Here is a 144,179-nt window from a genome sequence, read left to right as displayed (position 1 = left end):
CACATTAAAGTAAAACAAAGAGGGGAAGAAGAAAGGTGAGAATATGAGCATGAATATGACATTTTATTATCTTTTATCTATGTTTTATTTTGTTGTTCAATGACGAATGTTTAATCCACTGTCTTGACTGTTACAACTTTTGCTATATTTTAAGATTCTGTCTGTTGTGCCAAATAATTTGTGACGGGAGAGAATATGTAAATCATTTAATGTGTTTTTTTTTGTTATTGTTTGTATTTATTATATTTATGTTTTTATTTGTGCATGTGACATCTTATCGTTATCTGAAAGAAATATGGAGACACAGTTATGAGAGAGAGAGAGAGAGAGAGAGAGAGAGAGTGAGATGCATGATGAGATCATCAGGAATGATCTCATCGGTGTATATCCATGGAGACTTTATGTGTGTGTGCGTGTGCATGTATGCGTGTGTGTGACTGGATGACTCCTCGGGGGAGTTGGAGGAGGGGCGCAGTTGAAGGAGGGGGGTCACCCTCTCTCTTGTCTCTCCCTCTGCAGCTCTGCCCCCCCACACTGAGCTTTTGTGTTTGACTTTGATCCGGCACTGTTGCCGACATCAAAAAGTCCTCTGTCACTGGGAGCAACGCAGCAAACAGTCAAAGAAAAAGTGTGTGTGTGTTATACAGTAACAGTAGTGCTCACAGCGGGGAAGGTGGTAGTATGCTAGTTTTTCTAGCTGTGGGAATTAAAAATTTGATGTTTGTGTAAGTAAAAGATTGATGATGAAAAAAGAATATAATAGAAAAAGCACAGCAGTCAGAATTTACAGATATAATTTGATATTTTTTGCTTTTACACAATGGACTAACTTATGATGTATAAAAAATACTTTGTTGCACTTCTACTGAGAGTAAAAACAGACATGTAGAGCAACCGAGAGGAAGCAAAAAGGTAATTTTAGTGTAGTACAACTTGATGACTTTTTTCATTACATGCCCTAAACAGGACATACATTTTCCCTCAAGTTTATGTTCAAGACCTTTAGTGGCTGTAGATGTATGACTCCAGTCCGTCTGGAGCAAAGTAATAAGTGATGTTGTCTCACTGTGCGGAGGAAGGAGATCAGGCCGGCTGGATGGATCAACAAGATGTTGAGCTTGGCTTGACCTAGCACGGGAGACACTGTTGGTTTCATTGGTGCCTTTGACAACCTTTACCTTAAAGCAGCCACAATGAACTTTCATTTCAATTGTGGTGGCTCCTGTAGACAAAAGCTGTAGTGCATCCCAGAATTAAGACAGCATTTGAGCACCTCAGAAACCATAAAAATTAAATATTGGAAAATGAAGAATGGGGTTTGGATTTAGAGCAGCAGATACACAACCTAGCCACCCATCCGGCTAACTATAGCTGGGTTAAGCCTTGCAGTGGCTGCAGCAGTCCCAGGAGAAGAGAAGACAGCCGGGATAAGAACTAAGCTAACCCAGCTTGCGCCTATGGCTGCTCCTGGCTGATGTCCAGCCAGACAAATTAACTCATCTTCTCAATAAAGCTGTTTGGGTGGCCACATTCTTATTGTGTGCACCACCATACCTCCAGTTCTTGCTTTGCACAATATCTGTGCTCAGTGACTACCATATGCCTAAGGTTAGGAAAAGATTGTGCTTAGGGTTAAACAACTAAACCTCTTGGTTACTCGGGTTTACGACTGATAAAAACCAAAGATTTTTCTCTGCTTCCACAAGGGCAACTGAAGCAGGAGGGTGTTCCTTATATTTTGTCCACCCCCTTGCTCTGCAATGACTACAGACCTGTGTATCATTGTAGTAAATTTGTCCAATTTTATAGCTTTTTTTTGCAGTGTAGTGATGAAACATATGAAGAAAAAACTGTAGCAAGACAGTACTTTGGGTTTGATTACTTTATTATCGAAATATACAGCATCAGAAGGAAAGGTGTGTGTTCCAGTGCTGCTGACGGAGGGGAGGAGGGGAGACTCTTCAAACAAAATGGCTGTTTCAAGGCAGAAAACCAATAATTGCATGATTTTATTGATTCTTCACAACATAATGAGCTCTGATGAAACAAAGACTAAACATTGTGATATTTCTGCAGACACATCAACCAAGAAACCCAAGTTCACAAAGATTGCTTAGCTGTTTCAAACTACTATTATTTTTTGCTTTTTCATGCCATAATGTGACTAAGAATCTTCACAAAGTCACTCTTGTGATGACAGCAAAGCCCAGAACTACACAGAAACAGTCTCTTTTGTGTTTCGAGCCGAGGCGTTTAGACGATGGTGGCTGCAACTAAACAGCAGTCTTTGTTTACGAGCTCATTTCATTGTGACGAGAGAGACGTTCTTGCTCTTTGCATCAAAGCAGAATGGCGCCGACAGAAAATCAAGGACATTTCTCGAAACCCTCCTTTTGTCATTTGCGTGAGCGATTGAAGTTGACACACATCAACACAATAAAGATAAGACTCTTCAAACATCAGTGAATTGGGGAGAAAATGAGACGCAGCGCCAGCCGTTCATCAATGTGGAATTAGATGTACTCAAATATGTATGGGAGGGTGATCAATAGACATGATTAAAGGTGCGATTATCATTTGTACAGTGAATCCAGGTCTGGGTTAGCTTTTTTGACACTGATCTACAGAGTTCAAATAGGAACGGATGTGAAGATAAAACCTACAAAGACCACACATGGCATACAATGGCAGACTTCTTTTCAGACTTTCAAAGATTTTTCAGCCATGACAAAGAGATGCGCTACTGAACAACCGCAGAGGACGACGTACTGAATGACAGGTAGACTGCAATTATGAGTCTGGTGCAAAGCAGCATTCCCCAAATCCTGCAGGAACACTTTGTGTGGCCATGTTATTAGAAATGGACACCCATCAATAAACTGCAGTGTGGTTGGAGACACCTTGTTAGTCAATAGAGGTGATAAGGACTGTTAAATGGTCATCATCTTTATCGTTATCTTTGACGTAGCAGTTATACCATGGATAAACTAAGATTTAGACGTATTTTTAATTGTGTCAATCCAAGTCCAAGTTTGAATGTTAGCATCTTGGTTATGTGCATGCATGGGCAAGAAATCATGTTTCTCCAAGAGAGCTGTAGCTGCGCAAACAGCCTAACTACAATCACTTAGAATGATTAAGGAAAGCAGGTTTTTCAGCAATAAAGTTGGATGTCAGCAAGTCAATCAATTTAAAGAGGAATGTCTCCATTAATCCAGTGGAAATAAGAAGGTGTTCTTATTTCCACTGGATTATTGGAATGTCAATTGTCTGCATGTCCTTAATGTAATTCTGTCATGACAGAGAAATGTTTTTCACTTTTCATGCCAAAAAAGAAAAACAAAATCTCGTGCAATTCAAAGGGACCAGTGCAAAACATATGAAGAAAAATACAGACTGCATATATACAGTACATTAGGGTCAAAACTGACTAATTGCGTTGAAAGCATTTGATGGCCAAACAATTGCAGACATATTTGATTCATTGATTCTTTCCTTGCATTGCGCTTTTAGGTGGGAAAAATAGTTCAGAAAAAGCTAATATTGAGCCCGAAGAAGAAGACAAACAGCCAGAAGGCAAGGCAGGACAAGTTTATTTGTATAGCACCTTTTCAACAACAAGGCAATTTAGTGCTTTGCAGGAATAAAAGGCATTAAGAAAAAGGAACAACATAAAAAGACATATGAATACAATTTAAAATGAGTAAAATATGAAAGTGAATGGGGATGGGAAATGTGAATGGATTTAGGACAGAGTGTTCTGACAAGTTTACAAGCTTTCCTGCTGTGGAACAAAAGTTTTTTTCTAATCTTAGCAGCAAATCATTATTTAATGAATTACTTTATACCTCAATACTCTCTGACTAGAATTCCCCAGAAAACCAGATCAAAAAGGAGATAAATGTCCTCTGGATTTAAAACAAACTGTGATGTGATTTTCATTTGAAGATGCATTTTATTTTAGTGTTCATTCAGGCAGTGTGGTGGCAGACGTATCAAGGAGAGGGGGTCAGGGAGGGTCTAGCCATGAATTGCAGCAGTGCATTATTGGATGTGTACATAGATCAAGTATTATTAACTTGTAACTGCAGAGCTTTAGAGACACATAGAGGACTGTTCCTCCCTGTGTGCAACCTCCTGTCACTTCACATCCCAGCACTTGTCTCTTTACACCTTCATCGCCTCGGGCTGGAGACTTCAGACTGAGCAGACACAGCCGTGTGCATGTGTGATTAGAATAGTGAATGAGGTCAATAGCAGTGCACACCTGACCTCCCTACAGCTAAGCCTTGTTCAATATCATGCTGCCCTGTGCTGTTATATAATGCAAAATGACTGACTGCAGTTATTACACCAGTCCACCAGGGACATAGAGGACTGATACTTTTTGTTAATTTCTGCTTATTTTTCTCCCTGATTTAAGTTTGTGCTGTGAGCAATATGACCTGGCTGTCATCAGAATCATTTTAATCAGTAATAAAACACAGTGCTTACCAAAGTAATTACTGAGATCCGGGAACATGGCATGACTAAAATCAAGTCTGATGGGACAAGAAGCATGAGCACTCATACCCACAGATGGATTTTAAAACAAGAAACAGTTTAACGGATTATCTAAATCACTGTTATTCTAAAGTAAAACTGAAAGTGGCCATGCGAGCCACCTGAAATAGCAGCAATAAACAGGATAATTAACAACAGACAATTTGGATGATACATTTACCGTTCGCTTTCATTTTCCCTCCCAAATAAGTCTGGCTTTCTTGGTTTTAGTGTACAACTTGTCTCATGTTCTAGGTGCTCACTTATTTCTTCTGCATCACCACTGTCCCTGTGAGCACGAGGTTTTTATGACTGATTGTGACGTACAGCTCCGTGAAAGTAGGACCCTCAAGTTATCATAAACCAGGGATACTGTTACTTCTCTAAATGAGTGCAAAAGGACCATAGCAACAACGTTAATCATAGCAACAACAATGCAATGGTAACCACAGCAACAACAATGCTGCATCATAGTGTGCAATCGGGTATCTTTAACCGATGAAACTACTCTGTGTTAAACTGGCCATAAACAAAGCATAAAAGGAAAATGATTTAAATACACCAGTCACCATTTTTCCCCTCATGATATAATCACAATAATGCACTCTGAAGTGTCCTGATATAGAAATAGTGGACAAGGTGGAGGAGTGGATTTCACAAATCCACCCGTTCTATAACTTTCTTGTGATGGGACCATTCATCGTGAATTATGTCGGGGATTATGTACAGCGAACTGGACATTAAAAAGAAAAAGAAGCCTGCATCACCCTGTCTGGGTGTCTTTCACAATAATGAACGGATCGCTGTACATTATCCTGCTTATAACATGGCAACTCACTAAAAAATTCAATAATTTGACACAAAATATTATATTCAAAAAGATTTTATTGATTTAAAAATGATTTTTGTTGCTTTAAAGTTTTAGTCTGTTACACTCTACGGTTTGAAAGGCTGCCATCTCAACCTAAACTGTAGCCTTCTTAAGATTAGCCTACTTTCATGTTAAACTGTTAATGTTAAACTGATCATTTCCATTGATGGTGGAGTGAGACGAAGTCAAAGGGACTTGTTCTGGAATACTGATGTTGACCTTGACGTTCTCACTCATCTCTCTCTATCCGTTTCCTACTTTTCAGGACTTAACCGGATTTCTCTCTACAGATTGATATGATTGGACGTGGCCCTCCAAAGTCTATGATCTCAGCTGCATCCACAGTAACAGCCTGTTATTTAGAAATAACAGACCGTAGATCATAATAACTGACCAATCAAAATCAAGTATTCATCTAAGCGGTGTGATAAAGGCAACCTAAACATATTTGCTAGAGAAAAGATATACTGTCACTGTTGGGGAGAGGTTGGCCATCCATTTGCTGATTTGAATCATTTAATTCAATTAGCACAAAGCTTTGTAGTCTCTAACTGTGGAGTTTTTAAAGCCAAGAAAGTGCGATCAGTGTTCATAAATGCCATTATTTTTTTTATATCATGGTATAAAATTACTTTCCACCTTAAAGGACCATAAAACTTGACTTCAATTTAAAACACAAAAATTCCATTTTCACCCAACCACTTAGGCACCTGCTGTAAATGATGCCCTGCGCCATCGCTTCAGACTGTGAGACATCTTGCTGTTCTTGCTTGGGCTTGTGCTTTTTGTAACTTATCATCTCAGCACCAGTGACACCAAAACACAGTGTTGTTAATTTGTTTACATTTGTTGCAGCTGCTGACTGAAGTGAATTTAAATCTGACACAAGATCAGATCACTGGAGATATCGCATCCCTTTCATCTAAAGCTCAGTAAAGAGGCAATTCCCTCCAGCTTTCACCAGCCCAAAGCCAAATATATGTTGGACTAAAAAATCCATTAAAAAAAGTGTAAGGAAACCCTAATTTGAAGTGAAGAAGTGGGGGAGGGCAGATGGACTTCAAGGCTGTCTTAGCTTCCCCATTCACTCTCGTTGGCAGCTAACAGGCTGGAGTAATTGGGCTGTGGTTAAGACAGTGATCAAACGAAACCTTCACACCTCCATCACCCTTAATGAACGCTCAACAGGAAAATACAGAACTGGCAAGTGCTTTGTAGTCCTTGTCTGCAAGAGTATATGTGTTTGAATGTGTCTGCATGTCTGTATTTGTCTCCATAGATGTGCTTGTATTATATGTGTCTCTCTGAGTGTGTGTATTTGTGGCTGCGCATATCTGCCATGATTGCTTGTGTTATTTTTAAGGCAATTATTTTGTTTTTTCGCCGTGTCAGTCAATGCGGCATTATCCAGACTGACACAGATCGCATTCAGATAAGTCGTCTAATGGTACATATATAATAAGTCAACACTGAGACAAATGTTTTGATATCTCTGCGTGTTTGCTCAGTTTTTACCTCTGGGGTATTGAATTCAATTATCTACAAAATTAGAGTGGAAAACAAAATTCACTATGTGTGAATTTCATGGAAAAGTAATTATTTTTGTCTCTTGGGAGATGAGACAAAGAATAGATTCCTCAGCATCGTTCTGATACTGTTACTGCTGCTGTGCGTCTGGAGAGATTGGAAGTAGCTTTAGGAAATGGGGTTGAAAATGTTGTTGACAGTGGATTACCTAAGCCCCAGTTTGTGCCTGCCATGTAATTGCTGTTTTGTAACAACAGTAACAACAGAATGTAAAGAGTTTTAAGCCCTTTGAGCTCCAATTATCGTTTTTTTATGGATCAAATAAATACATGTGATGTGAAATTCTCCTAATGAGGAAGTCCCTCCTAACTCTACAGACCATTTAAGCCTCTTTCAGCGCATTGTTTTGATTTTGGAGCACATTTAGTGTATGGATCAGTCTTGACACTCCAAACCATCTTAAACCAAGTAGGCTAGTTCCTGTTTACGGCAGTAGCAGGAGGCTGTTTCTGGCAAAAAGTTAAGAAAAAACCCATCGTATGCTACTATCTGCAAGTACAAGTTTACTTTATGTGTCATTCTACAACACTGTGCCACAGCAAAATGAAAGTTGCAGTCATAACTGCTGTACAAAAAAAAATAAGAATCTTACATGCAGAGGAGTTTTAGAGTCTTACAGTATGCAGAAAGAAGCTGCTCTGTAGTCTGATGGTACAACAGTGGATACTTCTGTGTGTGTTGCCAGATATTTCTGTCAGGAGTTGGTGGAGACCAAACCGGAGCTAAAAAGAGAGGAAATATTAAACTTTCATTCATCTGGTGGACATAAAAAGGAATGCCGAAGCTGCTCAGTTGCTGCTCGATATATAAATAGGTTTTTGTATAAATGCAGACCTTTTCCAAAAGAGATTTTTGCACATCCAGCTATGTCAGATACATGTGTGTATTATGTCAGTCTTGAGAGAAGAATTTTCCTCACATTGTTCTTGCTCAATGTCAGAATTTCTTGATAGTACAAATGTTTAGGTCCTTCTGGACCTTCATCAAGGATATTTTATTTATACTTATATATTTATATAAGGAAATAATATGAGTGGTTTGTTTCTCCGATTGGTTTCAAGCTTTCAGAATAGGTTTTAAGTTCCTTTACTCCAACTGGAAGAAATCATTTTTTTCCTTACAAATGGGGTTCGAAAATTGACGTTATTGTACAATGGACTCACTAATTCAACTTTTGATTCTGTCATCAACCAACCTGCTGCATTTCTAAAACTTTGATTAACTTTTGACAAACTGCGGCTTGGGCAGCATGGTGGTACGGTGGTTAGTTTGAATCCAGGTTTGGACCTGGGGTCTTTCTTCGTGGAGTCCATGTTCCCCTCGTGCTTCCGGGGTTTTTCTCTGGGTACCCCGGCTGCCTCCCACAATCCAAAGACATGCAGGTTAGGTTAATTGGTGACTCTAAATTGCCCATAGGTGTGAGTGTGAGTGGTTGTTTGTCTCTGTGTGTCGGCCCTGTGATCGGCTGGCAAACAGTCCAGGGTGTACCCCGCCTCTCGCCTGAAGTCAGCTGGGATTGGCTCCAGCTCCCCTGCGACCCTGACGGATAAGCGGTATAGATAATGGATGGATGGAAACAACAGCTTGCATATGTGCCTTGAATATAATCATCACTTCAGAGAGGCACAAACGTAAAAGGTGCAAACAAGGGCCTTATCATCTCTTGTTTGTGTGTTCTATAGCTCTTGATTCATTTAACCTGTGTCTCTCAACAACACAGCTCCATCAGTGTTGCTCCAGAGGGACTAAAGACGGTAATAACTAGTGTGATGTTGCAGCTGTCACACTGTATCTGTGCGTGTCTGTACAAGCGTGTGCTTGCTTGTTTGTGTGTTTTCTGTATGTATTCATTTGTACGTTTGCCTGATCCCACATTTGGATGACACAGGGAAATGCTTCTGTCACACACAGTTCGGGCATAAAGACTTTCCTGCTGCACTGCACTGCCATCTGTTTCCCAACACGCTCCCAGTGTCGACATGTGTTCAAGTGTCACATACTGTCGCTCCTGCAGTCACAATGTCTCCCAACTCCCCAGTCTGTGGAATAAAGTAGCGTGAAAGATCTGACATTGAGCTCTGGATATGAGGTGGATGAGTTGCTCTGAGATATCTGTAAAAATGTAACACCTGTTCACATGATTGGCAGGATAAAAAATGTACTGTTTCAACAATATATCACTTTGTTGTTTGTAACTAGAACTCTCTTTTCTCCAAAGAAACTACAAAACTACATTTTTGATAATTTTAGTTACTTTGAATACAGGATAAAAAAACAAATGTTAACAATACAAAATTTGTCACAACTTGTAATTGCAATGTTACTTGAAAGCACAACCCATCCTCAAATACTGGTGCTTTGTCACACTCCTTTAGCATCCTATGTCAACTTAAAAGGCAGCCTTTAGCATCTGTATGAGATGCTCTGGCCCTTGACAGTCTAGCATGTGGTTATTGTTCTGAAGCAATTGCAGTTTCATTAGGTCTAGGTCACCAAAATTACTGGGCTAGGTTTAGGCAGCAAAACAATGTGGTTTCACTTTTGGTTTCACATGGCACACAAACAGCAGTGTCCTGGGGGAAAGTCCTATATCTGACCTGCCCAGTTCACCATTGTCATCTTCTTATGCATTCTTTGTCACCCTTCATGCTACTTTCATGCCTTGTGTATTTGTATCAGACGCCAAAGGGGGTGACAATGCATGGACATTTGATGGCCTGCAAATCAGCACAGTCTGGAAAGCATCACCAGGAAGAAGTTACTGATTACTCCATGCCTTCAAATGTATTAAAGCTCAAAAATTAACAAAAGTAACTTATTTGGATTTCTCTGACATATATGGTATGTTATCACGATGCTATAGCTATGTCAAGCAAGTTTCACTTGCAAGTTAATTTCTATGGTATACTAAAATAGACTAAAGTCAATGGACATCTGAAAGATCAGAAAAATTGTTTAAAAAAGCAACAATGAACTGGGACATGGTTGTTAAAGGAGTAAACCAGCAGTACTTACTGGGCTGAGAACTTAAAGGAACATTTTTGGGTGCAAACAAAATCGTGAATGCTTTTTTTGTTTTTACATTCTGCATTAAGATGATATGAGGGTAAACTTAAACACAGTTCTTCAAAAACAAATAATATCCTGTTAAATTACCCCAGCCGGCACCTTGACACCTTTTCTAATTGAGTGCATAATCCTATTTAAAGCAATTACTAATATTCTAAAAATTCACATTTTGAGTTAACAGATGAAATTGTACAAAGAACAAACAAAACAATGCACACATGTTGAATGTCTCACTTTTGCTGCACTGCCAAGAGGAACAGATTAAGTAATATACAAAAAAGCTTGTCTCTATTTTTAGCCAAGTGAGGCTCCAAAAGAAGAAGTGGTTTCTAGAATGTGGCAACAGTAGAGTTTCTCCCTTTAAAAATATCCTCATCATATTTGTACGCTCAGTTGCGGGATTATTACATGTACTGTATAGTCACAGTGTCTAAAACGAATGCAGTGAAAGACACCAGTGAGGTTTTTCATTTGAACTTTGTGGTCACTTTGGAGGACGTACCTTACTGTGCTATTGAATTTTATCATGTTATAAGTGCTGCTAATATTTAGGCTACCCTATAGATCAAAAATAGATCGATCAGTCAATCGATTTAAAAGATCAACTTTTTGGTTGTTCACACCTCCCAACAAGCCATCAACTCTGCAGTCACAAATGTTAACAAGCGATTGATACATTCTCACGGGTTTTGTCGCTTTCTAAAAAGCCATCAGCTAAACAAATAAGTTGATAGCAGTTAAAAAAATGTCATTAATAAAGAGTTCATACAGCAAGGCATCAGCAGTTGTAAAAGTTCAGAAATTATTTAAGCAATAAATTGAGTTTTGTCCAGATGCTCTGCAGCACTTTTCCAGATTGTAAGTTTTCAAACTGTTCATTGGAGGAGTTTCTTCCTCCATCAAAGAAACCTGGAAGTCCAAAAGGTGACCCTGTTAATTACTAATAGATGATGGATAGATATTCACCAATAAAATCATAGCAACATTAGTATCCACCCATAGACCATTTATAGTGATACTAAAATATTAGATGCCTTCTATTGTATTCTATTCTATTGTTAAGACTGATACAGGATACAGAGGTGAAACCAGTCCATTACACTGAGTATGTGTCAGACAGGGGTGTTAGCAATGGAAGCGCGTGTGTGTGTGTATGTATTTGTGTGTGTGTGCTGCCTGGGAGTGTCCCTCCCCACTCAGCAGTAATGAGCTGTGCAGGCAACATTTTGCTTATAGGCCCATAAACAATGCACTTATTAAGATGGAAGTCGCTGCGGGTAACCAAGGCTAATTCGGATACAGAGTGGAGTGAGTGCTTTTGGAGGATTGTGTGTGTGTGTGTGTGTGTGTGTGTGTGTGTGTGTGTGTGTGTGTGTGTGTGCAGAGGATGGGGCAGGGTCTAAGTCAATCAGGTTGTACACAGAGGGAGAAGAATGATAGACAGAAAACGCCGAAGAGAATTTGTGCCCATATTCGGTGTGACTACTGAGCACAGAGACAGAGAGAGAGAGAGAGAGAGAGAGAGAGAGACAGAGAGAGAGAGAGCAATACAAATGAAAGGAGAGATGTTTAAAGAGGGAAAGGGGCAACAGAAAGAGATGTACAGCATCAAAGAGATTGTAGAAAAGAGACACAGACAGAAAACAACAAAAAAAGAGAGACTGGTAGAGTCAGACGGTTGAACAGGGAATGAAGGACGCTGACAAACTGAAAGATTTGGACATTGAGACGGAAAAAGAAAGAGTGGAAGAGTAGACAGAGAGAGATTAAAATAGTGAGTGAGTCAGACATGGAAAGAGAGACAGGAGGAAAGACTGAGTCACAAAGATAAAGGCGAAGAGAAAAAGTGAAGCATATGGAGAAGGAGTCAAACAGAAAGCGAGAGAAAAAGACAGTGACACAAAGACAGAGAGAGAGAATAAAAACAAAAAAAGAGGAGAGGGAGAAACAAGCAAGCAGACAAAGAGAGACAGAGACTCTGTTAAAGGGAGAAAGAAAGTAAAAGTGAGGGCAAAGAAAGAAAACAGAGGGAGAGAGAGGGAGAATAAATGAAAATGACTATCTTGGGATTAAATAGTAAGAGCAACAATAGAGGAAGACAAAGAAAAAGAGCAACAGTCAGAAAAGATGACAAAAGAGTTGCAAATTGGGACGAACCACTGGGTCCAAAATCTTCTCTTGTGAAGTGAATGCTTGATGTTCCTCGGCATCAAATAATTTCAGCAAGCAAGTCAACATTATTCTTACATCCAATCTTTAAACTAGAAGTAAAATAAGTGCTTTTACGGGAAAAAGAAAAGGGGAAACAGAGACAGATAAAATAATATGTTAAAAATAAGCTGTTACAACCCACACAATAAGATGTATAAAATCAAGTAAAGCCAAAGAAAACAAATGGGTTTCAGGGTGTATTTGGCTGCTGTGAAACTTTGTAGGAAGCTGCTCAAAAATAATGACAAGGTTTTTTCAATGGTTTAACCTGTTGGACAAGTGGGGCAATTCAATTTGAATAACTTTGCATAGGACTTACTGGAGCAATAAAAAGGATCTCTATTTTGTCATAGTTAGGTTGTGGGACATTTTACAGTCTTTTATTGCAGTGAGGCAGCTTTAGACTGTGTCAGAGCTCAAACAGGTCCAGAGACACATCTGTGTGCCATGATAAGAAATAACGAGCGAAAAACAAACTAGCTGACAAGCCAAAACTAACATTAGCTGATTTTATGGCCATTAGTTTAAATTCTTCCAAATTTCAGAGTAGTCTCTATTTTTCCTGTGATGTTTGTTGTGGCACACAGCACTATACACAATACCCATCAGCCTCAGCTGATATTTCAGCACAGAAGTTAAGCACAAACAGAAGTCAAAAGCTGTGCATGCAAATTGTTTTATTTTGTACTGCCGGTTCAACCAAGAGAGGTAACACACCCTTCCGAGCATCTGAAGTGCTCCAGCTGTCAGTAACCTAAAAGTGCTTGTGCAGAAAATGAATGGGGTTTTAGATGTACAAGGCGGCAAGTGAAAATGAAAGACTGAACTGAAGTGAATGGAAGTGAGAGAAGAATGGAGATGATTGAGTCTGATATCTTGGGACAAAATGTAAGAGGGTCAAAGTGGAAGCAAGTGAAAACAATGAAGATGATAAGGGAAGGAGAGGGTGAAAATGAAAGGAAGTAAAAAATAATTGGAATAGATTATCAGACACAGAGACACAAAGTAAGGAAGAGAGAATGAGTGTCTTTATATGTGCAGCAGTGGTCGTCAGTTATTTAGTTGTGCTTATTAACTTTGTGTCCCGGATTCAGACAGCTGGCTTTGAGATATCTGAATATGCTACAGTAGGTGGAGTAACCCCATGGGGAAACCATGGAAGTGTAGCAGGTAAACAGCTCATTCAGGGGATCTGATCACTGTCTGCCATGTGTGCAGGTATGTCTCCAACAATGTGTCTGAAACTGAGATGTTAGAATCATGTGATCGGGGGAAGTGAATGATCAAATCATATCCAGAACATGATCAAAACCAGAATTAGACTGAAAGCTGAGGTGTAAACATGAACAACAAAATGAGAGGAAAAGAGAGAGATAGAGAGAAAAGGGGAAATGAGTGAGAGAGAGGATGAGGAGACGGTCGAGGGAGATGAGTGAGAGTCAAGATGAAAATGAAAGGAAATCAAAAAGAAGTGAATGGCAGTGAAAGTGAGAAATCAGAAACAAAAGGAAGAATTTGAGACAGAAAAACAGACAGCAGGAGGTGCATGTGCGTAGGCGGCGTGGACTTTAATTATAGCGCCACGGAGATCAAAGCTGGCCCAAATGGACGTGCATGTAAAAGTCCTCCGACTCGCCACAGGTCCCCATTAGCCTCTGGTTTTGTTTTTTTTCCTTTTCCTAAAGGCAGTGCTCGACTGGACTTAATAGTGTAAGTGTGTGTCTTTGCATGTGTGTGTGTGTGTGTGTGTGTGTGTGTTGGCGGAGTGTTCGAATGGCTGTCCGGCAGAGTCAAATTGGTCAAATGAAATTTCTCTTTTTAAGCACTGAAATGTCACAGGAGAGTAATTTGCATCTGCTGGGTGAGATAGTGCAGGATGCTGCCGCTGGCAACTGACTGGTGACGGCTCAACGCAATGAAAAAGGACACAAGTGTGTGTGTGAGAGAGAGAGAGAGAGAGAGAGGAGGAAGGTGATCAGGGTTCTTTTTCAGAAGAAGATCAAAAATACATTTCTTTGTTCTTCTTCAAACTGGCCGCTGACTCCTCATCTTGTGATGTTTACCCATTGCGATGGTGTAACACACTTTCTGTATGCACACACATGCATAAGAATATACAGTTCTGTATATGCGTTAAGTCAGGCAGACACACACGTACACGCACAGATAAGAGAATAGAGACACACACTTACATTACCTCTGTTTCGCTCCCATACATACAACTGATTACACACACACACACACGCACTTTTATACATGAATACAATGTGACACTATACTAGATGTATACACTCATATGTCTCAGTACATGAAAATGCACATGAACAAGGGGACACATGCACATTCTGCCATTGCACCCAAACACACAAAAATATGACAATTCATGTTTACAACTGCACATTTCATTTTATAACCACACACACCCAAACACACACACATTGACACTTCAGCAAACAACCACGTGTATGCACACTTAGGTAAACAACAGTGGACAGATAAACACAAACACTCTCCTGCGGTTTGTACATTTGCTTACTTGCATAAACATATCTTAATATGCAAATACATGCACACATGGAAATGCATAATCAGTGACCCATACACTCACACACCCACAAACCCATATACAGTGAACACATGCTCATATATGGCACGCAGGCATGCATGAGGGCATCACTGAAAATGCACACACAGCCATATACTGAATGAAGTCACGCGAACACACACATACGTGCACTCACATATATTTACCCAGAGCCCCACTCATGCACATGGTGCTGCTGCCATATGCTATCTGTCTCTCACACACATACATTCTCAAAATGAGAAGACAGACCTTCCTCTCTTCAAAACATTCACGTGTGCAGTTGCCAAGCTTGTTTCCATGGAAACCTGAGGGGCAAGGTGTTAATGAAAGACTTTCTGATATTATAACCATTGTGAAATGTTCACCTGTACCTGCATCAACTGCTGCACAATGAGTGTGAATCTGCTTTTTTTTTTTTTTATTACATCAGCTGTTTTTAATATTTCCAAGGCAAAACTGATATGTATATGTTTAGTAGAAAATGAGGATACCAGTGAATGAGGAGTGCTTCATATACTATCAATACTATACAAATCAGTAGCAAGTAATACACACTGTTACTTTAAATTAGCAGCTGGTTCTGATGAGAGTTAAGTCTGTGTTGCTTTTGCTCAACAGCAGACACTGTGGCAACAAGTGACCACTCATGCATTTGGTTTATAACGTGGATTCTGAAACACTCAGTATTTGCCAAGAAGAGAGACTTGGCCTAATGCTTTTGGCATGTCTGATGCTGCTTTAAGTGTGTATAATGTGTGTTTTTGTTGTGTGCGGTACAGACACGGCGTGTTTGCAAACTTAAAAAAGTTAGTCATGCAGTTTTTTACCCTCTTGTTGCACTGCATTTATATGAAACTGTCTTCTGGGTTAAATTAGCTGTTTGTATTGTAATGTGGTTCACTCCCCACACCATCCTTGCGACGTCTCTGGTGTGACCACTGGCTCTTTCTCTACAAGCCAGGGCTGCTGGATTTTCAAAACCAAGGAGATATTTGTCATTTGGAATATTTATCCGTCTTCGATATATCTCTTGTCTGCCTTTGCTCAGACCAAACACCTCTTAGTGCACTGACTTAATTCCCATTCCCGATGACACAAATTCTTGAAATGGACTTTTTTTTTTCTAGTGTGGGTTTGAGCTCTGGAGGAAGGTGCTCAGTGAAGCTGCGAACCCCTTCAGCCTCTTTTTTTTTCCCTTCCTTCTTTCCAGGTGAGTGGGCGTCAGGGGAGATAAGCTTGTCACCGTTTCCCTCCAGACTGAAGCGCAGGGAGCACATCTCAAACAGCGGGACGACTGGCCAACAGCGATAGCTGGCCAACATCACCATGAGACAGGGGAGACGGGGGGGGGGAGCTGAGGGGGGAGGGAAGCAGGGAGAGACGCATCAAAAACCTGGCATACTTTCACAGGAACTGAGGCACTCAGCAGACCTATCTGTGACAGAGCCTGAGTAATTGTTTTGCTTCCAAACCAGATTCACTTTGTTGTCACTGCAGAGAAAATAAAAACAGATGATTGATGGAACCAAGCAGTGAGTGATGATGAATTTGAATGAGAGGTTTCATCACAGACTGGAGGTTGAATTTGGTATTAACAGCCATTTCTACTTGCTGCAAAAGGGTTTATCATGCAAACAATCGCTATTATGCACAATAGTGTATGTTATAGTACTGTGTCACACTATTCCATACAACAACAAAAATGACAAGGTAGAGGGAGTTGTTTAACATGTTATTCCATGATTTTCAAGGGGTTTAAGAATTTGATTTCAGCATTAAATATCTTGTGTTTATGATTAGAAACTATATGAAGTTATAGCAAGAGATGCTGACAAGCTGACAGGTGGGAGAGAAATATTGATACATAACTACTAAATAAAGTGAAAACAGTACAAGTAATCAAAAGATCAGTGTGGTTTCAAATCAGTCACTGGTGGCCCAGGATATGTTGGCATGCAGAGAATTTATTGATCGAAAGAAAACAATATTTAGTAATATTTAATGTAGTTGTTTAGTTTCATTAACAACCACTTAACGTTAGTGCTCAGATGTTCAGATCCTGACAGAGTAGAATATATTTTACAGACTTTGGACAAAATGTCCACTATTACAATGCGACACAGAGATCAAAAATGGGTTTGATAAAGTCAGTCCAAATATTAGATATAAAACCTACTGCAAAGTTTGTCATACCCTAAATTGAACCTTAACCTAAATCATTTTCTTAATACAAACCAGTTCAAACTTTTCACAGGTCTTTAGTCTCAAACTGCCCTCTGAAATGAGGACAGACAAAAAGCTTTCACCGTCTGAAAATGTCCTAATACTTCAAAAAGGTCCAAACTTTCCATAATGTCTTCGCTTTTCATAAAGTTCCTTGTTCAGTTATGCCCTCATATTGTCAATACTTTCCAGAAGTGTACTCGCTTTCGCTATCCAGCTTTAAATCTCTGCTCAATAAGAAGGCAGAACAAGAGCACAGTCCTGCCCCTTGTTTTCTCCCGTACTCCCAAGCACACATGCACACTTCAAATGTCTCCCTTCCCACACGTACACACACACACACCTCTCTCTGTCATGCACACATAACACTCACACACATATTTCCCCACACACCTCCACACCATGCGCTCAGCACCGTCGGGGCTAATAAACGTTCTTGGGGTTAATTATGCATGCTGCCTATTACATGGCAGGCCAGGTCAGAGCCGACATGTGTAATTTCCTCTACGTTTATGAATGGAGGCCAACAGCCCACCAGAGGCTCATGGGAAGCAGGTGGCTGCTGGACACTGGCTCTCCAAAGGGTGACAGGGGGCTTGTTCAGACTCAGCAGCATTTTGAAAATGATCAGGTACCACGACCAGGAGTTACATCTCCTAATGACACATCTGAACTCTGAGAGAGCTGGGAACTTATGTTCAACTTTTTAGAGGGCAAAAAAGTAAACCAGAGTGTTCCAGAGTTTTAAATCATCTATATTTTCTGACTTTGACAGGGATGAATTTGCTGTTTTCTTATATTACAACCACAGCTGGTACAGTATATTCTCTGAGTGAACCATTTTGGCTGGTGACCACTTATCACTTCACCATTACTTTGTTCAGTAGAGTATGCAAAGGGTAATTTTCTGCCTTGTTATTTAAAAAGTGGTGTGTGTGATTCGCCCCCTAGCTTACTCTGACCCACAGAATCTATAAAGAGAATTAAAGTCAGATGTGTCAGTGCTGTAAATGTGAATGTTAATTGGAGTCAAAGTGTAAAACCTGCAGGACATTCTTTCTTATTGTAGCAGAGGGGAATGGCTCTATACTGTACCTTGCAGCCTGAGTTCAAAATATATCCTTTAGCAGTGATGCTGATGGTAATTTGTTAGTTGGTGTACCTGTCATTTTGTGTTTTATGGCTCGACCTGGAGTTCTACATGCAGAATTGTGTGTCTATAATGCACCACAAAACCAAAAACCCAAGTGTTAAACCATCAAAAACAGCCCATAGTTTCATTTAAGGGCCACATGGCTACAATACAACACAGATGGACTCTGATCTGTTTTTTTATTTCAAATGACAGTTGATGCTTTGACTTGTGTTTTGTGGTGTTTTTTATTTTTATATGATTGCACGCTGGGCTAGTTTGAGGTCAGAGTGGTTTTACAAAGGTGCTACTATGTCAGTGGTGTCTTTACTGCTTTTTCTGCTTCACAATAAAAATGTGTGGCTTTCAACTGCATCTTTTAACTGAAGACATGATGGTGCAGCCATCGGTCTTTGTTAGACTGTTGGAAATGTTCCTTGACTTATGATTAGCTCTAAGTGTTACGGGGGTGGAATCCAAGCAGTGACTTTTTCCATGTAAAAACAGGGTTGTGCTATTTATTATTACTATAATGTATGTGATTTATAGAGGAGTGGCACAGCGTGAGCGACACATCAGTAACCTGTGTGTTACCTGTTGACTGAACCAGGCTAATGAATGATATATGAGCTCAGCGGCAATGAGCGTATATCACAACACATGACCTCCTACCACACATATGCAAGCATACTATTAAAAACAGGATCCTCTTGAAGGTGCAAATGCAAATAAAGCAGCTGTGTTTGGCTGTTCCCCTATCATCGCTCCTTGTTTTTTGTTTTGTGGCCCCATTGGGGAAAGCCCATGAGGGTTTACATCATTCTGCCCGCAACCACCACCAACACCTTCACTCCCACCCTATTTTCATGTGTTTGTATTTTAACAGCTCTCCCGGCACTGCTTCATTATTGAAGGCTTTAACAGACACATTTTCTGATCACTTCTACAATGTGGGGACGCCGGAGAGCGTATATAAATGTCCACAAGGGAAAGACACAAAAAAAGAGACAGAGGAAGGCTTTCTGCGTTTACCATTCTGCCATTTAATGAATATTTCTCCTCCGAGATCAAGTGTCTCAAGAGTTTAGGAAAAAGTAGCAAAGAAAGCTTCATTTCTACTTAGTTTGTCACCTCCCTGATGCGCCGGGGTTGTCGAGAGGTTGGAGGGAGGGGCGACAACGAACTCCACAGTGAATTGAGAGATGCTACAGGGTGGGACGCCTCACCCACCCATCACCCATTTACACCCATCTGAAAGCAGAGATGGCAACAGTGAGGACTGAAGTGCTGTCAAGTACAAAGTAAGGCAGTGAAGGAATCCAAGAAAAAAAAAGATCTGAGAGGAGGATGTGTGTTTGTGTGTGCGTAAGCTGTGGGGTTTGACTTTGGAAGCCACTTTTTTTGGGATGTTCAACACCAGCACCAGGCTGTTTGGTCTTCCAAAGAGGTGCACACTGGTAGAATTATTGCATATTGCCTATGACGGCGATAACGACTTGCAGCATATTGGGATTATACTGTTGTGTGAAGTCTTGGCACCCAGCCTATTAAATATGCATGAATGTTTGAAATGAATTTTGGAGGATATCCCCCCTTCCTCTCCCTTTCCTGCCCCCTCCTCTTCATTGTCAAACTATATAATCATATTCCTGTCTATTAAAATTCGGATGAATAATTTAAATGTATGACAACAGCCAAGCTCTGAAAGAGAACTTTTCTGCTCAGCAGCTGGCAGACAAGGTTGCTTTTGATGAGCGATGCATGCTAAATTGACATTGTTGTGGTGGAAAAAAGGCGAAGCAAAACAATAAAAGAAAAAACAATCCGCTAAAAATTTCACCCCTGTCAAAGTTGACGCCACGACTTCAAAAGTGTGACACAGAAACATATTGGCAGATATGAAATATTTAGCAAGGTTACAGCGAGGCTGCAGCAGGTGGATGCACGCTGCCGTGTTTGCAAACACATGTCAATCCGTGCTTGTTTCGTACAGTTTAATTCGAGTCAATGACTTTATCTGCCTGACAGGTGTTCAGAAACAATTGTGCCACATGCAGAATGTAGGCGATATTTTAACAAGCAGGAAAAACAATTCACAGTTGGACGGTGGCAGTAGATGAATCTGTGTCTAACATTAAATGGATCGCATCCTCAGTGTTTGCCCTGTCTAAAAACTACACCAGAACAAAGACGAGAAAGAAAGAAAGAAAGAAAGAAACGTTCAACTAGAGTTACTCGGAGTGTCGGGGCACTCTGACAAAGGACACTTTCTCTCATCTTCACTTATCAAGGCAGAATAAACAGATTTTGGGGTAATTTTTATTGCAACCATTTTTTCAAGTTACATTGTCGTTACAGTTTAGTCATAACATAACAAAGACTTATTGTCAAAATTTCGTCGATAAAATGAACACTGGAACCAATCGGCTATCGTCTGACGCAGATATCTGTTTATGGAGATTAACTGACACGCGGTTTTGACATTTCATCAGCATACAAAATTGTCGCCATGGTGTTGGGAAACAGCTGCTTCATTACACATGCAGCAGATGTGTGAGGCAACATCATCATACATTTGGAGTCTTGTTTCTGTCCACCTGATTAATGCCGGTACCAAGTCCTGAGGAAAAAATAACCCTAATAAAAACAGCCTCGTTTGTCCTCTAAATCTTTACCAAAAAAAAAAAAAAAACCTCTTCAATATAACATATAACTTGAGTTGATAATATCAAGGTGAAATACATTTCTAAAAAAAGATAAATAATTAATAAATGATATATGATATGTTTCTGAGTTATGTGAGCAGAAGCAGAAAGGAAAGATATACATACTCCTGTGTAGGAACAGACTGAATCTCATATACGCAGATATGGAAAACGAGAAAGACTGGATGTGCACACACAAAGATGCAGAGATAGACTGTGTATGTGTGTGAGAGAAAGTCTGAGGGACCGGGAGAGCGCAAGTTTGAAAGGCAATGCAGAAATTGGAGATATAGCTGTGGGTGGAGGGCAAACTAACTTTGAACATTCATTGCAGTGAAGTTATTATCCATCCTCTCTAGAGGTCACCGCCAAGGCTGCTGGGAAGGCTCCTCAAACAGGAAAAAACTCCCACATATTGAACTCACAGAGCACGATATGAGCCTTCACTTATTCCGCAGGCCTCAGAGAAAACATCTTAGACAGACAGATAGATAGATAGATAGATAGATAGATAGATAGATAGATAGATAGATAGATAGATAGATAGATAGATAGATAGATAGATAGATAGATAGGTAGGTAGGTAGATAGATAGATAGATAGATAGATAGATAGATAGATAGATAGATAGATAGATAGATAGATAGATAGGTAGGTAGGTAGGTAGATAGATAGATAGATAGATAGATAGATAGATAGATAGATAGATAGATAGATAGATAGATAGATAGATAGATAGATAGATAGATAGGTAGATAGATAGGTAGATAGGTAGGTAGATAGGTAGGTAGATAGGTAGGTAGATAGGTAGATAGATAGATAGATAGATGTTTCTAGAAAAATTACACAGTTTCAAAAAAAAAAAAACTTTCTTTAAATTCAACATCAGTAACATAAAACACTATTAAACTATTAAACAGTCCTTGACAGAGGGCGTTAATGTCCATCTTCCTTTGCAGTTTTGCTGTCATATAGTTTGTCGGAAGCAATTGGCAGAAGTGCTTTCCTCCAATTCACAGTTATCATAAGCATAGCTAGCTTTTTTTTTTTTTTTTAATGTTTATTGATGTTTTGAATGCCATACACAGAACCTTAAACATGACTTCACAATCACCACACTTGCAGTCTCTCAAAAATCATTCCATTCTGCCAGAAGTGAAGTGACAGACTGCATAAACTCATATGAAACAAACTTCAATTCATTTCCTGTTCAATATGAAGTATAATATGCTGTTTTTATTGTATTATTTAAACCAACAACAGTGTCTGACATGTGGGAGATTATGAAACTGCAGTTTAACTCATACAGTCTTTGGAAAGTATGTTGCATACAGAGTTTAGACTTCTGAACTTTCTGACCATAAATTACGACTTGATTTTTTTTCTCTGCTTTTCTTGAAATTTCTTTGGGTATTTTTTTTTTCCGTAGATATTCTGGCATGGAAATGGGGAATCAATCCCATTCAAATCAGCTCGGTGGTGGCGCACACACCCACTGAGGGGCTATTAGCAGCCAGCAAACAGCTCAATACCAAAGCCACAACACCTGAACAAGAGAATTCTCAGCCAATAATGCTTTGAACCCAGTGGCCTCACGTGTTATCGATTTCTCCCTCTATATACACACAATTTGTGGTTCACCAGAGCTCAGATGGCTACACTGTCTGTGCGTGAGATAGAGAGAGAGAGATGTTTTGCCTTCAAAATTGTACCACCGTCTAAACAAAAACAGCAGAGCCCGAGGCTGTGTGTCAGGAGAGCCATCTGAGTCTGAGGTGCGAGGTCAAGCGTCCGTCCAGACGATCTGTCAAGATTAATGTCAAACATTTGCTGGACGCTCCGGATTTAACCAGGCAGACGTGGGTGTCTGTGGTGTGTGTGTATGTGTATGTCTGGGTGGTGTGTGTAAACTTAAGGACCAGCGTCCAACAAGTTACAGAAACCTTTATTGCAATGCGTCTTTATCTGCACTTTTTTACTTCTGATCAGCGAGCGCTGATTCAAGTTTTAGAGCTTGAGACATTTTTGGAAATTGTTTTCATTCAAAAGTTTTCATTTTCAGGGTTTGAAAGTAAAATTTTGGTTTAAGAGTTCAGCTTAGAGTTAGGTTCAGCTAAAGTATTTACTCCGCCAAAGATCTGTCTCTTAAATATCAAATAGAAATCACTTTTGAAAGCGACTCTTAAAGGTTTGTAGCATTGTCTGTAATAGTCAGCTGACCTATTCCTATAACAACTGAACAAAAGCAATACACTGAGGGAGACCGTGAAATGGTGCTGAGAGCTCAGAATAAGCTAGAAAGTGGTTCTTGAGTTAAGATGCATTTTCTTACATGAAGGAACTTTAATTCTTGAATTTGATTCACATAGGTTACGAGAAAAAGATTAAAACATCCATTGAAACCACTTTTGCAGCAAAATCCTTTTGTTTGTTGAGCTCCAAAAGCTTCAACACACTTATAGAGGCGATATTACGACACAGAGGTGTTGTAATAAGCTGTGCTGTGGAGAAACTGTGGTGGTGTGTGTGTGGAGCCTTCTGAACAGAGAAGTGGATTTTGCTGCAGGAGTTTTTTCGTTTTTTTTGTTCATGACCCTGGGTCACCACTACTGTCCTCCATGAAGGTGCAGCTACAGTACAAACTTTTTACAACTACTTAATCCTATTCCAAAGAGTTTTTTGGTTGACTCTTCCTTAAATTATAATAATAATTCTGGCTCAGGACTTACTTTAGTGGTGTTAGGCATCAGAAAAAAAGCTTGGGTTAAGGATCCTGTCAATGACAGTCCTGGATAGAAGTACAATATATAAGATACAAGAGTAATTTATTAGCACAAAGTTGCATAACGAGATTGTATTCAGTTTCCCTAATTCTGCTACTAGAATATTATTTGTATTTATATCTGTTGGCTGAGAGTGGAGGGTGAATTCAGAAGTCAAGAATGTGTGCGTCTCTATATTCACTGTATGTGTAATTATGTACATGGTAAAATGTGTTTGGCACAATCTTTATGTTTGTGTCTTAAAGTAAAAGGAGTGGAGACGATAGCATTCTAAGTGTTTCTGTGTTTGGCTGTCTGTGCTGTGCACACACTTTCTTTTGTGGCTCCAAGTGTGTACATCTTTGTGTTAGTGGGTGTGTGTGTGTGTGTGTGTGTGTATAACTCATGTATCTACACATTCAGCACCGACTGTTCCTCTGGAGTCTCCTCTCAATAAGTTGGCAACAAATGCAAAACCTGCCAGATCAAAGGGAATATCAGCCTGCTAATTCAACTTCAGATCAGAGAGAGATCTTCAAATTAAGTGAGAGGTTTTGAAGTAAATGCTGTTTTGCCACCACGTTTCATTTATTTTCAGCTCCAGCACCCTAATTGGCCCCAGAGGTGAGGAGGAAAGTGGATGGGATGGTAGAGCACACCCAGGGCCAACTATCCATCTAAAATATGTGCTAATGAAACGGTCTGGGGAGAAATTGACATTTCGGTACAAAAAGAGCAAAGCCGTGTCAGATCGGCTAGTGGCCAAGCAAGGAGCCCTGTGGGACTTGTACTCTGAAAGCAACTCAATATTTCATATGATATAGGTATTAATTAGACTCAGCATAATAGATTTTCATACCTTTTATCACAAAATATGTCCAGACACAGAATCTGACCTCTGCTGCACATGCAGAATGTCTGTAAAACTCCTTTCATCCTGTCTAAGCACCAGCAATGAGAACACATCCAGAGAGGCGCCAGGTGTCAGACTGAACATTTAAATTCCTTGTTGCTGTTTCACCGTCTCTGTGTTTTTTATTGTTGTTGTTGTTGTTCTTTTCTACAAAAGCAGCACATGCACAAATGGCTGGCATCAATTGGCTTCCTACTTTAATGCACCCTGAATATAATAATGACAATTTACGGAAGCAGCTTCTCTCCAAAACACATTTCCCAAATCAATCCAATTTCAGGGAGACAAGAAAATGTTGCTGGATATTGTGCCATATCTCAAAATTACTGCACATTCCATTCTGTAAAATATAAGACTTCATAAACATCCCCACCCAGCTCTCTTCTATTACCTGGTGCAAAAGAAGGCTTGGCGTTTTGTGGCTGATTTGAGGCAGAAAGCGCGGCTCTGCATCCCCGAGATGGGCCGAGCTTAAAGTAAACAGCCCGTGATAATTTATTTTATCAAATGCCCAACCTTTGTTTGCCCTTTGTAAGGGGAGTGATAAAGGGACGACAAGGGCGTTATGTGATAAACCCGAGCGCTGATACAGCAGGTGGCTGACCAGTGCGAGCCGAAATGCCACCATATATGATTGCTGCATTGAATGTGGTTACAGCAGAACTCATCATGTCAGACAAAGATAGAAATGTAATTGTAATTTTCATCATTGTCATTGTTAGCATGTTACAATGTTCGCAATTCAACATAATTCATCGTTTGTCTAAGCAGGCGAGTGGACAACCTCACAGATCCAACTCTCAGTCGTGCTGAATTTGAATTTCCACGTTTCGGTCAGGTCGCCAAGAAAAGGACAATTCCAGAATTGAAAATGTTTTTAAATTAGATTTGGAGGTTAACAGATCACTAGAGTAAAGGTTATGGCAAAGTGAGTTAAGGATAAGGAAATGGGATAATGGCTAACATTAGAATTAGATTAGGTAAGGGTGACAAAGAAGGGTTGCAGAATCCCTCATTTTTTATGGCTTCTGCTTGATCTACTTGGATTGCACCTCATTTGTAGGCTAAGTAGCTTTGGACAGAAGCGTCTGCCAAATGAATACATGTGAATGCAAGGTTAGTGATGTGATGAGAATTATTGTTACACATTCATCTGCTGCTATGCCAGCCTCTACTCATCTAGTTTCAGGCTTTCCACCAGATTTTAGAACCTGGTTGCAGGGATTTTCTCCCATTCAGCCACAAGAGCAGGAGACCATCTTCACGCTTTGGCCATACAGTGCGACATTAAGTGGTCCCTGAAGGAACAAGCATCCATTTTCAGCAAACTATCACTCTGCAACAAAGCTGTAAAAGACAGAAGCGAGGAACAGCGTGAGAAGCCAGGGTTTTGTTTTTCATCTGACACTGATGGACAACTTAAGCCTGGATGAACCAGCGTCTGGACAGTCCAGACCTTTATGAAATCCTGTGGATTACTCACAGGAAAGAGCACATCAACACCAACACGCCACCAGCCACTCACATCCCTGACAACACTGCGCTGCATACAGTATGTAGGGAGAGGAATTTTCCATTATACAAAGTATGTTTCCGACAGTACATTTGAGGATTTGTTGTGGGCCATATTGTAACAGCTTTGCTTATAGCTTGACAACCATGTACTATTTTACTGGAACAAAGGCTTACCACCTTATAAAGCCATGTGTAATCCTTTCATGGTGACCTTAAAGTCGCCATGAAATAAGTTATTTGCAACTTTTTTTCACACCACAGTGTAACTCTGTGTACTAAAATATGTATGTGTGTGCGAATGTGTTTATGTTCAAAAAGCAAGACAATGTCTTTTACATCAGTCCTCTCCTTTCTGGGAAAACAGCAGGGGTGTGGAAATAAACGCCACGCAAATAAAAATGTTTTTATTTCTTTGAAATCACAAAATATTATACTTTTGATTGATCGTCCTGTGCCCTGCTCCTACATCCTGCTTAAACAAGAGCACATCAAATTAACGAGGCAGGATGCACGCTTTTTTTCTTTTTTTTTACCTCCTGTAGATTGAAGATATGCAGTTTGCATATCAACAGAGCATTATGTGGCATTTTGAAAGGAAAAACGAAAAAGGAATAACAACTTACAGGCAGCAATGTTATGAAATCCCTAAAACCCACTGATTCTATCTGACTGAAGAAAATCCTTGAAATAAGTTGGATTCCGCTGAAATTATCTCACCTCATGGCCACACTTTGCTTTTCATGTAATCAAGTTTTTAAGATGAATATTTTTGCAGTGTGCCCGTTTCACCTCTCTCTCTGTGTGATCAAGGTTTTTGCTGATAATGAACCCGCAGCGGCAGGCTGGAACCAGCTACCATATTGGAGGACACTCCTGCTCTGTCAAAAAGCCTCCTGCCTCCTCACCAAGGCCTCCTATTCATGCTGCTGGAAAGTCTCCCACATGCTGTCAGTGAAACACAAGGGATGACCGTGGGTGCCTCAAAATATATTCAAAAAAAAAAAAAAAAGGGAAAGAAAAGGCAGTCTCCTGTTGTCATCAGTACAAACAGAATGATTTTTGCAGGGAAGAAGTAAGTTTTACATGGCGCTGAGAGACCATGTTATAATGAGAACTAACTACGCTGTTCCTATTCTAATCCCATGGGCTCTCATTGTGAAACTGAGTACTCTGTGGAAGTTTACGGTGACTACATCACACCTTTATAACCTCTCTATGATATTCCTTGTGCTGATTTATTTACACGGCGGTTCTCGCATGCTTGCTATTGTTATTTAAACAGCCTAGGGAGAATGGAAGGCCAGCAGGCTAAAGCTGCACCTCCTCGTCTGCAAAGGATTCACCTTTTGCATCGTTTTGAATTAAACCCACTGGTTTTTCGCCGACTGGTTTTGGGATTTTGAAGACAAAGGCTGCATTTCTTTTCCAATAAGCTTTTCAAACTCCTATATTGTTTAATTCCTATGACATAATTGGTCTTGAAACATAGACTGCAAAGGAGGTGGTCCCCAACTGAAAAGGGACACAACTTATATACAGCACATGATCTATAATAAGAACCTCTTGATTTCAGGTAATTGCTTTAACTCTACAGGAGTTTTACGCCATGCTGGGCTCAAGAGCAGGACCATCCTTACAAGCATGCATTATGTTACACGTTATGAAGAACTTTGGTCAAAGTTCTTGTTGAAAAAAGAGGCAAAGTGTGTAAAATGATGCCACAGACACCTGAAATGTTACATTTGGTTTTATGGTACAGACGTATGATCATTTAGGTTTGAATATACCATACACAAATTATCAACTGGCTGAGGCTAAACTACTTACTGTGAAGAGTGTGCAACTGCGTCAGGGTACCAGATATCCAGAGTCTCCCCTAAAAACACAAGTTAACTGTGTAGCAATTGCTTTGTGGTACTTTGAGTAACCTAGTTGTAACTATTAAAGCACAATATCAGCTGATGACAGAGGCCTAAATGTGGTTCTGGTTTATGAGCTGATTTTGATCAAGATCAGGTTTAAAAGACATTATTTCAGCTGACATTTTTCTCACAAGGTGCGAGCTTTGTAGGTAAACCAATGATTGATACTCTTCATTGATGTATGGGAGATTAAAATTATAGAAAGTCTACAGCGGCTGTGGCTCAGAGGTAGAGTGGGTCGTCCATCCTCTAAGTCAGCATGTCGAAGTGTCTTGGGGCAAGACACTGAACCCCAGCTTGCTCAGTGTGTGAATGTGTGTGAAAGAATAGTCCTCCTGAATGAATGACGTGTGAATGGGTGAATGAGGATGTACTGTAAAAGCGCTTTGAAGTAGTCATATTACAGACCATTTACAAATTCAAAACTAAAATCAAAACTCACTAATCACCGCAAATAATAGTAATAAAATTTGCCTACAAATGTCAGCCTGGTAAATCTCTCAGCAAAAGAAAAAAAGAAAGCATAGACTTTGAAGAGATAGTGTAGAAGTTTAGTATAAAAGTTTCTTAGCAATACTTAAGTGCAGTAGTAACAATTCTGCATTAATTTATGAAAACATGATGGTGCATCAGTCTAAAATGCTTGTAGGAGGACAATAACGATGCTTTAATATAACATGTGCCTCCCACTTGTCTCGTTTACCATCCAAACTATTGCTGGGATTTTGGCTAAACATGATCTTACAGCGACATCTGCTGGAAGATAGGTTGAATTACATTTAAAGCGAAATTGACGAAGAAATCCTTAAATCGTTTAGAATTAAATAACACTCGAAGTCGCAAAAAAGTTCAAGTCTGACATTAGTTAGTGTTAAAATGTGTTTTACGAACATTGCTGCCCTTCAAAACCTCCCACACACCAGTCATGGTTTGGTAACATACGTGTAACCAATCATATACGCTCTTCTTTCCGGCTCGACCAATCAAAAACAAGCATGTTACTAGGTGGATGTTCAGCTTATGGGTGTTGAAAATTGCTCAGTATGTTTGTGTAGAGTTTCAATGCAGATGGATAGGGGCAACTGCGCGAATCACGGCTGACAAATCTGCGTTCAGCGCAGGTGTTACGGCCGTTTGTATGTGCGCAAGTGTCAAATGTATTACGCACGCCGTGAGAGGACACTGACACAAGATGCTAGAGTGAAATAATGTGGACTTACTGACAACCTTTGAATCAAATTGTGGAACATACTGGGAGCGGACTTACTGACTCAAACTATGTTCCGGCAAACGAAGGCGGCACTCCAGAAACTTCGATATTTAAGGTAAGTTAGCTAACGGTATAGCAAGTTAGCGTGAGCACACCTGGCTGACAGCCAGTTAATTACACGTTGTCTTGTGTGTTGTTGCCTTTGAGGTGTCAGGACAACAGATAAGAGAATATTGAGATATCTTTGATGAAAGGATGCTTTGGCTTTGTCGAAATGTTTAGTAGCTGTTAAGGAGACGAATCAGCTGATGCAACCAAAGTTTTAATATTAACCAACGTTATTGTCCATACTGGTATATTAACCAGTCTTTTAATTGTAAAAATCAGGGTCAGTCACCTGTAGGCAGTAGCTATTATTTGGGGTATTAGAGCAAGATAAATGAAAGGGAAAGTCTTAATAGGGGTTTTATACTAGCCCACATTGGTGTTACATCATTTAATGTTAGTGTGTAGTGACATTATTGTATTTGCATCATGGCCTCACACCTAAACCCACCAATAGACCCTTTCTCACAGCAGACACTTTGACTTGTTAAGTCAGAAAAAAGCTCAAGTGGGATTAATAATAACATAAATGTTGGCTGCATTCCATTTAGTTGAGCCAGTTCTAGGGTTCAGGTGTTGTGCATGATGTGGCTCACTGGGATATTTAAAGGAATGGAGCCTTTGTTCAGGTTGTTCTCTGCACCTGCTGCTTTTCTGCTTTCCACAGATAAAAATCTCTGCAGTGAAGCGAGTCTGTTAGGTGCCTTTGCCAGCCACGTGTACCTGTTAAAGATAAATCAATGAATGAATAGATAAATAAAAACAATACATCTCCATCTGGCAGTGATCAACAATGCCAATTTCCAATTCTTCTTTTGTATTTATTCAGTAGCTAAGTACCTAAGGCTCACATCTAAGTTGTTTAACTGCAGCATCAGCATTAACTGATGTGCCAAGCCTGTTATCATTAAAAATCTATATTTGTTTTGCTGGAGAACTACTTATGATAGAACAAGCTGTCCTCTACTGTAAGAATGTGTCAATGCATGTTGACATTAGGACTCCAAGTAATGATTACATTCATTATCTATCAAAATATTGGTAATCTTATTAATCTATCTTTCAGTTGTTTAGTCAATAAAATGTCAGAAAATGGTTAAAAAAAAATTCTCAAAGCCCAAGATGACATCCTTAAATGTCTTATTTTGTCCACAACCCAAAGATATTCAATTTACTGTCATAGAGACACAAAGAAACCAGAAAGTATTCACATTTAAGGAGAGAATCGGAGGATTTTGACTTTTGTTTTTTTTTATTAACCCACACCAATTAGTTACGATTATATTAATACTTGACGGCTGATAGATGAATAGATTCATCATTGCAGCTCTAATTGAGATCGGTATTTGTTTGTGTGAAAATGGGTGTGTTGTTATTTTTTTACTATTCACTGATTTTGTTCTCCCAGTTTCAATGGACAGCAGCATACATGGAGGCTGAAGAGCACTTCAGCAAAAGAGAGAGCCCTTCAGTATCAGCCAGGGCAGAAGATCCATGGCTTTACAGTCAGAGAGGTAGGTGTAATGGCACATTTCAACTTCGGTACCTTGCTGCTGTAGCTGACTTCAGCACATTGTTTCAGTCAAGCAACTTCAGTGGATACGTTTGGAAAATATAAGATTTAAATCTGTGTCAAGGTTCGTAAACATGGCTTCACTAAAAGTATCTTAATTTATGGCAAATAAAGTAATGTTGTATGAAATCTGCAGAAATGCTTATATGGAACAACACTCCTTTAAAAGGATGAAGTGTGAATTTTGTTTTGTGTTGTGGTTGAATGTCATATTATGATTTCATTGACCTTCTTGTTCCACCACTGGTACAAGGTTTTATTTAGTGGCTGAGACAAGACCTCAAAAGTTACTACTGCTATCAAACAAATGGTCATTTCAGCTGGTAATTTTGTTTTCCCAGGTTGCAGCTGTCCCTGACCTGTTTCTCACAGCAGTGAAGTTGACCCATGATAAAACTGGAGCTCAGTACGTCCATGCAGCCAGAGATGACTCTAATAACCTCTTCAGGTTGGTTGAAATGTGTCTCAGCAGTAAAATCTAATGACTTCATGTCTGACAACAGATTAAACTTTACAGCATCACGACTTGTTTGACTTGAAAAGTGGGCACCTCTTGTCCCTGCGTTTCAGTGTCCAGTTCAGAACGACCCCAATGGACAGCACAGGGGTCCCACACATCCTGGAGCACACGGTGCTGTGTGGATCTGAGAAGTATCCCTGCAGAGACCCTTTCTTCAAGATGCTCAACAGGTCCCTGTCCACCTTCATGAATGCTTTCACAGGTACGGAGCAATAATGTGGACATAAAAGTACAGAGTGACCTTAAAGTCAGTGATCGAAAAGTTGGGAAAGGTCTTATCATATATCACATGAATATCCTTAATAGAAAATCATCAGTTGTTTCTCACAGTTGGAGTTGTAGTTTAATATATTTAAATAGAATAATCTGGGGTTTGTTGGTTTAGCAGAGGAGTTCATTAGTCTTACATTATCTTGAAGAGTCCTTCAAGATAATGTTTGACTTTCCCAGCAGTAAAGATTTTTTGTAAAGAAGTGTTTACAGGCCAGAATATATGGAATCACATATTTCTGTTCCAGCTAGTATATCTGGACTTCTGAAATGTGTTATGGCTGATGAGCCTTTTACATGGGATGCTTGTTTATTTGCTTCAGCCAGTGACTACACCATGTATCCGTTCTCAACCCAAAACGGGAAGGACTTCCAGAATCTTCTGTCGGTCTATCTGGATGCAGTTTTCTTCCCTTGTTTACGAGAGCAGGATTTCTGGTGAGTTTATTGCTGCGCAGTTATATACTGTTTGCATGAATGCTAAAACAGTTTTATTGTTAATTAAGTTGCTCCCAAACTGTAGATACATTTAAATTTCAAACTAAATTGTGATTCTGTGTTGTAATGCTCAGTTGCTCACTGTAATGCCCAACAGTAAACAGATCTGTGATAGTCAAAGTAATGAAATCAGCATCACCAAATTTGTTTTTTTTATGTCTTAACTTTCCAGGCAGGAGGGCTGGAGGCTGGAAAATGAAACCCCCACAGATCCCAACTCCCCCCTGGTGTTCAAAGGAGTGGTGTTTAATGAAATGAAGGGAGTTTTTGTAAGTCAGCACTTTCCCAGTCACTGATCTGCTGTCTACAGTGCGTATAAGCTCATATACTGTTCTTTTAGATATAGCGCCAGATATGCCAGACACACACACAGCATTTAGGTAGATTATTAAGATTTAAAAAACAGCATACACCCTCATGATGTCTCCAAAGGAGGAATTGCTTCATTGGACAGGACTTTGTGTAGGATCCCACTGCCAGTGAATAAAACTCAATATTGCCAGTTCCATTGCAACCACTGATTGTGCATAAATTATTCATTTGATACTGTGAATCCTAATGAGCACAGTCTAATTTATTTGAGTGATTGCAGTTACCAACAATATAGCTATAGATTCAGCTTGATAGCTCATATATATATCACTCAATCCAGGTTTAGTGCGCGTTCATTTTTAGCTCTGTACGTGAAAGTATTTCATTCATCATTTCATTTCAATTTTGGCACAATGTTCTGTCTGTCTGGGCTGGTGGATGCTGGAGAACATTCAAATCTGTTTGACTCTGCTAATCCAAATGTTTCTCTGTTTCCCACATTTGTGAGAGTATTTAATACAACACAAAAATCCAAGGTGTTTATCATTTATCATGGAGTTAATGATGTCTTTACCATGTCAACAGGAGCATAATAAATGAGTGTGTTTGTGTGTTTGCATGTTGTGTTCTTGCAGTCGGACAACGAACGCGTCTACGCCCAGCACCTCCAGAACAAGCTGTATCCAGACAACACCTACTCTGTGGTGTCAGGAGGAGAGCCTCTGGCCATCCCCGACCTTACCTGGGAGCAACTCAAACAATTCCACACCACACATTACCACCCCAGCAACGCTAGGTAGAGGGACACACACAAATACAGCCAAGAGGAGAAGATGAAAAAGTTTTGTTCTGATAGGAAATGAGAACACAGCTGGTGTTAAATCCTACAGCTCACTCATTCTGGTATCTGTTGTTGTGAAGGACTTCCTGCTGCAGACTTTATGCAGGCTGGTTAAAAATCAAATTGACTGACTCGAATTTGCACATATGTGTTTTGTCATATTCCCTGAAAGAAACTTAAAAATTGTGTTATACAAACGCGCAAACACGTCTGTGTGTAATGAATGTCTTCAATACATTCTTCAGGTTCTTCACATATGGAGATCTGCCTTTAGAGCAGCATCTGAAGCAGATTGAAGAGGAAGCTCTGTCCAAGTTTGAGCGCATCAACCCGAACACAGAGGTCCCCTCCCAGCCACACTGGAGCAGACCTGTAAGTTCATAACTCAGACACTATATTTACTACAGTGTTACTGTACAAGAGTAAATATTACTACACATCTCAGGCTGATAGGCTGTTTGAGATTACACAACTACTCAAACAGCACTGACTGCAGTCAAACTCAAAGGTTTCCTACAGGGTCTGATATACCAAAAGAAAAGCATCTTATCTTGAAAATCCTTGAAAACAGCTTTAGCTGAGTCATATTGCACTGCATGTCTGCTCCCTCCAATCTAATTTGTACATAAAGTATGTATGAAGCTTGTCAGCCGTCTCACTAAATATACAAAACTATTAGTCACATCTTGCATTTGATTCTTTTGGGAAAATGGTTTCTAATCATACCCATGTATTTTGGTCATTCCAGTTTGAATTATTCAAACCAAATCATATAATTATCATTGCGTGCGTAGTTCCACTGTTTTATTTTTAGAAATGGAAAATTGGAAAATTGAACAGTCAGTCCTGTTTCACTGTAAATCTCATTGTTGCCCCAGAGAGAGGACCATGTGACCTGCAGCCCTGACGCTCTGGCTCCAGATCCGGCGAGGCAGAACACGCTGTGTGTGAGCTACCTGCTGGGAGAGTAAGATCAAGTTATCTCTCTCTTATTATCTCTATCTCATTTTGAAATAGGATGGCATTTCTAGGATTCTGAAGCCACAGATACAGCGTCCCGTTTCTCCTGATCCTCTTGTTTGATCCTTGTTTGCGTTGGCTTGTAGATGTTGACAGTTTTTCAAGGGCCATCTTTCTGAATACAAAAAGATATCGTACAACACTCCTCATTTGAAAGTGAAGCTTTGAGCCTGCCCTATTATTCTGTAACGTCTTATCTGTTGTTGTGGTTTCTGTGTGCAGCATCACTGACACGTTTGAAGGATTCACTCTCGGCCTGCTGTCCTCTCTAATGATCTCTGGGCCAAACTCCCCCTTCTACAAAGCTCTCATTGAACCCAAGATAGGAACCGACTTCTCCTCTGTCGTAGGGTAAGTACATGGGCTTTAGAGCTCTGTACTAAGTTGTGATCAGAACCAGTTTAATTTTACTAGCTTATTTGGAAAGCCAACTAATTGACTAATTATGGACATTTTTATGTCAAAATACCTACTTATCCATCTGGTTTGTGGGATAAATTAATCATCTGTCTCATTTAACACAGTGCTCTTATGTGTCCCTGACATTTATGGTTTGTTGAGAGCGTGTTGAAATGTCCTGTTGTGCAGATATGATGGCAGTACCAAGGAGGCATCGTTCAGCATAGGATTGCAGGGGATGGCTGAGGAGGACACGGAGAGGGTGAAACAAATCATCAGCCAAACCATTGATGACATTATAGAGTAAGTTCCACGGTCCCATCAGGTATTCTGGATTTTTTACCAAGACTTGATATTAAATGTGCACAAAAATGCCTGGGATACAGGTACAAATCAAAATTAACAATAGTATGATTTTTTTTTTTCATAGATCTGATTCTAAACATTTAACATGTTTTGATAAAGCTATAAAAGAATTTCTGTCATTCAAGTTTGCACTGGGGGGTATTTTTGGTTTAGAAAAAGTAGAAAATGTCAACTGTTGACAAAGCACTTTATTCAAAACGGTACAGTCAAAGTTAATTACAGGAAAGAAGAAAAGAGAAAATGTTCAGTGGTTAAATTTGTCAATGATAAACTACAGTGGCCAAATATGTTACCACTCCCACCTGATTGGTCTAATATGAGAGAAATTAGTGAATTTGTAATGTAATAATGTTGTTTACGCTGCGACTTTGTTGATATAGTAATTGAACAGGACTATTTATAGTATGTGTACATGTAGGATTAAGAAATTATTGGTAAATATGACGTCAGGAAGAAGCAGAAAAGATATCCACAGTATTTAAGATCAGCCTGAATCCCTCCCCATCGTTGTTCACAGGAATGGCTTTGAGGAGGAAAGAATTGAGGCTCTCCTCCACAAGATTGAGATCCAAATGAAACATCAGTCCACAAACTTCGGTCTGTCTCTGGCCTCGGTGAGTTCAATGCTTTTCATTTGTAACCCTCATTTTGTTTCCACAGCCACAAGAACACTGCATGTATTTATAACCTCCATGTGGGAGTTGTGGAAGCATTACTGAGGATGTTAGTTTGTGTTCGTGTTCTGCATGAAATCTTGTGTTTCTATGCGTTTCCCCTATTTTTCCTGTGTATTTTCTATACAACAAATATAATCGAGAATATGTCCAGTTTATCTGCTGATTTCTTTCTGTTGGATGCGTAACTGTAATACTGGAGACCATGTCCAACACCCACGATATTAGAATTAGTAGACAACCCATCTTTGTGTAATAGAGAATAAATCGTGCTGTGAAATTCTTCTTTGGAATAAAAAGAAGCAAGAGTAAACAAGGCACTAGATTATTTCTGTGCTGTTTGGTGAATCCTTGTTTTCAGAGCTGCAGTTTTTAAATGTTGTTCTCTCACCCTGCACATGTTGTTGTGTGTTTCTAGTACATAGCATCGTCATGGAACCATGACGGTGACCCGGTGGAGCTGCTGCAGATTAGCGATTGTGTCGCCAAGTTCAGACAGGCCCTAAAGGAAAACCCTCACTTCCTCCAGGACCAAGTCAAGCACTACTTAAAGGTGAATAAAACAAAAATAGTCTTTAATTTGTGTGTCTCTAGTATAGTTGTAAGTCGATCACAGAAGGAATTGGTTGGGAGAGAGGTGGGATCTCTGAAGTTGAAAGAAAGCAGGAAAAGGATGCATACTGACATGATGTACTAAAATTACATTGTTATAAAAACACTTTCTTAATAATCTTATGACAAAGCAGTAGATATATTATCGTTTGGCAACTAAAATAATGTAATTAAATAGATTTTTTTTGTTTTTTTAATAGATTAAATCGAGTTTTACTTTGATTGCCAGTTGTATTTATCGGACGATATGCCCTGTATTCTTTACAGAAGAAAATAAAAATCAGCAGCAGTCAAAAAACATTGCAAAGCCACCCGCAACAAACTTGTCATAGCAAATAGCCACACTGTGGTCTTGTGCCACATGTTTGAATAGAACTTTGTATTACTACAAAGTCCTAATGTGATTCTCTTTGGGTCCTGTAGGGGATCTCTTTAGTTCCTCCTCTAAAGGGAGGTCAGATGTCAGATGTCAGAGGTCAGCCTCAGCAGCCCTGGTTTTTAGTCAGATTTCTCAAATTCATGACAGCTCAGCACAGATACTTGATGTCACCAGTGGCTTTATCTCTGGTCTTCTAGTTGAATTTTTGGTTTCTACATTTCTGTGTCTCCTCTAATCCCTTCATGAACTGGCCCTGCAGGACAACACACACAGACTTACTCTGTCCATGAGCCCAGATGAGGCCTACATGGAGAAACAGGCCAAGGCTGAAGAGGAGAAGCTCCAGAAAAAGATCAAGGCGCTGTCTGACAGTGACAGGAAAGAGATCTATGACAAAGGTACCAAAAATGTCACTGATTTCATTACTCGGTGTGTAGGGAACCTCTGCATGAAGGTTAGTTCACAAAGTTTTAATCAACAGCACAACTTTGTTGCTGATGAACACTGATGCAGAGAATTTTCTGTAATTAAATTCGTTCAAGATAAGACAAACAGGACTTTATTGGTTGCTTGGTAGGGCACTCTACACAAAGTGTAGAAAAGAGTGTACAAAAAGAGTTTTTTATTAGTTTACCTGCTCTGCCACACAGTGAATTTTAGATAGTGTTCTTTTTTTTCAAAGCAAAACTAATTCTTATACACAAACACACTTAAAAACAATCTTATTGGGGGAAAAAAGGAAAGGTGCTCTCAAGCCAATATACACAAAACCTCAGTTTTTCACTGAGGATTTCTAGTCCATTAAATTGAATTTCTTGATGTGATCAAACTGTTTGTGAAAAGAATTTAACATTGAATTCAGGGAGCCTCTTTGTTTACAATGTCTCTGGTATAACTAGTATTACCAGACAAGGATTTCTGACAAGAACCCTGTGACTGTATGACTGAACCAGGGTGTAATATAAGGCACTTCTGATATCACAGTGGTGTGTGTTTTCCTCTTGGAAAGGTCTGGAGCTGCTGGCTGCACAGAGTAAAACCCAGGACGCCTCCTGTTTGCCTGCGCTCAAAGTGTCTGACATTGAGCCCACGATACCCATCACTCCCGTTCAAATCAGCACTGCAGGTGCAGTACACCGTCTGCTATGTCACAGTTCATATCACATTGGTGCAGTAATTGTAGTCTTTGTCATCACCCAAATCAAGAGTGTTTGTTCTTAAAGGCTTTCCTCTCCTAATCTCCATAGGAGGCATACCAGTCCAGTACTGTGAGCAGCCCACTAACGGCTTGGTTTACTTCAGAGCCATGTGCAGTCTCAATACCCTGCCAGAGGACCTCAAGCTTTATGTCCCGCTCTTCTGCAGTGTTATTACCCAGTGAGTTAATCTGACAGTCAATGACCCGAACAAGCTCTGAAATACACAGATGAGATTTGAACATTTGATTAACAGTTTCCCTGGATAGTGTTCATATTGCACACTTGTACACTGATAATGATAGTTATTAAACAATAGTTTTTATGAAGTACAATGTTGGGATTAATGCAGCTAAAAATGGTTCTTCCTTTTTTTATTTCCTGCAATAAATTTATTCTGAACAAATGTGGGAGAAGTCGATGAAGAGAAATGAGTTTGAGGCTCAGAGGTCATTGATGTGTGGAGGATTTTACTATTATTTTGTACACGGTAATTAAAATCTGAGACAGACAGATGGACTGTTCCTCTTGCGTGTGTTTAAACTGTACATGCTTCCCAGCTTGCAAAGTACATTTTCGATGTTGGCTGTGTTTCTGTTTGTTTAATTAGGATGGGCTGTGGAGCTCTGGACTACAGACAACAGGCCCAGCAGATGGACTTGAGGACAGGGGGCATGTCTGTGTCCACCCAGGTCATCACTGACTCCACCCATTTGGACATGTATGAGCAGGTCTGTTCCAGCTCAGCTCAGCTCAGCTCAGCTCAGAACGTGAAAAGAAAACCTACTGTGTGTTTTTAGGTTAGTGTAGCAGCAAAGTTCTGATTCCCTAGTGCTCTGTCTGCAACCCAAAAACAGACAAATCAGAAAATTAGAAATGTGGAAACTTGGAAAGCAGTCCAGTTTAGCTCCTTGATTTCAGCCCAAGGCATCCTGGGATCAGCTCCAGCCCTCTGCCTCTACTTAAAGTAATAAAAGCGCCTTAGCTGTGTCTTGTCTCGACTGAAGATGATTTACTCCTGCGGGCTACAGTGCGGCCTCTCAAAACACCAAACTGAGCATTCGTTCATTCATGATGTGTGAAGTTCAGAAGTGTCCCTCACTGGCTCCGTGCTCTCTGTTTCAGGGTGTCCTCCTGTTCTCCTCGTGCCTGGAGAGGAACCTCCCGTACATGTTTCAACTGTGGAGCGACATATTCAACAGGCATGTCCTCTAACACTTTGTAGCTACACACACCTATTTATACAAGCTCGCGCAATTTTCATAAACAGGAAAACAGTTCCATGAATGACAGAACAAGATCGACATCACACACTGTGTCCTTGTCAACAGTCTGCTGTGATTGTTGATGTGGCACACAGCGAGTTGGGTTGGGAGAAATTGCGGCATTAAAATGTGCAAATATTGTCTTCCAGCACCCACTTTGATGAGGTGGAGCGCCTGAGAGTGCTGGTGATGATGGCGGCACAGGAGTTGGCCAATGGGATCTCCGACTCTGGTCACATGTACGCTATGGCCCGTGCATGCCGCTACCTGACCCCAGCAGGAGACCTCAGTGAGACTTTTGGTGGGATGGAACAGGTACCGTGCAGCATATGCATGAGTAGAGATGATCTTTCTTCGTAATGTTTACAATATTCAAAGTGAGATGATCTAGATTTAATGTTCATCAGCATCAAGGAGGTGGTCCGACTCTTATTTCTGTCTACAAGACAAGAAACAATGTATTATTCTGTTACAATTAAGTGACAAAAAATTAAAAACATAATTACTTGTGAAGAGAAAAAATTTAACAGAAAAGTGTAACCTCTTTAAATCAACTAAACATTGGTCTCACATACATTTACATTATTGTGAAATATGTTGTCAGAAAACAGCTCACATTAATATTTTGAAACTGATTTAAACCATACTGTCCTGCTGTAGTTAAGTGGAGTGTGTGTACTATAAGAGACCATTTCATTTCTTCATGCTCTGTGTTCTTATTTTGCCAAAGAGTTTGTTTTTTCGATCTCCTTCTCGTTTTCCCTGTTGTTTCCCAGTGCCAGTAGTTTGTGAGACAGACGTTTTGTGTTTCCTTTATTTCGACATTAGGTAAAGTTTATGAAGAGGATAGCTGAGATGTCAGACCTCAGCCAAGTCATACGAGCACTAGCCAGGATCAAAAAACACCTTCTCAACCCTGACAACATGAGGTGGGTTCATATTACACCTGCTGATTTTATGTCCAATTCTGTGAGCACTGAGTATTTGTCTTTGTTCAAGTCTTTTTTGTGCCAAATAAGACTGTTGCTGTCAGTTACTGCAATATAACAAAATTATTTCAGTGTAAATGTACTATATATCCTCTGGCATACTTTTCCTGCCTCAAATTAAAATGTCTCTCCTTTTATAGGTGTGCGATCAACACAACTCCCCAGAAAATGTCTGATACTTCTGCACAGTTGGAGAGTTTTCTGAAGGACATTGCTGAAAACAGAAAGGAGCGCAAAACTGTCAGAACTACTATTGTTGAGGTAAAGTATCAACAGGCAAACTGGACCGATAAACCACAGTAACAGTCACAGTAACTGGCATATTGACTTGTCGATCAAATCAAAATCTAATGTTCTTTTGCTTTTTTTAAATTCCTACTTTAAAGAGGCCACTAGACCTGCTGGATGTGTCTGGACCGAGTAGGAAACTCATCTCTGTAAGTTTAGTGTTGATTGTCTTTAAAAGGAAAAGTAAAGTTTTATAAGAAATGTACTTTTTACATTTCATTTCTTCCTGTATACCAACATTACTAGCTTAGTGGTGAGAGAGAATTAAACATAGCATATAAAATGCTTTTAACTTAAAATTTTTATTTTTGTCAGTTTTTATTAGGAACTACAATAAGATCTGTGTGTCTATGGTTGTCTTGTCTTATTAATGATGAATAAGAACGTTCTGAGTTAGGATTAACCAGTGTGTGTTGTTACCTCGCTTTCCAGGAGCTGAATTTCCAGCCATGTCAGATGAAAACTTTCTTCCAGCTGCCCTTCCCTGTCAACTTTGTCAGTGAGAGTATTCGCACAGTACCATTCTCCCACGAGGACTACGCCAGGTAACCACACCGGTGCACGGCCAAGACAAGCAGCATGTTGACTTGACGATGAATAACTTTTGTATTCATTTCTAGTCTAATTTCGCAGACTGGTCTTTTACCATGTCACTGTAAATACCAATTTATTTTACCTGACGTAGTGCTATTTACTCCGTCCACATCCTCGGCCTGACAACCAATGTTTTTCTCTTTATTTTCTCCCTCTGTCAGTTTGTGCATCTTGGCGAGGATGATGACGGCTAAATTTCTCCACGGAGAGATCCGTGAGAAGGGAGGAGCTTACGGGGGTGGGGCCAGGATGGGTGGAGGCCTTTTCTGCTTTTACTCATACAGGTGGGCAGCAGTTCACCCCACTGGTCAGTTTTAGACAGCGTTGCATTCCAGCATTGTGCAAATGTATTACCTATTGTAATACTATAATTTGATAACAGTTTAATATTCCATATATACATGAGACATTTTATGCCATTTAGGGATCCTCCTTTAGAAACACTTGTCTAAGTTGAAAATCATCCTATCGTACACCTCTGTGGGCAACATTTTTTCAACAATTTATTTATCTCTGGCCCTCTGGTGGCCTGGCTGTAATCACACCAACATCCCTGGTTCAACTGCAGCCAGGGACAAGCTTCAGGATGAGAATATATAAAATGACTGAAGTTCAAAACAGCCGTTATAATTTCACAGAGTGCGTTTATTTCTCATGTATCTCTAAGGGATCCGAACTCCACGCAGACCTTGTCTGCGTTTCATAAAGGTGTGGACTGGGCGAAGTCAGGACAGTTCACTCAGCAGGACATCGATGAAGCCAAACTGTCTGTCTTCTCGGCTGTCGACTCACCTGTGGCCCCCGCACACAAAGGTGAGACTCCCACTGTGGTTCAATCAGCTGAATGAAGTGATGCTCCTGATGTCGGCTGGCTGGACCAATTACCTTAAGATCAGACTTACTGAGCACTTGCATTTGAGTACATTACTGCAACATTATATTATTATTACCATGCAGCCAAAGTGGCAGAGAACTGCCCACTTCTTCTGTTTTCTTATCATCGTAAATTGAGTATCCTTGAGTTTTTGAGTAATAGACAATTAAAGGTAGCTCACTGTTTGGTCTAAAATATGTTAGAAAAGTGTTGAAAAACACCCATCAGAACTGTTTAATTGAAATGATAATGAACATAATGTTTAGCTGCAGCCTTAATTTGGATGCTTTGCCTATAAATTGGAGCAGTTTGGGTTCTGACACTAGTTTGTTCGCCATGTCTTTGTGTTGCAGGAATGGGTCGTTTCCTCAGTGGGGTCACAGACGAGATGAAGCAGAATCACAGAGCGCAACTCTTCGCAGTCAGTCACAAAAGCCTGGTGGAAGTAGCTGAAAGGTAAACTCTTTATGCAACTTGGAGGAAAAAAAAGAACAAAATTCTGCATGTAAGAGTTAAAAATCTTCAGTATCATTTTTTTGTAAATGAACAAAACAAGTGTTTTGTCGGTCTTGTTTTCCTGCAGATACCTCGGTGTTGGTCAGAGGACGTGTGGTATCGCCATCTTGGGCCCAGAGAACGAGACGATTAAAAAAGATCCCTCATGGATCGTGAAATAATCTGATCAGTAGGTATCTTATTAAAAATGTACAATGTACCACAGTGGCAACAGATTACTGAAAAACCAAAAGCATTTCTCTAGTTTGAGCTTATTTAAATAATGGCAAAAAAGCTGAAGCGCACAAAACCAGGACGACTGGTCTGATCAGTGTTTTAGTCAACATCTAACTTTTGTTTCCGTATATTCCGTTATGTAAATTATTTATGAAAATGTGATTACAATATCATGTTGGAATACAAAATCTGAGTCAGCTCTTTTTTTTTTTAGAGAGACCGTCTTCAGTGTAAAAACCTGTTCTTAGGTACAAATGAAACCATACCCCAGTGCAATCCTTCTACTAAGGAGGGTCATATTAGAGTGAATGTAATTTAACTCTTTTCCAAAACCCACAGGATTTTGTTTTCTTTAACTTTCATTTGTAGTTGGAAATTAATTCCTTAGCCAGATGATCCCTTTTCTCATTTCCAGTCTTTAAGTTCAGTCAATCTGTTCAAACAAAATCCACCTACCCGCACCTCTTTATACAGACTCTATATGCTACGCTAACCACCTGCTGCCAGTTTACCATACAGAGAGTTGCGTCAATCTTCAGCTCTTTGCAAGAAAACAATAATGTGCACGTTGACAACCTTTTTATATTAAAGCTACACTGCCCTTTAACTTTAAATTGAAAAATGGAATTTACAAAACGGTCTCATAACTTTCCACACAATAAATGCTTTATTACTCTGTGACAGGACACTGACATCACACTGCCAGCACAAAGGTAATGTTGCATACAAGTTTCAGACATCCTCCACTTCACTGCCAAACTACAGCAACAGCAGGACCCTACTCACAAATACCACTACAGTATAGAGATGCCACACACAAAGCTCAGAGTGGAGACAAATGGCAAAGGCAACATCACAACACACACACACACACACACTCATACACACAATTAGCAGGTGATCGGAGACACGCGGCCAGCTCGACTCGTTAACCCTCGTGTTGGTCACATTTTACAATCGAGATCTTTTTCAGTGTGTGAACAGGCGTTCGAATGCATGTGATCCTCCTGGCATATATTCTCTCTTTATAAGCAGCTTTAGGGGATTACATTAGGTACGGGGCTCAAAGTGCTGTAGAAAATAATAAAAATGACAAGCTAGATTTTAAATGCATCACCCACCGCAGCCTCGCTGTGTTCCCACAGCACAGATGTTTGCTCAGCTAGGTAGCTTAAAAAAAAAAAAATGATACAGCTACATTTTTAGGACTAAAACTTGGATACTTATACAGTACATAATGAGGAGTGCATACATATATATTTAAGTCTATAGTATGTGTGATTGGGGATCTAGAAAATACAATGTCAGCTATGCTGGCTTGTTGTTGAAACTACAAGCACTATTGCAACAATTTACCCTCAAATTTACTGTCATCTAAATTTCATTAATAGTCTAAAATAGAGGATCCCTTCTGAAAAGTGCCATGACTTAACCGTACAACAGAACTTATTAAAATTACCTCCTATCTTTTAAAATCTACCTTAATTTATTTGCAGTCAATCAGCAGTCGATCAGTCATTGTGTGAGTAGCCGTCACTGTTTTGTGAAGCTGTCTTTTTTCACTGGAGCCAAGCTCTCCTCCGGCGGCGGCGGCGGCATCATCATGGCTCAGATGGTCGCTGAGGTGTTGGTCTCTTTGGGTCGGATCCGGGTCACGTGCTCCAGCTGGCCAGAGTCGGACACGTCGTAGCTCGTCTTGTACTTGGCCAGGATTTTCATCAGTGGACGGAGCTTCAGCCACCACTGCTCCTTGGGGATCCTGTGGCTGAGGAGACAAAACGTTCACAGAACACAACACCCATTCGGTCACTTTAACGTTTAGGTGTAAGAAAGTGGCATCATGTAGATATTCAGAGCAGAAATTAAGACGTTAATGTTACTAGTTCCTCTGACACTTCACACTATCTGCTAAATTTGTGCTTGACCATTCTCATAGCAACCATTCTCAACAACTGCATATTAAACAGGAAATTCTGAAGGATATTGTCGCAGATCAGTAGATTAGTATTTGCTTTATCAAAGCGTGATTAAAATGTAAAGGTTTGGTCTAATACCTGCTGGTTGGAAGCAATTAGATATCAACATTGATATCATAGGAAGCAAACATGTCATGTCATGCATAAGTCTCTGATCATTATGGGGTATTTAGTTATTGATTATAATAAAGTAAGAAAAAGTTCAGACTTTATCCGTTGGGCCTAAAAATGGTTTCTACTGATATGCAAATGAGTACGTTTAATGAGTTATTGCCTACTTTGCATTAAAGCAATGATTGAAACAGTAAAGAAATCATACTACAAAAAAAGGTTTATGGGATTTTAAGATTTTTTTCCACCTATTCTAGGTGGTGCCTGGCCTTACATTTCTACTGCCATCTAATTAAGGTAAAGCATTGAAGTCTTTGCTGGGTTAGACTGGGATATTCAAACATCCATGTGAAGTATTGGCCCTTTAAATTATTTATCTGTGGGATGTGGCAACCCTGATGTAAGGTCAGTCATCACAATAGTTGCCGCTCATCGTTTCAGTGAATATAAATCAAGGAGCTGATTTGCAACAGAGATAAAGACTGATAAAAAAAAATTTTCCTTACACAAAGTCGGTCTCTTCCCGGAGCTGTGCCACAGGCTGGAAGACCAGAGCTCGGCGACGCATCCCCAACAGGCAGGCAGTTTCCTCCGAGTTAGCAAACACTCTCCCTGCGTTGAAGACAAGTGTCAGCTCTCACAACCAAAGTCGTGCCTACACATACTGAACACAGGCCTAATGAATCCTTAAAAACAAGGAACCAAAAGAAAATGTCCTCATCAAATCAGGTCACCAACATTTGCTTTACCTCCTTTGTAAGACTCCTTGAGCGTCCGTGTGATCCACTGCATGGCTTTAGCAGCAATTTTGGTGCCAAAGTTTCTGTCAAATGGTGAAGGAGCCCCTCCCTGTGAAAATAAGGCTCTATTTAAAATTTGTCTGAGAAATGTAATAACACAATATTAAAGCAGAATAGTTGTAAAATTGACAGTTTTACAAATAATTCCATTGTTATGCACTCAGTCATCCGTTTTTAATCTATTGGTTAAAATGTGCTTAGAATCCTCAGTTTGGACAACAGAGTTGTATAACTATAACAATAGTATGATCACATTATCACCAAGCCCAGATTTACAATATCTGACGGACTGTCTCAGTGTATAGAAGGATACATGGATACTTCATGGACTCTCATGTTGCAGTTTTATCACCTGCTCATTTACTTCAGCTGGTGAAAATGAACCATGTACTGTAAAGTGTGTGTGTGTGTGTGTCCAACCTGCTGCATATGACCGAGGATGTTCTTCCTACAGTCAAACACTCCTCGTCCCTCCTCAGTGTACAGCTGGTAGATGAAGTCAGTGGTGAAGTTCTCATTGCAGTTCTCATTTCTAAACACACAAATGTTTGAGCAACAGATTAATTAAAGGGCCGGTTCACTGAAATATCAACGTAACTTTTTTAGCACTTCTCTACCTAAGAAACAATCCTTTATGAAAGTTATAGAGTTTTTAATCCATCACAACAAAGACTAAATTCTCAAAAATGTTTTCATTACTGTGACAGCACAAATACATTTCATTAATCTCTTACTCCTGTGGGATGGTGTTGCATATCTCACTGAGAGATATCTAAAAAGCTGGACAGGCCCTTGAGTCAGGGCATCAACCTGCTGTCCATCGAAGCCTGCAGAGCCACTTGCAATGCACCACTGTGCTCGTGTCTCGTAATAATGAAATTATGCAGGTGCAACCCTCAGCGCACACAATGTCACCTACACACTGTCCAAATTACTACATTTGTCCTATTTCCTCAGACCTCCGTCCTGCTGGGAGCACTTTTAACAGCGTGATGGTGCAGTGGACTAAAATAGCCACAATAGATGACATGAAGTAAAGTCTGTGAGGTCGATTAGCTGTCAGACACGTTTTAGGACCAACTGGTTTTGTGCCATTAAATTAAGATAAATGCTTATTAATAACAATCATGCATCACAAAACATGAAAGATTTACCATGAACAAATAGATAAATGTAATTACTTTACACTCTTTGTTCTTTCCCTGTCACAGACGCATACACACACTTGCATGCAAAATCCCACAGACTAGACAGAGAGAGTGTGTGTGTGTGTGCCAAGGTAAACAGCAGTGGCTTGTAAATGTAACATTTAAAAAAAAAAAGAACAAATTGACTGATGTGTGTGTGTGTGTGTGTGTGTGTGTGTGTGTGTGCGCTGAGGCTCACCTGAGCACAAGGCCTCTCTGGATGCTCGTCTTCATCTTCTGCGTCAGATGCTCCACGTTGGCCTGAAAACAGAGAGCGGAGCCTCACATGAAAGCGGAGCGACGGCGGCCTGCAACCTGCACAAGCAGCCGAACCAGCCACAAATCACACGCCTCCCTCTCATCACTGCCCTGAATGGAGAAGTGCAGGGTGGCGGCCTCGCCACTAGGGGGCAGCAATTCCCCTGTTCTACAGTATTCCGTTTTTTTGTTTTTCATTTCTGCAATGTCTCAAAATGTCATCAGTAGAAGAAAAAGCTTTGTGAGATTTCCACAATATAATAAACAGAATAATGATGATGATGATGATGATGAGGAACAACTGCTTAGAAACAACTTGTGCAACATATTTATGCTTAGTTAAGTATTTTTTTTTTGCATTAATTGTTTTGTGAATTTGGGTGACGTTGATAAAACTCACGATGAATAAGGTTCTAATAAACAACAAATTCAAGCAATATTTATTTCTGTTGCCACTTAATGGTATATTATTATTTGTAGAGAACAAAGAGGCTCACACAAAGCAATAAAGTAAAAACTACTGTAAAAGCAAGAGAAAACCCTAAATAAAAAGATATAAAACTGTACTTGAAGCGAACTTTAGAGAAAAAACAAATGAGCACTGTGGACGAGAGGTGCAGCGAGCTTCTATATACGACTGACTCTCTCAATGAACTTGAGAGTGCAAGTGTGTGTCTGTGTGTGTGTGTTATTAATTTGACAGTGCGACAGTAACAACATAAACACGGCGACAGCCCTGACGTCTTTAATCAGCCCGACCTGATCTGTGTTGATGGGATCTGTCGGTCATGGAATGACTGAAGCAGCTCGGAGGTTATTAATAAATTGCTTCATAGGCACTGCAGTAATCTGGGTCACCTGCACCCTCCTGAAGCCTCCAGACAGAGGCAGTGATGGAAGCTGCTGCAACGCTCACATGAACAGTGAAGTGCTGCTTTGTCAGAGAGGGGGGACCAATTTCATGCTGGTCCTTAAAGGGATAGTTTGGATTTTTTTTTTTTAAGTGAGGTTGTATGAGGTACTTTTCCATAGTGTATTAGCTACAGAAGACATCAGTCGGTACACCCCCAGTTTGGAGAAGCAGGCAGGGGCCCCGGCAACATACTGCTGTGGACTTGGGCAGCAGGAAAATGTGTCTTAGCTACTTAAGGAAAAAAGCCCACCCAAAAAACGGATCAACGCTGGTTTAAGAGCCGGCTTTATTCAGAAGATTTTCACGGCTCTTCTTTGCACCAAACAGCCCTTTCTGACAGGAACGGTCTCTGTTCTCTTCAAAGCAACCAGACAGCAATCCTTGGCTGCCGCGATCGAACTAATACATTAGTTCAGATCTGAACTAAGCATTTAAAAACACGCAACAACACAAGCAACTGTAAAATCACTGTGGAGACTGGAGAGGGAGATACTAGAGACAACAGCTTCACTTCCCCATTGGCCTGATGCAGTGAAAATGTTCTAAATATTGCATATACTTAGTCTGATAAGGATGTTTTTTTTTGAGTGCCCCTTTATTTAGGTGGTTAAATGTGTTTTTTCTGCTTGCTTAGCATCTCTACTGGGACCCCTGCCTTCTCCTCCAAACTGGGGGACAGCTGACCACCATCTACTGTGGGTATAACACTGAGTAAGAACTCAATACAGCCCCAATTTTAAAATCTATCGCGTTGAAGTTGCCTTATTAAACAGCTTTACTCAATAAGAACAACACAGACTGCATCTCTGACCTGCAGGTCCCGAATGTCAAAGGGCTCCTCGTAGATGTAGACGGTGTCTGCGCCTGCAGCCAGACCGCCCACCGTGGCCAGGTAGCCACAGTAGCCCCCCATGGTCTCGATGATGAAGACTCGCCGCTTGGTGCCGCTGGCCGACTGCTTGATGCGATCACACGTCTATATCACACACGCAGATTACACAGTTATCAACCGGCGAAACAGGCGTGTTCGCCACATGCAGCTGCAGAGGACGATCATTAAAGTAGAGCTGAAGTCAGTCACTTCATCTGTTATTCAATCAACAGAAAATCCACAGCGGTCTTAGAATTAAGTATTTCAAATAAGTGAAAATACTAACATCTGCGACAATTTCTCCAAATTTAATGCACATTTTAAATTCAATACTTTAGTTAGTTTAGTTTGTCATCAGTCAATTAATATAAAAAGGTCACTTTGAGCTGTGGTGAACTTTGATGGGACTTTATGTCTTAAGGCTTAAAAAAAATCTACATAGTTATCCAATAAAATAAACTGATGACAGTGATAAGCTGCAGCTCTACTTTAGTAGATAAAGTAGCTGAATACTGAGTAAACATGCAGCCATATTTACCAGTACAGTCCAGGCTACAAGAAGAGACAGTGATGCACAGGCTCACTCCTTATTGGTCATGTAACACACATACTGACAGGTCAGTGGCTGCTTCATAAAGAAAAACTTTACAGAGAAGTGAATTAAATTTTACAACACAATACTGTACAGACCAAACTGTCCTGTGTCAGAATATCTAGAATTTACCTTTGCAGGTTCTTAATACAAGTTAAAATGTAAGAAATGGCGTTTTTTTTTTTACCTGCACTACGGCTCATCAACTGAAAAGCTCCATATTACAAGAGAAGAATGTCAATAGTATGTGTAGTAGGTCAGGAAGGATTCCCAATAAAGATTCCCATACCGAAAAGAAGAATTGTACCTAAGACTATTAGGCATAAGAGGAAAAAGGGGAGAATTTTGTTATTTTTATTTTTTGCATTTCAAGAATAAAGTTGAAATGTTGAGAATAAAGTCAAACTTTCAGTATGCAAAAACTGATTATTTTTTCCTTTTGACTGGCACCAATACTGAAAAGTTTCATTTTGCATCTTGAGAGTAAAGTCAAAATGTCAAGAATAAAAGGTTCCAGATTGTGCAAAATGCACTGTTTAATGTCTTTGCAGCCTAAAAGTGTGTTTGTGTCCAGTGTGTCTAAAGACTCACAAACTATGAGGAAAGACGAGCTGTGTAGCCGTGTAAATGGAGTATTAAGGCCATGCCTGGGCCTACCAGTAAGGTGGTTACATGCAGATTCGAACCCCAGAGTTGACCTGTGCATACTGGCAAATCAAAAGTACTGACAGACCTACAGACATGTCACAGTGATGCACTCCTCAAACACAAACAGCATCACAAAACTTTTACTAGCAGGAAGAGGAGGATGTGACACAAAACTGCTTCCAAAAATAAAGATCAACATCATCAATACAGCATAACAGAGGCCACTGGCATGCAAGTTGCATCATGGTCTTTGGGGCTCTGTGCTCTGGATTAGCAGGAAAGTGTGTACTTACAGATTGTAGTTTCACTTCTGTTCTCTCATACAGCTTTTTCCATAAACATTTCTGAGGTGAACTGGGACACCTCATCTGTCTCAGTAGTGTGCAGGACTTGTTCTGTCCTAAACCAGGATTTATCCACCGTTTGTAATCTGTGTTTGCACCTTAGTCAGTCTAAGGTGGTTTCTGAGGACTAGACAGCATCTTCACCACATTAACTGTTATCATCTTAAGACAAGGTGGCACTACAGGCTGCCTCTAGATGTTATTTTTCCTGATGCTTTAATATGTTTTCACTGGCCCTTACCTCCACGATGGCGTTGAGGGACGTGTCAGCGCCGAGGCTGAGGTCAGTGCCGGGCACATTGTTACTAATGGTGGCAGGCAGCATGCACATCGGGATGCAAAACTCCTCGTAGTCGGCCCGGGCCTCGTACAGCTGCAGCAGGGACTCAAAGGCCTGATGGAGGTGGCCGTAATATGGGATTAGACCACTGGGGGGCACACTACATATCTGAGAACCTGTCAGTGTGTCCTTGTGTTGGCGGCTACTGTGTTTTTGGAGGCTGCTTCATGGTGCACAGTGGCTACCTTGGCTTGTGTCCACCGCTACCTGGTGATGGCTGACTTACTTTGGGTTGAAGCTGAAGCTGAAGCATCCCAATACAATGCTATTTACTAATCTTGTACTAATCTTGTTTGATATAGTAAAACTTTCTTTATAACTTTTCCTCAACATCAAACTGTCAAAACTTCAAAGAGGAAGCAAAACTTTCCCAACACTTAACACTTATTCTTTTACTTTCTGAGGTGATTTCTGGAGCCGTATCACCAACATCGACAACAACAACAAATGATGAGTCTTTAAGATTAAAGGAAACTTAACTGCATTTACATTTGGACGTAGCTGTTGCTAATTTAAAGGGGTTATATCACCACCAAGGCTGATGGACACAAGTGAAGGGAGTCCTTCCGATTAAACTGAGACCATGAAGTCGCAGCTCTGTAACATGTGCATGTTCTGCTGGCTGGCTCTCTCCAGGTGATGGGGGGGGCTTTGGCTTCCAGTTGGCTGAGAAGAGATGGGAAGGGGTGGGTAAGGGAGGGGGGTGTGGGTAGGGGTTCACCTTGGCTGACATGTAGTAGTGTTGACGCGACAAGATAAGGATTGTAGGGGTGGGGTGGGTGGGTGGGGGGGGTGGTAGGACTCCAAAGGCCCTGAGCGATGTTTCCTTTTATGTACAAAAAGTGAAAGCATGCAGAGGGCCTGGCCTGGTTCAGAACAATGACCAGACTAAGATGCGGACCGCATTCAGCGATGCTGGACTTGTACGTGCTCACACAGCATGCAAAGTTACTCTCCAAAAGGCACTGACCGTGAGCAGGCAGAGCAGCCCTGTTGCACGGACCCAGACCGCCGACCAGTCAGCTGCTGTTTCCCAAACAAACACAGAGAGGGCCGCACAGACACGCAGGGGGCCATGTGCCAAAAACATGCCACAACACGTCACTGCATGCCCCAACACTTACCTGGGACCTCCGCTGAGCAGCTCGCCTCCAGCAACTACCAGCACAACAAGGGTTTGCTGCTATATGTGCCCTCAATCCTGCTCATTAGTGTCTGTGTCAATGCGACAGTTTTCTACTGTTTGACAGGACCTGTGGCTGTAACAGGTAGCTCAGTAAATGTAATAACTAACTGAAATAATTCTAGGATATTTGAACAAATGCTAGAATACAAGCCATTAGCTTTCTGAGGATGCATCACCTGAGTGTGAACTGTGCCACTATCATTCACTACCATTATGCTTTGGCATACGGCTTTGTTTGTGTGAAAGCAGAGGGTTATGCCTTTACAGTCCACTTAGGTCTATGGAAATCTTACATATAGGCCGAGTGTGTTTACACAGAAAATACAACAGACACTAAACAGCCGTACTTTTTCTGCTGCTCACCCCTATTACATTCACATTTTAAGCAGGGGTAGACTAGTCATAAAACAAGCTCAGTTTAATGAACTGAGATGTTATCATGCATGACATGAACTGAATGTTACTTAATATGCATGTTTGTCACGAGTAACTGGTTAAAATCTTTTTTTGTACTCCTCTCTATAAAATCTGTCCATTTTAGGAATGAATATGTTGTTCAGCTGTCTGAATGAATCTTGTTAAGCTGGATTTTACTTGTCTTGCTATCATCGGAGCACTCTTTTGTCCATTTATTCATGCCCATTATTAAGATTAATTTATTTGTAGCTCAGCTCCACATTTCTCTTCCAGCTCATGCCACAATTCAAAAAAGGCTCTCTTCTCTCCCAGAGGACCCGGCGGACAGTTCGAGAACCAGGATTTCTATTTGAAACGGATAAAAAGGAATGTGTAATACAATTTGATCTATTTAATAACTTAGTTTACTTAATTTTTCTTAATCACAAATATCTGCAACCTTTTAAATCAATGTTTTAACTTCTGAGCCTGTCATTCTCACAGAAATATCACATAAAAACCACATTTTTGTTAATTTTGTACACATGTTTTGTGATTTAGCGCATGGCCCTTTGTTTCTTGACTGTTTCTGCTGTCTGGCTGTTAAAGCGAGGATGCGAGCTGCCGATCAGCGAAGCCCCAAACCCTGACCGGCCGGATGGCGTGTGCTCACTCTCACCCGGCCACACTTACATCAGTAATGGCGTTCAGAGCGGTGTCTGAGCCAATGCTGAGGTCTGAACCGGGTACATTGTTGGAGACGGTGGAGGGGACCATAACCATGGGCACACAGAACTCGTTATATTTGTCCCGCGCAGAAGAAAGCTCCCGCAATCCCAGGTAGGCCTGCAGCAGTGAGAGCCAACATCTTATCGGTTGTCGTTGAGGGGATGAGGGGTGGGTGAAAAGTGAAGAGGCCTAACACCGAGCTCTTCTTTTGAGTTTTAGTTTTTAACATTGTGCAGTATGAACACACTGAAGGGGGGGGGGAACAAACACACTTGTTCGCTTTAAAGAGAGTGGGGCCTGTTGGTGGGAGTGGGATCTTAAGGGTAATGCAGGAGGATGATCAGAGACAACAATGGCGGGTGGGAATGGCGGGGACAAAGGTCTGAGGAGGAGTGTTTTGTTGGGAGAAGCCAAAAAGGAGAGAGCCAGACCGATCACAACAGACAGTGAGACGCACAGAGGAAGGAGACGTTGTAGGTCACACACACACAGAGAGAGAGAGAGAGAGAGAGACGGGGAGGGAGACAGTGTCCATGTCCTGGCTGAGCCGCTAAAGTCAAAATGTTCAGTCGTTTTGTTTTTGGAATTTCAGATTTTGTCTTAAATAGTGATGGACATGAAGTGTCCTTAACCATTAAGGTTCAAATCTTAATAGGACGTTTTTTACCATCTAGTTCACGCTACAGCTAAATATTAAATCCATCTTTTGGTTAATGTCTTTTTTTAGGATTTGGAGTTTTAACAAATAATCTAAAGGTTTGGCTTTGCGGCTCGGCCATGAAGTAATAACCACATATGGACAGACAAGGAGAGAGCCTACAACACTGAAATGTGTCTCAGTTGCATTTTTTAAACGAATAGTTATGCAGAAGTCAACACATGTTTTTGCAAATGAAAATGTCCTAAAGTGTTAAAATCAGTAAAAAAATGAAGCCATGTTAAACAACAACAAAGTGAACATAAAATACTGGAAAGAGAGCGTTTAACAATGCTGTATGATATAAAAAGGCTGACCAAGGAAAAGAATTTCAGGGCATTCAAGAATTCTGCTTCTTACGCAATTATTAGTAGCTTTTTTTGAATAAACAGTCAGAACAGCACATTTCTTAAGTGTGAGGAATTACTGTTGCAATATATAGCAAAAAAAGGTATTTTTGAAGTGATAAAACATTAAATAAAAATATTAGATTACAAACCGCTTTTAAATCTGTTCAAATATCAGACAAAGTTTCATACCTCAAATCCTCCGATGACGAGCAGAGCGTTGATGTTATGGATCCTCATCTGCTCAGCAATCTTCTCCAGATGTTTGCCTGGGAGAGTTCTGGCACATAAAAAGAAAATAATTGAAAAGTTAAATAATGCTCCACATAAACTTAAACTAATAATAATACATTTGATTTATATAGCACCTTCAAACGGGCAGAAGGACGGATTCAAATAAAGAATTAAACCCCATTCAAATAGGATTCATATTTCAGGGGAAGATCAGTAATATAATAATATCTGCCTCACTCCGCTGTAACTGTACTCAGAGGCTCGAGGTCTAGTTTTGACAGAGCAAAGAAAAAAAAAAAAAAAAGGGTTCCATCTGAGGCTCCACTAATTTGTTGTACTTTAATGATAAAAAAAAAAAAAGAGTCTTCACGAGAAAAAAAAAGGTGATTTGAGAAAAGTGAGAAAGAAAAGGTAGAAAAATTTACATAATGTGCAACATAAAAGGCACAGAAACTGTGTGCAGGATTTAACTCAAGTGAAATGCATCCTCTGTACAATCATTACAAAAGGCCTTTAGGGTCACATTTCACAGCTACTCATGTTTCACTTCAGCTTACCGTTTTGTCCCCAGCAGGGACCCCCCCTGGCCAGTCCAACCTCCGACGTCTCCCCATTTAATCTCCTTGATCTGATTTTAAAAGACAACAAAGCAGTGGCACATTCAATGGCTTTTTTTCGCTAAACAACTTCACTTCAAATTTCACTTTGTACGTGCCAAACTACGATGTTTAGGTGATAACTGACAGATCCACGGACGTCACCATCAACAGGTTTTAATGGATCTACTTTCTGACACTGGAAAAAGTGTTGACAGCGTGTTCTGAGGATTATCTTATTATTGGGGACTCTTATTTTGAAAAACAAAAAGGATGTTGCTGTTAAGTTTTTTTATTTTATTTTTCACTGCATTGAGTACCACAAACAACGTTGTGCCATTGTACTGTGCCACCGAGCTACAGTACATTAAACCAGCAGCTCTTCGTCATCATCATCATCATCACTGTCCTACTTTGTTGGGGTCTATCGAGGGATCACGGCTTCGCTTTTCAATCACGTCTAATCCCCGTTGATGACAGCTTGCCTTGGGGGGGGGGAGAGAGCCGTCATATCGCTTTCAACAAGTCATTGCTGAAAAAGGCACAGCTGAACAAGTGTGTTTTGGGAGTATGACCAAGACAGAGACTGTGTGTGTGTGTGTGTGGATTCATGGTATAGCTGCTGTGGGAGTGGAGTAAGTGGCTTACAGTAAGTACTGTGGCTCTGTTTATCTGGACACACTTAAGTCTTATCACTGTAGCTCACTGTGGGGGGGGAGGAGAGTGACCGCACCACCACTTCCTGCTCCCTGCTATTAGTCAGTAAGTCACTATGACCTCCAAGGAATGCTGCTTACCCCTACTGTTTACTCCTAATAATGAGCGCTGGTGAGCTCAGTTTACAGACGCAGTCACAGGCTGAGAGGAGGATTGGATCATAGAGGAATGTAGGGAGCCAAAGTCAACATCAGATGGAACAAAAAGACATTTGTGATGCAGGAGGTGGCCGAGTGAAGCAATGACAGCCACAGAGAAAAGCCAGAACGGACTGACCAACCAAAGTTTTGAGATACGTTAACTTTGAATAAGGTTCTGCACATAACGTGAGAACCCGCAGCTGCATTGTTCTCTGCAGGATTGAAATATTTATTTAGGTTGAATGAGCGTCTCTTTCACCTGAGCTCTTGAGTAAGATCAAATTCAGTCAGACATTTTGCAATTGTATGCTTGTACGTTGTTGAGTTCACTGACCAAAAGAAAAGAGCAGAAACTGGAAACCCGTACAAAGACGGTCACTGGTAGAGTACGGAAACACTGTAGGGTCATGAGCTTGACAGCCATTTTTAGATTTTAGAGAAAGTGATGCAGATATTTCACACAACATGGGTAAGACTTTCAATACATGCGCACAAATAACAATAACAAAGTAGATTGTTTCAAAGATTCTTTTCTGAAAAGATTTTTACAAACTTTTTAATTTGGAGAAAATACCTATTGATTTTGGGTTTGTTTTTGTTTTTTTTTTTAATGCTGAAAGAATTGATGGGGATACAATAAATCAAACTGTTTATCATTGAAGTCATTAAGAAAAAAATGCTACACCTCCTCCTATGGCAGTGATTCAGTGATTTTCTGCTTTTCTCCATTTCTGATCATTGTAAAATGGACAGTTTTTCTCTGTTTCCTGACATTTTATAGATCACACACACAAAAAAAAAATGAAAACAATCTAAATAAACACATGTGCGCAATACAGCTGAACGCATCCATTTCGGTCTTACCTGTCCCTTGTGGAATCCCTCGAAGCCGTCGCTGACAGCAAACATTTTGTGGCCTTCAGTGATTCCCACTCGGACAGCGGAACGCACGGCGGCGTTCATGCCTGCTGCCGGGGCGCCGACGTTTAACACTGCAACGTTAAAGGTGCTCTGCGGGTGACAGAGAGCAGCAGTCTCACACACACACACTCAGAAACACACTCAACTGTACAGAATATGGCCAAATGTTCAAACACCCCCCCCCCCCCCGAGCTTTATCACATTTTCACGCCTCACATTCAGTATGCAGTTACAGCTTGTATGATGCTCGGCTTGAAGAAGATGGTATATCAGCGACTTTTAGAGGCAATGAAGACAAGCAGTGATTTCTGTAGCAGACATGAAGCAAATTGGACAAAACTCCCTGCAGGTGACTTGCTGCATTTTTTTTTTTCTTTCTAAAAAAAAAAATCACCACAGAATTATATTGCAAATTAAGAAGAAACTTTCTCCATGCCTGACAGGACAGCTGTCCGTCTCCACTGCCTGATAATACCATCCATGTCTCATTACCTGCAGAGGAGCCTCAGAGCAGAACAGCAGCAGGCAGAGACTACCTGGCATGCAAGAAGCCACATGCTGCTAAAAGACGCAGTGAAGCAGCAGCCGCTTTCTCATGACAGCCACCGGAAGTGTTGACGGTGACCAACTCTCCGAAGTTTCTTGCTATTGAAACTCAAATCATCCATGCCATTCTGACTACAAAATGCTTTAAGGACACAATACGAAATTGTTGCACGGTAACTTTCAACCGTTAATATCAAAGCGCACGCGGTTCATACTTCAGCTGAACCCCATGAAGTCTGTGTTTACAAGAGCCACGTTTGAATGCAGCTCAGCCACAAAGGCCTCTCTGGTGTTTGCTGTGGAACTGTTGGGTCACAGGTGTGCAGGACAATTAACTCCCACAATTCATTAACAGGATAGTTGAGGCCACTGATTGGATTAAAGAACATGAAGATGATGTGGAGGAGCTCAAAACACTGAACTTCTCAAAGGCAAAACTTATTTCTTTCACATTTCTGAAGGCAAGTTCAGTGAGTAGGTTAGAGTATCAATACTGACAGTAGGCTTTGAATGCTTGGTCAGGTTTTTGGTCTGTCTACCGGTTCTTTCATTTATCATTTCCTGTTCTAGAATCCTAAATTTGCCTAAAAAGAGAGTCTGTAATCTTTGCAAAGTTTAGATTCTTACAATCAACAACAGCATTAAACACCAAAGACAGGTCCATCTTGTTTTCTTAAATGAAAAGAATGGCACTAATCTCAAATAACTGGAAACGACATCCAACGCTATTCACCACTAAGGTGAATAAGACTCCTCAGAGATACTAAACATGTCCAGTCATGTCTCAGCTTGATAGCTTTTTCCCAAAATGTTAAAATGTGATGAAAGTTTCCAAAATCAGGAACAATTATCTATTTCTTGGACTGATGTTAACACATCAAAATCAGCGGGATATGTCCCACATCATCTTCAAAGCTCCCAAAGCCTTTGTGAGAGCTTTAATTTCCGCGGCCATTTTGAGCAGAGAGAGCATGGAACCCTGTCCAGTTTGAGTTCTGAATAAGCAAAGACACTTTCGGCTACAGTGTCCACAGACTTGACATTAAAAGCCGACTCTGGTTACTTCAGGTTGGTCTGAAGCAGATCACAGCCGACGCCGTGACTCTCCTTGACAGTGGAGCTTGTTGTGACGCCTTCGCTGAAGCACTAATGCAACTCTTCTACACTTCTACTTCTATGCAGAGCCATGAAGAAATAAGCAATGACAGACGGAGCAACAGATAATGAGAACTGGCACTGTCATTTTGTGGCACTGTGTTACCGTATAAACAGACTGGAGTTATAGTTTTTGTCTCTGTGAAATAAAAAAAGGGCCTCGTGGAAATTTAGTCCTAGAAAATTAAGCAAAAATCTATAATCCACTCGTATATTTAGTTTTAGGTTTTTACCTCAGATTGGAGGACATCTGTGAAAAAGGCTAAAGTGAAAAAGAAGGATCAACAAAAAAAAAAAAGGTCTAAACTATGTGCTGGAAAGCTCGACGGCTCTGAACTATGCCTGCAGAAGCTCCAGAAGCTGACCTAGAGCCTGTTCAGCTGCAGCCTCATTACCCATCACATACATTGAACTGCTCTTCATCCCCCGCCACCTCCTCTCCCTCAGGACAGAGACAGTCACAGAAAAACAGACTCTGTTAGTGTCACAAAAAGACCGCAGCACCAGCAAGGCACCTGACCAGGAAGTACCTTGTGCTACCGTACAAATCTCAGAGCCGCTGGTGGAAAGATACATTGGAAGAATTAAAAAATAGCGATAATCTTATTGATTTGATACAATCAGTGTTTTTTTTTTTTTTTTAATCATTTAGTTGAAAAGTACTCACATTTGGAAGTTCAGAATCTGCTTTCCGGTAGGAGAGGAGCCTGTAGGTGCTCAGATTGTTTTCAAAGCTCCTGCAGGTAACAGATGTGGAAAAATAAAGTCAGCCAGTTTGGAAAATCCATAACGGATGTAAACTGTGTTGCTGCTGCAGAGACAGCCTTTAGAGTCAATCAGAAATCAATGCAAACACAGTTAAACACGCTGCCAACGGAAGGGAGAACAAGTGAAGAAAGAAAAAAATCTTGTTGATTGAAACAGGTGAGAGTGACTTTTTAAGTTGTTAGTTAGGTTGTTTAAGTTTATGTGTTTCAGCTACTTTTTAAACTAGTTTGTAGGCCGATGATTTCTAATTACATCCACACTTTAGACATTTGATCACATCAAAGTGGTTGATGTTAAAATACCTGCCACGCAGTCTCACTGCCTCTTCAAATTTCTTCTCATCCATGGCCTTCTGCACTTCTTGGGTCTAATGACAAAACATAAAAGAGCTTCTTAACCATACGTGTTAAAATCATGTTAGGGCCACATGCTCATTCGCTCTGTTGTGACTCCCAGCCTGTTGTCATTGTTGTCTGTCCTCTTGCAGGCAAACTGTGGGCAGGGTTTTTGCCAAACTGGGAGCACCTGGGCTCAATCATCCCAAGCTCCATTCCACCTCATTTCTCACAGAGTGCACAAACTACTGTGCACTGATTAAGAAGACCCAGACTGGATTAAATTACTGCAATATTATGATTGTATCAGCTTTTCAGGACAAATATGATGCATTCTTCCGCTTGGGGTTTTTATTCCCACTTACTTGGGGTGAAACTGCCCTTTAAAACTCCACATTAAAACATATTTTAACCATCTAAAGTGATTAATACTGAGAATCTATCCATAATAAGATATGGTTATCTGTAATCTGTAGTGGAACATTCTCATTTTCTGTAATCCACAGTTCATAATTGGGCATCTGCAGGACTTCTCTGCCAAACATGCTCTCTCTCACACACACACACTCTTACCATCTGAACACACTCCATAAGTGGTAGTCGAACGGCCTGGTTGCCAACAAGAGACACCACACAGGCCGGGGTGTTGGCAGAGGCCTCCAATAACGCCAGCACTGCCTCCACGCCCATACGACTGGCCTGCAAAAGGTCACAGACGTCATTTTAAGGTCAATACTAATGCAGAATGAAATTTTGAGTTGAATTAATCATCTTACAACAAGGAAGAACTTCACATTAACATTTTTCCACTGTACAGTTTTACAGTTACGCACCAGGATCCTGTCAAAGGCCGAGGGCGTCCCACCTCTCTGCACGTGGCCCAAGATGGTGACCCTGGTGTCGAAACCCAGGCAGCGTACTACCAGCTGGACATGGACGGATGGATGGCATATAGTGAGGATATAGTGCTCAATATAGGAAATGCATTCAATCATGTCCTGTAAAATCTACTATGCGTTACTATAACATCTTCCCACATTATAGTACAATAAAATCGAAGAGCTCTACCATGATTTTTAAGGTTTTCACTCAAAAAACGACAGATACACAACTCAGCAATCTAAACTAGCCTTACTAAAATATTCATCATTTGTAATATTACATAGCATCTAGAAATGACACTGAGAAAATGCGGAAACAGACCATGCAAGAGTCAAGCATTTAAAAAAAAAAAAAGGAGGAGAAATCATGCAAAACATCTCCTGTCATGTTAGCGAATGCCAAATAATGTGTATGCACACGTGAACCTGCAGAATAAAAATAAAAAGGTGCAAAGGGACATGGGATGGGTGCAGAATCAAACGCCTGAATGATAAACGGAATTGAGAAAAATAAGGGAGTGAGCATTTTGGAATTACAAATAGTAACTTGTAGAATCATGCAAAAAATGTGAAAAGTCAACAAAGCAATGACACAGAGGACCAAATGCTTTGTGGTGTGTGCTCTCACACTGAAGGAAACCAACAGCACACCATGAGGGGAAAAGGAATCCATGCTTCTTGAAGGAGAGTTTGCGGCTCCGTGATTTGAGCGAGCTTCTCCACCATACTTACATCCTTGATATAATCAGGAGTTATTGCCTTGTTGTGGATATCTATGGCACCCTCGGCTACAATAATAATGTTCAGTCTTTTCTTATCAGCACGGTTCTAGAAAGATATACAGAAGCAAAAGCATTTTGAAAACATGACAGAAAAAGTTTTGCATTGCCAAAAGCTGGATCCGGTAATGGAGGATAGTCCCAGATCAATGGCTCATAAACCTTCATGCCTTTAAGGAACATTTTGACATTTAGTCAGTTGCCTTCCTTCTGCAGACACTTGCCACATTGTGGAAGAAGTTGTAAACTTTACAGCCAGCTGCGCCAATTTGATTAGCTAACTGCAGAGTTTCATCTTCAACAGGTAAGTTTACATGTAGTGTTTCTCACCAGAATGCATGTATCCTTTGTGCCTCACAAATGTGTTTGAGTGCATCTCCTTCTTCATAAAACATTCTGATGACCAAATGTTTAGAAACCTCTTTTTTAAATAAAGGAAGTCCTGTTTGCTGGCTCAGTACCTTCTTCTTTGCCTTTTACCAGGAAGGTTACAGGTAACTAAAACAGATTACTGCCACCAACTGTCAGTCAGTGGAACATCATGCAGCTCCATTACTGACAAACAGACATATCTGAATCACCCCCCCACCCCCCCTGCAGTCAGTCACATGTTGCGTCCTTGTGTGTGTGTGTGTGTGTGTAGTGTATTCATTTCCTCTCAGATGGGCCTGTTTATTTCCACTTTAGTTGGTGGACTCCTACATTTCCCAGAATACCTCCTTGTCCCCATTGTCACTGAAACAGTGACACCAAAATTTGGGATTATTTTTGCTAATCTACAAAACACAAAACCTTCTCTCAGAATGTGACAAGTGTCTGGTGAAGAGGACTAAAACAATCGCAGTGAGAAAAACGCTGTACACTCGCTGTCATTCAGACATCTTGATATCCACCGCTTGGTCCAGCTTCTGGTTTCCCCTCTGCGTCAGTCTGAAACTGAGCTCTACTCACATCCTTCACAAAATCAGAGGTAATGGGTTGTCCTTGTCTGTCAATGGCTCCTTCGGCAACTATGATAATGTTCAACCTGGAACCTCGAGATCGGCTCTGGGCGATAACAAACACACTCACCACATCAAACCTACTGAACACGAATCATATACATTATATATATATATTGTTAACAGCTGACTGTACTGTTGACATGGTACTGACATAGTGGAGTATTATTTTACATAGCAAAGTAAATTAATGTTGTATTGTCATGAGTGGGTATTAATGATCAGTTTGTGAGCACATGTGTTGTGGCTCTGTGGTGCAATGGACAGCCCGTTGGACAAAGAAGGTGTTATTCAAGGGTTGTGGGTTCGAGTCCCACTAGACTCAATATCATTTCACATTAACTCATGTTAAAAACATGGCTGAGCACTGATCCTCTAGAAGCACGTTAGGTTGGAGGCTGACACTACTTGACGTTTCATTAAATAGGGTGTCGAGATGAGTGAGTAGCTCAGGAAAAGTTTGACATGTTATGATGTTGACTGATTTGCTTTGAGGGAGCTGGCTCTGTGGCAGAATGACTAGTGCCTTGGAAACTATTGTGGATGGAACTGTAAGTTGAAGGATGTGTCAGTGTTTTGCAGTGCAGCTCAAGTTCAAAATGTCTTTGTCACAAAACAAGTTGCTGGCATGCACTGAAGGGAGGTGTCTTATATTTATATATTTCCGGTTGGATACTTTCAAAATCTGGCTTGTTTTGCTAGTTTCTCCAAAGTTGCAGACTCCATCTTTTAGTGGGTATTTTGTGAAAACAACAAATTTGTAAAGATGTTTTGTGGCTCTGTGGCGCAATGGACAGCGCATTGGACTTCTAGTCAAGCAGTTGAAATGTAATTCAAAGGTTGTGGGTTCGAGTCCCACCAGAGTCGCTATTTTTAGTTTAACTCATGTTAAATATGTGACTGAGCACAAATCTCTATCACTGACAAGCTCCTTTAGCTGCTGGTCTGTATTTAAATGGATTAAATGGTGCCTTTAAGTAACATTGAGATAATACCAACTGATGAGGTTGTCATGACTCGGTCAGTGGGTATTTTGTAAAAGTGGCAAGTTTGTCAGATATCATGCTCACCGATGCTTCAGAGATATTTTATGTGGTTGTCCTCAGTGGGCAGCTTGTAAGTGGCAAATTTCCTATGTGTGAATCATCATTACAAACAAGTTGCTGGCATGTGCTTCAATTTCCTACTTCATGTTTGATGAAAAGGTGTCTTTTTTGGGCTTGTTTTTGCTGATCTGTGTTTTGCTAGTTTCTCCAAAGTTGCAGACTCCATCTTTTAGTGGGTATTTTGTGAAAACAACGGATTTGTAGGGTTATTTTGTGGCTCTGTGGCGCAATGGACAGCGCATTGGACTTCTAGTCAAACAATAGAGATGTAATTCAAAGGTTGTGGGTTCGAGTCCCACCAGAGTCGCTCTTTTGTAGTTTAACTCATGTTAAATATGTGACTCAGCACAAATCTGTATCCCTGACAAGCTCCTTTAGCTGCTGGTCTGATTAAATGGTGCCTTTAAGTAACAGTGAGATAATACCAACTGATGAGGTTGTCATGACTCGGTCGGTGGGTATTTTGTAAAAGTGGCAAGTTTGTCAGATATCATGCTCACCGATGCTTCAGAGATATTTTATGTGGTTGTCGTCAGTGGGCAGCTTGTAAGTGGCAAATTTCCTATGTGTGAATCATCATTACAAACAAGTTGCTGGCATGTGCTTCAATTTCCTACTTCATGTTTGATGAAAAGGTGTCTTTTTTGGGCTTGTTTTTGCTGATCTGTGTTTTGCTAGTTTCTCCAAAGTTGCAGACTCCATCTTTTAGTGGGTATTGTGTGAAAACAACAAATTTGTAGGGTTATTTTGTGGCTCTGTGGCGCAATGGACAGCGCATTGGACTTCTAGTCAAACACTTGAGCTGTAATTCAAAGGTTGTGGGTTCGAGTCCCACCAGAGTCGCTCTTTTGTAGTTTAACTCATGTTAAATATGTGACTCAGCACAAATCTGTATCCCTGACAAGCTCCTTTAGCTGCTGGTCTGATTAAATGGTGCCTTTAAGTAACAGTGAGATAATACCAACTGATGAGGTTGTCATGACTCGGTCAGTGGGTATTTTGTAAAAGTAACAAGTTTGTCCGCTATCATGTTCACTGATGCTTCAGCACTATTTTGTGGCTCTGTGGCGCAATGGACAGCGCATTGGACTTCTAGTTGAACAATTGAGATGTAATTCAAAGGTTGTGGGTTCGAGTCCCACCAGAGTCGTTCTTTTGTAGTTTAACTCATGATGAATATGGGACTGAGCACAAGTCTTTATCACTGGGAAGCTCCTTTAGCTGCTGGTCTGTACTTAAATGGATTAAATGATGCCTTTAAGTAACATTTACTGGGTCAATGGGTGTTTTGTAAAAGTGACAACTTTGTCAGATATCCTGTTCACTGAAAATGTGACTGAGCATGAATCGTCATTATAAACAAGTTACTTAAACTGCTGTTGCATACCTTTCTAACTTGACATTTCATTAAATGCAGTTGCGTTAACGTGTAAAGTTGAGATGATCAGCCAACTGATGTGGTTGTCGTCAGTGGGCAGCTTGTAAGTGGCAAATTTCTTATGTGTGAATGTTCATTACAAGCAAGCTGCTGGCATGTGCTTCAATTTCCTGCTTCATGTTTGATGAAAAGGTGTCTTTTTTGGGCTTGTTTTTGCTGATCTGTGTTTTGCTAGTTTCTCCAAAGTTGCAGACTCCATCTTGTAGTGGGTATTTTGTAAAAAAACAACAAGTTTGTAAGGTTATTTTGTGGCTCTGTGGCGCAATGGACAGCGCATTGGACTTCTAGTCAAACAATTGAGATGCAATTCAAAGGTTGTGGGTTCGAGTCCCACCAGAGTCGCTCTTTTGTAGTTTAACTCATGTTAAATATGTGACTCAGCACAAATCTGTATCCCTGACAAGCTCCTTTAGCTGCTGGTCTGATTAAATGGTGCCTTTAAGTAACAGTGAGATAATACCAACTGATGGCATTGTCATGACTCGGTCTGTGGGTATTTTGTAAAAGTAACAAGTTTGTCCGTTGTCATATTCACCGATGCTTCAGAGCTATTCTGTGGCTCTGTGGCGCAATGGACAGCGCATTGGACTTCTAGTCAAGCATTTGAGATGTAATTCAAAGGTTGTGGGTTCGAGTCCCACCAGAGTCTCTCTTTTATAGTTTAACTCGTGTTAAATATGTGACTGAGCACAGGTCTGTATTACTGACTAGCTGCTGGTCTGTACTTAAATGGATGAAATGGTGTGTGTGTGTGTTACCTCAGACAGTTTCTGACACATGTTGTCCTCCCAGCCATCTTCAGGAGGCATTTCTGGGATAAAAACCCAGTCTGCTCCGCATGCCAGCGCACTGACCAGGGCCAGGTATCTGCACACACACACATTCAATATCTCAATAACTGTTTGCAATCTTTGGTCCCCTGTAACAGACATCTGTTGTGAAAAATGTCATCTACACGGCCTGAACCAACTTTTGCCCAACACACACATGGTTGAGCTTGACTTATTAATATCTCCACATTCGCAAAGGTATTTTTACCGAGCCATGACTGATTCAAAGCTGAAAATATCTTTTCCAAAAGAGTATAATGATGTGGAGTCAAGTTTTGAAAATAGATGTTTAGAATGGATTTGAGTCGTTTTAGTCAAACAACTCTCTGCATACATGTAGATGTGGTTTGTTACTACTACTGAGTGTGTGCAGTGACATAACTAACTTAAAGACCACACAGATTGTTATGTTCTTCTGTGTGTGGTGTGTTTTTCTCTCTGTGATGTACTCTGGGTGAGGTGCCTACCCACAGTGCCTGCCCATGACCTCCAGCACAAACGTCCTCTGGTGGCTGGAAAAACAAACGAAGAACAAAAGAAATGTCAGAAACAAGAGAAAGCACCAATCAGTGAACTACTGCACGTCTTTGAGATTTGTAGGGACTCAGACGGCTACAGACAGATGAACCTGTGAAAATGAACTTGGTTAACCATCTAACCTGCTGTCCTGCTTTGTCACGTGTTTGCCTTTTTCTTGTCGCGCCTTGTCTTGTTACATTTTGTCACCTTAGCTGGTCTGATCACGTCCTCCCGTCTTATTACATCATGTCTTGTCTCCCTATGTCTTGTCTTGTAACAGCGCATCTTCTTGCGTAACAAGTAAAAAAGTGAAAGTAGAGTTTTCATCTATGTGTACTTTACATGAGTGTTTATTTTCTGTTTATTTCATTTTTAACTTGCATGTATTATCAATGTGTCGATTTTAATTGTCTCAACTTAAGTGTGATGTTGCATCTTTATACTATCCACAAAGCGTTTTGTGGCTGCCGCTTCGTCTGCCGCCTTTCTACACCTTGTCGAGTGCGTTTTTTTGCACCTTGTCTCATCTCTGTCAAGGCTCCTCTCAGACTTTGTTCACCTCTGAGCGGTGGTCATGATGGCGTCGACCACCTCGATGATCCTGTGCAGAGCCGAGTCGGTGCCGATGGTCATGTCGGTGCCGCAGAAGTCGTTGTCGATGGAGCCAACCATGCCAACAATATGGAGCGCGGAGTTCTTGCGGGCCGCTTCCTCATCAATCAGACCTGAAAAACATGGAGATTAAATCCACTTTCCCCCTGTAACCTGTAAGGTTCCAGTGGTACTGCGTGGCGTGTAAAGTGAAGTGAGGATCACCTTGCTGGAGGAGCTCATCCAGCAGGCCGCTCCACTCCTCCCTGAACAGGTTAGCTCCGGTCAGGCTGCCGTCTCCACCGATCACACACAGGTTGGTGATTCCGTGCTGCACTAGGTTGTGTGCGGCTTTCAGGCGGCCCTCGTGGGTACGAAACTCTTTACAGCGGGCGCTGCCGATGACTGTGCCACCCTGAGGGGAAACACAAATCCCAGTTTGAAATCCCATTATTCTCTCCTTAAACTGCTCTTCTACTGGCTCTAAGGCTGTTGTCTTAATGTGAAAAGAATAGAAAAGAATTGTTTTAAACCAAATATCCATATTATCTATTATTTGTGGTAATATTGAGTCTTTTTTAAGGAACATGGCTCCTTACACTGATGGTGTTTTATATTATTGCTCGCCTACGAGATACATCTTTGTTCACTGTTGCACTGACTGTAATTCACTTTAAATAATGAAAGTCTGATTGCTAACAGCGAAAAGGTCCAATTCAATCACAAACTCATTTTGGCTAAAAGCTTAAAGCTTTGTTATCGCCCCCCCCCAATGATCATCACAGATATCCACCAAACATGGCAGATATTCCTCCGTATTACTGAGCACAAATACAGCTGCTCCTCGGCCAGGGAGCATTAACAAAAAGCATCTCACCATGGTAGGATCAAGCTTAGTTTAATGGTTTCATTGCTTGTTTGAGTGTTTTATGTCGACCTGATGCCACGATATCAAGAATGTGTGAGATGAAACAACAGCAGAAAGATCTGCTCACCACTTGCAACATGCTGGAGACGCTTTCCCACGTCGCCTCTTTGATGTTGTCTCCACCGTCCACCATCCCCTGGTACCCCTGAGACAGAATACAAACATGGTCACTGGATTTATAACGTCTGCATAACCGATTATTCTCTTGTCTATAAAAAGTTCAGCACAATCATAATTTCCCAGAGACAAAAAAGACGTCTTCCGATAGCTTGTTTGCTCAACCAAGCAGTCAAAGATAGTGAGTTCATTATCACAGAAGACAATAAAAAGCAGCAATTGCTCACATTTAAAAAGCTGGAACCAGAGTAAATTTGCTCGATTGATTTGTCGAACAGTCAAAATAACGAGGAATAACTGAAAATAAGTAGTTACATTTCTCTCAATCAATTCATTGATTAATCAGCAAATAGTTTCAGCACTAAATATGTTGGAAAACACTCAAATCAAAACAGACTGAGAGCTGCTAGTTGCATCCACAGTTCTTGTGTTGTGTTGTGTGCGCTGATCCGAAGTACCAAAACCAAAATAAAGGCATCGTGGCACTCAGCTGTCATTACTCACACTCCAGTGACTATTCGAGGTTGATGAGGATGACTGTGCAGGCGGTGAAGGATGAAGCCTGCCCCTGGTAATCTAATTATATCCACACTGAGAGGAGATCGTCTCCATCCGCCACTGTCTCTGCCATCAGTGGCGTCTGGCCCACTCAGACTGGATGTAATGTAATATGTATATTCTCAGACATATTAAGGATAGCGGGAGTTTATTGCTGCTTTTCTTTTCTGATATCAAATCACTGTGATTTATAATCCTGTGGCAGATTATTCAGAAATGGAGTATTTTTAGTCGATGGCTTTATCATGCTTTAAACTTCAGTTTGTAGATGAGTCAAATAGATACGGCCATGACAGCCAGGTAAACCTGCATGTAAACGTTGGTGTTGTTTTCTGTTTTTCAAATGGATTGACCTTTTTAACATCAGCTCCAGATAAAGCAGGACTCTGTTGACCAAATGCAGGGTGACATCAGGCCTGTCCGGGAGCTCTGCTGACTCCCTCAGAGGCAATCACAGCCCACATGGTCAGCACTGATCTGACACACGGAGACAGCAGAACCCCCATCCCGGGAGGCCACGTCTGCAGCCTGAGTCATGCCTCACCTCGTGGATGAAGTAGACCTTCGCTCCAACGTAAATACCCATCCGGACGACGGCCCGCACCGCCCCATTCATACCTGGAAAAGGGACGGCAGAGAGTCAGTGGTTCTCAGTGGAATCAATCGGCCTTTGAATAAAGAATAATAATTCTTAGCACTGTTTTTTTTTTTTAAATGCTGTAAAACAACTTTAAATGCAATGACTCCAAACAGTGAGGCCAGAATAAACCTCTGGTCGCTGTTTTTCTATCGTAGTTTTTCGTCCATAATTTGGAATTGAATTAGGCCATTCAGTGGATACATTACTATTTAATACGGTAAATACGGATACATAGAGAGAGAGAGAAAATGGTCGACATATCAGAACAAACAGGGAGCGACAGAGGCCAGACAGAGCAGCAGACAACAGGAGAGGTAAAGACGACAGTCTGCAAATCTCAGAGCGAGCCTGTGATTAAGGGTACCGTCTTACATAAGCAGACAAAGGCTGACACCCTGATGGGGATGATTGATGAAAGCAATGGATGGGCTAAAATCCGGCTGGCTGAGGGAGGTTGTATCTTATTGACATTTTGCTGAACACTGAAGCCTGCATGCAGACTGAGAGCTGTGATAAATCTGTAATGATCCTAAAGGACAAACAGGGAACGAAAGGCAACAGCAAAAGATGACTGCTAAGAAAATCATGGACGCAACTTGTGATTATTGACACAATCAGATCTATTATACAATATAAACCCAGTAGGGCCCCGAGATGATCAGGAAGCAGTCAGCTGGAAGAACATCGACTAACATGGAAACAACTTCCTGATGATCTCAAATGTGCTCCGAACCACCAAACCTGATGCAAAGACTTGGTTGCTCTCCTGTGCCTTTGAGTGAGTGGTTTCTCTACTGAACTTTTATTTCCTCTGTTGCGCTTGAGTCAGCTTACAACTTCCTTCTGCGCTGTAACTGTATTATATTTATTGTATTTTATATATCGTATTTGTCTTCTTTCCATCCCTCCATCCATTGGCTACACCGCCCATTCCTCAGCTGGAGCCAATCCCAGCTGACACTGGGCGAGAGGCGGGGAGGTGTCACCGCTGGGTGACAGATCGCCAGTCAATCACAGGCAAACACATGGCGACAGACAACTGCTCACGCTTTAGGCTGTGGGAGAGGAAGCCGGAGAACCCGGAGAGAACCCACACAAGCACAAGAGAACATGCACAAACAGCCTTTTCCAACACCACAACCACAAACCTGCCAGCGGATTCAAACCTGGGACCTTCTTGCACTGCGCCACCTAATCATCAAGTAATTTTATTCTATCTTGATCTAATTCTGATGTTACCAAATGACTCTTTTTTGTCAAAAATCTTCTACCATCCTCAAGGGTCTTGTGATCGTTTGGCTGGGAACCGTCCTGCCGATACCGAAGACCTCTGGTGTGTGATAAACACCGATATGAAATGATGACTTGCAAAAGGCAGCAGCCACATTAGAGCTTTCTCTTGTGGCAGCGTGAGCACAGCAGGCGCAAGCTGCTCCTCACAGTCAACAGGGCTCCCTCAGCCAACTTTCCTCTCCTCCCACGCCACAAGCTTCACACAAGCCATCCCATTCACTGGGCCCTGTCTGCAGAATGTGTTTTAGGCTCTGTTCAGACTGACAACAGCACTTCATGAAAAATGAACGTAACCCTCTCGGGCATCGGGCACTCTTTTACTCAAAAGAGTAAGATGCTTTCTGGATTAACAGTATTTTTTAATTCTAGAGAAGTTTTTGAAAGTTTTGATTATGTATATGTAACCTGCTCTCTGTAATATCGAAGAATCAAATAAATAGTCCATTTCTGTAACTACTGCTGTTAGTGAAAACATTCAAATGCAGGTTACATGCAGGACAGGGGCACACTGGGGGGGGGGGGGGGGGGGGGGGGTTCCTTCACAGAGGGAACACAGTATGGAGGCCTGGATGTGGTTTCAAGCAGCGCCGAACGCTAATGAGTGCTGATGGGATGAGCTAGTGTTGCTAGGAGACCAGGACAGAGCTGATTGGTCAAAGGGGATCTGGGCAAACATGTGAACACGTGGGTTTGATGGTATGTTTAATGAGTTTGACAGAAAATAAACAAATTCATTAGGGGAGCTCACTGAATGAACCGCACGGATGTATTTGATCTCACACTGTGTGTGTGTGTGTGTGTGTGTGTGTGTGTGTGTGTGTGTGTGTGTGTGTGTGTGTGTGTGTGTGTGTGTGTGTGTGTGTGTGTGTGTGTGTGTGTGTGTGTGTGTATATATGCTCCAGCTGAGCTCTTGGAATAACTCATATTAACATGTCATGAAACACTGTGAGCGTTTCCCTCCTGACCGCTGCAATAACTAAACACTCAGAGACTCTGAGTGTGAGTGTGAGTGTGAGTGTGTGAGTGTGTGTGTGTGTGTGTGTGTGTGCATCTTGTTTATCACTGATGAAAAATGATGATTTCTGTATTGTTTGCTAGATATAAATGTTTTTCTTTGTTTCGTTTTTGCTAAATAATTCATTTTATTCTGCGTTTGTAAATACAATGTGGGAATAAAATTCTAAATAAATGATCAATTATTAATTATCTAATTATTCTATTAATTAAAACCACTGCTTGTTAATCAGGTTCATGCTAGAAACGTAATTTACGTATAAATGCTGGAAATGAGTTACTTGCTTGTAACTAAATATCATCTTATCTATAAGCTTGCAGCTTTTGAACAGCTACCTATGCACGACCATCTGAGGTAAACAACTACAGTATTTTATCTTTTCTTGTGTCTTTCGCATCAGAAAAGACATCAATAGACAAGAAAGAAAAAGAAAACTAAGGAAAAGTGTACATGTGATTACCACTCCACTTCAGTAACAGCCTGTAGGCACACACTGTTATGTAACGGCCTACAATAGCTGTGGTTATCACCTACAGCACGATATAGATTCACCATAAAGGGGAAATAAACAGTTGGTTCTGTGTCTGACTGTGTTTCAGGGACATTTAAAGCGCACCAGAGTGATGCATGAGTGACAAAAACAGCAGAACATATGATGAGATCAGCATCTCAGACACAGTATTTTAGAGATATTCTGTGAATATCAATTGTTAATAATATATAATACAATAATGACGACTCTACACCATCAAACCTCACTTTTAAGAAAGGAATTTAAATGTATTAGCATTAATTTCCTCTTGTCTCTACCCCCCCACCACCCCACACATCAGTGCATACCCGCTGCTGCTCACGTAGCCCTCCGTGACAGGGTGGGTCAAGTTACAGGCAAGCTAACCGGAAGTAGAGGGAGCTTACCAAAATTAAAGCCCTACAGAGCAAAAGGGGAGGAAAAGCAATTTACTTTGAAACGCTCACTCGGAAAAGTGGGCTGCTTTAGCTTGACACTGGTCCTCTCACGACTCATCCTCAGTCATGCAAGACACGTGTTTCTACGCATCTGCTGCGATACACGAGCTTTTCTCCTGACGGGAAGTTCATTTGGCCTCCGTCACTTAGTCTTAAAAACTGTAACTTGGCATCTGTGAATCTCTGGAAGGCTGAAGGCAACTTTTAACACTGGGACATTTGCACAGAGAATTACAGGCCTGGTGCAAATCATAAGGATCCAAAAAAAACAAGATGAAACCTTATTGAAATAATAAATCAGGAGGGCAAACATGGGTCAGTAAGACATGCAGCAGGCCTCCATTTAAAATCCTATTATGCAGAACCACAGCAAGGTCATATAGAGTGAACTCCTTATGGTAATACTATATTATAGCAATCATTTATCAGGGTTGATGATTAAATCTCCTGACAGCACCGTGGATGCATGTACACACACACACACACACACACACACACACAGACGCATGCTATCTCTGCCATACAGGCCCATATATACATGCAGTGGTGCAGGATGCATGAAGAAGACAGAGACGCCTGGTGTAAAGGGAGATGTCTTTGGGATTATTCACTCATCACGATCACTTGTTGATATTAGTGCTGCTTCCCAAATGATCCAAAATGAGAAGAATCCACCCTGATCCTGACCTGGAGTCAGTTTAGGAAGCCTGGATTATCAGTAAGGTGAATCTAAACCATGTGATAAATCCTGTAGCATCCATGTCAAAGTGTGTGACAGGAGCGTGTGTGTGCGTGTGTGTGTGTGTGTGTGTGTGTGTGAATGAGAGCGTCAGCTGTTGCGTAACAGCTTCATTTAACGCCCTAAAAACAATGAGATGGCAGCACAATAATAACAAATACTATAACCTAGAGTGTGTGTGTGTGTGTGTGTGTGTGTGCTGTTTAAATACACCCAGCTTCTCCTCTCTGATGCACCGAGACGTGACCATCTTGATTATTTGCTCCACAGGAGAAAGTAACTGTAAGCTTGTGGCTACACATCCATTATCGGACAGACGTTTGGCTTTCGCGTCCCAGTCGGACGGACGACTGCTATCAGTAAAACTCCACCGTGAAGCCATTTTAACAGCGAGACACGCTGCACATATTCTGTCAATTGCAACAACCAGAGCCTAAAAAAATGAGCGCATGATATTGAAATACAGTCACGTCGAGTGCGTTTGGAATCAGTGCCTTGTCCGATAATGGAACCCTGCGGTGTTACCTTGGGCATCTCCTCCGCTGGTGAGCACCGCGATGGATTTTCCAGCTCCGGACAGATTCTCGAAAAATTTCCGGGTGTCCTGCCGCTTGGGTGCCGCCACGCCAGCCATGCCTGCCTGCGACTCTGTCACCTGCCCCCCGAAAACAAAGTGTGCGGTGAAGGAAGCCTGCAGAGATGATGGTGGTGGTGGTGTTGTCGGTGTGTGACTGTGTATATGTATGTGTGTGTGTGCGTGTGTGTGTATGTGTGTGTGTGTTTGAGGCTGCAGGCAGACTCACTGTAGTAGGACTGCAGTGGTCACCGCCCTCAAACCTCACGGACACACCCCCCCCTCCCACAGACAAAGGCCCTGCATTCCCTGAGATGACTCACTCCATGATCCACCGGGTCAGCCATGCTCCTGTACTCATGTGAATGTAATACCAGAGCATCACAAGCATTATTGTAACTTTCACAAGCATGCAGACACACTTTTGTGCTCTTGTCTACAGTTTATACTTTATTTATCCTCCTGGGCTTATAACAGAGACCTCAGTGCTCAGTTTCGTGCCGTCTCATGTGAAAAATATAATAAAGATCCTTGGATCCAAACCTGGACGTGTTTTTTTTTTTGCTGGATTGAATCCATACATGGATATATTATCCCTCAGTGAACGCACACTGCCATATTTTAAAGATCTGTTTATGCATCCATCCATTATCTCATTATATATATATTTTTTCATTTTAAAATAACTTACCTTGTTGTATTTCAGTTCATATGACCTTTTGTTACACATTCCAAATGTATTGATCATCAGCTGAGTGTCTGTAGTTCTTTTTTCTTCCAAAAATGGTCATGTGTTCATGTGTAAAGTCAAGAATTACCAACATAGACATTTTAATATATCTAACATGACATTCATAACTTAACATAGTTTTTAAAAAGATCTTTCTTTTACAGAATTCATAAGCATTGATCATTTATTCCTGTACAGAAGAACTGAGACACACAAACAGTTCTATAAACATAAAAAATAAGAATAGAATACAATTTTAAAAAATAGAAACTAACCAATTAGACTTTTGCTCAATTCGACACACTTTGCTGCTGGCTAATATTAACACTTTAGATATTGTGGTGTGACTGACATTGTTGAGCCAGTCAGCTGATTTTACGTTAGAGCAGCATAACGTGAATCACGCCGAGACACGCTGGTGTTTCCTGAAAAACACACTTACAGGACAACGGCACATTTTTTTAACCTTCAATTTCCAACAAGAATAAAATAAAATAAATAAAATAAAAAATGAAATTCAATGCAATTCTAACAAGTGGTTTGTTAGATGATGATGATGATGATGATGATTGATGATGATGATAGGAATGGCAGTGATTTGGTTTGAGAAGATTTTATCCACATGTTCATGCATTTCAAATAGAGAAGACACAGACTATTCCTTTAATGAATAACCTGCTGTTAGACTTACAGTTTCTAACATATTCTAAACATTTAAAGTTTTATTAAAATATCTAAATCTTACGATATTAAAGCAGGTTATTCAAAAGAACAAACCTCCACAGAAAACTAACAGCAAGAGTGCTTTTACTTCTATTTTCTTATTTATTACATGTATTTATTTTGTCATATTCTTATATGTATGTTTGTATACGGCTTCCTTTTTTTGCTGCTCTTACTTTTATTCTGTATCTCACTTCTATCTAACCGAAAATGATGATTTTGTACTTTCTGTTCATTAATGATTATCTGTATCTGTATTATCTGTAAAGGCAAATCAAAACCATGTTTTGCTTGTCTTTTTTTTTTTTTCTGGAAAAGAGAACCAGAGTGAGACTTCTTCACTTTTTCCTCTCCTTCACAGTCAGAGTCAGGGAGCCAATGACGGAGCTGCTCCTCTGACTCACAGCTGAATCCACCAATGGGCGTCCAGGTCACGTAACGTGGAAATACGTACCCAACCAATGCCAACCGAGGCTGTCAGGAAACAATACATTTCCACTCACAGTTGAGAAGTTTCTGTGGAGTAGAAACACTGAAGAGTGAGTGTTGTAACAGCAAGTTGACATGAAGCAACAAAAGCACAAAAAAAAAGAAGAAGAGATTAGATTATTAGATTCTTTGTGTGATGGCAGCAACAAAGAACTGAATGCAGATTCAAAACTCTCAGATATTTCTGAAATATTATAGTCTGAAGTTACTTTTTTTACATGTGTATTTCCAGTGTCATAAAGTTATAAACCATTTGCATGTAAACTATTGTTACAGGCTTGTGTTAACTGACAACGGAGATCATGACCTTTCATGAAGTTCATGACCTTGAGCGACTGTTTGCTCGCTGTGAGCTTTATCTCACTGACTCTCTGTCCGAGCACATCTCACGCTTCACCCTTGTTATATTTCATAATAATGCAACGCATGACAAAAAGGCTTATTTGAGCTGAAGTTGAAACACTTCTCATATCTCCCCTGACGGTGATTAGATTGGGTGGGGGGGGCATGCAGAGGACATCGGGTTCAAGTTCCTCTCTGCAGAAAGAAGTCATGGCAAGACAAAAAGTCTGTGCAGTGTTTGTGTTGCATGTGGTAAATCCTCCTGACTAAAGACGTCCAGCGGCCCCACACTTCACCTCTGAAATAAGGAACTCTTGGATCTGGGTGTGTCGTCACAAACGGCTGCATGGCCGAACGATGTTTCTCGTTTTGAGATTCATATCAAATATGTGAGGAAGAGGAGCAGGGAAAGGTTTGGACAAAAAAAAAAAAATCATTTATCCATCTTATTTAATGGTACAACTATGGCACATTAGAAGTTAATATGAGTGTTAATATGAAGCTTCAGTAAAGCACTGAAACAGGAGACTGATTTTAAGAAAAGCGGGTCAAAATTGGCTTTTATTAGTCCTTTAATTAAACTTTAATTAAATTCCTACATCTTCTAAACTTAATGTCCCCAGTTTGTTGCACAGAGGGACAAGTCGAGATAATTCTAATGACTGTGAAATCGGCGGATGGGCCCTTTAAAGCTCAATAATTTAGGAAGTTTCATGTCAACGTCAGATCGGGAACTTGCTATTCACGGAGGCCTGGGGGAGGTCCTGACAACTTCATAGCATTTAATACATTGAAGTGTATTTGTTTTAAGGTCATATTCTGGCATTTGTATTTCACTGGATAGAGACAGTACGGGACTCAAACCCAGGCCGCTCAGGATAAGGACTCTCTAAGGAGATCTATAAGGGCACCCCCTAATCTGAATGCACTTAATAACAAACTTAATGCATGTAACAGCAGGTAAAAGGAAACAGGACCCAAACACATATAGAGCATATTTGTAGCAGCTATAACTACATTTTATTTTGTGTTTTCTGTGTAAAATATAAATATAAAGCATATTTATGACTGAAATTACCTGTAGGACTGATAACATGACACTGCATTCATATTACAGGAACAGTCAGGAGGGGATGGAAAGGAAGTTTTCACCAAACTGTGGAGTGTGAGTGTGTGTTAACAATGAATTCCTGGAAAATGTCGCCCCCTGTTGCTGCAAAGAGAGCACTGCACACACACACACACACACACACACACACACACACACACACACACACACACACACACACACACAGGGACGGAGCTGATCGGTCACTGTGGAGAAAAAAGTGATGAAGAGTCTGTTTGTGGGGTTTATAATGATGCTTTCATCCATCCACTGACAGGCACTCAGTGTCAGATCAGCAGCACGTTACTGCTCACAGAGCCAGAGAGCGATTTACTTCATGGCGGGCAAAATAAAAACACACACAGGCAGCCCCACTCAATAAAAATAATTTATTTACAGTGGCGTGAACCATAAATTAACGAGCAGCATTGGCAAAAGCAACATTAGAGTCGACAGCTTGCATAAAGTGGTGTGAACGCCTGGACTTTTGCATAATCTCTGAATAAACTGTTTGTACTGGACTGTGTCACTGCTGAGATATTCAAAATGAACAGCAGGGCTCATGGTAATCATAAAAAAAACCCTGCAAACAGTGACCTTTGAGCTGCTTCTGCTTTGACATTATGCTCTGATTTCCCCTTGCACTGTGAAATAACCTTAAAAAACACCTTTTCTAGATAGTGGTTAGCCTCTGAAAATATTCTAAAAAAAAAAACATGTATGTTTTCTACCCAAATCAAACGTTCCAGCTACAAAGGCCGCAAGTCTGCCCGTCCAGCCAGAGAAGCATGCTGACATATCAGCTCAGCGCCGAGGGTTTTGGTAGCAACTCGTGATGCAACAATGTTGGAAATAGAATTCGCATTGGCTGTTCGATGCAGAGCAGCGTCACCAGTGTCTTAAAGCCGTTATTTTTGCAGAAATTCTTGCATTTTTCTGCAACCAGAGTCATTTAAAGACGCTATTACTACGTTGAAAAGGCTTTAAATGAAATTAATTAAATAAAAACATCTAAGTGACTACATGCCATTTTAGTTTTTACGTCTCATCAATTTAGTACAGTGGATTTCATTTCATGTAAGACGTGTTTTTGTTTGACGTTTGGACTACTTTGGACCATTTTATTTAGGCAAAGACTTCCTACGGCTCCAATATTTAACATTTGAGAGCTTTTTTTGTTACATGAAAAAATATTGGACATTTTCGAAACTGCTTTCAACGTGAAATCCTCCTCAGCTCAAGTTCAAAATTGAGTTTTCTAAGCATGTGAATGTCAGAAACAGGTGCTTAATTTTAACACAGTTCTCCCTTAGGGGCCAGATCACGAGCTGTCATCATCATCATCATCATTAATGTCGTTTACAGGCCACCGTAGCTCGAAGCATTTTTAGATGCTACCTAGAGATCCACTGATGTTGCTCCAGTGCGCACAGAAATCAGCAAAGGTCAAAGATTACGTAATGCCCCTTTAATACACACCGTGTTAGCTGGTGCAACAATACAGTGCAACTACAAATAAAGTGATTTGCGATTTTTTTTTACACTTTGATTACAAATATTAACAGTGTGTTATCGTATCGTCCCACGAGTCGATACGCAGGTTGTTCAGTGTCACTTCTGGGGAGAGAATATAAAAACTTCTGCTTCTCTAATTCTTACACCTACAGTATGAAGTGACTCAGCAGTACGCGACACACACGGTATGATACACCTGTAAACCTTACAGTTATACACCAGACAGAGAATCACAGATCTAAGGCATTATGCTTCATCTTTTAGCATCTTAAGGTACTTACAGGAATAACAGTATTTTGCAATAATAAAATATCCATCTATGAATTAAGAAGATTCTTCAATACATATGCATACTGTTTGAGTCACAAATCAAGAGAAAAACAATTCACCCTCTTCTAAAACATTAGGAGTTACCATATAGGAGCGTCTACATCCACTCTTGATTGCTTAAACCTTTGCAGAGAGTTTGACATTCAGGACATTTTCCATGGCTTACATTTTCTCTTAAGAGGTTTTCTCGGAAAATCTTTGGGATTTGACAACATGCGTGAAGTCTATTTTTTCCCCTCTACTGAAAGCTAAAAGGACACAAATAAAAAAAAAAAAAAGGGATCAACACAAATGTTTTTCTTTTCAGTGTTTCATTTTGCAGTGAGTTTGCATTTTCACATTGTTCTTCTGGGAGGAAAAATAATCGTACATCATCGTTACAGTGTGTGCGCTTCACAGATTTCTGGACCGTCTGAGGAGCAGAGGAAAGAGGGATTCGAGAAATCCACGCAGCCACTTACAAGTCAGTTTTGTTCACAATTACAAGCTTACACGAGACAGCACCTAATGAACAGAGAGAGCACCTTTAAAAAAGGTCCAGTCTGTAAAAAGTTTGTAGGACTTTGGATTGTAAAGCCTCTGGGTCACCTGCTCTTCTTTGTGAAATAGAAAGGTTTAAGCATTATTAATCTCATCACATCCTTCTTAGCCTGATTTTCATTTCAGACTAGTTCAAAGATCACAGCTTCCTTCATGTCCCTCAGCATGACGGAGAGCTTCCCCTAGATGCCTGTGATGCATGAGGCCAATGCATCGCAACCAAGTGGAAATTTAAAATCAATCAGTAGCATGGAGTTTCATTTATTGTACACATACTGTTTTTTTTTTTTTTTGTTTTTTTTAGGAGGCAAAGCTGCTTTGGAGGCAGAAATAATCTCATTGGTCAGATCTCAGTGGGCGGAGCAAACAAACAAGTTGTGGCTAAGTGTGTTTGGACCAGAACCAAGCTGACACTGACATTCACACACCGATGTCTGGCAGCTACACTGGTTAACCCCCGTTCACCATCTAGTTTAGTGTGTTAGCATGCTAATATATATCTATTCTGATGAGACATTTGGTGATGAAATGTCCAGGGGAATCAAAGCATGAAATTGTGTGTGTGTGTACAAGTTTCATGGCAATCCATCTCAAACAAAAGGGCGGTCTGACCGACATCGCCATGGAAATGGCTAAACAAAGATATATTCTGACATGCAGCATTTTGTTACTGGAAAGGATCAAACTACTGATGCTTGGTCAACTAGTTTAGCTTATTAACTGAACTTGAAAAGTCTGAACAGCTGGAGCAACAGCTGGCTGATCTCTGGCCAAGAATGGAGAGCGTGGCGGCCGGCCAAGGCTGCAAGTAAGCCAAGTAAGTACGTGGTGTGAAAACATTTCATTTGTATGTAGGCTTTAGTACCTTCTTTGCCATTTGAGTCTATTTACTGACTAATGCACTTGTTGCCTTGTAGTTCTTTAGCTCTGACGCACTGACGTTTGTTATCCAATGAAATATTTCTGCTCTCTCAGAAATGTTTGCTGGACTGAAACTCCAAACTGCTGTTTTGCAACACCACATGGGGAGAAAGGGTTATTATAAATCTAAGTATGTACACTATCTATACACATTCACCTTCATTCAAAAAGCCATTAAATAGGGATACAGCTCCCCTGTAACTACAGCATTTGAAATATATTAATTTTAAAATCGACATCAAAATGTACCTTTGAGAGATTTTCTTAAAGAAAGATATCCTTGATTTTTTTTTTTGTGTGTGTGTCATACAAAGAATCTCTAAAACTTCTTCAAAACTATAAATACCTGTAAAATATTTTTCATAAACCTTCTCGTTTGACAATTTTCCGTCTGGCTCTAAAATAGAGCCATTAAAAGATAAAATCCAGAGGTTTCCTTTATGCTTGTCAACTATTCACTTCTCCAGTGTCAAACTGTGACATCATTTCTTTCAGTTGCACACACGCGCACACATGCACGCACACACACATACACACACACACACACACACACACACACACACACACAAATACACTGCTTCAGAGACTTGAGAGGATTACAGTTGTGTTTTCAGTGGGAAACCTTTAGGAATACATTCGTCTGACCAGAGCACACACCATCAGCAATCACTGTGCGCAGGTTCATGTACACCCTGGGACTATTAACTGATGGGTTTTTACTGCAGCTGTCAAAAAGTAGTTGACTTTACACTGGACATTAGTCTAAAAAGGTGCCGCATGTAGCATTTTGTGTGTTGAAATGCAGAAACATTTTCAGTATACAGGAGCTTCCTGTCTTGGACATGATGTCACTGAGGTACTTACGCCTGATTCTGGTGGTTTTTATATTTTTCCCTTAGCATCGCTGGGTATATTTTGAGATTTGAGATATTGTGGAGCAACAAGTGCCAATTAAGTCCCTTGACAAGCTGGCAGGAATGTAAATTTAAGCAATTAGTAAAGAGTTAAAGTTGCTGTTTTGTTTTATCCAACTCCAATGCAGCAGCTCATGATGTAAAATGTAAATGTAACCTTTTTTTTATGTTAAAATGCTACACAGGACACCTTTTAAACACTACTGATCCTGTGTGGTTCAACATTAAACCAGTGATGAGTCTGATTCTTTGCCGAAGCCCTGCTGTCAACAGTGTATTTGTTTGAGGACGTGCGTACAGTATTTGAATACTGTACCGTAAATTCTCAAATAGCGGGCAGGGCCCTTTTTTTTTTTTTTTTTTTTAACCAAAATATTCCTCCCTGATTCCTGTCCTGCTCCCATTTGCTGTATAAATTTGCCAACGCTGCTGTTTACTTTTAATGAAAACCGAACACTCCCTGCCTGTTTCACAATAAAAGCCTTCCAATCACTTCATGGGGAATAAGCCTCCCTTCTTTGAAAGGTCCTCATTGTGAAACATCTTCTGGAAGCGTCGGGTTTTTATGAAGAGGAGCTTTGCTTCAAGACTTCAAGAGTAAGAGTCAACTCCACCTCCAATTAGTGTGACAGCAGTGTTTCTCTCAAAAAAGGGAAGCTGAGAGCAACAGAGTGGAGAGAATAGAGTCTGATCATGTTGTACTGGTGAAAATATTTCTGTAGAGATGTAGAACATGTTGACTTTATCAGGCACACTGTTACAGCAAAGGTGCTGGTAGTTTAGCTTTTTGAGCAGCCTTAATTTGATTGTTTAAATACCAGTTTTTATGTGAGAATTTACAGAGTACAGTATACAGATAAATATATAACCTGCATTGTTTAATTACTAAAACATAAAGCACATTAAATAGCTAAAACACGAGGAGTCCCACAAAACCCTGAATCAGCAGTGACACAATTTTCGTTTTTGTGATTCTTGTATCCTCTTATTTGCTGTCAGGATGGATCAGATGGCAGTTTCTGTGTGAATTCAGACTTTTTTTTTTTTTGCATAAAATGTTACATCAGCGTGAAGTGAGCCACACTGAGGTGAATGCAGTTCAGAGGGTTTCACATGTCTTGGTTGTCCTCACTCTGTAGTGCCTCTGTGCCGGCTGGTGTGAGAGCGTTTCCATCATGTGTCCTCGACTGCGTGAAGCTTCACCGTGAGCTTCTCTGTGTTTTTGCATGGGCTCCTGTTTTTTTTCTTTTTACCCTGTGTCAACCACAGCCGGGGTCAGCAGAAATTCTATAAAAGACAGAAAAATCACAATCACATTGATCATCAAGGGAAAATAAAATTAAAAGATGACGACTCACAAGCCCTAAATTCGATCCTTTTTATAAATAAAATACCTTTAACTTTGGTATTTTTGAAGCTGGGCCTCACTTTTACATATTGACATTGGGTTTTGAAAATGACTGGTAGGTATACAAAGTTTTGAAACTGGTCCAGCAGATCACTTCAGGCTCGGACTGTTATGTCGGACAACATTACAGAAAGGATCTCTAAAGAGACACACCTGTAAGATCCTTTTTAGTTTAAAACAGAAACGTATATATCACTCTCTTTAAAACCACCAGACTCCATTGACAAAAACAGGAATTTTACATTGGAGTTGCTGGTTTACCGCTGCCTTGATCAGTTAGTTAGTTTGTGTTATTGAGTGACTGGTGTTTTAAATGGTTAGTGTGGATTCCAACACAAATGTTTGTTTAACACATAATGACACAAACTAACTAACTGACCGGCCACTCCCATGTTCTGTGAGGTAAAATTACTGTTTTTGTCAATGAAGTCCGGTGGCTTTGAAGAATAAATAGAAATGTATTATTATATAATATATAATTATAAAAACAAAAAGAATTGAATAGGTCTATTTCTGTAGGGATCCTTTTCGTAATGCTGTAAGACACTGTGAGACACAAACCTGGCATATTCAGCATTGTAATACACAAGATACAAAGGCAATCCTTTACTCACAGAATTGGATTCACCCTCTTGTGTCAACATGTCAATTCCTGCCAGCTGACCAAGGATCAGGCTGCTGTCACTCACCTGTATCAGTGGTAATGAGGAGGATAGCACTATTAATGCAAACCAGTTGATACAAATAAGCATCCATCGTGTCATCCAGCAGGTTTATGCAATAGCAGGCAGTGTCTCTCACCTGCTCAGTATTCATGGAGCTCATCTGTCCCGACATCTGGTTCATGTTGCCACCGTTGCTGGCCATCACTCCCAGGGTCAGGTTGTTGTTGCTGTTGTACATTCCTCCATTGGGTTGTGTGGAGTATTGTGACTGGGACTGTTGGGGGTACACACTGGAGAGAGGCAAACCAAGTGAATGAGCACGTATTATCACAAAAAGACTCAGATCAATTCATTTGGTGAATTCATTTGTCTGTCGTCACCTGTTGCTGGTAGAGATGTTGGCAGGTTGGGGCCACCCGTTGAGGTCGGTGCTTGCCTGGTAGCCCGGTGCCCCTCCCTGGTTGGGACCCTGGGGCTGAGTTTGGCCCTGATTCTGCTGTAGCATGGTGTTTTGCCCCTGCCCCATTCGGGGGGAAAGCAGGGGGCTCTGTGGGGTCGCAGCCCCACAGGGAAAGCCTGACACTGGGTCCTGGTGTTGCTGCTGCTGGCTCATTCCTGCAGATTGGAGCAGGTACACGGATCATGAGGCACATGGCCGGATACGATAACCAGGGTGGGAACTAACCAACACTAATATCTGAAAAACTGACAGTTTATACCTTTATTCAATAAGTTACTCTACTTCTAGTCTACTCTTAGATCCTCAACAAGGTATCTGACATCATTTGGAGGTCTTACAACTTTTATCACAGAGAAGACAAAAGGGAATGATCTTGTCTCTAAATTAGAGGAAATTATGAGAAATAATACCAGTGCTGACATTAAGAATCTTTGAACAACATCCAACTCTTGCTGGATGTTATCAAGGAACTGAACTCTTTGCCCCAAACTTGTACAAATTCTGCCCTCTCTTCACAGACTTTATCTCTAGAAAGTTCAAGAGGAATCCCATTTTATTTTCGGTCAAATGATATCAACAGTGTGTTCACAATAACTTTAAAAACACTAACAGAAGACACACGAAGTAAAAAAATAAAAGTAAAGACAAGATTTTCAGTTCACCAAAGCTTTTTCTCTACATGAAGTCTCCTGATTGGTTTAGGACAGGGTTAAAATCATAAACAAAGAAACAAGATGGACTATTAATCTGAGTGTTAAAGCAGCAAATCCTTGGCAGAATTTTTGATTGGCACACAAAAACAAATCTAGGACGAGAAATCATGCAGCCTTCACCCACACCCAATCAACTTCAAATGATTAATGATTACAAGAGTCTGAGCAAAGATGATTCTATCTGATCACCGCCACCACAACAGAAAGAGCGATTATTTTGCCCATGAAGCGCACAAACACTACTGCGATGCCGCTGCTGTGCGGTGATCATATACCTGAGCCGCTGAACTGGAAGGCACTGTGCTGTGATGGCGGGCTCATTACCCCGCTGTACTGCCCGCCTACATTTCCCAATATGCCCTGGCTAGCCAGATGATGGCTGGGGGAGAGAGGAGAGGAGAAGGGGCTGGAGGAGCTGGGATGAGGAGGAGGAGGTGGAGGAGGAGAGGGCAGGCCGGTACCGTAGCTGGAGGCCGGGTATGGGTATTGCTGCGGGTTGCCCTGCGGGAGCCGCGGGTTGGTGCCGCCTATTGGCATCGGCGTGGGAGCGGCGCCCCCGCTGGGCATGTTTGGTGGCATGTTCATGCCTTGAGTCCGCATCATCATGGCACGCTGCTGATGCACGTGTTGCTGCTGTTGGCGTTGGCGTAGGTGGTTGCTGAGGAACTCGCGCTGACGCTGGGCCAGCATCTGGGCGTTGACGGATCCCTGCAGGAGGACACGCAGCAAGGTAACACTTACATGAAGTGGAAAAAGGATGTTGCCAACCTGTTAACAAGACTCTAACAGTTTTATTAAATAAGCCAACCACAAATTACAGTCAGGGCTACAAAGGTTTGGTTCTCGTGGCGATTTGGTGGGGTGTTCACTAACACTGAATATGTACACGAGACCTGCTGCAGTTCAACTGATTTGAATCAGGGCAAATGCTGAGCTGTTTACAACACACCTTGCACATGCCAAGAGTGCCTAATTAAGTCTTCCCAGCCTCTGAACTTAGATTAATACTTTAATTTCATTTACATTTCCTCCCAATGAAACAATGTGTAATGTGAGTTTAGAAAGTGCCCTTTTCCCTGTAAATTGCTGTAAATCAACCAGCAAACAGACCCGTGACACCGTAATACCTAATGTATGATTACTGTTATCAATATGATATGTAGCTTAGTGTATAACTGATCAGAAGTCTTCGCCTGAATCTTAAAATCTAAATTCTTTTCCGAACACACGACACACAGTATGCTTGGTGTTGTCCTCGACCAGGAAGAGTCAGTGATCACACACACTATTTTTAATTCCTAATCTTCTCACTTTCCCTCAGTATTAATGGATGCTTCACAGACGTGATGTGTTAACTTTGATGGAGGATATTTGAATGGCATTAACAAGTGAGGTGGAATAAGACAGATGATAAGAAAGATGCATACATGCATACATGCATGCATACATAGACTGACCTGGTTTGGTACATTAGACCTTAGAGGTAGATTCATATTAGACACTCCACTCATCTGGTTCACCATTGGCTGACGGTTCTACGTGGGGAACAGACAGAGTACTTATGGTACAATAATTATGGGAGACAGTAACAACCACTCAGACATAGAAAAAACACATTTAGTTTCATAACATCACCTTCACACGAGTTTATGGATGTTAAAACCAAGAATAGATAAAACCTGGAATAGAACTTGACCTGGCAGGTTTCTCTAATGAACAGCCTAATCAACCTGCTGACCTACATGGTGGAATATTTTATCACACTCATGAATGAAGGTTACTTAGCTGCTCCTCCGCAGGCTTGTGTATCGCTGCTGCTCAAAGCCAGGCATTATATATTCTGCTCCTGGGACACTAAGACTGTTATGGTTTGGTCCTGTTAGACTCCTGAGGGGCCATCAGTGCTCCAAATGTTTGCAATAGCACCCAATGAAAGATATTTTCTTAACTGCTAATAAAATCGTGCGTGCTGATTTCTCCGAATGTCAGGTGTGATCCTCCAGACTTTGACTTGACTGTTTCCCCACTGGCGCCAACAGCAATGTAAAGATGGAAGTGCAAAAGTCGTGTCTCACATCTGAACATGCTGCTAAATCATCAGAGCTATTTTAGTTGACAAACACAAGCTGTTTTCCCTCAGCTCTCCACCAGGTGGCACTTTAGACTTAAATCTGTTGTAATTAAATATGTAAATTGCTGTCATTTAATGTAAATATGGGTGGTCAATCCCTGGTGGTCAGTTATTGAATTTTAAAACATGAAAAAGTATATCTAAAAAAAAGAATAAATTCAAATATGCCTGGATACCAAATACAGTATTAGAACATGAAGGTACTGTATGTACAGGAAACGTCTGTCTTTACATTAGTGTAAAAACAAGTCAGTCACATAAGGTTCAGTCTGTGTGTGCAATCATCTTTGTGAGTGTATAAGTTTGCATGTGTGTGTGTGTATGTACGTGTCATGTGTGTTCATTGTTAAGTGTCTCAGCAGCAGGGAGTTGCTGATGAAGGCAGAAAGCTGAAACACATTTGTTCCTTTCTGGCTGCTGCTGTTTTAAACTCAGTGAACCCTGTTGACATCACGGCCTGCTCTGCCCCATCATATGTAATAGGGAGGAGGGGCAAAAAGAGACGGTGCGTGGTGTTTTTCATGGTAATGAGGTTTGGGACTTGGATAAGGATGAAACAAAGATTCCAGGTGTGTCAAGAGCCATGATTTAAAACGGTGTATTCACGGGGTAGGAAGAGACTAAATATGCATTTGTGATTGCACTCAGGTATTAATAAGGGATACGTCTCATGATAAGCATCTGAGTTACTATATATAACTGACTGAATTAACCCTCTGACAGACCACAGCACTCCATTAAACAGCTGCTTGATATTAATATCCATTTTAAAAGAAAAATCTTTTCTGTGTTTTTAGATCTCCGCTATTCCATCACAACATTTCCATCAAGGTAAATTCAGCTGGTAGTTTGTTAGTCTGACAAAGCTGATAACAATTTACAATTTTACAGCAGCTTTGTGGTGAAACGTTGAGGCAACGATGCGGTGGAAATAAAAACTACATGAGAGATCTGTGACAACCCCCCCCCCCCACGACTATTCCATTTACCAAAATGAAGTTTATAACAAGAAAAACAGCAAAGTTTTAGATGAAAAAAATCAGTTCACTGCAATGAAGTTTCTGCAATCACTGATTTTGCTCACTGAAAAAAATCCGTGTTTGCTTACATGTGAAAGTATCAAAAATGTAGGATACTATCACATTAGCTGTGTTGCAATTTGATTTGACCTTCCTCTGCTGGATGAAAAGCATCTAGCCTGAAATAATGGTTGCCACTTGCCACCAAGCATCCAGCACCAGCAGTTTTATTGCTAGGACACTATGGTTTGCCACAGCGGTGGCGAAGGGTGATAAAAAAAGTGACACAAAACATTTGGTGCCACCTACCAGCTGGGCCTGGAGTCTGTGCTGCAGCTGGAGCCTCAGGTTGTTGGGCTGAGGTGGCACTCCTGGATTAGGCCCCCCTGGCCTCATCATGGCTGGTCTGGGCCCTGCGCTCCCAGGCATCCTCATCATTGGGGGGTAACCGGTGGGCTGCATCCTCTGTGGCCCCATGTGGCCGCCCATAGAGGAGCCGTGGAACCCACCGTCAGGAGGCATGCTGCCATAACCTGGCTGGCCACTGTAGTGTTGATTGTACAGGAGAGGCTTCATGCTGGCCGCTGGGTCCGAGGAGCCGAGGTACTGGTTCTGGTCTGGACCCTGCAGGGTAGGAAGACAGGATATGAGAGAGAGAGAAATCACTACTCTGCATGAGATGAGTTTGTCCTCAACATTTTCATTATTTTCTGTGTTCCTCTATGTGTCCATTTTCAGTATCAGCTGCAGTCTTACATCTCAGGCATAGTGGATGACTTTATACTAAAATTATATCTTACTTTTACTTTTCATTTAGATTATATTGAATATTTTCTAAAAGAACAGTAAATAATGGCACAGAAATAAGATATTAAAAAACAGTTTACAAAATATCCCTTTCATTAAAAATGGTAGAGAAATAGTAGGATGATGTAAAATTAGGCACTAAAATTTAAAATCCCCCCTCAGCCAGGTGATTCTTACAGCCAGTTTGAATGGGCGCACCTGTCCCGCCAGCGTCGGGATTCCCAGCATCTTGTCGATCTCCTCCAGACCCTCATAGTCCTTCAACACCGAGCACAGCTGGTTCAGCAGGGCTCCTTCATCAGGCTGGCCGTCGGGCCCTGCGCCGCAGCACCCCATCCCGTCCCCCTGGGGGACACCGTACGGTGGCCTGGAAGGCAACTTGGTATTAGTGTCATATTGGATTCAAGAGTCCAGACAATCCCCACATGTGGACCCAAGAACTGCTGCTCATGTTTGTCATAGGATGACTTATTTTATGCTTTAGGGTGGAATGAATGGCATACCTGCTTTGGTTTCCATAGTGATCCATAGTTATCATTCGGTCTGGCCATGGTGCTGTCTGATTGGGTGGAGGTTGTTGCTGAGGGTAGGCATGGTTTGTCATCTCCATCTCTGAAGGGAAGAGCACATAAAAAAAAACCATAAAACATCAAAATCAGTTCAGGTTGTGAAAAGGCTTCATGTCAGTTTGTGAGATTCTCTTTTTCTCACCACCGTTGCCCATCATCTGCATGTTGACCATGGCTCTGGATCCAGGCGGGCCCCTCAGCACAGTGTTCACGTTGGGGACCATGTGACCAGGTCCAACCCCCTGGCCCATCATCGGCCCCGCAGTACCCCCCACAGGCCCGTGGGGACCCCAGCCCTGCTGCATGGAGCCTCGCATTGAGCCGTTACTCAGCATGCCTGATTTGCGGGCGACAGAAATAATCAGATTTTGAGACTATTGGAGTTTTATATAATACAGAATTTTAAAAAGAGGGCAGAAAATGTGTGTCTGATGCAAACTTTTCTTTTCAGTTTCCTGGGATTCCATGCAACTTTACATCTGCATTACATAAAACTCAAAGTTGGCAGAAACATTCACTTATTTCAAAAAGGAAAATATATGACCCCTGCATGTATAGGGATATTTCAGTAAATAAAACTAATGTCCAGCCAAAATTGTGAAAAAGAAATTATATCAGAGCTTACATGTGTGTGAGTGTAGAATGTGCGTTTGTTCAAAAAGCTGCATCAGAATACCAAAAGTATTTTTAGGCAGGACAGACGGGATACTACAGTGCTTTTTGTTCCTGCCTGACCTGGATTGGCCATCGCAGCCTGGTTGGCCATGCCTGCGTGGGTTCCCATCATGCCTTGCTGCTGTTGCTGCTGCAGTAAGGAGTAAGGGCCATTGTTCCTGTGCTGAGGAGGAAATGGCCTGCCAGCGTTGGGGTTGGGGCCCATACCACTGTCCAGAGACGTGCTCCTTACTGGGGGAGCACCTCGACCCGGCTGGCCCGGTCTGGCACCATTAAAGCCTGCTGGGGAGAGGACATTTTTTTCTTTTTCTTATTCTTTATTTACAGTATTTAACTTATCCTGAGGCAATATTCATAACGTCTCGTAGAAATTATAACCATCTGCTCAGTTCCAAATATCTTTGCGAGCCAGAAATCAATTGCATTAACACACTGTTGCGGACATACTTGCGGGCCCGATGGGAGGGAAGGCTCGGTGCTGGTTAGGGGGGCTGCTGCTGCTGTCTGTCATCTGCAGGATGTTGCTGATGATGGTTTGTTTGTCCACAGAGGAACCAGGCAGCACAGAGGAGGAGGACGACGAAGAGGAGGCTGGTCTTCTGACGGGTGGCTGGCTCCCGAACAGCTGCGGCTGGCTGCCACTCTGCAGGCCCTCCAGCAGGTCCTCCAATTCACTGGTCTGAGATCAGCCACAGGAAAACACATATGTTTTGATATCAAGTCTCGATGACATTTAAGGATCAGTCTGATGAAATTTAAGGACTAAAAACTGCCATGTTTAAGAGAAAGACATGGCTATCAAGGTTAGAAATCCTGTTTTTGTTTATTTCTAATATAGATTTCTGTCACATTAGGTAGCTTCTTTTACACAAAGTGTTGATCCAGGCATACCATGTACACACCTTTCATATACCCAAAAAGCAGTACCTTCCATGTGTACCTTAATTTAAAGCAAATGTAGTACTGTCGTGATCAGAGAAAACTTTCTATTTCACCCAGGGACAACCGTACATCTACAACATGTTCTTGCTTTTGAGTAAGGAAGGAAAAGAAGGAGGGATTGCATGCTGGTGATGAAACTGCCAGCAAAGAACTGGGAAGCTTTCAGCGCAGGTGACAACATCAAACACATCAGAAGTACATACTGAGGGTTTCAAACGACTTGCTACAAAGAAATATTTGATCCATCCCAAAAAGAATATAAAATATGCAGTAAATCTGTTTTTGTTTTTTTAATTAAGTAAACATGCAAAAAAAAGTATGTATATATGGAATATAGGGAAATAACTAAATGGAGCCACTGATAAGGGGCGACGCTAAAAGAGAAACATGTGAAAATAAACTTTCATATAATGAAAACATGAAATCTGATATCTATTGTTGATGACAACTCAAACCCCCCTCAGTATTACAGTGTAATATAACCCGCCCCACACACACACGCGCGCACACACACACGCAGGAACTAACAGGAATGATTTCCTCTGGCCGTTTGGCTGATGAATAGAGGAGGAGCTAAAAATAAACTCCCGGCACTAATGAGGTCATGTGTAACGTACAGTAAGACAGAGTCACAGCTCTGTGTAAACCTACCCTCACACACCCAAACACACACAAATACATACACACTGGTTACTATTTGCACTAGTTACTATTTCACCCTTTTCTTTATTATACAAGCGCACTAATTTATGATTTTTAACCGTGAGTAGACACTATACATCATCATGATGTGCAGGATAAGGTGTGCCTCATACAAAATCCGTTAGCTAATAGGTAACAAGCTCGAAATATCCATGGTAGTCTATATGAAAAAAAAAAAAAAATGTTGACTTTGTGTGATGCTCTTCTAATGCTCTCTACTCTTTATTTAATGCAACCCGCAAATTTTGTGTGAAAGAAGTGTCGGGTTTTAAAAGCATACAATTTAATTTGATGTTGAGTGAAGTCATAGAGCTTTAATAACACCCAAGTAGTAAAGTGGTACTCAACAGAAAGCCAGACAGCCTCTAACAAACAATTACACACGCACAGAAATTATACACACACACACACACACACTGTCACATGTTCTCACACACATACAAATCATACGCACCAGTGCAAACACACTGTAATAGAAATGCACACACTGTGTAATTTATGTACACAGTCTTACACAAACACACACTTTGTAACCCGGATACACAACAACACATTCTGTCACATGCTAGCCCTAACACACACACACACACACACACACACACACACACACACACACTCTCTCTCTGCCCCTCATGTTTTATATCATTATTGCATTCTTTGTTTTTCAAATTTAATTGAATTCTGATGCCTAATTTAAAGCACTTGTAATTGTTCAGAAAAAGTAAAGATGACTTTTCCTCGTGCATGCATGTGAGGGCACAAACTTGCACTCTCTCTGAAGACAAGTTGGCCTTCTGTTCGTCAGCTACTTTGTTCTTTGCTTCATCTTTATGATCGTCCTGCTCTGCTCCTTGTTCTGGTAAGATGGAATGTCATCTCAACTGCTTGAACATGTTTAAGTTGAAAAGCACATACCTGACACCATCAGGACCAGTTCAACGAAGCTCATTCTACAAAATAGAGACCTAGCGATCCAAGGCGGACGCTTCTGACTTGGCTACCTCCTCCTCCGGCAGCAGCCTCCAACTGCTACTTGGAGCGTCGTTTTTGTCTCTGAGGATGTCAGACTACAATGTGAAATGGAGGTGAAGCCATTCGTTTGGGTTTACTGCTCAAAATCCACATGTGATAGACTGATATCCACATGTATGACGCGGGTTTACTAAACACGCAGTCAGCTTACACAGGACCCATTCATATGTAACCACTGTCACAAATTAATCTCTGGCCGTCGCCATTACTGGGGACTCCAGTCTGTGTAGCTTAATACATAACGGAATCCAATAAAGCATCAGTCTGTGGTGGCAGTCTCCACAAGGACTGTTTTTTCCCCACCACTATCCTTAGGGCAGAAAGTAATTTGACTGAAAATACCTCACAGAGACGAGTGTGAATTATCCATTTTAGTAACTGTGGGGTGGAAAAGGAAATCTCAGAACCTGGACAAATAAAAACTAATTGCACCACTAGATACAACTGGATCTATCATTCTGTAATTTGGATGAACCAACCTTTTAGCAATGTAGAGTCAAAACTAAATGTTTTTATTCGAGTCCTACACTGTGTTCCTCCTTATAGCTGCTGATTTCAACTGCCCCCTGCTCCTAAATCCCTGCTATTTCACTCCATCTCCATCGTCCTCTTCACATTTCCCAATATTTTGACACAAACCTGTGCTCCCTCCCTCACACACACACACACACACACACGCACACACACACACACAGGCAAACACAGGCTGGCAGGCAGCCGTCCTTAGACTGATGCCAGCGATCTTTCACTCTTCTGGGAGGCTTGTGTGCACATGGAAGCAACATTTGAGCACACAGTTACACAAACCCACATACGTGCTACACACATACATGTATACAAACACACCTTCATGCTGAGCTTCCCCTGCTTCTCACTGTAACTCATAGCTAGACACACACACTGTATTCTGTTTTTGAATTCTCATTCCCATGCAATCTTCTCCCTCTCCCTCTCCCTCTCTCACAAACACACACTGTATCACACATGCTGGGGTTTAAACAGTTGTCCTCTGCCTGTTTGCCAAAGCATCTTGTGTTTCAGGGAGTGTACGAACTCTGACAGCCTGCCATCAGCTGCCTAAAGAGGAAGTCCACATGCATCCAGAGGCAAACACCTTGAAGTGTCTGCTCCCTGTGCTTCTCACTTGAAGGTGTTTATAGGAGCTGTTAAACACATCCATATGTCAAGTTGTTAACATGGAGAGATTCCTTAATTATTTTTATACTAAGAAATACATGCTAATGCAGGGCTCTAAGATGCTAACTGTTAGCAGCATGTTTTACATGATTCGGTTTAGAGTGTCAGTAACATTTAGGGTCTGTGTCCTGCTTGGAAAATAACCGTTTTGCGTTTGCAAAACTAACAAATCTCGAATAAAACATTTAAACAGATTATGTCAGCTCTCGATTGTTCTTGACAGTATCTTGACAACTGGCCAAAAATAAAGTTCTGACTGAAAAGAAAGAACGAGTAAACCTCTCAACTAAAACTATTAACTGATTCCCACACGGCAGTGTCAGGAGTCTGAATCTTGCAGTTAATGCTTAGCATGAGCCGAGATAGTGGGGGTAACGGGTTTGATGACTTTATTTTGACGGCTGAATTTCTTTTTTAGTGAGGAGATGGAGAAGGAGGAGAAAGTCAAATTCTACTTTTCCACGCAGTTTCCAGTTTGCAGAATTATTTAAATACACCATTTTCAGAGTAGGTGAAAATAACAGATTTATACTGCATGAAAAAACTGCCTGTTTTTTTGTTCAAACTGCGTAGGGTTATTATGATATCTTGGAACTAGCAAATAGCATTTTTGCATTACAAATTACTTTCTAATCGACTGGCAGATTAATTGTTACTAAGCATTAATATGCCTGTCAGCAGCACTGACCTGGTCTGCCATGTTGAAACCGGTTTCCTGTTTCTCCGGCTTAACGTTGGACAGCTTCGGTCCTTCACCAGGTTCCATCTTGATGGCTTTATCTAGGATGCCGTTGTCATCTCTATCTAATAGATAGCGAAGCAATGCATTGTCCTTCTTTTTGGGGCTCCCTGGCTCCTGTTTTGTGCAGAGTTCACCTAGGGCGGCCATGTTGTCCCCTGCAGCTGCCTCTTGACCGATGGGATCTTTTCCGGTAGCCTCAGCCGTGAGCTTGGCCAACTCCACGGGTGAGGTGCTGTTCTGCAGCAACCTGTGGAGGATTTTGTGTTTCTCTTTTAATGAGGTGGAGTGGTTGTTATGCCCAGCGCCACCCACTCCCCCTAGCTGGTCCTTGCAGTTCTGCTCGTCCCCAAGGGCGTGTGGTGAGCAGGGATCAGAGGGTTCTAATTTGGTGGTGAGGAGCTGGAGCAGCTTAGTGTGCCCCTTTGTGTTCAGAAGGCGATTTGGGGTGTCTCCGAGCTCCCCCAAGCTTCCACTACCTCCGAAGCTGTCAGAGTCACCATCTTTCACCTCCCCCTGCTCACCCTCCTGGTTTTGTGATGACAGCAAGTCTTGCTGTTCATCGAAAGCTCCAAATAAATCAGCCTCTAAACTGGGATTGTTCTTGGCTAGTTGGCTACCAGTGTTGCTGCTGTGAAGAGGGCTGTGAAGGCCAGCTGGCTTTCTGTCAGGTGAATCTGGGTGCTGCCCCTCGGTAAGTCCGTGGGAAACCCGGTGGCCCTGGCTGAGGGCCTGCAGTGCACTAAGGGAGCTGAGCCCTTGGCTATTTCCTGTGCTGCTGCACACAGATGCTGGTGAATGGAGGCCAGCTGCAGGAGAGAAAGACCCAGGGGGATGTAGGGGGACATGAGGGCTACCGCAGCTGCTGCTGCTAGCCGCCATGCTGGGGCTCTGGCGGTGACGAGGAGACAACATGGCACCCTGGGCTCCTGAGGTGACGCTCGGGCTTCCCTGGGCTGAAGGGCTGCCCAGCTTGAGTGTGTGGCTGTTTCCCTGAGGCGTGGGCGACCGACCCACTCCAGCCCCAAAACCACGCCCAGGGGCACTGGAGGCCGCGGTGGCGTGGTGGGTGTTGCTGGTAACACTGGCATCAGGAGAGGGGGAGGGACCACTCCCGCTGCTGGGCGTCACTGGCTTGGTCATGCCCTGGCCACCAGGTATGTCTGCTGTCATGCCACCCATGTTCTCCCTGGGAGGAAAAGAAACCAGACACAAGATGTGTGAATATGTATAGATGATTGCTTTTTGTGAATTCGTTAGTTTGTGTTCTCTGACTAAATTAGGCTTGATAAAACAGTTTACAGTATTCAAGGAATAAAATCTGCCAACTGTAAGTTCCACATTTGTAATGTGGCTGAGGTGGAGGCAAAGTGGAATCCTTTGTAAATCAAGGAACATCAAATTCAGAGGGTATTATATCACTTATGGTCATCTTGTAACTACAGTATATACATATTATGGTGTAGTCCCTTCTAACTTTGTTTTTTAAATGTACTGACGTATTTCCTTCATCAAATGTTTTGTTATTTCTATGACAACCTTTTTTTCACAATGTATTTTGCTTGTTATTGACTGAATCTTTCCCTTTGTCATGCTGCCACTTTCCTGATGGAGACCAGGTAGGGTCAAAACACTACATGTTCAGTCTAATAAAAGCTATAATCCAGTGTGCACATACTGTTCAGCTTTTTCCCAGCAACCCCCTTTTAACATATACCACTTAGCAGCAAACTGTTGTTGAATTACGAATATTTCTATCATAATTTTTATTATTATCATTATTACTTTGGTCAAAATACTGTTTCTACAGTCAAGGACTTTCACACTCATCTTGATTTAATCTAATAATAGACATAAAACTGAAACTTTGACACTTCCCCCTCAAAGTGGTAGCAGTATTAAAACAAACTGTAATATTTCAACTAGAAATATTCAGTGAATGTCTACAAAAAAAATAAACCACGGAGAGGTTAATTCTGTCTGTTTCAGCTCTAGTCAGTCGTGTCATACAGTAGAAAAGAGACCAGCTCTGAAATAGTGTACACAACTGAGAAAACAAAGTTGTAATAAGGCCTGAAGCCGTACAAGAGAGAGAGCTTTAAACATGAATTGGCTTCAGCTCCACACTAGACACACAAAGCTCTGATTGTGCTGGAGCGATAATTTTGAATGTGAAACTTGTGGAAGTAAAAAGGCCAAGTTCTCGTCATTGATCCCTGAATGCTCCGGGTAACAGTCTTGGCATTGTTTCCTGACCGCTGTCCAATTCCTGCCTCTGAGCGGTCATACCAAAGGGTGGATGCTGGTTGAGTCGCAGTCCCTCTCGGTGGTGGGAGGGAGGGATGGAGGTACTGTAGATCGGACTGACTGGTAGCGCTTGTGTCAGTTTTGGTCTATACATATGGCGGCAGTTCTGAATAACGGGCTCTTTGTTCTTAATCCACACTGCTGTGTGTCCCCTTTGTCCAAATCAAGAGGAAACTACAAATGCTGAGAGAGAACATGTGATACAGTAGACACACGGACCAACAGGGCAAAGAAGAGGAGGAAAGTATATCTGTAGAGCTATTTCATTGTGTTAAAAAATTAATTAACGTCATTATGTTTTTTTCTGAAAGGGTAGTTTGTGTATGGTTTTGATTTTAAAGAAATACAGAGAAACTTTGCACTTGGGTGGCTTTAAGTGGCAGCTACAGGGCAAAACTAGGGATTCATTGTAAAGAAATCATATAACTTGACTTCTCAAACTTCATTGTGTCTCTGCTTATTAGTGAAGAGGTATGAAGCTTTCATTTATCATTACACTGACACATGCCAGCTCCTAAAGACTAAAGGCAATGCTTTAGCAAGACAGACACTTTGCAGTGGAGACAGTGGTAGAGAAAGAAAGGCCGGTACCTCTGCAAGATGTGCAGGGACAAGTAGAGCTGTGGTTCGTTGGTGGCTGGAGATCGGACAAGCTTGCTCTTGGTGTGAGCCGAGACGATGGTGCCGTCTGTCAGGGAGAATCTGTACAGAGGGCTGAGCGCATGGCCGTTCCTCAACACTGCCAAGAGACATAGTCAGAAAATTATGTTTAAAATTAGGGTTAGATTAAGAACAAAATCATCAGTCAACATCATAACCACTTAGAGAGAAAATGCAATGTGCTTCCTACAAATTAATCCCCTTAAAAGCTAAAAGATCAAGAAAGAACCAAAAGAATGAAAATAATTCAGCTACTAAAACAAAACTTGATGAAAAAAAATTTGATGAAAATGAACACGTACAGGATGAAAAAGCCTCTATTAGGTTAAGTCAATCAGTTACGGGCTTCACGGTGACCTTTGAGTTGTCTTGCTCACCGTCTTGCTGGTGTTTCTTGGCGAAGGACATCTCCCCGTCATTCTGCAGGTGAAACCTCTGAATGCAGCGCCGAACCAGGTCCTCCCAGCCTGGCTTCATGGACACACGGAGCTGACTGGTGTCCAAGGACGTGATCTTACCTGGACAGGCGGAGGGCCCGAATGTAACAGATTACTGTCATGTTTAATATGTTTGCCTGTTATAGCACAGTAGGGAAATCACTTAGAAGTGAATTACCACTTAAGCAGAGTTCCAGCCTTCTGCACCTCTCTGTTGAAGTAGCTTTGTGCAAGGCATAACAGTTCTACCAGCTGTGCACTCACTGTTTCAACTTATTCCTGACCTCATCATAAAAAACTGATTATATAATTATTATATTCTAAAATTATATACACAGTACATTACTTTGATACGTTTATCACATGCCGTATCAACAGTAGACCCTTCCCCTCCAGTACTACCTTGAAGGTCTTGTCGCGTGGTGAAGCTCTCGTATGTGGGCATCACAGGTCTCTCTTTGACGTGGACTCTTCTTGCCACACAAATGAGACACGACTGGAAATCTGCATATTTGGAAAAGTATGAGTTAAAACAATGCTTCTGTAACAAACACTAAACCTATATGCAATGCGGTATTGCACATGCTACAGCGACAGTGTGGCTGTAATAACAGTCAGTCAGTGTTGTTCCTTTGGTGGGAGTTAAAACCATTCTGTGTGCATGTTTGTAGGTAACTGTGAGCTCAACTCTCCCTCTCTTGGGTGATCGTGTTCTGGTTCCCCACCTGTTTTAGCTTCACAGCTTTCCTCATTAAAAATACAATGCAATAGGTCCGTCTTCGTGTCTGTTCCTTCACAGAGATAAGAGATGCTTCTAAAAGCTCACTAGGCAGGTCTGAGTTTGGGGCATCTGAACTTTTTTGAGTTACTCATGAGTCACTGAGTCCAAGCTCTCAACCCCAGCCTGGAGTCTGTACCTGGACTTTACTTGTTTAATCAGAACCAGTTTAAAAACCATGTGATTAACTGGTGGTTAATTGCCCAGCTGTTATATGTGGGCAATAGTGTCACCAAGCAGGGCTCCTGTTGCCTCTCTGTCAGTTGGACATTTTTAGATGGCCCACTGCTTAGGCTGCATGCCTTTGAATTAAAGCAATCACAAAATGGAGACTGTAAATATTACTCCAGGAGATTAATACATTAGGAAATTCAAAATGACAGTCAGACTAAGATATACTTTTCAGTTGAATCTTTCTGCGTCTGTTCTATCTACTTTTAGTTTTATAATGCTTAAAAGTCTATAGTTATTCCAGGAGCACACTCCCAGCCTCAACCTCGTTTCAGTCACAAGGTTAAATCCGACATAAACAGAAGCATCAATGTGACTGCAGCTTTATTCTCATTTCAAAACTCAATACTCGATCCCAGCTTCCAATTCAAGCTGAACTTTAGTCAATGCTTCAAATGTAACGTCAACCATTGCCCCACCTTCAGCCTCATCGGAAGCCTGACAATCAGGCTTGATTTGTGTATGGTTGTGTGTTGAGGAGTTATGGTGCACCATAATTTGACATTGAACATCCTGCATCAACATACACTATGTTAACCCATCGCAGAAGAAAAGAAGAAAAAAAAAGAAGAACCCATCGTGTCAACTATAAATGTGGCTACCAGACTTAACCTTAAACCTAGCATTAGGCTCAGTCTCACACCTGCTACTCGTGCCTAAAACTTTTCACAATTCATTCTCAGCAAATGCAGCTTCAGCATCAATCCCAACCTCAAACTCAACTCCACCCAAACCCTGACCTAAACTTTGTTCTCAACCACAGTTCCGCGTTAACCACACTGTAGCACTGAAATCACGGCCAGTATGAAGACCAACCGCAGCATCATCAGCATCGCGCCAAAACAATGACAGCCAAAGCCTGAGTTTTAACATAAAACCTAAACCTCAGTCTACAGCTAACCTGCAGCCCTCAGTCTGTCCAGACATCCTCCTCCTGTCGGGGGACAGATTGGCACAATATGTGGTTGTCAGACATCTAAAATTAGACTGCCAGACAAATTCTTTTCCCCAGTGTGCATGGATGTGATAAGATAAGATGGGAGGATGACAAAGTGCCACGCACTAATTAGTCTCTCCCGGTGGACAGGAGGAAAAGTGTGGAGGAGCGGTAATGAAAGGAGGACAGCACACAAGAGACTGGGAAAGTGAGGATGGAAAAAGTGATGGTAAAATGACAAAAAAAAAAATCAAGACAGGAATGGAAAGATGGAGAAAGATGGAATAGAGGCGTAAAACTAAGAGGACAAAAAGACAAACACAAAGACATGGAAATGACAAAAAGAGGAACCAAATCAAGACAGACAAAACGAGATTAAAAAGTACAAAAAGGAAGTAATAAAAAAAGAGGGAAAATGGAAAAGAAGAGGCTGAATAAGAAAAACTGAAAATTTAAATCCAGATAAAAGACCAAGAGAGAGATGTAGGGACAGAAAAAAAGAAATATTGGGGAAGAAAAAAAAAAAAGAAGTAATGACAAAAAGCAACAAAGATGGAGTAAAACAATAAAGGCAAGAGAGACAATACCTTCCCCCTCTTCCTTGATAGACTTGGGCTCGGAGACAGCAAAACACTGCATGGTCTCGTACTTCTGCTGCGACACGTCCTGCTGATCAGACGCTGGCCGGGCTTCACCGTCAGCGTGAGGGTTGACCAGCATACGACAGTTGAAGGTGTGGCTGTTCCTGTTGGATGAATCACTGCTGCGATGATTGACTGGATGGTTAAAAGAAGGTAAAAGTGAAATAAAGAGGAGATATTAGAGGATGTCAAGGTAGGCATGTTAAATAAAAAAAACTGGGGAACATTTGTCAACATCAACATTGTAGCGTCAAACTGCCAAGGGTTATAATACAAAAACAGACAATAAAAGTAGATTAAAGATTAAAAAGGTCAGGTGCTTCGTCATTATGAGACAGAGGGGGTTATGCGCCTCACTTGCTAACAACATTTTTAAATTGTTTCCGTGTAGCTAGTTAAACCCAGAAGTTGCACACATTATTAACAGTATCAAGAGCTCAACTTAACCATTTAAATCAAGGTCTGTCAAAAAATATTAGTGTGAAGTTCCCTTCTCTGGACACAAACACTAGTTGAGTTCTCTGTAGCATGATTTTATGGGTTAGCAGTACTCCTACAACCAACTACAAACTACAATTCTTCCCAGTTCTCGTGACCTCTGTGAACACGCGGAGACTGATGTGTGTCATTGCATTATCTACACAATACTGACATTATCTGCTCAACTAATTAAAGCTTCTGGTGTGACAGCTAGCCAACACCTTGTTCAGGATAACTGCGTTGAGAGTGGTTTGGTGAAGAGACAAAGGCTTAAGGCAGGAAAGTTTCACAGCAAAGTGTATAGTCTGCGTAACTTGGGAAGAGTGGGCAGTGTTAACCTAACAACACTGTGGCTGGCTAACTACAAGAAAAGCTAATTGATAAAAGCAGATCACGCTGCTGACAAGAAACTACTAGTTACTACCTACTACTAGATGTAACAAGGCGAATTAGACGCAGAATCTAAAAGAGAGGCATGAATCAATCCTGTTTTATCTTCTTTGACCCCATTCTTTTTAGTGTTGTGATCTACTGTACTGATGGCGAAACTGAAAGAAATTAGGTAAAGATTCTCATTTACTGCAGCCTCCTTAGTGAGGGATTATTTTAGATGATCTGAAGTCGTCCTTTATCACACTGTGTTCCAGTAAACTTTCTGCGGTTCTTACCCAGGCTTTTGGGCAGGAGGTTCTTGACGAACTCGGCGTGATCTCCAACATGCAGCACGCTGTAGACGCTGGTGTTCATCAGCTCCTCCTGCTGGTAGCGCAAATACTGGCTGACGTTCTCCGAGACAAACACAATGTTGCCCTCCATGTTGACCACAAAAAAGAAGCCATCCAGGGCCTGAGGGGTGAGGAAAAGGTGGGGAGGCAGAGGAGGTGGGAAGTAGAGAAAGAGCAGGGGGGAGAAAATGGAAATATATAAAAAAAAAAAGGATGTTTGGAGGAAGAAGAGACAGCAGAGGGATATTAGAGGAGGAAACAAGAGGGAAAGAAACAAAAGAAGGTAAGCGGGGAGAGGAGGGGAGATAGGAGGGGAGACTGGATGTTAATTAAACTTAATCTGAACTTTCCATCCAAAGCTGATTAGACTCAATTTATAGAAGTGAATGTGAAACTTGTGGACTATAGGTTTGGCTACCTGCTAAAACTGCATTCCGAAGCAGCGTTCGAAGTTTGACTATTTATTGCTTCTTATATGAGCAAATGTGACCCTTGATCAGCATCATCTTTTAACTGTAAACTAGAGTGAACAGTGTCGTCTTACAGGAGAAAATGCAACAATTTGCTCGGACATTAGAAAAAACGGGTTTCAAAGTAAGTGATAAGAGTAAAAAACGAAGATCCTTACTCATGTCACAAAAAATAACAAGCACTAACTTGCAGTGTGCTAATATAATTCAAGGTATTACAGCAAGTCTACAGTGGCCTCTCTGACACAGTGTGTGTGTGTGTGTGTGTGTGTGTTTTTCTGTGTGAACTTTTCTATTCTTTCGTTCCTGTCGACTCAGCATTTTCCTCCTATAAGTACAGACTGTGTTTGTCCGTCACATGTCTACACAAGCCTCCTGCTGTACATTCGCTTGATTATCATCCTAATACAAGTGTAGAACACAAGAGATTATGACAGAATAAAACAGAATAGAATAGAATAGAATAGAGTAGGATAGAATAGAATAAGATAGAGAGGGTCTTGGCTAGAATGACACCACAGCCTGTGTTGTGGCTGGTGAAAGCTATATATAGCCTCTGAGTATGTGTGTGTGTGTGGTGGTCAAGCTCCTCCCCCTCCTTTTCTAATCTGGCTTTTCAGAAAAGGTATTTATACCTCATTAGGTCCCATGTTATACGTCACCACACACACGTGCACACACTCACTCGAGTACGCTTGATGACGGCATTACCACCAGCCAGAGGAAGTCTTATCTCTCTGCGTCAGAGATAGCGCAGTGCCATTTACAGTCAGAAAAATGCTCCGGCAGCTCTAAATGTGTTTCAGATGACAACACATGAAAAACCTGCGGCCTTGCTGAAGGCAGATTTCCTTTTGAATGTTTGCACTTTTGCCACAATTGAAGCAAAACAAGACCTAACATAATCATTCTCGCATAACAAGAGCTAATTAAAGTGTACTGCCCCATTTTGAAACATTATTATTTAATTCCTTCCCTAAATTCCAGGCCTCTATTGTCAATAGAAATATTAGTTTGAATAATCATTGTGGGTGTCACCGCTGCACCTCCACCTCCTGATGTTCTGCTTTGTGTCACTTTGACCTTTTGACTCTTTTTCCTCGGAGCATGATAACAGAGGCAAACTAAAGATTGGCTAAAACTACCTCCAGCATCATGGGCCCAAGGGTGTCTTTATCAATGACACCCTGTCCTGTGGAGGAGACGTCGGCCTTCTGCACCTCCTCCGCATCAGCCACTGGAGCTTTTTCTGTAAAAGACAAAGAGTAACATGAAATGGGGCACGAAACACTTTCAGTTTTGTTTTTAATGAATTTCTTTGCATGAAGAGAGATGATATTAACAAAACAAAAAAAAGAACCATCCTTGAAAGCAAAAAAAGACATTTATTTATCTCTTTCATTATATTATTAAATGAAATTACATTCAAAATAAAAGTCTATCCTTGATGAAAAGGACGGCCGATCGACTGTATGTTCACCACACACAGCGTTTGTTTTCTTGGAAAAACATTTTGTTTTTCTTTAGCTCTTCCTCTTGGCGGGATTTTTTTTTTCCCCCTCAGAAAACACAGTCAGTTTTGATTTTGTGATGACATCGCCCTTTGGCAAACACACACCCACTCACACACTTTCATGTACGTGGGGGCCTTGGCTAGTCCTTCATATGCAACAAGTTACACCTTCTGCTAGTAACCCAGTCTTCTACCAATGTGATGATGCCCTGCGATGCCCGTATGTTTGAGTGCCTGGAATGCCCTGGCGAGCAGGTATCACTATGCTGATGTGCAGTACGTTACACACATTTATAGTCATACTAGAGGCCAGTCTCCACTCTCCTCCCTGGCTGTACCACTGGACTGTTAAGCCTCCCATGGCCCCATTAGGCCACATAGCTGACATTCCTGTTGTGGGACCAGAGCTGTACAGAGTCATCAGCCCTTAAACCCTGTCACTGTAGAGCCTGGAGTGGCCGTCATGTAGGCTGGAGGGTATTAAAGTTGCAGTACGCATTTTTTTTAAATCACTAAATATGATAAATGACACATGATCAGTCTGTGTGTTCAGGTTTAGAGTCCAAATGCCACATTTACCTCAGACAGGTTATTGAATGATTCTGTGCACCACTTTCTGTGGAGGTGTCACAATGACCGTGTATCACGCTGAGGAGAGCGTCATGGCAACATCATGGCAAAAACATCACCAGAGGAAAGCAAGAAGAAATGCACATTTCTGAGGCGAATTCTGGCATTGCAGGAAATATTGTTTTCTGTCTGTGGCAGCTGTTCACAGCTGCAACAACTTCACATCAAATTAGGTGAAAAAAAAACAAACACATTTCACACGTCTCCTTGTTAATTACTTCAATTAATGGACGGCAGAGTTTCCATTTAATCTTCAGTTAAGGTTTTTATGATTCAAATTTTGTGCTTTATTTTGTAGACTTCTTAAACAAGTCTTCCTGTCAAAACTTGTGTAACACTTTGTAATATGTTAAATGTGATACACATGGCCAATACATTTGGCCGCATTTTCAAAAGGGCTTAACGGCCACACACACACACACACACACACACACACACACACACACATTTTGCCTCATTAGGACCGGGCTTTTGTTCCCCATGAGGACTACTGGTCCCACCAAGGTCAGTGTTTACACCGGAAACGGTCCCAGTAAGGATAGAAAAACACACACACACACACACACACACACAGAGTCATGTTTCCATCACCCTGTGGAACATTATATTGACTTACACTCATTTCCTGGAGACTTACCCTTAACCCAACCTTAGCCACTGCTTGCCTACATCTAAACCTTACGCTAACCTTAAACCAAGTCTTCACCCTGAAATTTTAAATTATTTATGTTATGGGGGGGGGTTTGCACTTTGTCCTCAAAAGTACTGTGAGACCCCAGAATGCGAATGTGTGAACAGATTTATGTCCCCATAACATGAGTAATACTTAGTACACACACAGACGGAAGCACAGTACTTTTTGCTTTGGTTCATGTGTGTGAGTGGATAGACGGTTTATATTTTATTTTCTGACCTTTTTGGTGCACAGAACAAAGCCACCGATTCCTTTCATCTACTATTTATTAAGTCGTACTGATTTACATGTTTCCATTGATTTGATTTGATGGATTTACTCTACTCTTTTACTCTATTTTTGTGTGACTTTTGTGTGAATTGACACCAATAAATGTTGTGTCCAGTCCACCTCATCAGTTGAATGCTGGCCAGCAGTGGGTCTCTGAAGTCGAGCAGCTGTGTGACTTGCATATTATGTATGTGTGTATGTGTGTGTGCGTGTGCTTATTCAGCTGTTGTTTTCTAGACACAGACAGCGCTAAAACACGTGGACACTGACTGGCTGACCGCAGGAACAAAAAAAGGGGGGCACTGAAAAAAAAAAAAGGAGTGATGGAGAGGGGGGGAAATGAGAGAAAAGAAAAACGGGGAGGTAGAGGATGGAAGGAGAGGAGAGGAGATAGAGGGGAAAAGGAAAAGAAAGACAGCAAAGGACAAAGACTGATGAAAGATGGAAAAGGGAAAGAGGGAAGGAAAGAAGGAAAAGACACAAGGAAAAGAGGGGAGAAAAGAAACTACAAAGAAAGGACACAGGAGGTAGAGGATGGATGGAAGATAGATATGAAATAAAAAGTAAGAAAGGGGACAAGGAAGAGCGTAAATTAAAGGAAAGAAAATGCGAAGAAGGAAAGGTGAAGGGCAAAAGGAAAGGACAAATATGGTCGAGGAAGGATGAAGGATGGACAGAAAAAGGGAAAGGAAAGAGAGAGGAGAGGAGAGGACAGGAAAGAAAGAGGGAAGGTTGTGCAGCAAAGGGCAAAGAGGAAAGAGACTGAAGTAGAGGACAAAAAGGAGAGCATATTACATGAAAGGAACTAAAATGGATAGGGGAGAATAGCAGGAGGCTGGGAGGCTGGGAGGCTGGGAGGCTCAGCTGAGGGCAGATCTGCTTGCTTTCTACAGACTTACATCATGTTTGCCGATGTTGCATAATCTCAGTCTGTCTCACCATCATCACACACATTATCATTACAGAGTCTGTGTTAACACTCACATGCATTTCAGTTTGTTGTCGTCAACTTTAGTCGCCAGATGGGTGGGGATGGGCGTACAGAGCTGAGACCAATCCAATGGAAGGGACTCGATTTTGCTTTTCTGGGATCAACACTACATTAGGGTGTTCGATGCATGTTAAAAAAGAGGCTCTGGTGGTGCCATCACAGTTACATTTAGTCTATTTTAGTTGGTCAGTGGTATTTTTAATTATGGTTTGTTATGTTTCACACTGTAAAATTAGGCTGTGTTCACACACACTTTTTATGTGGAACAAGTATAACCTGTGAGGAGCCCGACAACTAAATCTCATATTGCCCCATTTGCTGCTGAGCTCATGTGACAGCAGGGTTTAGTTTAGTGAAGACGTACAATCATTTTAAAGAGTCTTCACGTCCTACGACACGCACATTCTCTTCTCTTTCGTCATGAAATAGTTTTAAGAGAACTTGTTTGATGTTACTTGCTTCTTTCCTTACAAGTTCAACTTTTCCCAGCTTACCTCCGCTATGTTAAATTAGATTCCTGGCTTCAGAACAGCCTTATTGTCTGCAGCATCATTTCATTGATCTTAATGTGAAATATAACATGCAGGTTGTGATACATTTTCAGTTGGTCAGTCCATTTCTTGTATTTTTACTTTACTTATTTTTGCTGTGTTTTAGTAATTCATACCTCACTTGTCTTTATTACTGTATCTTTTCTACTTATATCTGTAATTTATCTGGTAATTTCTCCTGTTTTTATGCCTTTGTAAAGCACTTTGTAGCCTGTTTTGGAGAAGTGCATATAAATAAAGTTTGTTATTATTGTTTATTTTGCTGACTCCTCATATTTTCAAGTCACAGCGCACCATTCATCATTGAGCCTCATCTTTTGACGTATCACACGTACACATCCATGTACAGTATATGACATTGCTGTCGTAGAAGCAGGAGTAGTAGCAGGGCAAAACGAAGGGTAATATTATCAAGGGGACACAGTGTGAACCAAAGCAGATTTTCACCTTGCTCCTTGATCTGCCTGATCTGCTTCACCGTCTCTTTGAGGATGGCACATTTGTCCGGCTTGACGTTGAGGTCGTCCATGTCGTTGATGTTGGCGAAGATCAGCTCGGCAAGCTCCTCGATGTACTTGTTCTCCTGCTCCCGGTTCCTCCTCTCAGTGTTCCTCTTAGGGCTGGAGGACGGCGAGACAAGCGAAGACATCGTCAAAAATGACACCAAAAATGAATGAACAGGAAGAGGAGCACACAAAAAGAGCTCCCGAATAAATATATGAATTTGAATTATTGATTGAACCATTAAATTTTAAACACTCAACAAACAAAACCCTCAAAGGCAACATAAAGAAAAACTTTTCATGTCATGCACAAGCTGAATATTTGCCGTGTTACTCTTGTTTTCACTTGAGTTGGATGTGCTAATTGTATGAAATTACCACAAATGCTGTACTATTCATTCTGTTTGATGGACTTAACTCCTTTGCGCGATTTTGTGCCATGATTATTTTGCCTTTGGTGAAACATCCTCATTAACAGCAAGCTCACTTCCCAGCAAACCCCCAACGCAGCCTGAACTCCAACATCCACGTGTCCTCATCATACCCTCTGTGCAGCACGACTCAGAACATCGTCTCTACAACCTTCATGCATCCTCTCGGACGCTGAAAGCACAGCGACTTGTTATCCCTTATATAAACTGTCGTCTTTAAAAATGCTGCGGCAGCATTTTTCTTCATCGAACTCCGAGAGCCTCGACTCATTTCATCATCCTCCCTCCCTCCTGCTTTTTTCTCTCTCTCCCTGAATAAAAGTACATGCTTTATTTGTATTATATGTGTTGAGAGCAATAGAAATTCTTGTCATTTCTAACAAATTACTTAATATCTGTTGAAAATTATGCTTGACTTTTTGACATATTTATGTTGCTTTTTATACTCAAATAGTGGGACAGGAATGAAACCAGGAATCAATAAGCACCGGAATCAGTGATGCCCAACCCTTTAAGGCCTTAATGAGGATGTGGATAATTAATAATTGATTGAATACTGTGCTGTACTGAAACTCTTAGTGAGGTTATGTGGCTTCCTGGAGTTATTCTAACCTACTGTGGTGTTATTATTGTATTTAAGTGAAGAAGTGAAGAAGGTGTGTGTTGATGTCATGGTGACAATTCAGGGGTGTCATAGTGAAAGTTAGACTGTGGACTATGGACAGAAGATTCACCTTGGCCCCAGGAGGTCTGACTGACAGTCCTTCCTCTTCAAAGACTCGCCCCCTCTGGGGGGCTCCGGGGTGTTCCCCCCCCCACTACTCATCTTCAGCAAAGATCAGCACCTAGAGATAGAAAGGGGAGAGAAGGACAGAGAGGGCATCTTTTTAGTCAGAACTTAATTAATCAAATTAAAACTTGCGATGTTGATTTGAGAGAACAACCATTACATAAGGCACAATTATGTTATTTTGAACTTGACGTATCGAAATCTTCCTCTTGTCAGTAAACCTTATGCCATCATGAGGAGAGGTTTAATCTAGATGTGCAACTGAAGTGCACCTGAACTTTCTGGATCATAAAGACCTCACCACTGACACTGAAATGTGTCCTTCTCTCTAGCCAGTAAGCTTCACAGCATTATTGACAACAGAATAACAAAACAGACAAGTATTAATGTGCTGAAGAAGGACATAACCTGTTTGAATGGTGCATAATCGAACAGGGAGTGTGCTCATGACTCACAAAAACAATGTATCATTGTAATGGACTGCAGGCAATATGTGGGAGGCCCAGTGGGAATACAGTAAGTGTCAATAATTACTTCAGTTAGAAATAGCTAATTTGTGTAGGCATTCACACTGTTCTTACATGTACATTTCTAGCAATTAAATTGACGGGACTTCATAGAAGCCATACTGTTAACAGCCAAGTTGTCTTGATAATATTTTCGTGATGTTAAAAGTACCGTGTGAGAACAAAAAGAAGAACAGTATAGGTAGGCGGAAAAATAAACACCCATTGGCAGGGAAAGTTACACCATATGGTCACCTCATGCTGCTAGACCTTCTATCGAACACTGATGACAAAACTCATGGTGTTGGCCCGATACCGGTCAGCACTGTGTTTGTCTTTGTGGGATTTTAGGCACCCATTTTAGCACGTCTCCTTTCTTAGCAATTATTGCAGATAGAAAACATTAAAAAGGACTGAATGCTCCATTTATGTGAGCAACTAGGTTGTCTGTGTTTGTAACTGGAGCTGTAAATAGCTTTGGTATGATCTAGTGAATTGTCAGGTGCTTATACATACAATTATGTCCTACCGTCTGCTTTTCTCATGGTTGTAGGATTGTAAATGAAAATTTTATATTCAAATTCTGATAGGGTTTTACCGTTTGCTACCTTTAACATTCATTTTGTGGTGTTTTTGACTGGAGACGTAGCCGTTATGTGGTAGAGCCTTCGATTTCTCAGTCTACATTAGTGTTTTAACAAAAAAAACAGCAGCAAATCCAATAATGCCAGTAGTCCAACAAGATTGAAATCAACACAAGCAGTCATTTGCACTCTAATTAAGTCAATCGTGCTGATGTCAGTCAGATCAATATCTGTGGCAGTCAGTTATGTGTAGTTTTTAAACATAGTTAAAACTAATTTTGTGGGCATAATCTTCTGATGTGACCTGAACATGATGATATTCTCAATTAAACTGGTTATTAAATAGAAGTTTAGGGAAATAAAAAGAGGAAACTTATTAAAGATTATATTCTAACAAGATTATAAAATGAAACAGTATGGGACAAATCTTTACTTTTCTAGATAATCACACACTGATGGGACATCAGGAGTGTAGCAGTCAGAAGGAGGGAAGAAACAGAGCCTGTCAGGACGGTAGGCCTTTAAGGCCCTTCAATGGGCCAGCACATCACCTGACTGTTACATAACAGCCGGACTGTGGGGCTGATACTGAGCAGATGAAGGCAGGAAAGAGGGATAAGGGAGAGAGAGAACAAGAGGTGGGGGGAGAGAGGAAAGAAAGGAGATGAAAGACAGAGGGAAATAAAGAGAAAAATAAAGTGAAAGGCAAAGAGAAAAGAAATAAAATGCCTTGTAGAACACAGGATATAAAATATTACATGGATGAACAATGGGTTTATTGGTGCATACATACAGACTTCAGGCCAGCAGGTTCGAATGTTGTAAAATAAGACAAGTGGGTTTGGGTGAGCGGTGACAGGAGGAAGAAAATGGGAAGAGAGGCATCTGTTGCTCTGAATAATCAGGCCTGAGGAGGGAGGAGAATATGGCCTAGTTAAACTCAGGGGAGGAGAGGAAAGGAGGAAAAATGGCCTCTTCTTCATCAAATCAGGGCACTAAGAAAAATAACCTTCAATACACTTCATGCGAACAATCAGCTTTCAGCCATGACTCTGGCAGTGCTGGTGTGACTGCTTTAGTCCACCACCTTGGTTCAGAGTGAAATGTCATAAGCACTGGATGGTTTGCAATGCAATTCTGCACAGATATTCAAGATCTTAGGGTGATAAATTCTAATGCCCTTTGCAATGATCCTCTGATTTTGCTTGTAGCGCCACCAGCATGTCAAAGGTTTCACTATTTCAGGGAAATATCTACTGGGTGGATTGTACTGCTTCCCAGATGTATTGTGATGACTTTGGTTATCCCCTGACTTTTCTACCTGTGGCACCAGCAGGTTTGACATTTCTGGCTCAGACTGAAGTGTGTGTGCTATGAATTTGTTTACAGTCTCCCACAGAATCTGGAGATCCCCTGGCTTTTCTGCTCGCCCTGAAATTTGGTCCAGGTGTTTATTCCCAGGGGAAGAAAAGAGTGTTTCGAACCAATAAAAGAGGACTACACTTGTCATTCTAAGAATCAGTTTTAATCAACGTGAATTCAACCTGAGCGCAGCTGGTATTCTCAGTGAATAATGGTACATTATGACATTTTCAACCAGCTTTTAAGTCTAGCGGGGTATTTGAAACTCAAAAGACAGATGCGATAATGCTAGAGTCAGCATGTTTTCACTTGAATAGTAATATGTATGTGATAGACATCCTTCATAGTAATAATAATAATTAAAGATCTACATTTTGTTTTATCTACTGTCAAACTCCAGAATTCTGCTCAACAACTCTCAAAAACTTCAGCTTGTTTTATCTAGTTACAAAAGTTCAATTAAAAAAAAAATCGGCTTTGCTTTTAGGTATTGTATCTTCTTTATCTAAGTCCAGCAAATTCATATACAAACATACATACATACATACATATTTTACATATTTTGTGGTATGTTTGTCAAAGAGATTAGCCTCTAAGAGGTAGCAGCTGCTTTCATCTGGTGTGCAGCTTTTTTCAAACACTGATGTTCTGCTGCTTGGTTGAAAACCCCCCCCCCAAAAAAAACAAGTGCTTAAGTAATTTGTATCTATTGTTTTTGCAGTGGACACAGAAAGGGGGTCAGTTGTTTGATAATATTCTAATTTCTTTATTAAAAGCGAAATTGGCAACTTAATAAATATGCAAGTTACATGTAAGTTAATTAGTTTGACCTGCCATTCGTCATTGAAGCAACTGAAACCTTTAAGAGGAGCTGCTGGTGTTTTACGATTAATTATCAAATCGCAAACCAAGGTTGCACTATTCTCACCATTCAATATCCCTTCATTGTATTATCATACCTTGTATCAAAGAAGCAATCTCAAAGATTTCCAGTTAAATAAATGCCTGTTTATCCCTACCTTGTGCTGAATGAGTAAGCATAATGGTGGCTGACCCTATGGCTGCTCATGAATGCCCTTCCATTTGCAATATTCTGTGGTATTGTGAACTGGGTGTCAAGTCAACATTCACATGGAAAAAACAAAGGAAAACATAAGCAGCGTCCATCACCCAGCAGTGATTGGTCCACCAGAGAGAACAGATAATAGTGGTCTTCTGTTTTCTCTGCTGAGTTGCAAGTAAATGATTACTATGGCCGAACAAAGAAAGGTCAATGACTACAGATGAAACTTCAAAAACTGTGAAAATCCAGAGAAAAAGAAACAAATCTGATATTCAAGTGAAACAAAGACAAACAGTTTAAACCGTCAGCGAGGACGCTGGTTAGATCTCTGTTTGACTGAGGCCCAAAAAAACATCTGTAATTTCCTCTTATCGCCAGAGATCTTCACCACTGTTATATTAAGTCAGAAGAAAATCTCCCCAAAAATTAGTTACACAAAATTTAGAAATACTGAGCACAATGTAACAGGTTTAAAACTCAAAGAGTTGTCATCCCTCTCTGTGGACGGCAGGTTATTATTGGCTGAATGTGGTAGGTAATGTTGACATCATGTTATGGAGACAACATCATCATCATCATCATCCCCAACTGTGACCTCAGAAGTTGATGAAAGTCTGGCTGAATGTTTCAGTCAGTCTCAAAAAAGTGTATATATGCGTACTTGCGTACTCACACACACACAATGAATTAACACTAATGTTGCCTGTGACAAAAGCCTCAGCCCCAATCAGCTCAATACTAATTCAATCAGAGGAGCCAAGAGCTTCCATTTAAAAACAATCTGAGCCGGAGAGAAGAGACGTGGCCAGGGGGTCAAACCAGCCATTAAGGAATTAAAGCTGAGGGTCGATCACAGTCTGCTTAAGTGGACTCTGTATCCAGTAGAAACCCTCGCTCCTCAGTTTCTTTGTTTTGGGTTTCTGGAAAAACAACCAGTGAGAGGACGAGGCTTTAAAAAAAAAAGGTGTGCTTTCGTTCGATTTACTTGTTTGAGGCGCCTCATGTAGCCTTTCCACTCGACTTTATTTTGATACACTGAGTAGTTATTTCAAGGGAGGGAAGGAAAAATAAGTGTTGATTATGAGACACACTATCATCAATGAGACCTCTGTGATAATACAGAATCTATTATGTAGACTATTTTCTCATTGATTCACAGTGATCATATTAAATAAATACATATATTGAAATGAAGCATTGCTTCCTTAAAACCAAGCAATATTTCAGGTGTGTCATCATTCATGTAGCTGCAAACTGTTTTTCTGGTTTGTTCAGCTTTTGAGGAATATCCCTTGAAATCTACTCCGTCACGGGTGACAGGGAGCAGGAAGGTGTCACATTACAGCAAGATGGAGCTCAGGTGGGAGGAGGGCGATGGAAACGAAGTGGAGAAAATTTTTGACTGGAAACTAAAAAAAATTGCAGGAATATTTGTTAAAAAGACGAGATAATTACAACAAATACTGAGCAATGGGGGATGGCTGAAGGCTAAACAAAGGGTTGGGAAGATCTGACAATCACCATTTGCATGAGAGACCAACCCTGACAAAATGATAGTTGTCATGCAAGTAAAGCACACTATGGGTGGTTATTAAAGTAATGAGTCATTCTCGGCCATCAGCTTGCAGAATAATTGAAGTTCTGCGCATGTAACAAAACAATGACACTGACCACGGAGTATTATGTAAAGACTGACAGCACAAAATCAAAGCTAACCTGTTTTTGCAGGGATAGTGGAAAAAAAACATCTGTCTTTACACTTGGTGCATTAACACCTTTGCATCTTTAGAGACATTAAATGTTAAATATTCCCAGAATAGTCCATCACCATTTACTGTTTCTACTCCATGTTATAGACAGCACTGAAAAAAACAAATTGCCCTGAATTACTGAAGCTGAACTCCTTCACCCTCTCAGGTCTGTGCATGTCTGAGACTGCTTTACTTGTTTTATTGAGGAACCTTTTAAATCAACGCTGATGTTGTTAACAAGGTAGTAATTCATTTCTCCAGATAGTACACTAAGGTCACTGATGTCCCAAAAACCATGGCTGTAGGGGTACGGCAGTCATTCCAGCCAAGGGGTCAGCCATTTATCATATATTTTTGACAGCAGTGACTGAGAGGTTGGATACCCCCCCCCCCCCCAACCAAACACTGGTGTCTAAGCTTCTGTCTAAGCCAGCAAACCCTCTCGTCAAATACATACATAAAGTAGATTTAATACCCTGCTGAGGCTGGATTAAAAACACAGGCTTCTCCCACAATGCAAGGCCTACATCATATGCAAGGTGGGTGTGTTTGTTTGTGTGTGAGTGCACCTCGATAATGTACATCCAATCTCTTTATGTCGGTGGCTTTATGGCCGCTCGCCGCCTGTTGCTGGCGACAACAAGCATTTTGTTGATCTAGCTGACTTTCTCTGCGTCGTGTCAGAGACAACAATATCTAATCTACATCCAGCTCATTACAACTACAAAAACACTTCTTTTAATTCTACGAAGAGTAGTGACACAAAACAAATATTAAAATACAAGGGTGGAGGGAAACTTGTGCTGCTGCTTTGAATGACACCCTGAGGCTCACTAGAGCTGACTCAGCAAATATTCACAAACCTTGTTAGACTTCCAGCTAAATTTCTAACAAAACCAACACAATATAAAGAGCACACACACAAGTTACTAGTTAGGCTACAAAGTAGAAGGTACTCCACACAAATTACTGCCAACAAGGCATAATTCCCAAACTTGGTGTTAGGACCGCACATATTATTTCAATCAGCTTTATTGGACTTCAAATTGATTACTTAATCTTGAAAACAGCCACGTGATTTGGAACTAAGATTTTGTCTCCATGTCCACTCTCAGCCAGTTGCATTTTATTGGTTACCAGGCAAAGTAAATACATTTGAAATAAAGCGGTGCATTTCTGTGTAAAATGATGCCATAATATTGAAAACAGATTGGAGGTTTGGTAATAGCTGGTAACTGAAATCCTCCATCCTTGTCAAACTTCCTCCAAAGTCCAAATGAATGCTGGGTCTGTCCTGCGACAACCTCTGATGTCTGAAATGTCAGAGTTTTAGAAGCCAAGAAATAGTGCCTTCCTATTAGTTTGACCACACAATGGAAGTATGCATTCATCCCGTGGTTTCAAAAATGATTCCTTCATCCCATAGAATCCCATAGCTCCCAATTCTGGCGCTGCAGATGATTGCTAGATGTATGCGTTTGTGCTCCGTCCTCTGAAAGTGACATTAGGCCTAAACTGAAATGCTGTACTAAGCCTGAAAAAATTGTCACAGCCTAAAATAGATTATTTAAGATTAGCTATTCCATTGCCTGCTTATATAAAGCCATTATTTGGAGCGTAATTGGAAGTCTGTCTTAATATGGCTACCAATAATACACTAAATATGGCACAAGAGCTGGGGTAGCAGTTTAGGGCTCTGGTAATGTCCTACAAACGTCACTACACTCTCCAACACCCAATGCACATCCAGTCTGAAGACCAAATAATTTTATCCAGCAGCACCTATCGACCACATCTGTTCTCTGCTGTGAACCCATTAAGAATTTTGACACCAATTATTTGGCTGTTACTCTACAGCAACACTGGAGCGGTTCGCTCGGCTGAAGATACAACAGGCAGTGTTCTATTTTGCCTAAAGGGTACTTACACCAGGCGCTGCAAGTATAAGGCTAGAAGAATCATTAAACATCCCAATCACCCAGATAGTGGCCTTCTCTGCCTGCTGTCAGGAAGGAGGGACCAGATACACCAGGTCCTAAATGAGGTCACTGCCTAAGACTGCCCCCCAATTATACACATATTTCTATTACTGGTCGTATTCCATTTCAAATCTTTTTAATAAACTAATTGATTTCACTGGGATTGTACCTTATATGATTAGGAGTGACACATAAATTTGATTGTGAAATTTCCTATTTCACTGTCATGCTTGCAATTGGAAGATGAGTTGCAAGATTTTCTGTCTAAAATTCATCATGTCAAGGAAACAGTCTCCCTCCCGAGCCACCTGGAAACCCCCGGCCTTTTTATTGAATTGTTGTCAAAGTTTCCAAAGACTCCTGACACTGGTGTGCTGGAATGGAAAGCAAACACCTTTCTGTGTGCTGTTAAGTAAGTCGTCATAAAATTCAAGCTTGTCACATTGGCCCACTTCAACCAATGCCCTTAATGCTGGCTAACCAGCCAACCTCTCACCACCCCTGCTTGTCTCACCAAATACAGACTAACTGGTGTTTGAATAACAGTACAAGTCGAAGTTTTAATGATTTCGTGTGACATTAGCGCTCTTAAATTAAAAAAAAAAAAGTCTGCTTTTCTTTACTGTTTTTTTTACTTTAATAACATCATTAATAACTTCAGCATTAACTGGAGTCGCGGCAAACTGAAGAACATGTTATCGTCATTACTTATTTAATACTTCATCAGTTATTGATCGTTGTGTACATAATTCCCTTGGAAAATGAGAGAAGAGAACCAGAAGAGCGCCACATACAGAAACTCAAAAAAAAATTGATGTAAAATCCACGAAAATCAGTAGTTTTGATACAATGATCTGGTGTTTCTGCACAGCTCTTGCCTGAGATCAGCTTTCAATCAAAGATGGGGACAGAATCAAAACAGAAACAAAGATTTTAATATTTTATGGTTTCAGATAAACTGTTTATGGAAGCCTTGTTTGGCTGCTCAGCCAGCAGCTGCTCATTACTCTGCATGTGCAGCATGTAATGTGAGAGCCCGATCGATTATGGGCCAGAATCAATAGCATCGAACATGCCTGCCCAAATGCTAACTCAATTGTGAATACACACACACACACGCACAGTAAAAACACCAATACTCAAGATAAACAAAAAAAAAAAACCCACACCAACACACCAAATGCAATTTCCCATGTGCACTCACTTAAATATGCAAGTAGCACTCTCTCCTACTCACACACGCACAGACAATGCATACATACAGTCAGCTTACTAACCAGGTCAATAGACAACATGGTTCCATCCACTTTTTCAACTTCATATACTCTTAACAAAGTTTGACTGAAGACAGATGATGATTCTTTGCGATATTGCGAAACGTTACAAATGTATCAACCTTCAGATTTTAATTCCATCTCGACAGACAGAGGCCATGATTGCACAACTGTATGCAACACTTTGTGAACCAATAATGCAAATTAAATGTCCCTTGTGTGAATAAATGATATTAAATCCCGTAATGCACTGATGAGCTGGATATAATACAGCTTATATCTAACACGATGACTCAGCTGGTGGGAGATAAATTAAACAAGACGAGTCTCTTAGCTCTGAAATAATGCAACACAAAGCGAAAGCAAAAACACTGGAGATACTGCTGGAGTTTCACATTGTTCTACTGGCCTGGAGGTCAAACTCCACATTCAGCTCGCTGATTGACTTATCTGCAGCTGCAGCTAGTGTCAGTGTGAAAATTAACATACAGTCACAGCCGAGTGAGTTCATGAAACTCTCCTGCTTTTACAGTGAAAGACTTCAGACCGGTTACTTTTCAGAAAAACACCTGAAATGACGTGGTCTCGCCAACTCCAAAAGCAGAGAGGATCAAGTTTGTGAATAGTCATTTGTCCAACTGCATGGACACATCATCAATAATCATTAAAAGGCACAGAGACATTGGTTGGTGTCCCTTTGTAGGAACAGAAATCCTATTTTTCAGACGGCGGACGTCTCTCTTTACCTAGAAATAAAACAGTTTCCTTTCACAAAGGGCTCATTAGTATTAACTTCTGGAAATGTTTTATCCTGTGTAAACACTCTTGTAACCAAACAGTTATTATGAAACCAGAAATGACACCTTACTAACTGGGTACTTAAAAAACTTCTTAACTGTGAATTAATCTGACTCATCGTGAAACTCTGCATTGACCAACTGACTTTGTTAAATGGTGAAAATGTTGACGCTTAACTTAAGGTTTCTCTCAAATTATTGGCTGTACATGGAGTGAACCTGCGGCTTCTCTGGGCGAGTGTTAACAACAGTTGTTACTGAAGCAGAGCAAACTGAGTAAACAGTTGGCTGGTTATACCTGAGGTGACAGAGCAGCTACAGGCCTGCTGACTGTGCACTCTGCCTGTGCGTGCTTACGTGTGTGTGTGTGTGTGTGTGTGTGTGTGGGAGTGTGACCAGTCATTCATAACCACACCCCCCCAACACACACGCACACTGTTGTCAAAACCACAATAATACATGACAGCTCAAAGTCCAAGTCTGACGACAGTCAGGCATACTGTGAGCATCAAAACCATTACTTGTTAATAAATATACATAAGGAGAATATTATAATTATTTCTACAACTTAAGATATTGCTCTACTGTTTATAATAATTGAAATGTTTATTGTAATTGTATACTATAATCAGGAAGAAGAAATAAGATTGTTAATGAAATAAAATAGATATATATTCTCCTACAGTGTATTATTGCATGGACCCTCATATCACTCCAAGATTGGCTAACTGCTGCTTCATGACAAGGACTATTAACTTATTCTAAGTAATTAATGTTAAATAAAGCAAGTTTGTTTACAACACAAGAGTAAAACAGGGAGGTATTTTATGTTTTCATCAAGTGAGAAATACTCATCAAGTCAGACTCATGAAACATTTAAATCATAAATGTTAATACATCTCATATGTATACTGTCAAAACCTTGCAGACTGGCCCTTTAAATGTGTTATTCAGATAGAATACAGTAGGAGTCTGACAGTCACTTACCTCTGCTTTGGTTAAACCAGTCCATAACCAGTCCAGAGCCGGCCGACCATCCCATGCCGGCCGGGCAGAAGCACTGCTTTTCACACCATACACACCGTCATCAACACTGCAACTGACAACACACACCACACAAACACACGCTCGTTTTGTATTTCCCCTCTTTTCTCTGTGAGATTACCTCTGTGTGTGTGTGTGTGTGTGTGTGTGTCATCTGCGCCTAATGACAGCTGACAAACTACATGCCACAAATCCTCTCCCTCTCTCCCTCTCTCTGTACCCTCCCCCATCACGTAGACACACACACTCCTCCCTGTCTCCTCCCACAATACACACACACACACACACACACACACACACACTCACACTCACTCACTCCTCCCTCCTATTAGCCAATGTGCAGAAAAAAAAAAACTCCCCCCTCTCTCACAGCCTTTCTAGATACAGAATGATTTACATGACCTGTTGTTCTTACATTTTGGACATTACATTTAGTGGCACTGCTGAGTATTATTTCATGTCATATTCACACAGACGTGGACAGTTACACAAATACTGACAGTATGAGCCAAATCTTTTCCAAATGTATTACTATTTTGAACACTTTTAATTGCTTGTTTACTGAAATTTCAACTGAAATTTTGCAGATATGTTGATATCATACATATACGGCCAAAAGTATGTGGACACCATATGCGATTCTGACATATTCCTCTTTCCAAAACCAGTGGCATTGTTGTGCTGTCACTACAGCCCTCACTCTTGTGGGAGGCTTGCCCCAGTTCCTGGTCCTGTTTAACCTGAAGGTGTTGGATAGGGTTGGGGTCAGGACTCAAGTTCTTCCACACCACAGAGGGTAAACCATTTCTTTATGAACCCGGCTTTAAGTAAGGCGGCTGGAGGCACTCCGCTGGCTAAAAGCATATAGCATTAAGATTTCCTTTTGATGGAAATGGGGGATGAAACCCTGAAAAACAAACTCAGACCAAAGACAGGGGTGTCCAGTCCTCATACAACATCATGTCTACCCAGGATACGTAGTGAAAGCAGCACATTTACACATCAGCTGCAGTAGTTTTGTTTCTCTGTGCTATATTTCAAGAACGCAATACTTACAAAGCACTTTCACAGCAAACCACTGGTTTTCAAAACATCCGTTTGCAAACTTTCAATAACTAAAACAAATGGAAGATGGAACAGTAAAGCCAGTGAGAGACAGAGGAAGACTGAGATAGGGTGAGAAAGATTCCTACTGTACATTCAGCACTAACATAACAAGCCTCGTCCCTGTTTTGATAATAGGCCCAACACTAAGTGAGGAGGCAGGAAACACAAGTGAAAGTGAGAGAGAAAAAAGGAGCGACAGGGTGACACAGAGAGAGAGAGAGAAAGGGGTGATTTTAAAAATGACAAAGTGCTGGTGGAAGCAGCTGTGCTTCACAGGTCACACACACACACGGCAAACACATACATCTGCACAAACAGCTCTGAGAGGATCACACAAACACACAAAAATTGGTCAGGCGAGCTTGTCTCACTTCAGCACACAGGCGCACACCTCTCTTTCTCTCACATCTTTCTCTTCTTTCGCTTGCCATGTTGCCGTGCCAGGGTGGCTCCGTTATACTTTGCGAGCTTGTTGCACTTATAGGGAACCTGTTTTAACATTGTATGAACTGTGGCAGCATTTCTCAACCTTGGATCCAACTGTGGTCGCCTTTGGGTTCTAAAGTCCTCATAAACCCACCTCTTCTCCTTCTGATTATTATATTTTAAGAGCTATCACACTAATATTTTGAGTTCATGACACATAAAGGTAAAGAATATATCAAAATGGCAAAAACAACATTAATTGTCATAATTAAATGAGCTTACTCACCTCGTATGCAAAGCCTCCTGGGTAAACATCCACAAAGCGTTACCTTGTGACATCATTCAGTCCTCACTGTAAGACACATAACAAGTACACTGATTAATGTTTGAGGAGTAACACAGAAAAGAGATTTTGCACTTGATGAGCATTTAGGGACTTAAATGCTACAGACTACTAAAAAAAAAAAAAAGTAAAAATAAATACAGCAGAGGCTGGATATCAAAGTGTCTTAAACTTCCCATAATGCAATTCAGTGGTGGATTTTTGCCAGAACACACAAAAGGCATCACAAGTTTATAATACAGGCTAAAGTTGAAAATGTTTACTCTCCAGATGAAAGATGAAATAACCCTGCTGACATAACTGAGTTATTTTCTCAGAAACGTTTGGTGGACTTTCCCTTTAATGCTGAATGGCTTTGAGCATTTACGGTTCATAATGAAACACACACACACACACACACACACACACACACACACACACACACACACACACACACACACACACACACAAGTGAGACACATCACCGCCCTTCCACAGGAGACCATCAGTCATCAAGTGGGACTATAGGCCACACCCGGGATCAAACGTAACAAAAGTGTGTTTGATAAATATACGGTTGAGTTTTTACAGTATAAAATAATGTAGCAGAATTTCACCTTAAACATTACCCACTGGTTATGCTGGAGGTCTCACTCTTGCCCAGAATAACAAGAGAACCTGCTGCTTTTCCCAGACACTGACCCTGCCTGGGAGGACAATCCAGAGAGTGTTGAGGCCTTTTGCACACTGTGAGGCTGACCTGGGCCAGTATGGTGCTGGTCCAGGTTCAGCCAGTTCCCACTGTCTTCGGTTCACATTCACAAACGTCCCATTTGACGAAACAATTTGTCTGACTTGACTTGAGCTGCTGAGCCGATGCGTACTTGAATCATACTTTTGAAAAGCACCTTACTGTATGTTCAACTTCTATTTTCCATGTCTCAACTGAAAAGTCAGGTCACATATCCTGTTGCTGTGTCCTCGAGCCAACACACTGAAAGAGTCTACCTGATATCAGTCACTCCGTGTCGTCCCACCTTATCTTATGTAATCATGTGAAAAAACTCATCTTTCAGGAAATATCACACATCACATGTTTCCTCCATGAATCACATCCTCTCCCACCTCTTCTTCTAACTTAATGTAATAAAGATGTTACTATAACTTTGACCCTAATTATGGCTACTTCTGCTTTGTACTTAGCTTCAACTGAAGCTTGTTGGGCTCATTGTAAATTAGTCAAGTTACATTTAAAATATCAGGGATTGTCCTCCCCACTCAGTCTAATGAACTAGAAATGGGTACCACATTTATTTTTAGACACTTACTATCATGATGCTCTTATTGCACAACAGGCAATGTTTAACCAGACCACACCAAAACCTCAATGTGTTGACGCGAGTCAACTCGTTACCATAAACCATGTCCTGATTCCCAGCATCACTGCGTGTCAGCTCTGTTAAAGAAACAATTTGATCACATTTCCTCCCCAGATCAGCACATCCTGGCTGAAAAAAATAGTGCATTTTACAAAGATTCTGCCAAGGCATCGCAATCAGTGTGATGACTACACACTGATTTAAAGTTTAAAACTGCGATTCATTTGTGCAATGAAATGGTGAATCCTTAGCATGAACAACAGCAGAAGACACTGACCTGCCAAGACTTTGAAAAGCTGCAATCTTTAATGTAATAGTTAGCATTGTGTGCGTGCGTGTGTGTGTTGGGGTAAGAAGCGTTACTGTAATCAAGAACATGAAAAGTAGTAAAAAGAAGAAGTGAGTTTTTTTGGTCAGTGGCCAAATCCAAAACATCTGTTGGCTCTTTCCCCTGCTGTGTGTGTTGTTATTGAGTGCGTGTGTATGTGCAGTGTGTGTGTGTGTGTGTGTATGTGTGTGCGTGCATTTGTGAGACAGCCGCCCTCTCGGTCAGTTGGACACAACACTTCAACATGCACCTGCCACCACTGAGAGATAGCTGCAAATGTGTACATGCATCAGTGTTTGTGAGTGAGTGTGTGTGTGTGTGTGTCTGTGGGAGGGATGGACAGCTGATCTCGACCCAACTGCTTTGTGAAGTGCACAAGCGCACATGCAAGTACAAATGTTTTTCCTGCACACACGATGACAAAGAGACTCTGTGGCTATGATTCAGCTCTGTTCGAGCTCTTCAAAGTTATGAAGGGCAGCGACCTGCTGCAGTTTTTTCAACAGTGATTCCATGATAGAGAGGTTCTTTCTTGGGATCTATTTTCTCAGAACTCAAGCATTCTTCATGGTGCAAGGGCAGTCAAAGACAGTGGGATGTGGTTAAAGGCTCCAGAAAAAGCTTGTTAGTGGAGACGGAGGGGGGTGCAAATATGCAAATATCACAATTCAACTCCCTGGAGGCACAGTAGGTAACTGAGTCTAACTGACAACCATTAGCCATCTTTTTTAAATTGATTGAGGTTTTGTAGATGCATCAGAAGCACTTCTTTTGTCCCTCCGAGTGGTCATGTCAGAGTCCATGTTTGACTGACAGCAGGCTGGGTACACGGAGAGAAAAAGCAAACAAACACTGTAGCTTAGAGGAAGTGTCTTGCTAGCAGTGATGCTGACAACTGAGGGCCATTCCTCCATGTAAAGTGATCCATCTTGACATTAGCAGTACATTTTTTAGCAGTTAAATGTGCTAAAGGATACAGCTGAGTGGCAGATTAGCCATCTATCCTGCAAAATGAGCTTAGCAGTGCATTTCCCCTGGTAGACTTTTGCAGGTTTCTCTGCTTTTTTCCCCCCTCAAAGGAAAGCATGTAATTTATATAGCAGATATGCGTGCAGTGACCAGAAAAACAAGGAATCTAATGTCTGTTGGCTTTAATAAGCATATATTTAATACATTTTTAATATATAAAAATGGTGAAGTGGATTTTTAATGTGCTTTGTTCTTACCGAGGGGAGGAAAAAACCCTCACACACACACACACACACACAAATTCACACATACTGCCATGCTAATATACATATATATATATATATAAATGGAAGGCATTGCGATGGACTTTGATAAGCAATAACACACACAGTCTCTGTAAGACACAAAAAGATCGAACAAATGAGAGTCACAGAAAGCCATTGACAGTCATGCAGAGACGGCCTACTTCCTGACTGTGATTAATTTGTGTTACTAAGCAGCTCAATGGTAGCACAGAGATAAACAGCTACACTGAGCTCAGAGCTGGTTTACTGTACCACCACATAGCAGAAGTTGACCAGTCTCATAATCCTGGCCAGAATCAAGAAGTGCATCACAATACGTAATAACTCGAGCTGGATTTATGCTTCACCATGTAAACTCCAAAAGAGAAAAATGAACAAAACGTCCCCAAAAACCATATGTTGGATCAGCCAATCAGTTTGCTTGACACACAGGTTTGCTCTACGCGTTACGGTGATATGAAGGGTAAGCAGAAGCGTACTTCCAGCGTCTTGCATATCTCAAGTTCATATTCAAGTTGTACTCACAAATCGCAAATTAACTGACTTTAGACCTGAGGTGTAACATGTCTTTTTCTGTAGACTTGATTCCTTAATGCTGACAGTAAGAGTCATTTAAAGATTCATCTGGCTTCTGCTAAAGGTCAGCTTTTATTTACACAACCATCCTTTATCCTCAAACGCCTCACAGCATGCACCGTCCAGCCACAGATGTGCAATGCTGAATCAAATCACAACAAACATGCCTGTGTCACTCTCAAAGCGGCTTTGATTGCATCTGTGGAGAAGAGAGAGACTCAAGTTTACAAGCTAAGTATTTCTTAATGCAGCAAATTAAATAACTTACAATGAAACAGCTACAACTTGTGCACAGAGATTCCTGCGATTCTGATTACATTGTGAAAATAGGATTAGGCTGACTAATCAAAAGTAAGCATTGCAATGAGTTTTGGCTGCAGCAGCCACGACAACACTTCTCCAGCTGCTCAATCTCCTCACTGTCATCTTAGCAACAATTTCCTGTAGCCAAAAAGTGGTGATGAACACCACAATTAGCTCTGGCCACTGCCCATGTTTGTTCTGCAAAAGCTTGTTATGCTATTAGCTTACATTATCCGGCTGGAGGGCTGTGGACTCTCTCTCTCTCTCTCTCTCTCAGCTCTGCTGTCACTGTACTGGAGAATTACAGCCGCCGTCAACTCCAGCTAACCAAATTAGCACTTGTTATGCAACCTGCTAGACTTGGCTCCGAGGTCCGCTGCTTCAACCTTGCACTGCTTCCATTACGGTTTGCACATAGGAAGGTCCTATGAAGTGCTGCAAAGCTGACAGCACATATATTGTTGTTGTTTCTTTAATAAAGCACTTGATGTCTACGACTGATATGCAACAGAACTTTAATATTATGGTGCCCTTCAGAGATTTTTTTTCAAGGTTAGAAATTCAAACTTTCTGCAAGGAAAACTAAAACACAACAGCCCTGATGCTGCTCATGTTTGAAAATTAAGTAGTCGTTGACTCTTATACTGTCCCAACACCGGGTTTTATACAATATTGCACTACTACTCTACGCACTGCAGCATCACTCTCATGTCTAGTAATAACCAAACATAATAATAACCATAATAACCAACAATATCCAACCTGGCATATCACACCCTTTTTCTGTGCTGCAGCATTAATAGCAAGTCGAATCAAGCCCTACAACTACTAGTTGCCTTGGAATTAGAGCGCTTGGCCTCAGGAGGATCAGGCCTTGAAGATGGTTGTCTCTGCTACGTGAGAGAAAGACAGGTAGCAGTGTGGTGTTGTGTCTGTGAGAAGAACCAGACGGAAACAAACACAGTTGGGTGGACAAGCACAGACCATACACACACACACCTCTGTAAATACCAGTAAGATGGACAAGCAGCGTGGGGCGCAGGAACCAAAAAACACAAAAAAAATGGGTAATCTCTTCGACTCCTGCTGCAGTTGAATGGACAGGGTGCATCACAGGTATCGCACAAGCTGACATCTGTGATGCACCCTGGGGTTTGAAAGGAGGTTCTGAAAAGTTTGCAGGCTGCTTGTTGGTGGAGGATGGCAACTGTTGTATCTGGTGAATCCAAGTGTACTGCTCAACAGGTTTGTTAGGTTACACCTGAATGGCTGACATTGCCAGCAGCATCTATCTTCATTACTACAGCAAATGTTTACATTCATGTTACCTGGTCAGTGTGTAGCCTACTTCTTTCAAGTAAAACGACATTTAACACTAGAAGATATCTCTATGTTTTCATGCAGTTTCCACTAGCTTCATGTATGAGGAGACTCTATCTGATTCACGTGGTTAAGGTGAATCTGATTTAAATCGCTGATAAAATGCATTGAAATATTAAGATTGTGGTTATTGTTAATAAGGAACAGGACAAAGCATGTGAGAGCAAGGATTTGATGAGGGCGGTTTAAAAATGAACGCATGGGTGCATTTGCTTGTTGAGGGTAAGAGCTGGTAGAAAACCTGCTATGGAGAACTGCACAGTCAAGCCTATGCCCTTCCTCCTCCTCCTCCTCCTCCTCCTCCTCCTCCTCCTCCTCCACCTGCTGCTGCTGTTGTCATTGGTCAGGGCATTATTTGAAACCTCACGTGGGTTACTGAATTCAAGCCACTAAGAATCCCTCACTGGGCAAGCTGCCAATCTCATGTTAAGATCCCCGTCTTAAATACATTCCTGCACTCTTGCTAAAGCTCTATAAGGTAGTTTTGGCATTGACACTGTATTGAAGCATGCTAACATTTAAACAGACAGATCACTACCTTGGTTCATTGAAGCAGGTTTGACCTAATTATAAAACAAATGCAGGTAGATCCTCGAACATGAAATACAAGCATTCATACTGTTTGTTTCATGCTACTGAACCGTGTAATGCTTAAAAAGCAAGAAAACCCTTGAAGGAAAAAAAAAAACAGCCTCAGAGAAGGGGGGGCGGGGGGGTCAGCACAGAACCTGGTGTATGTGTTGCAATCCTTTTCAAAGTTCACTTTGGGGTGCAGGAAAGAGCAAACAAGCTTAGAAGAGCCAAAAAATCATGAGTCCAGTCCTGAGAGATAACACATCCAGAGGAGTCAGGTAGCATCTGTCACGTAGGCAAACTTACAGGTTCTCTACAGTAACATACCAGCACAACAGCAAACACAGACAAACCAGCACAACAGCAAATAAGGACAAATTCCTGAACCTGCACTGGCAAATGCCGAGCTGATTGTTAGACAATAAGGTTCAAACTGCACTGTGTTTCTGTTCAGTGTAAACCTGTGCATCACGTTAAGTCACAGTAATACAGCTCATCCCGTTGCAATGCTGCCAGTCCAGACAGAGTTATCATGTTTTTTTGAAGTGGGACTGTATGACGTACTTATCCATAATCAGTGCATTACCTACAGTAGAGGGTCACTGGCACGACCCCAGTGAGGCGAAGGAGGCAGAAGTCCTGGTACAGATCAACATACTGCTGTGGATGGAGTAGCAGAAAAAAGAAAAAGAAAAAACCTGTTTTAGTCAACTAGAAAAGGTCCATCTAAAAAAATCTCTCTCTGAAAAGCAGGAACTTTATCGTGCAGAACACCAGAGTCGGTGGTCTACAACTATCTCGATTGGTTAGTTTATGTGCGTTATTGTGTGACTGTGTTTTATTTAAATGGTTAGTTCAGATCCAAACTGGTATGTCAATTTGTTGATCAAGGCAGCAGTAGACCAGAAACTCCCCTGCTCTGCAAGGTACAATTATTATTTTTGTCAATGAAGTTTGGCAGCTTTGAAGACAGCGAAGAGACTACGAGAGGGAGAGAGAAAGGCTTCAGTTCCGATCAGAAAAGACTGTCTGAGAGCAATGTCAAACAGTGAAAACAATCAAAATTTAGCGTACACTTAAACTGATACTGTAGGTGGATTAAAAATAAAATAAGCAATGGTTTTCTGCTGCTCCATCCACAACAGTGCATTGCTTAGCGTCTTGCCTGCATCTCCCAAGTGTGCCGACCATCTACTGGACGAGCACGAATAAGTACCTCATACAACGTGCTTTAAAAAAATCCCTACTTTAACTATTCCTTTAAGCTTTTAACAAGCCGCCACATTGCAAAGCACTGATCCTGCACACTGAGGAAGGAATCTGTACACTCTGTTTTTAATTCACAGTTTCAGTTCACTCATCTTTAAAAGCATGCACTGTACTGCATGTGCTAATACACAGAGGCGTTTTCCAGTGTGTGGACATTTACTACACTAATAAATGGATTAAATATGACTTGCATGTATATTTATTTATATATTTATATTTGATTTACATTCAGTTTCTTTTCCCACAGTAAAAGACCACAGAGCATATGGACCCTTCAACACAAAGCAGCAGGCTTTCTATGCAGATTATACATGCTTTTTGCAGCTTGAAGTGGTATAGACACTGGACCCCTCTAAAAGAGACTTTCAGATATACAGTCTATGATTTTAACTGTTGTCCTGTCACACTTTGCAATGTATATTTTTTCTCTCTCTTACTTTGTTTCACCTGCTTTGCTCCCCTACTGGATGTGCTGGAAATAACACGATATTTTAAATACTTCCCACTTTTTTCCAGGATCCATTTGATCAGCGTTCGTTTATTATTGCATATTTACAACTTCTTACCTGAAAAAGAAATAATATAATGAAGAGATGCGTCTAATCACATTACTGCCAAAGGCTAATCGATAAACTGCGTCAAGACCACAAGAATAAACAGGAATATGACCGGATGCTAATCGAGTCACCCTTTCAAAATATAGGCATCTAATCTTATTTTAAACCTGCAAGAACACCAAACACACTCACACACACACTGGTTGGGTTTTTACTATAGTACCGCTGAAATTACACACACCAATTCCGTGTCTGTAGCTAAAATGTATTCACTAAGCATCAGTATATTGAAGGAATAAACACTCAAAATCAATTAATGCTTTATTTTGAAACAAACTAAACGGAACCTTACGGCTAAGCTTAATGCACTTAGCCCGAGTTGTTTAAGGAAGTCCGAGCAATATCAACCGGGTATAACTCGGTTTTTCGATGTGTAACTACTACATGTTTACTTTAGCCGCATAAACGCCTCTAAAATCAACCTAGGATTTAATTTTGAGGGGTCTTTGGCAGCAGCAAAAGATGAGCCGGACTGCAGCTAACGTTAGGCTCACATAGACCCGCAGTTGTCGCCCTTGTTGATCAGGAAGGGGGTTTAACAGCTAACTGTTAAAGTTAAACAGCAAAGTCCCGTTTGGGATATTTGTGCAGTTATCCCACAGTGTTTGAACACGTTAAACCAACACCATCATGTCAGCTTTTACTTTTTTTTTTCCCCCACCCAAGACTTGAAGCCCGGCAGCGAAAATTTGACATAACCGGCGGAAAGTAGCATTTTTATCCGTGTAGCTAGCGAGAATTTCGGCTAAAAACCTGGTTCGGTGCTGATAGCTAACAGCCGGTGAAGCCCAAAGAAAAGTCTCCGTGTGTACACAAGCTAACAGGTCATTTAAAACAGGCTGAAACACCGGACACTGATAAATAACCTGCAAGATAAATACCCGTCGGTTTTAGCAGCTCAACTACTTCCCCCTGTAATATATTTTCATGGCACCACACAAGTATCGTCACGGTGACGAGGAAACAAATGCGCCCCAAAGTGCGATAATATCGATATAAACTGTCTCGCGGGCTTCACTGAGGGCTGCGGGAATATTAGGGTTTATTTTTGGGGGTGGGATTTAGGGAGTATGGAGGGGAGGGGGGTCACGATAATGACAGGAAACTTACCTGAGAGTTGCGGTTGCGGGGCGGGATGTCCGTGTCGGTGAGGCGGTGTCGGTCAGCGGGACGGAGCGGCGGCGGCGGCAGCGGCAGCAGCAGCGTCCAGGACCGGAGCCGCCATGTTCCTCAGGCTCAGAGGCTCCTCGGCTGTTTATCTTTACCAGTAGGACCCCCCCACCACCACTACTCATCTCATTATGTTACTGCAGAGCTGGGTCTCCCTCCACCTCTCTCTCTCTCTCTCTCTCTCTCACACACACACTGAAATAAAACCTATATAATGTTGGATGACACCATTTTCACTTCACTTAAACATGCATCCCCACTTTTAAGCCACATTATTAACTTGATTTCTAATTGTGATAAAGGTTTTAAGGTGTATTATGACGTGTTAAGTGTAAGAAAAAAATAAATATGAACATAATATTGCTATAGATTGTATGTTGTAGCTAATAATGACCTAAAGGATTTTAAAAAGCATCTTAAAACATATTTAAACTGGCCTTTTGCTCTTCTCCTGCTGTCTTAATTGCTCGTGGGATATGATTGTGGTGTTTGGTGTGTTCTTAGATCTGTTCATTCTTATGGCTTATTTATGATTTTATTCTATTTACTGTTTTTAATTTTCTTTTACTACTGTAAAGCACTTTGTGACGTTGTTCCTTGAAAAGTGCTATACTAAATAAACTTTACATACATACTTACTTACTAATACACTTTCTGGTGTGTTCATTTCCCAGGGTATTGTTGTGCTCTGTAATGTCCATATAAGGATTTCAAATATGTCTGTGGCCCTGTTATTGTCTATGTACCTACCTTTTTCTGAAAAAAGTATTTCTAATTCTATTTCTCCCTCAACATATCCCTAATATATTTCTTTAAAGTCTTACTGTTCATTTTTGTCATTTATACTCTAAATTGCCACGTTTTCTCAGCAGTCCCTGTGCATATTGTGACTATATAGTCTCAAATTATACATATTGCTGTAACATTCAAATATTCTATAAATATATATATATATATATATATATATAATATTCTAATATAATAATATTGTATTCAACTTGTCTCTGCAGTCTGGCAGATGTACATCACCTTGAGGTTTCTGTGGCACTCTGGTTAAGTTCAGTGATGTTTGTTTTCCACATGTAGGCCTGTGGTGAGCTTCCAGTGTACTTCATGATTCATACACCGTTGTTCTCTGGTAAAAAACAAAAGTTCCAAATAAGTCAAACTGCAGATGTTAGTCAATATGAAAACAGTGAGACTCACTGAGGGGTCAACCGCAGGCTAAAAGTTCATGTTTTTTCAAAGTTTTTTGCATTGGAGTATTATTTTATTCACCCATTCAAAGGTGTTTAAAAGTGTTGATCTTCAGTCGTCATTATTTCTTATAGTTAATATGAAAAAATACCATGAGTTATGAACTAGTAAAAGTGTGATCTAATAATTCACACACACAACAACAGCGCTTCACAGTAAAATCATTTATTTTTTCATTATTTATTCTGTTTAACTTTCTTTATATTTACTCATTTGAACATTTTCAAAATATCTGTAATCTTTGCAAATGCTGAAATATTACAACTGTAAATTATTCTATAAACATGCATGTATTAACTTAAAGTGGTCTCCCAGTAAAATAAAACAGCACATACTGCCACCTAGTGCCTGAACTGAAGGTGCTTAATTGTCAAGACCGAGGAGACAGAGAGACCAGATTAAACAGGTTTAGGAGGACTACTAAAGTTAAAAGACCTTTTACATCAGTTGACAAAGTCCTGCACTGGCTGCAGATATCAAATGAAATCAGGTGAAGGAAAAGAAGGAGTAAGAGGGCAACAAAAAAAGAAAGGATTGTGTACCACGCCCCACTAATAAAATGGTCATTTTACCAATTAAATAGCTGTTTAGGATTATGATCCAGGTGGTTGGATGTAGGGCCACAGCTGGAGTTCTGCTAATTCCAGCAAAGGCAGCAGGATTTATTTGAAGTCACGAAAAGAGCTGCATGAGAGCCTAAACCTGAGCGAAAAGGGAAGTAGAAAAAAAAAAAAAAAAAAAAGACAAGCAATTTAACCCAGGCACATGGGGGCACTGTGGTACGTTGATCACATTGTAGGATGAGGCTCAATTTCCTGCAAGAGGCAAAATGTATTACATGTTGTCCTTGAGAAACACTGACACAGGTTGCAGCAATTGTTTTGTTTTGTACACTCAGGAAACATCCAAGGCAACAAGTGGGACCACCGTCCCAGATTCTCCATCCACGCATCTGTCAATCAGCAGATCAAACACATTCAACGGGAGGCATTTTGCCTGAAGGTGATCGTTTTTGCCCAAAATTTCATTATCCCCTAAATTAGAGTGTATTCCCTCACGATGTCTGCGGTCAAAGAGCTTTTAGTTGGGGTTCAGTGTCTTTCCCAAGGACAGTTCGACGCGCTGACTCAAAGGAGCCGGGGATCAAACCAGCGACCTTCCAATTGATGGACGACTGAGCCGCAGTCGCCACATCACAGGTTACTCTTCCATTTGGTGCTCTGCGGTGATTCATTTACTGTGGGGGAAAAAAAATACATTTGTACAATCAGTGAGTGCAAAGCTTGGCAAATGGTTAAATCACCATTAGCACATGCAATCATTTTCCATGGACTCTAATATTACCACATAACACCAGAACTATCAGTGTGGCCACGTGTGTCTATTTTGTCACTCTGTAAACACCTTTTAAACTAATCTTAAAACATGTTTTCATCTACCGTCCTCTACTGTGCTCCACTAGTCTGCTCTTATTCTCCTATATTAACATTTCCGTACCCAGGGTGATCTTGCCTTCTTTCTCCAGTTTCTTTAAGTGGTGGACCAGGTTCACGTTAGCTGCTTGGTGCAGATATTCAGGAGTCTCCTGGAAGAGAAGCAGCGAGGGGCATCTTTTTTTTTTTCCCCATCTATTTCTCTCAGAACAACAAGTTAGTGTGTTTATTTTGTATTTTGAGGAACTTGTTAAATGCATTTGGTCCCACTGTGACCTGAAAGCGTCTCTACCCAAGTGGACGCCCCTAAACAAGCTTATCAGACGCTATATTTTACAACAGACCAAGTTTGGGTGCAGTCTACTGGTCTTAGCTTCACTGCTCACACTTTGTTCAGCCCTTGACTACAGGCTGGAAACAGCATCAAAGTGACAGACGGTTTTGTGCTGACCTTGTAGACGATCTTGACGAGCTCCATTGAGGAGAAAGGCTTTCCTGCTCCCTCCTGGATGGCCGCCAGGATCTGCTGCTCCCTTTGGTCCCGGTGGCTGATGTAGTGACTGATCTTAGTGCCAGCCTCCTGGACCACAGGTCCGTGTCCTGCACAGAGAGCAACGGCACAGTTTTAGTCCAAACATCTCAATGACTTTTCAATGAAGGCTGTATATCAAAAAAAAAAAAAAAAGAGGGCCACAATTTTAGGAATCAATTTTCTTCAGATGTCAGCCAGATGCAGAAGCTTCTCGTTTTGGTTTGTTAGTCAGCTTGACAGTCGGTTGGAGAGGAGAAGGTAGAAATCAAGGAAGCTGCAGTGGAAGCACTGAAGTGATTCAGTCAAACATGATCAACTGAAAATGAATCAACAAAACCTTCCTTAATTGATTAATAGTTTAGGTCATTTATCAAGCAAAAATGCCAAATATTTGCTGGTAGCAGCTCCTTAAATGTGAGAATTGTATTTGTTACAATATACTATTTGAATAGATTTAGGTTTTAAACTGTTGGTCAGATAAAATAAGCAACGCCAAGACATCACTTTGGGCTCTAAGAAAGTATAACGGTGATATAATTTTCCCCTATTTTCTTGCATTTTTTCTTACATTTCTCACATTTTATCGAGCAATCAATCAATTAATTTGAAAAAAAAAAGACAGATCAACAATAATGAAAGCAATAATAAATATAACAACATGTAAAAAAAAAAAAACAGCAAGAATTAATATTAAAAGGAATGAGACAAATATGAAATATGAGAAGCGAACATGTGACCGGAAGGTGATCGGTTTCGATCCCAAGATAAAGCTGAGTGGGAATGTGAAAGAGCCCCCCCCCCCATTACTACTCCCTCGTCACTCCCTTAGCTCTGATGTGCCTTTGGGTGAGGTAGTTAACCTCCAACCGCCCTAGTGGGGGTGCTTACCCCTCCTTTATTGCCACCACTGAGATGCTCTTAGCCCTTACCACCCATTAACTCCCAACAGATCACACTGTTTTTGTACTGGGCAGCTGTGTGTGTGTGTGTGTGTGTGTGTGTGTGTATATACAGATAAAATTATGTGTGCTGACTGACCAGGGTAGATGAGGTCAGCCCGAGAGTCCAGCAGGAGCTTCAGAGACTTCATGTAATCGTGGAGATCCTCGAACACGGCGGTGCCTTCGCCCAGGATGCAGTCTCCAGAGAAGAGTGCTCGCTCCTCCTCCAGCAGCAAAGCCATGTGGTCGTCAGTGTGGCCCGGCGTGAACAGCACTCTGGGAAAAAGAAACACGTAATACTCACTGCTCAAACTGTAACAAGATTCAGACATTAACCATAAAAGTGTGTGCAGTATCATACTCAGCAATACTTCTATTTTAACACGTTTTGCTGTTACTTCCCAACATATTTTACATTTTCACCTTTTTTTTAAAGTATGTATTACTTTGAATTATATTTCTCTACTGCAGATTATAAGCAGTGACAAGCTTACAAAGTTTACCACTTGAATATAAACTAAACTGACTTGAGTGTGGCCCCCTCCGTCTGAACAACATCTCCATCTTTTAGGTAAGAAAAGCTTTTTTGTCCGGCTGTCTCTCTGACTTGGCTGGAGCGAGGCAGTTTGCTGACTCGGATTTCAGAACCTGCAGCAGGGAAAACATATTGAAATATTGAACTGCCAAACAAACAGTGAGTAAATATCTTTTATTCTCTCTTGATTTTCGGACATGTGACAGCCACATCTCAAAACGATACATGATCTGACAGGGAACTGACTCTTTAAAGTTTCCATATTTCACTTTTTTGGATTGATTTCCAAGTCACTGTGTCATATAACCATTTCCGCACACGCTGCCCTCACCGGTGATGTCCCTGCAGATATCTTCCACTCCGCCCGTGTGGTCGTGGTGCCAGTGTGTGACGATGATCTCCTGGATGCTGGTGTTGAACTGCCTCAGTACCTGTTTCAGATTGCTGATGTACTCAGGCACAGCAGGCTCTCCAGTGTCGATCAGCACTCGCCTGGAATACATTCACACACTATATGCATATTAAAGAATTTAAAAGTAGCTCTCTATATTCATACACACAAATTCTGCTCATTTATTAACTGCTTTTGGCTTTTAACATAGCTTGTTTTATTTTCTTTTGTGCTTTACTTTGCATGTATATAACCCAAACATAATATATTGAATTAGGAGTTTTTTGTGTTGGGCATCGGTATTACTGGATTGCATACTAATTATACAGAATAAAATCAAACTGTAAAACGTCCAGACTGCCAAACAGTATTTTAATAATTCTAATAATTTTAAGAAACACTCACAATTTTTAACACTATTTACATTTTGTTATTGCCGAAATAATCAGTATCTCCTATGAATTAGGATGAAGTTTCAGTCTTAGTAAATACATGATCTATTTTACCCTACATACGAGTATCCACTGAATTAACAAAAATTTGAATGGAATTCCGCGAGCAATGAGCAAAGAGAGGACATACTGAGGGCTACCTGGACAGCAAACCTAACTGCAACGTTTTAGGCAAAATAGTCGTTTCCAATTACATAAATTATTAGATAGAAAACGCATTAAAGTGAGCTTCTTTGTGCTAACATAACAGACTTGAATAGTGTCACCTTTCCCCTGTGCCGACCAGGTAAGTGTTGGTTCCCTGTAGTGTCATCGGTCCCGGGTTACAGCCCAAAACCCGGACAACTCTGGAAGAGAGCTGCTCTATCCGAGGAATCACTGCACTCATGGCTGGAGAAGATGTAGCGTCAGCTGCGAAGTAAACTAACAAACACACCGCGGTAAAAGTCAGCGAAGACCTCAGCAAACAGGAAATGAAACGGAAATTACCTGCATGGGAACAATATTTACTTCCGGTATGTCCCAAAGCAGCCTTCAAAATAAAAGCCCAGTCACTTCAGTAGTAGTGGTTTTTACGATTAACGGTGTTTTCATACAAGCGCCTCCACTTGATACATATTTCAACTCTGTATTGTTCATTCTTATGTTGATACTTTAACCTTCTATGTTTACACACATTACTTTAAGAGTCGTGACTGCTTACGTACAAATTATTTTTCTTTAATTTAATATTCTAATATGAACTGTTTCACTTGGTCCTTGTTAACTTATGTTGCTTTCTCTACTGCAATAACTGATTATGTTTGATGTGTGCTATTTTGCTCTGATTAGTTTGTACATCACCTTTCCTTACTTTGTGTGGATTTATTAGTATACAGTGTTGTTGTTTTTAAATCTTTTACATCTTGAGGAGAGATTCACTGTGTAAACCATCTTCTTCTGTTTCCCTTGAATGAAATAAAATAAATATTTGATTTCACTCACACACATTTACAAACACCGACCACACAAGATGTCAGTGGCACAACCTGTACACTAGGTGGGGCCATTGTTCAGTCTGATCATGGCCCATAAACTACACCCATACACTGCACTTAACAAATATTAAAAGGTCCTGGATTATCTGCATTTTACAGACTGAACGCTTTATTATTCGGCAGTGATAATGATGCTTGCCAGCTCCTCACTGTTCAAACTCAAATACAAATGCCATCTGACTTAACAACTGCTGTTATTGTCCTCATTAATCCTGGCGGTTTAAATGGGAGTTTTTATTACACCTCAAACAGAGGAAATCAAAATCATTAAAAGCTGCTTAGCCACATAAAACCTGACCTCTCTGTGGGGTTAATGGAATATCACATCATTATACAGACATATTCATTTAAGAACTAATCTAAGGAAGGTTTTGGGGATGTCTTGAGGGGTGTTTTGCTCTACTGACTGACTAACATCACAGTGAAGAAAATACTATCGCATCAATCACTGCTACTCACTACTGCTATTACTTTGCCTTAAGGTTATTGGACAGTATGTATATAAACATGTCAGCAGCCTATCAGCTCCTCTGAGAGGTTAATTTGTATATTGGCTTGATATGTGTTGATCTACCGGTTTTAAACCCCTTTTCAAAGATGTTTTTTGAAGAACAGCTTGATTATGAGGCAAACCAGTTTGGCAGATGACTCTGACGGAGCCTACGAGCCAAAATGCATCAGTCTCACCAGTAAGTTGTTCTTTATACTACAAGTGTTGCTGGAGAAGTTCTACCCTCTCCAAGCAGCTTAAAAGAAAGTGAAGTTGCTTCTACTGAGCCTCCTGTGTTTTGCTTCATTTTTTTTTTTAAGAGGAGGTAAATTCTGATTATAAGAGCTGTAAGATGTCATGCTGGTGGAAATTTGTATTTTGTGAGCCTATAATGTGATTTGGCCCTTGTAATCAGTTAGCTACTGCTCCCACTCTGTTCCTTTTAATGCCAAAATGCCCCCCAAAAAAGGATTTAAAACAACTATTGGTTACAGACGATGCCACATTTTTATTCCATTTGCTCATTTCATTAACTGTCCAACTGTCTGTCAGACTGGTGGACACTGACAGACTGATGATCAAAGGAGGCTACCTATCTGAAATACACTATATTGCCAAAAGTATTCACTCACCCATCCAAATAATTGAAATCAGGTGTCCAATCACTTCCATGGCCATAGGTGTATAAAATCAAGCACCAAGGCATGCATACTGTTTCTACAAACATTTGTGAAAGAATGGGTCGCTCTCAGGAGCTCAGTGAATTCCAGCGTGGTACTGTGATAGGATGCCACCTGTGCAACAAGTCCAGTCGTGAAATTTCCTCGCTCCTAAATATTCCACAGTCAACTGTCAGTGGTATTATAACAAATTGGAAGCGATTGGGAACAACAGCAACTCAGCCACGAGGTGGTAGGCCATGTAAAATGACGGAGCGGGGTCAGCAGATGCTGAGGCGCATAGTGCGCAGAGGTCGCCAACTTTCTGCCAATCGCGAGACAATCGCTACAGACCTCCAAACTTCATGTGGCCTTCAGATTAGCTCAAGAACAGTGCGTAGAGAGCTTCATGGAATGGGTTTCCATGACCGAGCAGCTGCATCCAAGCCTTACATCACCAAGTGCAATGCAAAGCGTCAGATGCAGTGGTGTAAAGCCGCCGCCACTGGACTCTAGAGCAGCTTCACCATCTGGCGATCTGATGGACGAGTCTGGGTTTGGCGGTTGCCAGGAGAACGGTACTTGTCTGACTGCATTGTGCCATGTGTAAAGTTTGGTGGAGGGGGGATTATGATGTGGGGTTGTTTTTCAGGAGCTGGGCTTGGCCCCTTAGTTCCAGTGAAAGGAACTCTGAATGCTTCAGCATACCAAGAGATTTTGGACAATTCCATGCTCCCAACTTTGTGGGAACAGTTTGGGGACGACCCCTTCCTGTTCCAACATGACTGTGCACCAGTGCACAAAGCAAGGTCCATAAAGACATGGATGACAGAGTTTGATGTGGATGAACTTGACTGGCCTGCACAGAGTCCTGACCTCAACCCGATAGAACACCTTTGGGATGAATTAGAGCAGAGACTGAGAGCCAGGCCTTCTCGTCCAACATCAGTGCCTGACCTCACAAATGTGCTTCTGGAGGAATGGTCAAAAATTCCCATAAACACACTCCTAAACCTTGTGGAAAGCCTTCCCAGAAGAGTTGAAGCTGTTATAGCTGCAAAGGGTGGACCGACGTCATATTAAACCCTATGGTTTAAGAATGGGATGTCACTTAAGTTCATATGCGAGTCAAGGCAGGTGAGCCAATACTTTTGGCAATATAGTGTATATGTAAGGGGGTTAATTGTGGCCAATGCTGCCGTCCTGTGGGCAAATGTGTGTGTCTAAGAATCTAAGAGTCCAAGCTGCGTGTGTCTGATGGAAAGAACAAGCAAAAACATCAATGCAAAGAAAACAGTGCTGTGTAGTTTTTCATGTTGAGAAACTCCCAAGGTGAGCCACGCAGGCCGACAGCCTCCCCTTTATTTTCTATAATGAGCGTTGAATCTCTTACATGCAAGCATGACAGGATGACAAGTTGTGAGAAAAGTGTGGGTGGCGTGACAGGCAAACTTCCAAACAGTAAGGTATGGAAAACACACCACGAAAAACCAATTATATCTGAGATTTGGTTTGTTGTTTTTTTTTGGTTTTTTTTAAGTAAATAAATGTAAATAGCAGCCTGCCAGAAGCTCCACTCAGATACAGCTGCTGTGATGATCTTCTTCACTTGTGAACGGAAAATGCAACAATAAACAACTAAATGATGAGGGGGAGACATTGTGAGGAGGAAATCTGAAGTGCGTTTGGCCACATTCGTCTTAGCTGCACCTTTAATGTGTTGTATTTCCTGTTGAAACAGAATATTCTAATCTAATGGCTGTTACATTCCTCTTTTTAAATAAATATTTGATTATGAAATGCCTAATTGCTTATATTCAAAAATATAATTAAATCATCATTAAAATCATTAAAAATGACTTTGACCCATAAAAAATACAAAAAAATCTCCTCATCTGAATGTTTTGTGTGTCTTACACAAAAAGTGAGCCTGACATCCGGCCGAATGTTTGATGCCAACATGATGAAACAGTGCCCTCTAGTCAGGCTGTAATAAGCAGTAAGACAACCAGCTTGTGGGACAACTGACCCCATTCTCCCCCAATGTAACAACAGATCACTGAAAACTGTGAACAAATAAATCAGCTAGTTAAATAAAGTTTCAATCAACTCATTGTAAATTGTATGTAATTTCACAACAATCCTCTGTGTCTCTGACCTGAACAAAGTCATCCATGCCTTCATATCCTCCTCATTTGAATACTGCAGCTCTTTGTGTTTTAGCATCACTCAGATTTCTTCATCCTGCCTCCAACTACTTCAAAATGCTGAAGCAAGGCCTTTAACAAGGTCAGAAAAGATGGAGCACATTACTCCCGTACTGTCCTCCCTCCACTGGCTCCCAGTTAGCCATAGACTTGTGTTTAAAACCCCTACTGTTTGTCTACAAAGCACCATATGATCTTGTAAATGCTTGTCACCATGCATACTGCGTGCCAGACGCCTGAAATCCTCTCACCAGAGCCTCCTGTCTGTCCCAATCCAGGACTAAATGTTCCCCTAGTTTTTTTTTCTTTTTCTCTCCGTGTTGGAAAACATTTTGGATCGTCTGCGCTACGCTTGAAATGCTACATAAATAAAGCTGAGGTTATTCGCTGTGACATGATGAGAGTTGTTGGGGAAGGATTGTGAATGAATCTGTTTTAATGGTTGGGTTTTATGCCATGATGACAAATGAGTTGAAATGATTTTTAAAAAATCATTTTAATTTCATTGTGACTTGATGTGTGCTCCCTGTAATGTCCTTTTAATTTACCAACACATCCCTGGCTATTACCGCACCTATCGCACAGGAATTAGCCTAATAGGCACTTCCTCTAAAATCTATCATCTACAGTACTTTATAAGGGGGGGGACACAGCAGGTGATCTTTTCCAACAGGCTTTATGTTATGTGGAACCCATTAGTTCTTTTTCTGAGTGCATGGCCGGTAATCCTACATGTATTACGACACCAGATCGATGCAGTCAAATGAAGCCATAAAGTGGATGGAGACGCGGCGGTAAACCGGCTGATGGGGACCCACACATCCTCCTTAATGCCTTGTTTGATATTTGTCTCCAATAAATAGTGACCCCATAAAAATGGGTGTAAAAGAGGGGAGAACTCAGCTCTCTATAATATTTACAGGTAAAATAGGTGCAGAGAGAACATTATTTCCCTAAATGAAATAGATCCTGACATCTGGGCGTCCAAGGGCCCCATCCTCTTCTCTCTCTCTCTCTCTCTCTCTTTGTAATTACACGACATAATGGTGGTGCAGTCGGCCCGTAATCTCCCATTATAATCAGTCTCGGCTGCCTCCACTCGCTCTCCACCACGGCTTCTAATTCAATATAAATGTAAATGACTGGGGGGGAGAGAGAGAGAGAGAGAGAGAGGGAGGGAGGGAGGGTGGGGGGGCGTGGGGGATCGGGGACAGTATGGTGTGTAAATGTGGAGTCTGATCTCCACACAAATCTGTACTTATATTTACTAGAAGTCGTGTATGTTTTTATAATAATATGTACAAATTGAATGTGGACTGTGGGGGCCATAGACTGTTGGTGTGGTTTAAACCAGGAAGTATGTGATCTTTCAATATGAAATTGTAAGCAAAACCTGATTAGGTTCTCGACAAAGATTTTAAACTTAAAGGGTGGGGTCACCTAAATAAAAAAATAATAATTTTCTTTCTGTCATTCTTGTGTTTAGTGGATGATTCTAGTTTTATTTGTCCAGGTTTTGAGATGTTTGAAGAGGGACCTATATTTAAGTTAACAGGCTGTGATTGTTCAAATAATACTTTTGACCCATCTCATAAATGGATAGGAGATTATTGCTATGCAGTCGCCGTGTGGTTAGGCTAGGGTGGTGGTGAGCGCTGGGTTTTCAGTGGGGACGGCTTTGGTAGACACCAGAAATATGGTGTCCTGCAGCTGCTGTAGCCGGGACATGTAGGTACATTTTTTGACAAAATGCATGTAACACTACAGCTGCCGTGTGCATAGGCTCCGTACAAACCGTGGAACCTCTTAACTCCAGAGTACAAATCCAATTTATCCAACTTGAACACAGAGATGAGAAAATGCTTAAATGTTGTACTTCGGAGTACTTAATAGGACTTAATGTAGCAGAGACTTTAATTTAAGGAAACCTTTTTCTGTAGTATTTCTTTAAATGTATTTTTTCAATGCTGTAAGCAACAGAAACAACATTTCATTTACCACCATTGTATTGGAGTGGAGGTAGGACACAAACCAAAACTGCCTGTACCACAAGTGACAAAAAAGGTTTTGATAGTTTGGTGAACTGACCCTTTAAAGGTGAAATCTCTAACTTTCCCCCATGTTGTAGAAACACTACTCCAACACTACTCCACAAAACAAATACATAACAAATTATTCATTTCATGTGTTTACAAAGAAGACACGTGATCATAGAAGTATATCATAGTAGATCATAGTATAATTCTCCCTTCAGATTTGGATATTGCATCAGCATTGCTTTGCGATTATAATTATTATTATTATTATATATATATATAATTTGTGGTTCATTTTCATGGCTGAATTTAAGATTAGAAAGTGTGAAATAAGAAAGACCATACCTTGGCCTTTATCATGTGCAAATTAATAAACATTTACTATTCTATTCATGTTGTATCCTTGATAGATGGTTTTACTATGAAAGCAACTCTGCTGTACTCTTATAACTCAACAACAACTGCCATTAAAGATAACCATATCGGGGCTTACTGTTAAGTGAGAAATATTGACTGAGGAATTTCAGATGGCAATTTTTTGCCCCCCGTAATTAATTTATATAATATTGCATTTTGGAATGAAGCCCTTCATCTGTCATGTGGGCTTTGATAAAAGATGATATCAAGTTAATATAAAATTCAACTCATATAAAAAGATCCCACTGAACATGGCACCTTTGATACCTGAAAAGTAACTGTGAAAAATCTCACAGCGGCTTCAGTCTGTGGTGAGAAATGAGGCAATATGTTACTAAACTGTACCGCAATTCATAATTCAAAATGCTATGTAATTAACTTTCTTCTCCACAGCCTTAATGTGATACCAAATTAAATAAGTGGAGAGAGAGAGAGAGAGAGAGGAGCAGGGAAATATCAATTTGGAGGATGAAGGAGTAAGAGTCAGAGCAGAAAGCAGTGAGATCCAGTGAGCAGGACTTGTAAAGAGAGGTTTTGACTTAGCTGGAGTTGACTATGGGATGTCACAAAGTATTTAAGGCTTTAAAAGAAATACTGTGTACGAAGAGTAGCCCGACCATGTCTGAAGGCAAAGGTGTTTATGTCCGTTCCGATCGGCCACTCTTGGAGGAAGGGTGAAAGCTCTGCCATTGTGGAGAAAGGAGAGACGAGATGAATCACACAAATGGGCGAAACAGCAATGAGACAAAACAGCTTAAGAGAGACCTCCATGTCGCTGTCCCTCACAGACAAATCATTTAAAAGACAGAATCCTTTGGTTGAATGCACTGAACTGAATCATTCCAGTTCAGTTCTTGCTTCAGTTTACAATGCATGATGAAACCTGCAATATGAAAAAAAAACAAAAAACCTGTGGATCCTGTCACTGCAAGGGAACAGTGATTCGTTCATTGAATGCACCACAAAGTGAACATGAACCCTGAGTGATAGTCAGCAGCTCAAACAGCGAGTGAAAGCGAGAGAAACGCCGAACTGTAGATCAGTTAAAAACATTTAAAAGTCATTAAAAAAACAGCTTTCATCTCCGAAAATTCAGCAAGGAAACTTTAGTTCTATAGTCAGAACTGCATAGTCAAGCACTGAATGAGCTGGTCAACAAATCTTTCGAATTAATCTTTTTAAACGAATTGATTCTAGTGTTTCGGGACATCAACGTTCAGGCTCCCTGGGTGTAGATTATGAATCACCTTGAACTGAACGAAGCGATTCCAATCAGCAAAGACTCACAGACACTGATGATGAATTTCGTTTGCACTTTTTTTCATTGAGCTGGGCAAATGCATCACTGTTAAAGCTCGCCTCGGTGAGTGAATCAGTAAGTGCGGTGACGTTCTGCGCTGATTCAGTTCTTTCTGTTGCTTTTTCGAACCACTAAGTAGAATCCCATAGACAATGAGGCACTGTGGGTTAAAACCCCACCTGTCGTCCCTATCAAAGCTCACTAATTAACATGTTAGATCTAGTTTTTTAAATATATACAAACATGGAATAATTTTCACACTTTGTGTTTGGTTTGGATTAAACAAGTGTCATATATATACATTAATTTGTGAGTTTTAAAGACGCTAGTAGGTGGATTTTGTCACCTTTGGACCGAGCCAGTCTGGCTAAGCTAAGTGGCCTCTGGTGGGGACAGCTTCATGAGTGTGGTAGCTAGAAGTAGCTGGCTGAGGGTAATACCATGAAAAAGGCAGGTCATTTAAAACTATCATGATGCTGCATACATTAAAAAAAAAAAATGTCTTCACTCAAATGTGGTTGATTATCCGGTCTTAAAGGATAAGGCTGGTGATTCTTATTGCTATTTGGATCTTTTCAGGACATTTGCTGACATAAAGAAAACATCACGCCAACCTTATCCTATCAGGATGAACACATGCTAAATGCTAAAAAGCTGCTGTACTGTATGTATAATCAAACCTAAATTGATTTTAACCAGCACCTCACACCTCACAGACCAAATACTACATCTGCAAACAAATTCAAAACAATACTAAATATTGCCGTGGTCTTGTAGATCAGGATTTATAGTACATGTTGGTTAGACTCTATTGTACTTGTGCATCCTCTCTCCATCCTGCCACACACACACAGACTTACAATGCAAGTAAATATGAAAGAAACACAGTACAGTGACATCTCATGGCCATTTGGGATGAAGCAGACAGACTGAGAGAGAGACAGGGAGAGAGAGAGAGAGAGAGAGAGAGATGGAGAGTCAGACAGACGGGCAGGGAGACAGGACAGTGAGCTGGTGTCTAACACTTACTGATTTGGAGGCCAGCCAACTAGGGGAAAACTGTCAGACACTGGCAGGAAGCTGCTGATTAATCTGAGCAGTGATGGAGAAAAAAATCCTGAGAGAGCTGGGAGGCAGTGTGTGTGTGTGTGTGTGTG

At 41.0% G+C, this 144,179-nt stretch overlaps 4 protein-coding genes and 6 non-coding genes across 13 annotated transcripts; 7 read left to right on the top strand and 3 right to left on the bottom strand.

Annotated features, from left to right (window-relative positions):
* Window positions 1–29,289: 29,289 nt before the first annotated feature.
* On the top strand, window positions 29,290–42,888 carry pitrm1 (pitrilysin metallopeptidase 1). The gene is made up of 27 exons (XM_070844707.1): window positions 29,290–29,364; window positions 30,763–30,868; window positions 31,269–31,375; window positions 31,498–31,649; window positions 32,041–32,155; window positions 32,388–32,484; window positions 33,163–33,323; window positions 33,614–33,740; window positions 34,247–34,335; window positions 34,611–34,739; window positions 34,977–35,090; window positions 35,671–35,767; window positions 36,246–36,380; window positions 37,078–37,216; window positions 37,828–37,944; window positions 38,066–38,195; window positions 38,625–38,745; window positions 39,140–39,216; window positions 39,429–39,594; window positions 40,108–40,208; window positions 40,409–40,529; window positions 40,655–40,705; window positions 40,989–41,101; window positions 41,312–41,434; window positions 41,818–41,963; window positions 42,378–42,480; window positions 42,608–42,888. Exons 1-27 carry the CDS (start codon window positions 29,318–29,320, stop codon window positions 42,699–42,701), a joined length of 3,078 nt encoding a protein of 1,025 aa, XP_070700808.1. The 5' UTR covers window positions 29,290–29,317; the 3' UTR covers window positions 42,702–42,888.
* Window positions 42,889–43,400: 512 nt separating this feature from the next.
* On the bottom strand, window positions 43,401–73,676 carry LOC139213854 (ATP-dependent 6-phosphofructokinase, platelet type-like). 4 transcript variants are annotated; one of them, XM_070844521.1, is made up of 22 exons: window positions 73,493–73,676; window positions 68,856–68,929; window positions 67,704–67,781; window positions 66,934–67,123; window positions 66,677–66,842; window positions 66,066–66,110; window positions 65,527–65,635; window positions 62,175–62,270; window positions 60,397–60,489; window positions 60,137–60,262; window positions 59,531–59,595; window positions 59,128–59,197; window positions 56,703–56,849; window positions 54,943–55,013; window positions 54,344–54,431; window positions 53,072–53,224; window positions 48,813–48,977; window positions 47,030–47,091; window positions 46,064–46,175; window positions 45,593–45,692; window positions 45,350–45,455; window positions 43,401–44,521 (listed from the first exon to the last, which is right to left on the bottom strand). In XM_070844521.1, exons 1-22 carry the CDS (start codon window positions 73,599–73,601, stop codon window positions 44,365–44,367), a joined length of 2,382 nt encoding a protein of 793 aa, XP_070700622.1. In that variant the 5' UTR covers window positions 73,602–73,676; the 3' UTR covers window positions 43,401–44,364. The 4 variants fall into 4 exon arrangements, with proteins under 4 accessions (XP_070700622.1, XP_070700621.1, XP_070700623.1 ...); XM_070844520.1 differs by lacking the exon at window positions 53,072–53,224 and adding an exon at window positions 50,698–50,850; XM_070844522.1 differs by lacking the exon at window positions 62,175–62,270 and adding an exon at window positions 61,177–61,272.
* trnar-ucu (transfer RNA arginine (anticodon UCU)) lies at window positions 63,000–63,091 on the top strand. Its single transcript is given in 2 exon segments — window positions 63,000–63,036; window positions 63,056–63,091. It is a non-coding gene; the product is annotated as a tRNA-Arg (tRNA).
* On the top strand, window positions 63,546–63,637 carry trnar-ucu (transfer RNA arginine (anticodon UCU)). Its single transcript is given in 2 exon segments — window positions 63,546–63,582; window positions 63,602–63,637. It is a non-coding gene; the product is annotated as a tRNA-Arg (tRNA).
* Window positions 64,082–64,173, top strand: trnar-ucu (transfer RNA arginine (anticodon UCU)). Its single transcript is given in 2 exon segments — window positions 64,082–64,118; window positions 64,138–64,173. It is a non-coding gene; the product is annotated as a tRNA-Arg (tRNA).
* Window positions 64,389–64,480, top strand: trnar-ucu (transfer RNA arginine (anticodon UCU)). The gene is given in 2 exon segments: window positions 64,389–64,425; window positions 64,445–64,480. It is a non-coding gene; the product is annotated as a tRNA-Arg (tRNA).
* Window positions 65,019–65,110, top strand: trnar-ucu (transfer RNA arginine (anticodon UCU)). The gene is given in 2 exon segments: window positions 65,019–65,055; window positions 65,075–65,110. It is a non-coding gene; the product is annotated as a tRNA-Arg (tRNA).
* trnar-ucu (transfer RNA arginine (anticodon UCU)) lies at window positions 65,326–65,417 on the top strand. The gene is given in 2 exon segments: window positions 65,326–65,362; window positions 65,382–65,417. It is a non-coding gene; the product is annotated as a tRNA-Arg (tRNA).
* An 8,336-nt stretch (window positions 73,677–82,012) lies between the features above and the next one.
* Window positions 82,013–129,359, bottom strand: LOC139214264 (nuclear receptor coactivator 2-like). Its single transcript, XM_070845070.1, has 23 exons — window positions 129,276–129,359; window positions 120,431–120,496; window positions 108,196–108,306; window positions 106,975–107,147; window positions 103,024–103,127; window positions 101,352–101,529; window positions 100,150–100,338; window positions 98,019–98,120; window positions 97,557–97,697; window positions 97,111–97,258; window positions 94,162–95,401; window positions 90,048–90,279; window positions 89,661–89,882; window positions 89,068–89,262; window positions 88,860–88,968; window positions 88,534–88,723; window positions 87,859–88,173; window positions 85,857–85,934; window positions 84,675–85,107; window positions 83,607–83,841; window positions 83,363–83,516; window positions 83,176–83,250; window positions 82,013–82,440 (listed from the first exon to the last, which is right to left on the bottom strand). Exons 3-23 carry the CDS (start codon window positions 108,285–108,287, stop codon window positions 82,429–82,431), a joined length of 4,617 nt encoding a protein of 1,538 aa, XP_070701171.1. The 5' UTR covers window positions 108,288–108,306; window positions 120,431–120,496; window positions 129,276–129,359; the 3' UTR covers window positions 82,013–82,428.
* A 1,378-nt stretch (window positions 129,360–130,737) lies between these two features.
* Window positions 130,738–135,320, bottom strand: lactb2 (lactamase, beta 2). Its single transcript, XM_070845261.1, has 7 exons — window positions 135,143–135,320; window positions 134,365–134,525; window positions 134,026–134,146; window positions 133,596–133,774; window positions 132,477–132,625; window positions 132,090–132,177; window positions 130,738–131,829 (listed from the first exon to the last, which is right to left on the bottom strand). Exons 1-7 carry the CDS (start codon window positions 135,262–135,264, stop codon window positions 131,786–131,788), a joined length of 864 nt encoding a protein of 287 aa, XP_070701362.1. The 5' UTR covers window positions 135,265–135,320; the 3' UTR covers window positions 130,738–131,785.
* Between the last annotated feature and the right edge of the window lie 8,859 nt (window positions 135,321–144,179).

This window comes from Pempheris klunzingeri, chromosome 15 (assembly GCF_042242105.1).
Source record: "Pempheris klunzingeri isolate RE-2024b chromosome 15, fPemKlu1.hap1, whole genome shotgun sequence".
NCBI lineage: Eukaryota > Metazoa > Chordata > Actinopteri > Acropomatiformes > Pempheridae > Pempheris > Pempheris klunzingeri.
The sequence above is the reverse complement of the archived record's forward strand: the minus strand, read 5'-3'. Positions and strand labels throughout refer to the sequence as shown.

Excerpts from the sequence above, each read along its gene's own strand:
- pitrm1 (XM_070844707.1), top strand. The coding sequence starts at position 29,318 with ATGTTCCGGCAAACGAAGGCGGCACTCCAGAAACTTCGATATTTAAG. Across the intron at positions 34,336-34,610 it reads GTGAGCTACCTGCTGGGAGA|CATCACTGACACGTTTGAAG; the intron begins GTAAGATCAAGT and ends TTCTGTGTGCAG. Across the intron at positions 38,196-38,624 it reads TTCTGCAGTGTTATTACCCA|GATGGGCTGTGGAGCTCTGG; the intron begins GTGAGTTAATCT and ends TTGTTTAATTAG.
- LOC139213854 (XM_070844521.1), bottom strand. The coding sequence starts at position 73,601 with ATGGCTGGCGTGGCGGCACCCAAGCGGCAGGACACCCGGAAATTTTTC. Across the intron at positions 65,636-66,065 it reads GTCATGGGCAGGCACTGTGG|ATACCTGGCCCTGGTCAGTG; the intron begins GTAGGCACCTCA and ends GTGTGTGTGCAG. Across the intron at positions 55,014-56,702 it reads AGGGATTCCACAAGGGACAG|ATCAAGGAGATTAAATGGGG; the intron begins GTAAGACCGAAA and ends TTTTAAAATCAG.
- LOC139214264 (XM_070845070.1), bottom strand. The coding sequence starts at position 108,287 with ATGAGTAGTGGGGGGGGGAACACCCCGGAGCCCCCCAGAGGGGGCGAG. Across the intron at positions 101,530-103,023 it reads TTGGGCCCATGATGCTGGAG|GCCCTGGATGGCTTCTTTTT; the intron begins GTAGTTTTAGCC and ends CTCACCCCTCAG. Across the intron at positions 100,339-101,351 it reads CCTCCTGCCCAAAAGCCTGG|TCAATCATCGCAGCAGTGAT; the intron begins GTAAGAACCGCA and ends TTAACCATCCAG.
- lactb2 (XM_070845261.1), bottom strand. The coding sequence starts at position 135,264 with ATGAGTGCAGTGATTCCTCGGATAGAGCAGCTCTCTTCCAGAGTTGTC. Across the intron at positions 133,775-134,025 it reads ACGGAGGGGGCCACACTCAA|AGTGCTGTTCACGCCGGGCC; the intron begins GTCAGTTTAGTT and ends TCTTTTTCCCAG. Across the intron at positions 132,178-132,476 it reads TCGTCAAGATCGTCTACAAG|GAGACTCCTGAATATCTGCA; the intron begins GTCAGCACAAAA and ends CTTCTCTTCCAG.